This window comes from Phascolarctos cinereus, unplaced genomic scaffold (genome assembly GCF_003287225.1).
Source record: "Phascolarctos cinereus isolate Bilbo 61053 unplaced genomic scaffold, phaCin_HiC Scaffold_4;HRSCAF=312, whole genome shotgun sequence".
NCBI classification, from domain to species: Eukaryota; Metazoa; Chordata; class Mammalia; order Diprotodontia; family Phascolarctidae; genus Phascolarctos; species Phascolarctos cinereus.
The window spans coordinates 28,224,010-28,349,704 of record NW_027555847.1 but is presented as its reverse complement, the minus strand read 5'-3'; the positions used below and the strand labels follow the sequence as shown (position 1 = coordinate 28,349,704).

The window sequence follows — 125,695 nt, the reverse complement described above, 5'->3', positions numbered from 1 at the left end:
AAAGGTATCCTGTGGTTAAAAAACCTTCCTAAGTTTCTACTTGGCTTAGACTTTTTTTTCTGTTGAGAAGACTTTTAACACTGCACTAGGTGTGTTAATCTTTAAAAGTTCCTTGATGGAGGGAAAAGAAAGCATTAAGAGGACTGACATTTCTTGGACTGTGCTTCAGGTCTCACCTAGACTGATGATTTACTAGGGCTAAGCATCCTCTGCCCAGAGGGAATGGTGCGCTCCTTGAGGAGTCTGGGGGGAAACGGGCTCTCAGGGCAACTGGGGCCTGGGACCTGGAGTCCAGGATGGCATCCACCAAGGAGGGGTGTTGGAAGGATTGAGATAGCACGTGCAGTGAGGGCTGGCAGCCAAGATGTAGGGGGGTGAGCTGAGCTCAACCGAAGTCGGGATCCTCAGTCTCAAGGCCTGAAAGCCACAACAAATCACAGGAGGAGGAGACGAAGGGGGCAAGACCCTAGAAGTGTGCTATAGCTATAGAGCTAGTCTGGTGGGCAAGCTGTATGTAGCCAGGGAGATTTCCAGCCTCTCATACCAGGGGGCATGATGATATAACCAAATGTGGGGATGTTAGCAATAATCATGTGATGTATCTGTATCAAGTTGTGAAAAAGCCCGATTTAGGGCCCACATCTACCATGGAGTAATGGCACAGAGTAATGGAACACAGGCAGTAAACCACCTCAGAAGGCTGTCACTTTGCCCACCCAAACCAGCTATGACTTACCTTAGGGCCAGGCATTTGCTGACCGAAAGGGAATGGGGTGCCCTTGGTGGACAGTATTTCCTGAAGCATCACAAAGGAGGGTGAACTGCTGGCAGGTAGTAACTCTCTTAGGAATTCAGCTGGGTAGCAAACAAACTCTCAAAGAGATCTGCCTTTATTCCACGTAGGCTGGATGACTGGGAGCCATGCAGCCTTGACTTCCCTTACCTGACCTTCCTAGCGATGGGGTCTTCAGGCAACAAGAAGCTGACCTCGGTGACCACTTTCTCCGGTTTTTCAAGTAGTTGCCAGTAATCCATGTGATTTTCTTACAAAGATATATCTTCCCTGCCTGGAGCACATTCCCACCACAGCACCACTTCTCTCCCTCCAAAGACCCAGTTGGGCACCACCACTTCCCTGTAAAGCCTTCCCTGATTGTCCCCTGCAGATTTCCTTCACCTGGATCTGTCTGCATCTTTCAGTCCACAAGTGTGGCACAGAACACACAGTGTGCTGTGTCTTCATTGAAACATCCTTTAAATCGACAAGTTCCGCGGGGTTGTTTTCCCCTTTAGCACCACTGATACAGTGGATAACAAGCGGGCCATTTCCCTGAGTTAGTAGTTAATGGACTTGACTGAGTGCATTTCTGAGTACATGTGTGTGCTACAGAAATGTGAACATTCCAGTCAGTCTTCCTTCCTAGATTGCTCTGACAAGGGCTCTGACCCAGGGAGTGACAGCAGGGTGAAGAGCGAGATCCTCTGAACCCACCCTCCTGAGCAGGGCCAGAGCTGCCTGCTTCCTCTTGGCCCCCAAGTTCTCATCCACCTCCACCAGATGTACCGACCAGCTGTCTTTTTCTTTCACTAGATGCTGTTGCCCTTACCCTAGCAATCGTGGAAGACTGAAGTCCACACCCCTCACTTTCGCAGGGCTCTGCATTCATTTTCTAGTTTTAATTAAAAGGAGCTCTTCCTAATATGAGGATGATTTTATCAGTGATAGTTTTGTACTAAGTGACATCAGCTTGATTTAAATTCATCTTTAATACTATTAAGCTACAAGTGAGCATTTTCATTAAACCTCTGAATTGAAAAATGAAAATGAAAATATTTTTCTCAAATATTTTACTTTTCCTTATTGTGAAAAAAATCATAAATTAGAAAAGGCTTTTTAGTCATAACCTAAAAGAAGCAAAATGAAAAAAAAATTAATTCTAGGATAATTTAATTCCTACCTGCTGCTAACAGTGCAGATCAATTTTAATCTTCAGGTTAGAAGTAGAAGTCATAACAAATACAAAAGATAAAGCATGAACATTATGCTAAAATCTAAGCCTTTTTAATGTGTTACTATCACCGCGGCCTAATAAAAATAGACTTAGAACGATTTTGAAAATTTCATTATGAACTCCCAAACTTGTTTCCTTCACTAGGAAGGTGGTAGAAGTGACTTACCAACTTTACACTTGGGTATTCTCTTTAGAAAATTACACACAGCACATTCTCTCCTTAGTCTGAGGTGCCTTTGTGCCATGCAAAGCTGAATGGGTCAGTGAAGAATAGCTGTCAACTGAATGTCTGCCTCTAGACAACTTCGATAATTTTTCTCCTTGTCATTTGGAAAAGGATAAACATTCATTGAGCAGGATTACTTTCCAATTAAGTATTATTCGTTTAGTGTATTTACAAAAAAATATATCTGAGTGCTCCTTGTCTTATGAGACCTACACTTTAGTAATGCCTTTTTTTTTTTATTTTTAAAGATCAGAGCTTATCTGGAAAACATTAACAAACTACTGTGAGATATAAATTACACATAAGCCAAGAGGGATGTTAGTGCTTTTTCATATAAAGCACATGACTCCAGTCAGAGATTTTTATTGCATTGAGATTTTTAAAATATTGCTTGCACTAGGCAGACCTAGTTGACTAGGTTTTGAAAGTGTTTTGGTTACATAAAAGTCAAGCCCTTTTCTGCCAATAACAGATCCTTGGTCTAAAAATTAAATCTACGCTTCTGTCTCAAAGTCCAACTCTGGTATTTAGATTCCTATCTGCCATTTATCAAGCTTGCTGGAGAGCTGAAAATTGTGCTTAACATTTGCAACAAAATTTGGTCTATCCTTTTAAGAATGGGGAGGGGGGAAGGCCATTTCTCAGTGCTTTGGACCTATAGGTCTTTGGTCTTCAACCACAATATTACATAAGCTGTGGGTCAATTTTTCAAATTAATCTTAGACAAGAGCCTTTCCCAGATACATGAACTAAGCTATCTCTACCTGCTGACTCAGGGATTCCTCTATCAGGAATACACCCCAAGGAGACCACACATTGGTATATGCACCAAAATACAGCAACTCTTTTTGTGACAGCAGAGAAATGGCACCCGGTGATTGGGGAATGGTTAAACAAACTGGTCTGAACTTAACGGAACATTATTATGCTGTGAGAAACGACGATGATGATGAATCCGAGAATCCTGGGGAAATCTGGACTCATCAATTGCAGAGCAAAATCAGCAGTCAAAATCACCGTTCACACAATGACTCCAACAAGGTAAATGGACAGAGTGGCCAACTTCAAGATGAGAGAAAAGGAACAAGGCCCAACTACCTAAAAGAAGCATGGCCTCAGGAAAGCCGCCTCCCCACCCTGCCTTTGGGCAGAGGTCGGAACACAAGGTGCAGCAGCTGCACATCAATCTTTAGAGTGTCTCTGTGACCTGGCAGCTTTGCTGGCTGTTTTCCTTCTTTGTTCTATGGGCCGGCTCTCTAGGACTGGGGAGAGGAAGGGGCACAGGGGACTTTTAGATGACAGTAAAAACAACACCTATTGATGAAAACTTATTTAAAAAAACATGCACTTCCCACATCCAACGGATGCTTCCGTTCTGTATTAAGCCTGATTTTGTGCAGAATTCCCAGAGCAGTGGCAGTCCCAATTCCACGATTTTGGGTCGAATTTAGATAGAAATTCTATCTAAATGGATTTGAAGCCCTTAAGAAAGAAGCCAAGGACTGCTGAGTCCAGGCTAACAAGAAAATCCAAGGAGGAAAAGGTAAGAGGATCCTATGAAGACTTATAAATATCCAAGAACTGAACATAAATATCACACGAGAACAGAGCTAAATTGTTTAGCCTATCCCACTCTGTTTCTTTTGTAAAAATTTAGGGGGTGAAAAATAGATTTTTCTATGTAAAATGCCGTTAAAAATATTCAGGAAACTGAGGCACTGCTTTACCTTTGTGGTTGAGACTGAAGAAAGCCCCATTCTAGATTTAAAGACTCCTCTGAAGAGTAGGTGTGTAGTAGTATAATGAAGCAGAAACATGTAAAATGTATTTCATGTAACCAACCTTGTTTATTGAGAAGTCCTCATTTTATTGCCTGGTTTAGTAACAGGTTTGTTCCACAAACTAATTTTTCATAAAGCAAAGCACAACTTTTTCTTATAAATAGTATAAATTATTTTATTTACAGAAACTTGTTACAAAACAAATAGACTATATATTTCTTTTTCTTTTAAATATCCAAAGTAATTTTCTATCCCATGACATTTGTTCATGTACTATACAGCAGCCAACCCAAAGTCCAGCTGAGATGCTCTTCATCTTGTATACAAATTATCACACTAGTCACACACTTGACACCGGAGATTGCTTTTAGAACCAGGCTCAAAACAGAGCAAGATGCTTTCCAGGCCCTACATTCACATCGACAGTGCGTAGTGCTCATTTTAAACGATCTGAGAATGTAACGGGTTTTGCAAAAAGGTAAAAATGATTATTCTCTGCTAAACAGCAAACCCTTAAGAATCACATGTAGCCCAACTCTTTCCCGGGGGCAGAAGGAGACAGCAGGGAAGCCCCTTGGCAAGAGAACTCTTAGAGGAAGACAGTGGCCTTCAGTTACATTTCTCAGATCATGCTTTTTTTTTCCTTCAATGTTCTCAGAGGTACTTCTTTTTGTTAGATTTTTGGAGTACAAAATCTTTTACATATTCTATTTTAAACTCTGCATTTTATGAGTAAATTAACAAAACAAGACATGTCTTGTAAAACTGCTGGCTGAAAAAAGATTCCAACTCTTGGTGTCGTGGGACAGTTGTATCACCCACCAGGATTGTTTCAAACCAAAATGTCTCATTTTAAAATACTATATCCAATTACCAGCTTAGGTAATTTTGTTTTAACTCCTCCCCTAAAATTTTGGAAATGATGTTAGGTGGAAAAAGCAAGCTCCAAAAAAAAAAAATTAAAAATAATAATAATAAAATAAAAATATACTCAACTTAACATTCAAGTCTTTTAAAGGAGAATCTGTCTACACAGTCCAAGCTTGAAACTAGTTATCAGGCACTTTTCAGTTTTTTTTTTCCATTAGTTTTAAACCACAACATACTAGTGGCTTGCACATGCAAGCACGCATACACATGCGCACACATACACACGCGCACACACACACACTCTCAGGGAACACGGACATCTGCAATTGACACGCATCCACAAAATATGAACAAAGGAAAAGCAGTGTGTCACTTAACTAAATGTAGTCTTCTGGGGAATTAGGCAATTTACTAGAAGCAATGCCCAGTTCATCTCTATGAATCCACTCCCAAGACACTAAAAGGGACAGAGACTTTCACAAAACAGAGGCAATCCCTTAAATTGTAAAGTAGGCAAGTTCTAGGACTATTGGCTTGGCAGTGAACCACTTCAAATTATAAAAAGGTACTTACTTTTTTATTAATTAATAAATAAATACTAGATGATCTCAATTGTACCAAAACTGGATATAAGAAAAAAAGACCTGTGCAAAAATACATATTTAAATATGTACAATCAATTTTAACAAAATATGTTTTCTGAAATAGGGATACTTCAATATTTATAATAGAACAAGAAATTCCAAAATAAAGATACAAAAGTAGGTTTTGTATAATTCTTTGTTCATCATTGCAGCAATTTTTTTTTAAATAGGTTAAGAAAACTGCAGGAGTTGTCATGAAATTGTATGGAAAGAATATAAAAATTGTCTTGGTTTTAAATTAATACCAAAATCTGTCTAGAAACAGCCCAACCACTGCAAATTTGGTTTTGCAAGTTAATTGAATCCAAAAAGTACTTGTGCTACTGTTTTAAATTATCTTAATTATTTATAAGTACTAAGATAATTGTAGGAGAAAATAAAAGTTCCAAGAACAAAACAGCCCACCGGTTTACAATGCCATAGCACTGCGTGAGTAGGTTCGTTTGTGGCAGGCAGGTTTCAAAATGGCTAATTTCCTAATCCGGTTGCTTTATGTACGTGCTACCAGGAGACATAATGAAAATGGAATTAAAAACCCCAATCTAAAAGAAATCCAAATGATCAACACTTGCTAGTCTAAATATCTACATTATTCAGAATCAGCTCTGACTTGCCGTTATATAGCCTTTTTACTTCTTTTTCTCAAGTAACATAATCTTAGACAAATTCTATCACTTAAAACTGACTTTGTTTTTATTGCCATCACACTCCCTTCTTGGCTTTGAAACGGAAATCTACCCAAACCCAAAATGCCCTTGTGACGTCAAACACAGAGATGCCTGGATCCCCCCAAGGGGCCGTCTGGACGCTCCCCCTCCTCCCCACTTACTGCCTGGCTCTTGGGAGGCCATCAAATCATAGATTCAGAGCTGGAAGGGACCTTGGAGGTCACCTAGTCATTCTATTGGTTTTTCCAAATACGTTAGAAAACAGCCCCTTCCACACGTCTGCACTCTTCTATTAGCTGTCCTATTTTGTCCTAAAAACATGTGGTGACTGATTGCATAATCAATGAAAAATATCCCACCCCTTTCAAGAAAATTAATATCTTACATACATTTATCTCTAAAGTGTCTGCATAAAGGATCTTTGCTGTTCTGTTACATAAGCGCCCAGGTCTGTACCTAAAGAGTCTGGAGCAGTTGATTTGATTTAGGCCAATGACCTGAGCTTCTGCTCTACCATTTGTTGGCTTCAGGTTCCCTGAAATGGTAGTTCATGACACGAGAGCAAGGAAAAGGAGGGGCGTGGAGGGGAGAACACAGGATGCACCGAGGGGGTTTCTGACCCGACATCAGCAGGGGAGATCAGCCCTCTGAGAGACACAGGTAACACCCCCCCCCCCACGCACTCCCAAGTAAGTGACGAGTGACTTCTCCAGCAATTACATTCTGACAACATTAAGCCCTTTAAAGATTTCACTCTGGGAGGTGGGGAATGTCCTGGATGGATCAGAAAACCCTCTTGGGAAGGTGAAAGCTCAGATCCTTGAGAAATGAACATGAATGAAAACAAATGCTCTCTCTACGCAGCATGTAAAAGTTTCCACTCCATGCTGCCCACCCCACCAAGCCCCTCCACCGAAAAACAAAACAAAACAAAACAAAACAAAAAACTACCCAACCAGTTATCTGTTGGGACATAAAGGGGGTGAAACAACAGGGTCAGGTCAAGCTGATGTTTAAAACTGATTTCTGTTACAGTATTCAGAGGAGGTTAAGGATAACATAACTCACCTCCCAAAACATTAAAAATATGAATGCTCTTTCTGTGGTATCCTATTAATTTCATCTTAAAAAGGCAATTTTTAGAAAATAGAACGAGGCTAGAAGGTATAATCAACCTACTTTGATATGCTGTTTCAATGTGAAGATTATGCAATACCCTTGTAAAAGAAATCACATTTCTTTGGAAATCTCGGCGGAGGGTTTTTCCCCTACAGTGATTTTTTTTTCATTTGGCTTTCCTCTATCAAAACTAGTTAGCATTTTTATATTTCTTTTCAGTTGCATCTTATTCAAAAAGCACATAGAATTGCTTTTGTACCATGGAAAATATTCCTCCAAAATAGTTTATACTTGCTTTCTGGGCATCGATGGCTTAAAACAACTAACTTTTTTTTAAAAGTTAGAAAACTCCTGACAGCTCCTTATCCCAAATTACTTGCAAAAGGCTGGGCAAAAATTCGGCCTGTTTTGTTCTGCTCAGTTGGGCTACTGTCCGTTTTCCACTGCCCAAACAATAAAGCCACATTCCCTTCTGGAGGGTCACTGCCTGCACCTCCTTGGGTGTCATCCAGAGGGCGGGTGCCTAACTGCTAGTGGATGACCCCGGTGAGGCTGGCCTGGGGGAAGAAGGAAGGCTAGGGGAATGTTCTGCCCAAAACGTTTTTTTGCCCAGCCAATCTTTATCAAAGAGTGGCAATCTGATGTCTTCTTGCAAGTAAAAATCTCACAGATTTGTAGCAAGCAGTCCAGACCACTTTTAACACTGATAAAAGCAATTCTGTGGCTGAACTCGATCCAGGGTCTATTAAGGGTGTTCGCTGCTACAGACATGGCTTCAGGGAATTCCTTTTTTAAAACAACAAACAGTCCAGCAGATTTCTACACCTGAGGACCACTGGAAGCTGGGATAAACTCAAAGGCATCGTGGAGTCCAGAGTGCCAGGTGGAGGTTTTACTTGTAGTGAAAACTGTCCAGTTCTTTTCTCACTATGGTATTTATTCCAGCTGTCAGGGACGTGCCTTTGGCTTTGGAGAGAGAGAGAAGAGAGATACAAAGGGAAAGGTGAGTTAGCCAACATGGAACGTGTCCTTTACTATTTAACACGATTCCTAAGGTGGTGTGTGTGCATACGGCCACAAAAATACATCAAGATGTGACCCTGACAGCCAGCTACAGAATTCCAACTGCCTTGAAATCTAAAGAAACCTCCATCTTCTTGGGCAAAGTGGTGCCTCAAGGCTTGCTAACAAATGCTCGGGCCTGACCTCAAGAAAGCTCCAGTGTTTCCTTTCGAGCATGAGCACAGGTACGTCCTGCAGACTACAGGCAGAGGAAGGGGCAGTCTGCCGCCACTCTGGCTCCAGGAACATCATACAGTACAGGCCTTCGTGGCCAAAAGCTGAAGGAAACCCGCCTGGAGACGGGCAACCCCCCCCCCCCCCGGCACTCAGGGAGTGGCCCTGCTTTGATCCTTCCCTGCTTGGCACAGGCACTTCCATCATGCTTGGGTTACCACAACCACCAGCTCTGCTGTTCCTGTCCTCAATTCAGCCCTGCGGGGAGGGGAGCGAAAGTGGCCTGCTTGGAGGAAGCTCGCTCCAATGTGGAACAAGAAATTTAAATCACTAATAAATAGCATTCAACAGCACTGACGTCCATCTCCTCGTCAAGCTCTGACTGGAGAAGTCAGAAGTCGCCTTCCAAGAAAAAAACGCCGAATTAAGGGGCTGAGCAGTGCGCTCCAGCTCTCTGTCTTTTCCACATGGCATAAGCTGTAATTGTGAGGCTGTAATCTGCTTGGCAGTAAGATGCTAAAAGCCAAAATACAGCTCGTTCCCTCAGAGGAGCCCGGCCTTGGAGTGAGGAGACTGCTCTCACCCGGCTCGTCCAAGTGGGTGAGCCAGGCACACACCTCTGCGGGGTCACTCTTGGACTCTGGCTGCTGCTTCTGATTTGGGATGCACCTCATTTCTATACCCATTACTAATGGTGACCAGAAAACTCAAGAATGCTTCTTTTTTTGGGGTCTCCCACTGCCTGCCCCCTCCTCCAAAGGAACACAAAACACTTCAAGCACGTATAGAACAGTTCTCTGAGAGCAGAAGAGGAAACGGACAGCTAGTGAATGTTGAAAGCAACTGAAATCAATGATTTCCCTCTTCTTTAGAATTCTGACCAAACTGGTCTGGAGGAAAATAGATCCAGGGGCTGCCGGATGTTCTCTTTTAAAATACAAACGAACCAAAACCCCAGACTGGTTGCTAAGTGAATTACCAACATGAAGTGACTAAACATAAAGGGTGGAGGCTTGGCTTTCAATAGGTGGAATGCCGATTTGTGAATGAGGCTGCAGGAGCACCCTGCTGAGTGAAATGGGAAGGAGGCTGAGAGCCGAGGGGTGGAAAGACCAACCGCCGCTCCAGACGAGGGGCTGGACTGCAGCTCTTTAACAGTGGCTTTCTTTTTTAACACGCTAAGTCAAGTAAGGGTTAGTTCTGATGTGTGCCTGTCAGCCACCCTGGAAAAGGGATCAAGTGAAAGGTGTGCAGTATGTGTTGGTGAACCTGGCTAGGGGGAAAGAAGCACAAGCTCAGAAGAAAGCCTTCATCAGCTTGCAAAGCAGGAGTCTTTCTTGCTAATTCAATCTAGTTTCAGTTTGGGGCTGTCTTCAGTGTATTTGGCTGAGACAGACAATGGAGCGGGCACTAATTTCTCCCTGACTTGTGGCAGATGGTGAAGGGGCATGATCTGGACAGCTTCTCACTGGCTGCTGGAAGGACCTCTGCCTTCACTCCTCCCCAAAGGCTGCTTCCAGACCCTAACCCCTCCTCGCTTCCCTCCCGAGGCCCACCTTCCAAGTTTAGTAGTGATGGCAGTTAGGCCCAGTGCAGTGTTTTAAACAGTCACAAATAGGTTTTTCTTTTAAAGGCACCATGATCTATACCAAGGGTTCACCTGGAGTCTGAACTTTTTTAAAAAATATTTTGATGAATTGGTTTCCTCTGCATCCCATGCATCTGACTTTATGCACTTAAAAACATTGTTCCGAGAAGAAGTCCACACTGCCCAAGGGGCCCGGGACACAAACAAGGTAAAGAACCGCTGATGTATACCAAGGTATTGGCTACTGGACAAGGAGAGGAGGCGAGTGTGCTTCGCCACGGAGCTTAACGGTGGTCCTCTCTTACCTGAGGAAGAAGAGAGTTGTTTGCCAGCCCCTGTGTCCCTGGGATTGGGCCAGGGTGCTTGGTGTGAACGCTGTTCATGGATGGCAGTTTGACAACCTTGCCCGACTGGCCGCTGTGATGGATGGCGCTGGAGCTGGGGGACCCCTTTCTCTTCTTCCCTAGGAGTCTGTCGAGAGGGGGATGGGAGTGGGAAAAGCCACCGTGCGAGTTGGCAGCCATCGTCAGCTCGCTGGACTGATGGACGAAGGGGCCCAAGGAAAGAGTGGAATCGCTGCTGTTCACCATCACGCTCATCCTCTTGATAGATTCTGACGGGCTCCCCATGAGGGGGCCCCTCCCTGATTGGCTGTGCCTCATGCCCACAGAGTTGGCTTTGTTAGTCAGACAGTTGAGGCCGATGCTATGGGACGATGTCACTGGGGAAGGATAAACGGTCCCAGAGTTTCCAGAGTTAACCACACAGTTTTTCCTAAAAGAGTCTGTGGAATGAGGAGAAGAAGAGAGGAGGAGGAGGAGGAGGAGGAAGAAGAGGAGAGAGGAAGAGGAAGAGGAAGAGTGTGCGAACAGTGGGGAACTGTTTTTGCGTTTCTTTCCTGAGCTGCCGCTACTGCCAATATTGTTACAGTTCGTGCTGTTAGCAGGACACTCCTTAGGCTTCAAAGACTTGTTGGATTTCAGTTTCTGAGGTTTCCCGGACACTGGGGAAGGTACTGAGGAAAGCGCCGAAGGGGCCGAAGGGGATGAAGAAGACGCATGTCGGGCCTGGACTCCGCAAGCGGGGTCTATGGCCCCCAGAGCAGCTGGGGGGGCGTTGAGCGTTGTTCCATGGGCTGGTACAGACTTGCTGTTCAGAGGGATGCAGGAGGACGAAATCAACACTGGTGATGGTGAGACCGTGGAGGAAACAGAACCTGGGGGGCTTATGCCATATGGCGACAGGGGCATGGAATTTGTCCGCTGGGGAACACGCACAGATGCCGAATTACTAGGTGCTGGCGGGATTTTCCTAGAAAGAGAGAAAAGGCAGTAGGAGAGTAGGGTCCTTGGAAGATTGACTCTCACCCCCCATGAATACAGGACATCTTTAAACTCTGAAGGAAACCTCAGAGGAGGAATCCTAACTGTGGACAGGTTCAAAACTACTGCCCCATCACCCACTGTCCACTGTCAGGTCCTCCCCTGGAGTGCACGAATGTCTCAAATCTCCTGTTACTGCAGACTGGGGAGCAGTAACGTCAGACTGCATCAATAATTATTTACAAAGAAATGAAAGAGAAAGAACCTCTCCCAATGAAAGCAAAGTAAGAGCCTGTAACTTGTGCTTACAAGCAAGGATTCAAGGCCTGCTCTGCTGCTGATTTGTGTGCCTTTCAAGGCCCTCAGTCTTTCTAGGGCTGGACTAAACCCTCCTCACCTCCTGTAAGAGGAAACGAACGAGGCCTTTCCTATTGTTCTCCAACTGCCAATGCTTCCTCCTTTCCTAATGACTCCGTATTTATTCTACATATATGCTAATACACGTGCTTACTTGTCTCTCCTATTAGAAAAGTAGCAAGGATAACACAAGTGCTTAGTAAATTAACTCACTGAATACCTGACTGATTAAATACCATGCATGATGCTGGTACCAAATAACTAAAGTTAAGCATGCATCCTTTCTTCTGCTATGGAACAGTAACTGACCAGAGTGGGAAGTGGTGACCACTCTCTGCAGGGGCTGGGGTGGGGGATGCTGTTATCTGTGGTACCCAAACACAAAACATCAGTAGCACGAAAGAGGACCAAGGCGGGTTGGACAAGACGTTTTACTCTCAGGTCCCATCCAGCTCTAATATTACAAAGTTATTGGTTAAGGGGGAAAGAAAAAAAAGCTCTCCACATCAGCTGATCGTCAAACCAGAGATGAGCCGGTGAAGTCAGTTAAGGGCTATGACAATCTCATCCTGGCCCAGTTCTCCTGTTTTTCTGCAGTGCTCAAAAGAAGCCACCAGGGGGCTCCAAAAGAGACCTGCAGGTTCCTGGAGCATCCTTGCCTGGGAGAGAACTCTAAGGCAAACTGGCAATGTCGATTACATAGGGAAAGGATGCAGACCTAGGTCCTTCATGGAGTTCCTCCTTGAAAGAGTACTGGACTGGGAGCTAAGGCCCCCCAACATGAGTGAGTTTGGACTGAAAAACCTGGGCTCAGTTCTCAGATCCCTCACTTACTATCTGGTCAATCGTGGGCAAGCCCCTTAATATCTCTGGGCCTCAAACTCCTCACTTGCAAAACAACCCATTTAAGGAATGCTAAAGATCCCACAGGGTTCAACATCACTTCCCCTCTCAGCTCGTTTCCTTCTCTGTAAACTAAGTGATCCCTATTCCGCAATGAACAGAAATGGTTCACAGACTGTGGGCACCCTCAGAGCAAGACTGCTTTTCCTTCTCTACCCCTTAGCACAGCGTGTGGCACACAGCAGACACTAAAGAGATGCTTGCTGGCTGACGGAGCAATTCATAAAACCGTAGGTCTGACGCCTCTGGATGGTGCCGCGCCATGCCTTCAGAGGAGGACTGATCCTGTTTGTGGTGTTGTTACTGATTGTTTTCAAAGGACTCCTACAGCCATTCTCAGGTGTTAATGATCCTTACCTTCTGTATGTCTAACCCAAATCCTTCTTATAATCTCTAAAGCTAACGACAAAACTGGGCTCTAGCAGGCTAGCTCTATGTATACCTGACCAAAGTCAATATAAGACAAAGAAATGCATTTCTGGACGGGCCCAGAAGCATCGGAGCCAGTCGGCTGGTGCCATATTGCTTTCAGGGTTTTCCATGAGCATCTAAAAAAATTCCACTTGATCACGAAAGTAAAGCTTAGGTTCTCATAGCCAGGACAGTCACTACAGGGGATGGCTGCTTATTTCTTAGGAGTAAGCAATAAAGGCCCTTAACCTTCTCTCACCTCCTGTCACAGAATAACAACAGACTGGAGCTAAAGTGGCCCGCCAATTTCTTCAAGGACTTTTTGAAATCCCACTTTCTTAAATGCCTGTATACTTCTCAGAGAGAACATTTCTATACAGGCAGAACTGATCAGAAATGAAACCATCTTCAGGTGGGCAAATAAGTATCCCCACTCACTGCTGGCTAGACTTTCTAAGGTCCCTTCAAACTCCAGATCCTATGAAGGACCAATTAAAACTAGTAAAAATACAATCCACACACTATAAACCAGCTTAAAGTCTCAGCGCACAGGGAGAATAAACAAGAACCAGGAGGGGTAGGTCTGAGGGTGGGTGGATGCGGAGACCCTCAGGACTTCCTCAATTAATTCCACTAATCCTAAATGAATTATGTCAGCACTCCACAAGGAGTGTGAGTCCTTAACAAGTAAAACCAAGAAAGGGGTGCTGAATACCCCACTCTGGGCCAGGCGGTAATGGGTTTTCCAAATGACAGCTATACTGGTTTATTACCTTGGCCCTTCCTGACTTTTTCTTCCTGACTTAAGCATGATCTCTTAAGGCTTAGGAGAGAAAACAAAACACACCAACTAGTGAAACCATGTACTTCTTCAGTGATTCTGGGAAAGGGTCTTTTAGGGTGTGGGTGTGCAGCTGCAGGAAACAGCTCAACCATGGTCTGGGACTATCTGTGGGCTACAGTGAACCCTGGCAATCCCAGCGTTCCTTCACACACATACTGAGGAGTGGGCTATGGCTCGAAGAAAACCTGCTTCTCAAGGACATACTAAACTCATTCTCTGAATTTTTATTTGAATGAAAATGTGAAGGAAATTAGACTGATGAAAATGAAGGAAAATAAAAACAAAAACAAACCCTTTCCCTCCCAATCAATGGAAAGAAAAAGGCACTCACTTCCACATCTGGGAATTCAGATGCTTGTCCACCATGAAGTGAAGGGCACATCGGATACGGTTCCACCTCTTATCAAAAACAAAACAGCCCCTTCCCATCTGTCGACTACCAAATGTGCAAAACTGAAAGAGAGAGAAGACAATGAAAGCTTTTGGAATGTTAAGTGTTTAATTTCCTGAGTAATGGAGCTAATCCTTAAAGACTGATCTTAACTCCTATGGCCACATGCTACAAGAAACTACAAAAAGTGAAAATACCAAGAGCTGGTTCTTTTCTGAAGAGAAAAGAGTGTAAGTTTTCCCAACGTGGCGCTATGGAGTACGAGCGCCCACTTGAATTTACCTAACTTGCTCATTACTGCTGTAAGGCTGCTGGGGAGTGTAGTGACCCCCAGCTTCTGCTTTGGTGTGGCCTCGGCTGGTCTGCTGTACAAGAAGGAGGTGCCCCCGGGGGGTCTCTGGCTGTGGCAGGCCTGGCAGATTGTGCTTCTAACATCCCCTGCCCCTCCAGTGTCCTGCCCACGCGATGAGGGCTGCATGGACTCAGAACTTACGGATGCTGGCTGAGGATGATGAGCTGAATAATGACAATCCAGCTTTCCCACAGATTCTTCTTTTTCGTCCCCTTCTCCCTCGTCGCTGGATCCCCGAGATGCTGGCTCAGTCGAAGGCAGGGGAGGGTGCGGAGACTCATTAGCGGCAGGAGAATCGGAGGGTGCGTTCCCACTGGGTGGGGCCGGGAAGCCTGGAGGCCTGGAGGGGCAGACAAGGCACGCCCAGGGACCGTGGGACACAGACATGGCTGCAACTCCTCTCCTCCGCCCAACTCTGGCACCGCCAAGGGCCCGAGCCCCTCGCCCTGTCAGGGCCCCCAGCCCCAAGGACACCACGTCTGTGAGAGGCCTGGCTCCACACGGGGAGCTGCCGCTAGCCAGGGGCGAGTGCGTCTCCCATCCACAGATCATGAGCACGGGACTGCCCAGGCTCCCTGTTTCCAGGCTCTCTCCTCTCCTACCCTCAACAAAGCTGCCAAAGGAAGCCTCCTGAGGGCAAAGTCTGACAGGCCTCTATGAAAGGCAAACCAATCAGCTCCGTGCCGTCCATCCACACGCTCTACACTCCCACTGATGGACATCTACCTCCTCCATGTTGGGGATGCTCCCACTCCTTCCTTCTAAGGATCTGAGAACCCCTCCCCTCCTGCGGCTGCCCCCCCCCGCCGCCCCATCACTTCCTCTGGGCTCCTATCTCCACCACTGGGGGTGCAAGCTCCTGGGGAACGTGGATCCTCCTTGTCTGTGTATACCCCTGTACTCATGTGAGTCGGGCACTTAGCAAATCATGCAGAACTGAAATAAGTACAATTTCAATAACCTGTAAATCATGTCTGTGGCTAAACAAAGGATGGATGATGGATGTAACAGATACTCAGTTCATACATACACATACATATATACACAGAGATGCCTTTTTCTGCTTCTCTGGAATAGTCTGCGTGTGGATCTAATGAGGGCTACATGTGCTGACCCACACAGGAAGGTTCACGTCACCAGGTAAGGCCAGGCAGCGGCAGATGGCGACTGTAAAGAGCACCTTCTATGCAGAACGTCTAAGGGCTGCATCACCGAGTCTGCCTCGTCGCGGGCTCTGTCCCACCAAGGGATGGTGGCCACGGGATGGCGTTGTTGGCCACAGCCACTCTCCGTGACCATCTGCAGAGTCCCTCAGGGGTCAGACACTCCCCTCCCCCCTGTGCAATTACAGATCCTAGAGCTCTTCCACCACAGAACCCACATTTATCACTGTCCATTCAGAAGAACTCTCAGGAAAACCTTTTAAGAAGGGATGAGTAATTTGGCCAGGTGACCAGCCACACAGGGCTTTCTCCTGGTTCACCTGACCTCCTCCTGAGGCTGCTGGAAGCCTCTGGCCTCATTTGGACTGAGTTGAAGCACCTGCTCAACTTCTCGCTGACCCCTTCTTCGGGGGGCAGTCAGCAGCACCTCCCTGCCCTGGCTGGCTTGGGGAAGAATGAGTCTCATCTGAATAGGACATGGCTCCCCTGGCAGGGGCCTGCTTTGGAACCTCCTGCCATATGTGGAAGCTGTATCTATGTCGCCCTGTGTCACCACAGCCCCAGAGCCACTCCCATCTTCAGGGCCTTCAGCAGGTGGAAGGAAACTGACCAAGAGGCCTCTTCCAGCACCCGCCCTGGCTCCTCCCACTTCTCTCAGAGGACCTGGAGAGGTGGGGCTCCAGTCCTGTTTACCTCAGAGCCGACTGCCGCCACTGGATAAAGGATCCCCTCTTCCCTGGGTCACTGACCTGCCTGAGAAAAACCATGCCTCAAGCCTTCTATCACCACGAGGATCCCAAGAGCCAGCATCCCCGGAGCCCTACCCCCCACGACCAGAGCTGCTAAGACTTTAACCAGGTTGAGGGCATTAGACACCAGGTGCCCAGTGTATGCTTTATGAACCACAAATCTCCTGGCCCATCCCAGAAGATGTGCACACCATCCCTTGTCCTTGGGGACAGATTAGACCCCAGGAGCTAGGTCCCAGCTCCTCGCCGGCTCAAACCCTTCCTTCCCTAGTGCTTGAAAAGACAGGCGCCATCACAGAACTGCAGGAATCCCAGCAATGTTCCCTATCTTACATCCAGCAAAGCCCTAACCCCTGTGATTCAGCTCTGCCATCTGTGGATACAGAAGCCCACTTTCTTGTCCCCAGTGCTACCCCATCCCTACTGCCCTCTTTTCCCATCCCAATCTGTGCTGTGGAGCTCCGACTCTGCTGGTAACAAACTTCTCTTTGCCTCACCCAGGACCCTCAGCTCTTTTCATCTTCTTGAGCTCAAGGAAACTGGGCTTCCTCCTCCTTCGCACACTAGCCCTGACCGCCTTCTCTCCAACACCCAGCAGCCCGACGGAGACAGGACCAGGGGGTAGGCGTAATATCACGCTTGATGTCCTCTCCTCTCCTGTTTTCAGATCCCTCCATCTGTCCCCAACAGAGGCTCTGGACCCTTGCTGGCCTTGGAGTCCCCCATATCCCCTTCTACCTCCTACCCTGCAGATGACAATATGATAAGCATGCTGGTGTCTCCGAGGATGCACAGACCTCCCGGTTCAGCAGTGGCCTCCACGCTGATGACCTGAATCTCTTTCCTGAGTGCTAGGTCTGCAATGCCCACCGCCTGTCTGCATCTCCAACCAACATGGACAAAATGGAATTCTCCATATTCCCCTGAACTCACACCTTGCTCCCAACAGCCCCATATCTGTGGCTGGTCACACCACTCCTCTCTTCTCCCAAGTATATAACCACAGGGTCCCCCCTTGACTTCTCTTTCTTCTCACTATATTTAATCAGGCACAGTGTCTTCTTCACAGCATCTCTCCCATCTGCCCCTTCTCTCCACTAACATGACTCCTCCCAGCTTCAGGTGCCTGGACCACTCCAACAGCCTTTTCCTCCTTCTATCCATCCTGCACCAGAACAGATGACTTCATATCTCTATGAAGACGGAAGTCTGACCAAGTCACTCCCCTCCTCAAAAATCCTCAGTGGCTCCCTATGTTAGAACAAAATATAAACTCTTCAGTCTGGCATTCAAAGCTCCCACCTACCTATTTCTCACGACCCACTTCTATGTGCTCTACGTGCCAGACAAAATGGCTTATTCCCACAACATTCCAATAGCTGTCCCTGAGTCTTCAGACACTGCTTCCTACGGCCGAAAGGCACCCCATCATGCCTGAATTCTTTCAAGGTTTTGTTCAGATGCCACATCAAAAGCAAAGCCTAACCCCTTGCCCCACTCCAGCATGAATCTGTTCAAGTACTTCTTATCCCAGTCTCCTTTTAGTCTACATGCCTACAGCACGCGGTAGGAGCTTATGAAAATGTCTACACAAGTGACCCAGGGACCACATACTGAATCCATACAGACTGAGGAAGTCAAGTCAATGTGTTAAACATACAAAGAGCTCTTCCTTACTATAATGGAAACACTGATCTCTCCATCTCTTTCTTTTCTCCCCAGAGTTTGCATACGAAGCCCTCAGATTGACAGGGCTACACTTATGTCTGTGTATGAATACCTGTATGTCTGCATGTATTTGTGTGAATGCATACACCCACAGAGCTGTGCCAACACACATGGTGTATCTATGTCTGTCTAGGTATTTATTTATGTTTATGAACACAAAAACACAGTAAGTAGACAAAATCATTTTTTCATTGCAGAAATTAGTCCTGAATAAATGGGGAAAATGTGTATGATTGTTTAGATGCTGTGAAAATAAGACCATCCTCCCTCGGTATCTAGACATATGTGGGGGTGAATGGAGAGAGAGAAAATAGCTAAGGCAACTGCAGTGTGTGACCAGTGAGGTATCTTACAGATTCTTAATGTTAAGTTAATAGAGGAACCGTGTGAAATATGTTTCTGTCCACCATACTGCAGGAAATGCCCTAAGCTCCAAGCAGTTTTTCACTGGCCTGGCTCAGACATTCTCCCATGGTGAGTAATGGTTTACTGAACAAGAAACCAAGAATTTCATTTACTTCACTGCTTGGGACTGTCCAGGAACAAGGCCTCTTCAAAACCTAAATACTGGGCTAATCAACATTTTCAAACTCTTGTAGTCCAATCACCCCATGAGAAATCACCTCCTTATCCTAAAGATATGGTCGTGGTGTCCACTCACATCCCAAAACAGGTAGAAATTGAAGACCAAAAGTCAATCCCCTCTCTCTCAACGCCACACTACATAACATTTGCAAGCCTGGGGCACAAGGTTTTACAAAGGAGGAGGACGTTACTGACCTTGGAAGACTGGGGTTGTGAGGTCTGGGTTTATTAGCTACTAAAGGCTTGGATTCTGCAGGCATCACTCCATGAGAGTTTTGGTGCAGTTCCGGCGACGTTTTGGAAGGGCAGGCGTGTGGTTCCCTGAGAGCTGGGGTCTCCTGCTGCTGCTGCTGCTGATCTGGATGGCGCAGCAGCTCTTTTTCCCTGCTTTTGTTTTTGTGCTCAGCTAACAACACGTCAAAGCGTTTTCTGCGACCCTGGACGGCCCTCCGCTGGGTCAAGGAATGTGTCTGCAAGTCAAACAGAACAGAGGCTTTCCTGAGATCCCGGGAGAGGGCCCTCGGCGCCTTCAGCACAGCCCCCCGGCCAGAGCCCAAAGCCCGGATTCTGGACACGGGGCGGGCCGATGCCGCCCCGCCTCTGACCAGCTAACGTGACCCCAAGAGGAGGCTCTTCTCTTCTGAGGAAGGAAGAGACTTAATCTGAGGGCTACGCTTCCAGTATGGGAACTCAGTGTGGTTTTCATCAAGGCTCAAGAAGAAATGAGAGTTGGTAAGCATGGTGTTTGTGCAGGTGAGTAGGAAAAGAGGCTGTATTCCTGGTGAGCAAAGCCCACGAAGACCTGCCTGCTCCCAGGCTGGGAGGCCAGTCCACTCTCCAGGCCTGTCTCAAAGGACTGTGTTGGAAAAACACCTCTTTGGAGCATGGTTAAAGTTGAGGGTTTGTTTTTTTAATTAGCTCAGGCAATAAAAAACCTTCGGACAATCCCCTCTTACTTAGTAAGTGCCAGATTCTAAACAACCCAAGCCCATTCCTCCCCATGAACACGCCAGGGATGGGGAGAGAGAAACCCAGCCTTGAAGCAGCAATGGTGGGGACGAGGAGCCCTTCAGTAAGGAAAGCAAACACCTCTCCTTGGGCGGGCGGGGGAGCAACGCCTGGCTGGACAACCAGGACTCAGGACACTGAGAAAAGAAGAGCAGAGCCCGGACATCACTTTGTCTCTAAACGGCTCAGTGAGTGGACGCTGCCGACAGACAGAGACAGGGACGGGACCGGTGACTCTGCTGTAGAGGGAACTCTCTGACGTAGGGAGGTCAGCCCACAAGTCTCTGAAAGCTGCCTAGACTGCAGCACCGAGAGGCTACGGACGGGCCTGCCCAGGGTCGGAAAGAGCATGTGCCAGCGGAGGCGACTTGAACCCAAATCTTGGCTCTGAGGTCATCTCTCTATCCACCCACCAAAATATCAATTACTAACCACCAAATATTTCTAAAATAGCCGATTTCTTAAGGGCCTTTCTCAATGCAATACACAGCCACCTCCAGGCAATGGACCAAGTAACCCCCCCCCGGAAGAGCTGGTAAGAAACTGCTGAGATTACCCAAAGCTGACAGAGTTCATCCACCCGTATGCTCATCGGGGGTCAGCAGTGAAGATACAGAATTGACCCCAACAAGGAGAAGACCTCCTGGGAAACTATACAAGGAGGTCAATGGTTCCAAACAGCTCATTGTCCCAAGGGGTCACTGCATAAAAACAATACTCTTTCTCTGATATTATATGTCTAGGAACTAGAGAATGTCACCATCTCAGACGCACCAAGATTTTGGTGACAGAAGGGGTAAGAGAAATAGATGTGTGGTGGAAATAAGGAGGCCATGGGGACACTAACGGCCCAAGAGGAGGCAGCCAAGACATCGTGAAGAAACCCCATGATTGGAAACAGAAGTGGGCAGGGCACAGGTCAAGCAGACTGCCCTGCCATCCATTAAAAGCATGAGAGGAAAGGGGTCAGAACAATGTGAAACTACAGATGGAAGACTGATGGAAAGATACGGACAGCAGCGGTTCAGGAGGGAAGACGTGGATGGCGGCTTTCTATCAGGGCAGATGAGAGGGTCTCACTGACCACCTAGTCCAATGGAGAGCTGAACGTGACCCTCCCCATCACATACCTGGCCATCCTTAAGTCCTCTAAGGAGCCCATCCCACCTCTGGACAGAGCACTGACTGCCACAAGGCCTTCCTTTTCATCAAGCCCAAATCTGCCTCGCTGCAGCTTCCACCCACGGCAAACAATAAGACTAAATCCCTCTTAGCGGGGAAGGAATAGGCATTTATCAAGCGCCTCCTCTGTGCCAGGCCCTGTGCTAAGTGCTCTACAGACATTATCTCATTCGATCCTCACGACGACCCTGGGAGGCAGGCACTATTATTCTCCTCCTTTTACATCTGAGGAAACTGAGGCAAGCAGCAGTTAAGCGCCTTGCCCAGGGTCGCACAGGTAGTAAGTGTCTGAGGCCGGATTTGATCTCAGGTCTTCCTGACTCCAGGCCCAGGGCTCTATGCACTGAACCACCCAGCTGGCTCTAGGTGAGAAACTCTCAGACTCTCTAAGACAGTTACCATTCTGCTCTCCCACTCTTGCCTTCTTCTTTCCAGAATAAACACCACCAGTGTCTTCAGCCTATGTCATGGGGCATCCATTCTTACTCCCCTACTCTGCACACTCTCCAGTTTTTCTATGCTCTCCCTAAAAGGTAGCACTTGGGACTGACCACGATACTCCCTGTGTGGTCTGACCAGGGCGGAATGAAGCAGCGCCCCCATTGTGTCCTTACTTCTGGGGGCCACGCCTTCCTTAGCCCACTCTGGGACGCCAATCTTATCTCGCTCATACCACGTGGACTCCTGTTGAGCCCACTGAGACCCAGACCACTTTGAAATGAATCACGATCTAGCCATGCATCTGGGAAGCTGATTTCTGAACCCAAGTGTAAGTCCTGGTACTGACCACCCCAACTAAATTGGAGCATGCCAGGGTTCCAACCGGTCAAGATCTTCCCAAATCCTGCCTCTGTTTCCCAAGGTGAGCTCCCCATCCAAGCTGTGGGGAATCTGCCAATCTCAGAAGGCTGCCATTGAGGCCTCTACCCAAGTCACAAAGGCCATGGATGAGTGGGGGAGTACCTGGTAGTGGGCAGCCTGAAGGATGAAGGGTCTAGAGACTGTTTGGGAATTGTGAACGGCCTCTTGTCCCCTTCAGGACTCCGCTGTGGGCCACGCCCTTTCCAATCATGGCCCTCAGCCTTGGGGGCCTTTCCAGTTCTGGACATGCCTTATATGCATGTGTTCTCCCTGAGAGAAGAAGAGTTGCTGCCACACAGAAGGCGGCTCATTTGTGTCTTTGTGCCCCCAACATCTAACACATAACAGCGCGACACATAACAGGCGCTAAGCAAGTGTTTATTAATGGACTGATAAAAAAATTTTAAGCTCACGGGTACCAGGGCTTCTTCCTTCCAAACAGACATCCAACCAGGGAGGATTCTGTTCTTTGTTCTGGATCTTTCCACCAGGTCCAAAGCCGTCTACTTTTCCTGTACTGCCCAGCCCACGCTGCCATCTTGTCCACGAGGATGCCGTGAGACGTGGCTAAAGTCAAGGCCCACTCCTCGAGCAGCAGAGGACGCCTGTCAGAGCAGAAAGACGGTTCCTCCAGGGGGACCTGTCCTCACTGAGCACAGGCAGGGTGATAACTGGTTTTTCCTCTAAGCCTTTACTCACCATCTCTCTAACGGGTTCAGAATTCTGTTCATAGGGGGCAGCTAGGTGGCGCAGTGGATAGAGCACTGGCCCTGGATTCAGGAGGACCTGAGTTCAAATCTAGCCTCAGACATAGAACACTTACTAGCTGTGTGACCCTGGGCAAGTCACTTAACCCCACTGCCTAGCCAAAAAAAGAAAAAAAAAAGAACTATATAGAATTCTGTTCATTTTCTTTTTTTTCAAAATTTTGGGAAAAAAAAATTCAAATTAAAGAATCACAGATTTAAAGCTGGAAAGAACCTCAGGCCACTGAGTCCTATGCCCTCATTTCACAGATGAGGAAAGTGGAGTTCAGGGAGGTGAATAAGTCACTTGTCCCAGGTCACTAAGTGTCTGAGGCAAGATCTGGACTTCGGTCCTCCTTACTCCAAGCCCAAGGCTCCATCTCTCTAGCCCAGGCCACAAAGTACTGTGGCATCTCTCCTCTCTAATTCCAAGATCCTTACTGGGCTCTCCACAGTCACACTTCTCAGTGCTTTCAGTCTTCAGGTAACACAGTCCATCTGGGCCAGAGAAGTGCCCTGGAATTCCTTCCACTCACCAAGGGCAGCCAGCCACTCTGTGATACTGCCTGACTTATGCTGCCCCTTTTGTTCTGTCTTTTCCACTTTCGAAATCATTCTCCTTGGCAGAGGAAAGAGATGTCAGGCTAAGCTGCAAGCGGCTCTGTCTCTCTGGCCCCCTGGTTCATCTCGCTCCCCAGAGCAGCTGAACCATGGGGATCCCTCTCTTCTCCTTGATGAAGACCTGTACATGTGGGTGGTTTCCTGATAAAGTATAAGCTCCCAGCAGGCAGGGACTGCTCCATTTTTCTCCTTGTATGCCCAGTGCCCATCTTCGTGCCTGGCAGAGGGGTGAAAGCAAACACAAACCATCCTCCTCTGCCACTCTCGACTCCTTCTGAGCTTCAGCATTCATCATAAATAAACGCTACCTTCCATCGAACAGGGTGACTGCCACGAAATGCAACATCACCCAGTACACTCCCCTTGTGTGCTAGAGGGGGAGGTGGGGGGAGGGGGAGGAGAGGAGTCCAGGCCCACAGGAAGGAAGAGGCAGAGCTGGGCCTGAACTCGGTCTTCTGACTCCAAATCCAGCCCTCTTTTCATGGCAAAGAGAAACCCGGCCCTCCTTACAGGGCTGTGCCTCGATGCTCATGGAGGATCCTTCGTCATTCATCCTTGCTTTCAGCCTCTGGACAGCTTCAAAAATGTTAAGTTACTCCGTGAGTTCCTGGTTAATCCCCACTAACAATCACCCTTTCCTCATGAAGATGGCTTCCTATTGTGGCCTCATCATTTTATTTCTCAGGGATCCTTGTAAATATCCCTCCCCAAATGGAGGGGTCCATGCACATCCTCCCAGCTTCCCTTAGCTCCTTGATCACAAGCCCTCTGAAGGAGCTATCACTGCCTCCTTTCTTCTCCACCAGGTGCACACCATTTCTACTCCAGCAACCACTCTCTCTCTCCTTGGTGTGAGAACCAGATCCACCCTAAAACACTGCCTGGGGGGTTCCTCCACATCTTAAGGAGGAGGGTGTTTTTAAAGCAAATCAAGAAATGCTAGGCTGCTTTCTTCACCTCCTAAATGAAGTCTCCTACAGCGAGTGACCTATCACATGTCTGTGCCAAGATCTCAGAGGTCTCCTGAACTCGTCCAAGAAGCTCATAGCCTGCTGTAGGATCTGGAGACAGAATCATTTCTGTTGCTGCCTCCACTGAACTCTGCCCCAGGTGTTCACCATCAAGCCTCCCCAAAGCCACCTGCCCCCAAAAAAGTAAGACACATGTGCGGTTTGAAGTCAACAAACAGAGGGCACAGGGCGCTAAGCCAGAAAGTGAGAAAAGTAATGAGACAGTTCAAATATGTTCTATGTTGTCTGCCTTTTATATTCCAATTAAAAATGCCAAATTATAATTACAAGGCATGGATGAATTAGGCCAAAGTTTTTATTTTGAAATACAGGTTAGAGAAACCTAGGATACATCTAAATTGAATAATTTTCTAACATTCATTTAAAATCCGGCTGCAGCCCATTATAACCCAATGACCTGTCCAAAGGTTAACTGGTTCCATTCCTCCCAATTTCCCTAATGGCACCCAAACCACTTCCCCAACTCCCTCTGTCTTGTCTTGTCCCCTGTGATCCACCTGCTATGGAACTGTGTGGATGTTCTGTCCAGAACATCTTTCACGTCCTCCTTCCTCCTCCACACTGACACCCCTCTAGTGAAGGCCCCACCGCCCTCCCCTGAGCTACTGAAACAGCCTCCCAGCTAGCCTCTTGACCTCTCAAGCCACCTTCCACCTAACAGCCAAAGTCAGCTTCCTGGTACACAGGTCTGACCATGACCCCTGTCTGTCCAAGTGCCTTCAGGGCCTCCCATTGCCTTGAGGACAAAACGGAAACTCCTAAGTCAGCTACCTAAGTCCCTGATCTCCCCCATCCAGCCTCTTTTCATATTCTTCCCCTTTTTATATGCTCTGTGCTAACCCGACTAGCCCACTGACTTCCAGGGAAGCCTTGCCAGCCCCACTTTCATACATTCACGCAGCCCGGCCCTCATTTTCCCTCTTTCTACTCTAGCTCCCAGGCTTAATTTCACTGCTTCCTGCACTGGCAAACCTCTTCTGATATCCCAAAGACCAAGCATCTAAGCAAGGGGTAATGAGGGCCTGCACACTAAAGTGGGGGGAGTGGGCACAGAGAGGAGAGGATGAAGGTGAGAGAAGGGAGAGTGAGATGAGGTGGCACTGTGGGCGTGTCAAGCGCTCAGCTAGGAAAGTTGGGGGCGGGGATCCCGCCAAGGTTCTGGCCGTGGGTGGCCGGTGGAGCCACAGACAGAAGGGGGAAGGACGAACAAGTTCAGGGGCAAGCCAGTAAGCTCGATTTCAGACGTGGAAGACGTCCTGTAAACAGCCGGAGATGCGGCTGGAGAGCTCAAGCCTGGAGATCTCAATGCTGCCCAGAGGGGCAGTGCAAGCGGCAGGGAGGAGAGAGGACGCCCGGGAGCGAACCTTGGGAAGCACCCACCTGAAGAAATAAGGAAGAGGAGGACAAGCCAGCGGAGGAGACAGAGGAAGAGAACCAGAGCAGTGTGGGATCTCTGAACCTGCAAGAACAGGCAGAAGGAAGGGGCGGTCAACAGAGTCAAACCTGGAAGAAAAATCAAGCAGGTGGAGAAAGGCCAGCGTGGTCAGCGGGGATCACGAGGGACGCGGAAGAAAGTGGCTTAGTGGAGCGGACTGAGAAGAGAGAAGACAGCGGGCAAAGGCCGGCATTGGGGAGAGGCAACGTTTCCAAGGACCTCAGTCAAAGGGGGAGAGAAAGACAACCCACACACCAAAGGAAGGCTTTTTACAAGAAGGGCTGCGGAGACCTGAGCCTGCCTACAGACAGATGGCAAGGGGCAGACAGCAGACAGACGCCTGGAAGTGGACTACAGCTGCGACGCTTTCCTGCGGGAGAGAGCGGGCGACTGGGTCAGGGTCATACACAACACACAGGTACTCTGGAGGCAAGAGGCAAGGTGGTAAAATTCTCCAATTCTACTGAGGGGGAAGTACACGAGAGGCCCCCCGGGAAGTGGCCCTGTGTCTACGGCCGACATTCAGTGATGTGCACATTTAATGGACCGATCGACATCTTGCTAAGGTGGTGTTAGAGTCTGAAAGGCAGACTAGGCAAGGCAGGAGAGGACTTAAGCAAACAGGAAAATAAATCAGCAAACCACTATGTAGCTGAAGAATTTGGGGCTTTTCCAAGAATCTGACTTCAGAACATAGTTCAGCTTTACAGTACTGATAAAACTAGCCTGCTAGGGCAGTGTTTCCCAAAAGTCCACCCCTTGCAGATCCGAGGGAATCAAATGCAACAGAGTTTGAGCAGAATAACAACTTGACTTGACTGCTCTTGCCTCTGCTAAGTCTTGTGAAACTGAAAGCTTTCGTGATTGGCTCACGTATGAGTCATCCCCAGGCTTCCAAATATGTGATACAAATACCAGCTACTTGCAGAGAGAAAACAATGCACAGAGAGACGGAGAAATGTTTTTCTGACTGCTTCCATCCTATTTTTTATATCTCCCACGAAAGAACCCTTGGGGACCAGAGATTACCCAGCTGAGCAAAGCCCTTCTGTCTCCACAGTTATCTAACTGTGGAGCTCGTCTCGGCCAATCGGGGTCAGCATTTGCTAATGCTTTTGGCCAACTTATCTCCTTCAATGGCTGCACCTATGGATCAGGGTGTTAGTCAAGACAGTCAAAGAAGATGTTCCTGGAGAAAGCTGGCATGCTACAGGACTTCTGATCTTGTTCTAACATTAAAGATGCATCCAGGGGGAGGCTGGGGAAGGGGTTTGCTTGTGTTTGGAACGGCTGGTCTACAAAGCAAACAGTAAAAAGAGTGGAGAAACCATGGCCTTATGTTTAAAGAATTCTCCTAGGATGGGTTCTGTGGGCTACGGGGCAGCTGACTCAAAGGGGATTAGCACACACTGAAAAACACGCATTTTTGTGCATTAAGGGAATCTTGATATTCTTTAAAAATCAATCTTAAGACATGAGCCTCACATTTTTATTTATGTGAGGAGCCCAGTGCTCTGCAAACTAAGGCCTGGGAGCGAGAGGAGGAGGGAAGACCAAGGGGCAGCCGTTCTCTCCTCCCTTCACTCCCTGCTGCAGAAGGCTTGAACTGGGTTGTCTGCATCAAGCTCCTATGCTCCCTGCACCAGAGCTCATTCCAACCAAAGAGCCGAGGAGATGCTTGGGAGAGGAGCAGGGTGCATTCATTCAGCCACCTCAATTTAAAAGCGTGACCAACGGCATGACTCAGAGGAGAGAAGGGGTCCTACCTTGCATGTCAAAGACCTAGTGCACGGCTTCTTGGTCTCCACATCAATGACACCACAATATATGTCAGGATCAAACTCTCTCTCTGTCAGAAAGATACAGACACATTACAATGACCCCCCGGAATACGCCTAAGGTGGTTTGTGCTCCCTTCAGATATAAGATGATTAATTATAATTTAAATTACAAATTCCTCTCTATACACATAAAACTATAAACTAATGAATCTACCATATATTAGTATTGATTTAAGAAAAAAAAGAAAAGCTGTGATTTTGTTTTCCCCAAGAGTCTTTCCTTCTCTGGGCCTCAATTTCCTCATCTGTTCAATAAGAGGGTTGGATTCAATGGCCTCCGGTCTCTTCCCATCTATGATCCCTGTGAGGAACTTGAAAGGAGAAGGAAGCATCCTTGAGAGCAGGTGAAAGTATCTCTGTCCGTCCCGGGGACAAACAGGTTATAAAGTAGCTTATCCTCACCAGTGCATAAAGACACTGAAAACAACGACTTGGCATTCATCACACAGTGGTTACTCCAGGACACTTTCCATGCTATGTTATCTAACAGAGGCCACAGGGCGGAGAAGAGAGAGGGCCACCATTGGAGTGAGAAGCCCTGGCCTTGAGTCCTGTCTGTGCCACACAGTGCCACACTGTGACCAGGGCTAAGTCACTGAAACTTTCCCTCCCCATGGCAAATCCCTCAGAGTGTACCGGAGGTGCCAGTCTACATCAGCAGAGGAAGTTTTTACAAAGGGAATTTCCCACCACAGGTCCAGATCAGAAAATAAACCCCCACCCAAAAAAAGCCCACAAAACCCCCGACAACAAAAAAACCTAAACCCAGAGACAAATCCCTTGAAGCCAAGGGAGTGCACATGTGGCCTCTGAGTGATGCTGATGGCTCAACAGGAGGTAAGGGGACTGCCTGAGCTGATCCACCTGGACATTTAGTGCCCCTACTTTCTGAAGAAAAGGCAGTAGTAGGAGAGCAGCAGATGCAAAGTTACCTGATAATCTCTTATGTAAAAATTTCCTATTATTTGAATGATCTTCTGACTTCTTTTCCAAAATTGGAGGGGCAGGAAGAAGACCTTGACCATTCAGTATCTGTCCAGGGGAAGGCAAGGGTGGCTTTGGTATTGAGGGACAATTAAGGCCAGTCTTGATGGAGGAACTCACAGTAGCAGAGCCAGCCGAACCGAGAGCAGTTTTCAGTAGTGCCCCATCCATCTTTGGGTGGATCTTTTCCACCTTGACTGAAGGCGTCAAGCTACCATTGATGGAGAGAAAAAAGAAGACAGGTACCTCAGAGATGGGCAGGTAAGGGGCGTCTGGTCCAGAAAAGGGTTCTTAACCAGAGGTTCCAGGACACCAGACGCAGAGACAAAGTGAAAGACGTCTCGGGGGACGGGGTGAAAGATCCAATGGGGAGCCCATAAAGAAACTCACACCAGAGACAGATGAACTCATGGTAGAAAGCCCATAGACACAAGGCAACGTGGTGTTATGGGAGGACAGCTGGCCGGGGCGTCACAAGACTGAGCCTCTGACACATCCTTGGAGGGTGGCCCCGGGCAAGCGGCTTCAGTTCTTAAGGCCCTCTTTCAAGGCAACTCACTAAGCCCAACTTACAGGTGAGACACATACCTCCATCAAGGGAAGGCTTCTGACTGGGGGATTTGTAGGTCAGACCAAAAAATAAAACAAAAAAAAGCCCCAAATCTGTAAAAAGCCAACAAGATCACCTGGAGAATACTCACGGGAAAAACTTTTTTTTAAAAACAATGTTCTCAAAAGAAGGAAAAAAAAGGATAAAAATAAAATACAGAAAAGCCTCACAAATTTAGCACAAGTGGAAGAAAAACCACCTTAATTACAGAAGTTTGTAGCATTACAGTATCATAATTCAAACTAGGCTACAAGCATGTTGCCAAGAGCAGAGGTCCTCTGGGAGACTGTTAATGAAGGAATAAAAATCATTCCAAATGAACATATCGATTGTACATAACATCATTCTTCTATGGTTTTGAAAAGCTTTGTCTCACATGTGTTTTTGATAAAAGGTTTACAGAAAGGCAAACTTTAGCCCAGCTCTATGCAAATGTCATCAATTCCAAGCAAGTCTGGTCCACAAAAATGACATGCTTTTACAGGTTCCGGCTGCTTGAACCACTTGCGGGGTGGGCATTTGGCTTGGCTCTCTGCTCCGTGCCCAGGACACTGATGTCCTGTGGGGCTGGGGGCTTCCCCAGTGTCCCTGGCCACGGCTGCTTCCCCACGCTGGCAACGTGCTGCTCAGGGGATCTCCCTGATTTAGGGTGTGAGGCCTACCCTGAGATGGAGAGGCCAATGAGAAGCTGAGAGAAAGATGAGGCCGTCCACACTTTCCCACTGACTCAGGGAGCCTCCCACCTCCCACAGCCAACGTGGACTTAAGCCAAGAAACTGCCTGGAAGTGAGTGTCTTTGCTGATCACTCTCCTGCCCGGGCCCAAGCCCTGCTTGAGGGGCATGGGCGTCCTCCTCTGCCTCCACCCCTGGTTTCACCCGGCAGATGCGGGTCGAGCACCGGGACTGCCTACCTCTGAAACCGCCAGCCCTTCCCCCGCCCCAAAGCCCCGCGTGCCACCTCTGTGACAGAGAACATACTCACATCTTATCGTGGGGAATTCGGCTGTGCTGGACCGCATGCATTGGCCTACTGTTTCCACTGAGCTGCGGCTTGTCTTTGGGCGACTTCAACAACTTGGAATTGGACGAGGGCGCGCTGATAACGCCTCCGCCACAAGAACGGCTGTTCCCACCTGCACTGCTGCTGTTACCTTTGCTTTTTGACAGGGAAGAAAAGAAGGAATACATGGAGGAGGGCGGTGCCGTCAGAGGGGGCTTGTTGGAGGAGCTGTGTCTTCTTTCTGAAAAGCAAAAGACAGACAACTCAATTCACTTGAGTCTTTCAACCTCTGGGAGATCTATCCTCCCTGTGAAAAGAGAACTTTAAAATAAAATCCCTCCACTGACCACACCTGGTGGCTCTGAGCAACCTCCAGGGGCACTGGTCCTTCCACGTAAAGGTGTTGGCCCAGCCAGTGGTCCCCCTCTGCAGGCCTCACGTGGCCCCCCAGAAGCCACATGCTGGTTCCGGGCTTGTGGAACTCTCATGGTTCTTGTCCGTGTCCAGCGCCCTCTGCCCACGAATCTGCCTGCATCTGGGCTCTCCACTGAAGGCAAGTGTTTACCCACTGATCTGCGGAGCTGCAGAGTTAGCGGTTGAAGGGCTTTTCTCTCTTCCTTGTGGACCTCCCCACGGCTCAGAACAGCGAGCTATGGCTAAGAAACAAGCCGTGCCCAAGTGATTTTCTCATGTTTTTGTCACTGCCCACTAGAGACGACACCATTAAAAATGTTTCTGGGGTTATCTTATCATCATTTCTTAAGTATTTGTACTAAAATTTCCCAGTGAGTCTTTTCACTCCCTTTTTATAAGCTGACCAGGCTACATATGGTCAAACTCAGGTTCACACCATCAAGATAACAAAGGCGCAAGACAAAATACCACACATAGCTCTAACAGCTTCTAACAGGGAAGTGATTCAGAATTAAGCAGGGGCCACACAGGCTTATTCTTGATAAGAGATCTCAAAAACAAACTCATCCTCAGAAGTATCAGCTCTTTTTCAGGAAGGCTGTCAGGAGCATTAAGAACTGCCAGAAAAATAGAAATGTACAATCTACGTAAGTGAATTATTTGATAAGATTAATCCATTTGGATAATTGGAAGATGCTAGCTTGTCAGTTACCATTAACCAGCTTCATAATAAATTCTTTAAAATGCCGAGTTTGTTTAATTTACAAAAACGTATGCTATCCATTATCAGGCAGCAAATACTTAGCACATTCTAGGTGAGTTCCTAGAGTTTTCATATGAAGCAAATTAATATCTCAGTGTCTACAAGAATCACTCCAAATTCCCGCCACCAAACGTGTTCTTTATAGCAGAGGCTTTGCAATCTTCCTGTTTGTAGGCTACTTAATTAACAACACACTGAGAGACACGGAAGGGCCAGACAGAGGCCAAGACCTGATGACAACAACCACAGATTGAATGTGAATTTCCCAACTTTCTTCACTAAACACCCCACTTTCAAATGCCTGTCACCTCTATGTGAAAGTCTGAGACAGGTGATTAGCAAGAATCATTTTACTTTTAAAAATGGCTTTTGTTCCTGAGGAGAGATGGTAAAGAGCCATCAGCAGGCACCCAAAATTAAAACAAAACAAGTCTTTTGAACCTGATATCAAGTTCAAGCTCATGTCAGGCCCCACATCATCTCTCGTGAGGCTGACAGCATATTTCAGCTGACCTGGGAGCGATGCTGTCATGAAAAATTAACATGAGGCTGCTACTCCCTATATCCGGTAAAAGGATGCTCCAGGTGTCTTGAGCAGGGGAAGGATGACCGGGGGGGGGGGGGGGGGGGCGGGGACAGACAGTAAAGTTGCTTACAAATCATGGGATAAGCAATTCTGGGATCGGGGCACGGTTAAAGTCACTACCACTCTTTTTATTTACTGGATGCTGGAATTTTCCACCAGACTCCTCACTGGGGCAGAGGTGTTACATTGATCTAACTACCAGATGATGGATGGGAGCATTTTCAATACACTCAAGTTACATGACATTCTCTTGCCAATGTACTTCCCCTCCAGTGTTGTTACCAAAACTCTTCTTCCCTATGCCCGGTTTCTTGCTATGGAATTTAATTGGATTCATTCCCACTCTGTCAGGACACAAAACTTTATAGCTAACTGAACTGAATCAGAGCCGAGACTCTCCCCAAACCCGGATTTCTCACTCCAACAAGAGACGTCATTCTACCTGACCTGTCAAGCAAGGTGTGGCTCTCTGTTACCTTGCATCCTGTCATCCCAGTAAAACGCACAGAAATGCTTTTGATTTGCAACAAGATGGGGACGAGGGCAGGCAAACACCAGCTCAGATACCTCCAGAGTCAAAACAAGACACTCTTTAATCTGATGCAATCAACAATCTAACCAAAAAGGATGGGGTCTCCTGGTCCTCACAAGCCAATGGAAGCAGGGTGAAATTTCAACTGAAATCAAGGAAAGGGAACACCACCCACCACTGACCCCATCAACAGGGCTTCACTTTGGGAACAGCTTAAAACTGGGTTTCCTGCCTAAGAAAAGGTGGTTTTTTGCATCAGCAACAGACAAATTATTGGGAGTCTTGGGGCCAGAGGTTTGGTCTAACTGCAGTGTGGTTCGCTGACCCCGGGGAGTCAAAGCTGTGTCTTCACAGCTCCCCTCTCGCTAGGGCCTGGCACCAGAGCGGGCCTCGGAAAGCTGTCCCCGGCGAGCGGGCCAGACACCTCCGAGGGCAAAGGCGGCATTGAGTGAAGAGACCTCAGGAAGCCTTCCAAAGGGGAACGCACCAAAGAGAGAGGGAAGCCTGCAATTCTGAACTTGTTTTTAAAAATCCCAAGTGTTTGAATCCAGGCAGGGACCCCAAAGTAACCAAAGTCAAACCTGGTACTACTGCCTGGCCAGCTAAATTTCCATGCCATGCCCCTCAGCAAGTGCTGGATACTTCCCAGCAGTCTTCCTTCGGCCTCCTCTATGCAGAGCTGAGATGGGAGTCAGGACACCCGGGGTCACATCCTGCCCGACACTCAGGCCACCAGCTGCTGCCCAGTGAATCCGACTCCTCATTTAATTCAGTGCCTGCCTTGCTCATAATCAATCAGTCAATCAACAGGCCTTTATTAAGGGCCTACTGGGTGCCAGGGCATATGCTAGGGACTCCACACAGAAGGGAGACAGTTCCTGCCCTCAGGCACCTACCTTCCTCAGTACAATGGGCACAAAGTGTGCCCCAAACTTGAAAAGGGAGTGATGAATGAATCACCAAAAACGTTAATAAGACCGGGAGAGGGGCTGGTCCTGGCACCTTAGTTTGGGCAGCGGGGTCAAACTCAAACAGAAATGGGGGCCATTAACCTAGACATCAGGATCCCCATGGCCACAGACTGACTTCATTTTAACGGGTAATGAATGTTATTTGTATTTAATTGTATTTTCAGTTTCTTACATATTTCCCAACTATGTTTTAATCTGGCTCAGGCCCTGCTGGAGAGGGCTGGTGGTATGCGCCAGGTGGTTGGATATCTCTAACCCAGAGTACCGAGGGGGTGAGTGACTTATGCAGGATCCCAAAGGCAGCTGGATTTCACAGTGGATAGAGCACAAAACTTGGAATCAGGAAGACCTAACCTGGCTGTGTGACCCTGGGTAAATCAATGAACCTCTGTACCTCAGTTTCCTCATCTGTAAAATGGGGCTAATAATAGCACTTACCTCTTGTGGTTTTTGTGAGGATCCAATGAATTGTTTGTAAAGTTCTTTGCAAACCTAAGAAGCATCGTATAAATGCTAGCTATTATTCCTGTCATATGTCAAAGGTGGGGAAATGTCGATTATTATTATTTATTCTACTTAGTTTCCTGAAAGTGGTTACCATGGGCCTTTCCCATTTTCCAGAGGCCCAAATGTCACACTTGCAGTGGAAAATCTCAGCTCTTTTACTGAGGAGTCCTGAAGCCATTCAGGCTGCGTCTCCCCATCTAACGCCCGCCATAGTTCGAACCTCAGCCCCTCCCTACTCATGCCTCCTATCTCAGAGGAAGAGGCCGCCAGCATCCTTCAACTCTGGCCCTTAATCCCCTACACTCCCGATTCTGTGATACCCTCCTCCCTGCATGTCTGCCCCTTCCCCTCTGCTGACAACCACACTCAGGCCTCCCTCATACTATAAGAAAATAAACAAAAAGCCCCACTTCTCTTCCTTCAAGCCTGACATTCCCCTGGGCTCCCATCCCATGCTCTCCTTCCTTTCACTACCCACCATTCACAGCGCCTCTCTGCCTCCACACCTGCCGCTCTCCTCTCAATCCTCTGCAATGTAGCTTCTGCTGCTACTCCATTCTCCTACAGACCTAACTGTCAAAGCAAGGGGTTTTGTCTCAGCCTTTGTTTTCCTTGACCTCTCCGCATCCACTCGGCAGCCTGGAGTTCTCCTCTCCCTTAATCAATAACTCCTTCTTCCTGTGGTTCGCTGAATATTGGACCTCCTAGTCCCCATCTTATGCTCCAGTCATTCCTTTGCTGACTCCTCCTCCCCAAACTGCGGCCATCTATCCTTCCATCCCTCCTCCTTGTGCCCTCCCTCTGCCTGGGACTTCCAGCATCCCGATTCTTCAGCTGACTCCCAAACATACAACTGCCCAACTCTCATCTATTTAGCCACAGACCTCCATTTCTAACTACCTTCAAAAGCATCAGTAACTGGCTGCCTCACTGGCATCTCCAATTCAACAGGCCCCAAGCTGAAATCATCCTCTTTCTCAGATAAAAACACGTCCTTTATTGGTTTCTTCATTGGCTAATGGGTATTTTGATTCTCCACTTAGCCCCACTAAATACCTCAGTGTTCTCTATTTCTTCCTTAACCTTTGCATTCATTTCCTTCACAATATTCCCTATATTCAAATCCTCTACATTCCTGTTACAATTTAATTTCTCACATTCATAGTACACACTGTGGTTGTGGCCCTCAATCTCTCTTCTGCCTGCACTACTGAACTAGAAGTCTGTGTGTGTGTGTGTGTGTGTGTATGTGTGTACACACACACACACACACACACACACACACCCCCTCAACAGCCAAGCAAACCCTACTGAGAAGTTAGTTTACAGATTTTTAACAAAACAGTGGGACGTGCCCTTCCACTCTGCTACCATGGATGACTGCACATTACTCCCTCTTACACAAACCACATTCCAGCCAAACAGCCTTGCTGGCTGCTCCCTACAAGCGACATTCCATCTCCTGTCCCTTGCCTTTACACAAGTCAACCTCTTTGCCTGGCATGTATTTCTTCGCCACCTTCACTCTTAAGATCAATCTCCAGCTTTTAGCAAGGCTCTGCTCAAGCGCGCCCCCCAACAAGCCCTTCCTATTTACTTCTCTGTGCACGTATTTCTCCCTTACCTCCAAGAGAACAGAAGCTCACTGAGGCAGAACTGCCATTCTGTTCCCGTAGCTTCAGTGCCAAGCATAGCGCCTGACATAACAGTAGGTGCTTAATAATGAGTAATGAATTGGATGGAATGGTATCAACGCTGCTGGCTGACCAGAGTTTTGCTGTCTTGCCACCTCTACTTTATTTACGTGATTATAGCCTTCACGTTGTTTTGTTCTGTCTCCATTAGAGTTCTTTCCATGTTTCTCTGAATTTTTCCCATTTGTCATTCTTTGCAGTTTGGTTATGAAGAGAGACAGTGTGGCACAGTGGGTAGAGTGGCCTTGGAACCAGTAAGACCTATGCTGTAGTCCTACTTCTGATACATAACTGCTGTGTGATCCTGGGAGAGTCACTAAAACAATCAGCATTATAGGCAACTTCCTAAGATTATAAATTACCTTGGACCGGTAAAGGGATTTCCCCCAACAAGCAGTTTCCTCCACCAAAGACTCAAAGCTCCCATCCTGACCTCTGTGTTGCAGTGAAATAACACTACATTTACATTTATGCAGCCACTCCACAATCACTGGGCAAACAGACATTTTTGTTTTTTCAGCTTTTTGTAATCATAAATAATGCTATGAATAGGGGTTCCCCCCCCCTTCCTTCTAAATGGTCTTCTCCCCTCCTCCGAATCAATCCTACTTCTGTGCGTGTGTTATATGCCAACAGAATGCCAGTGCCATGGATTGGGAGCCATGGGGACCTCAAAATCAGAGGCCCACTAGCTGTTATGAGTCCCCACTACACAATCTACAACAAATAGTTATCCAGACTCTGGCTAACGCCTCTGAAAACTATCTCTGGCTGCATCCCATTACGTAATTACAAGTGTCTCCTTCTGCGAAACTCAACTCTGTCCCCACTGATCCCAGTCCTACCGGGCCCTAAGCAGAGTAAAAGTAATCCTTCCCCTTCGGACAATCCTGACTTTTACATGGCCATTTCCCCAATAAGCCTTCTTTTTTCCTAAATCAACATTCCTAACTCCATGTACTAACCCTTGTGTAGCATGGCCGCGCTCCAAGAGCTAATATCCTTCTCTCTGACTATAGCTTGTATTTTATACGACCCACTGAAGAATGTGGGCTCCTTGAGAGCTAACCTATTTTACTTCTGTCTTTGCAGAGAAGGAGTGCTTAAAGATTGGCTAACTGATAGTTTGACCCACAGGGGGTTCTAAACACGAGGTGTATGAGCCTTTACCTACATACACACACACATATACACACTATTTTGATAACTATTTCAATAACTGGTTTCCTTTGAAATACTTATTTTTTTTTATTTTATTCATTTAAAAATATATTCTGAAAAAAGGCCCACAGGCTCTACCAGACTGGCAGAAGGGTCCATGACACACAAAAAAATGAAGAACTCTCAGTCTGGAGTCTCTTTACCATCCTGGCTGGCTGTTCCTCTCTGAATGTGTTCTAGTTCATCAATGTTCGCTTGAAATGAAATTTTCTGAAACACAATACTTCCAGATAAAGTCTAAGGCTACAGAATACCCTGGAATGAGCTATCATTTCACTCATTTTGGACACTACAATCATAGCAACACAATCACACAAACTGCTGTCTGATCATTTCCCAAGGGCACAGCTCCGGTAGATAGCATTCCACTGGTCAGAAACCTTCAGTGACAACAGCCCCCTTCCCCTCTGCCCCAGTCCCTGCTTTTACCTATCATATAAAGTCCAAGATCCAGGCTTTTCACAACAGGGCTCTACCTGGCTTTTCCAGCCTTAACTTCCTTTCTTTCAAGCACCCTGCACTGTAGCTGAACATTTCCTGAATCTATTCTCCATGGCCCTCATTCCCATCTCTGCCTACTGAAATACTGCAGGCCCTTCAAGGCCCATTTCAAATGCCATCCACTCCATCAAGTTTTCCTCGATGACTCCAGTTAGAAGCCACATCCCCCATCTCTGAACTCTCAAACCACTCTGCACCCCTCCTAGGCGCTCAGCCCCTTCAACCTCGTATTTTAGTGACCAAGGACTATCTAGTCCTCACCGTCAGTTTGCAGGCTCCTTGAGGGACATGCCAGTCTCTCCTCCCCAGAATATGGCGCAGCGCCCTTAGTCTAAATGAGCCTCCATCTTGTTTGCATTACAGACTTCTACAGGAAATAATAAATGCTACCCAAGAGCCCTCTCCTAAACACAAGTCACTTGAAATCCACAATGATGTCAGCGGGCAGTGGTAATATACACCACCAACTGAAATTCACAAAGAACCTCTCAAACTCACCCAGATGCTTGATCAGATCTCTGAGTCCCATTCACAAGCCGGTGAGGAGCTTTGCTCTTTCTTTTCCCTCTCCAGTGGAGGGGCTATTGCGGAATGAATGACACAGCTAATAGGCAAACGAAGAAAGGAGAAAAGGCAGGGAGACGTCCCCAGCAAGGGACCTGGATAACCCACAGACCGGCTAACAGGGAATTACACAGTTGGCTGCAGGGTGTATTACCTTACTCGGCAGTGCTAAATATACACAACTCATTAGCCTAGGATGCTGCGGAAGCTGAAAAATACAAGTACAGAGTTAGGAAGTATTTCTATAAAAGGGAGGGTGATATACCCATAAGATGGGAGGAAGATGATAGGAAGAAGTCAAGGCTTTTGAGGAGACATCTCTATCTTTCTGAAGTAAATATCACAGATAACAACCATGTGCCCTAAGAAATACCCTTCGGGTCCCATGGTAAGAGGCAGAACCTATGTGATGCTGGGCAAATCACATCCTCTCTTGGTTTCCTTAGGGGAAAAATGAGGGCCATGGGCAAGATAACCTCTCAAAGCCCTTTCAGCTCAAAATCCTATTGTGTGAATGAATGTTAGATCAGGTCCTACCTAACAGAGTATTTCTTAAAGGTTTTTTTTGGAGGACTAAAGGCAGAGATGCTTGGACCGTCCATTCCATTGACATAGGGGACTCTCCCAGTGAGGAAATTCCCTCCATTGATGAGAACTAACAGCTTGTCTATAATTTAAGAATCTTAGAGATCTGCCTAAGGCACTGAGATATTAAGTGGATGGCCTAGGGTCACACAGCTGGTTTGTGAGAGGGGCAGGGCTTTCTGCCTCTGAAGCCAAGGCTGGTTCTGTTATGCTGCCTTTCCTCTATGTTCTCATAGATTTCAAAATTTCAAAAGCTTTTAGAATGGATTTTGGTGAGAACTACAAACTAAGTCAAAGAAGCCAGGGGAGTTATTTTTTCTCAAGAAGTTCCAGCTAACAAAGAGAAGAACATTATAAAAAGAGCCATCTGAAAATGCACTCCATAAACAGTCAAGATTGGCAGAAAATCCCTCACCATAGTTAGGTAAAATTCACTTCTAAGTAGCAGGAGACTAGCACAGTGGAAAGGATGCTGGACTGAGAGTCAGGGACCACATCTTATCTCTAATATTTACAGCCTCTATAAGCCTCAGCTTCAGTTTCCTCAACTATAAAATGAGGAGGTTTTGACTGGATGCTCCCTAAGGTACCTTCTAGCTCCTAACCTATGATTTATATTACAGCACTAAACACGAATGACCCACTGATTATCTGTGGGTGTGTTACCTGCAGAAACACGGGGCATCCTTCCTTCTTACTTGTCAATTATAAATGGGACTGGTAGGTAAATAGGAAGAAGTAAGAGACAGGCTTGAGGCAAGCATCTGAATATGGCATGTGCTAACGATATTAGAAAGCCGAACACTAACGCATTGTTGGTGAACTTGTCTGTATCCCAAGGAGATCATAAAAAGGGAAGAGGATCCACATGTAAAAATATATTTATAGCAGCTTTTTGTGGTGGCAAAAAACTGGAAATTGAGGGGATGCTCATCAGTTGGGGAATGGTTGAACAACTTGTGGCATATGAGTGTAACGGAATACTATTATGCTATGTAAGAAATGATGAGCAAGCAGATTTCAGAAAAACCAGGAAAGACTTACAAAAACTGATGCTGAGTGAAGTGAGCAGAACCAGGAGAGAACACTGTATATGGTAACAGCAACACTGTGCAATGATCAACTATGCTAGACTTAGCTCTTCTCAGTAATGCTGATCTAAGACAATTCCAAGGGACTCAAGGTGGAAAATGCTATCAGCATCCAGAGAAAGAACCATGGAGTCTGAATGCAGATCAAAGCATGCTATTTTCACTTTTTTTTCTTTTGTCTTTCTCATGGTTTTTCCCTTTTGTTCTGATTCTTCCATGACTAATGTGGAAATATGCTTAACATAATTATACATGTATAACTTATATCAGATTGCTTACTGTCTTGGGGAAGGAGGGGGAAAAATTTTGAATTCAAAATCTTATAAAAGTGAATGTTGAAAACTATCTTTACACGTAATTGGAAAAAATAAAATATTATTAAGTGAAGAAAAAACCAAAAAAACCCAAATAAGATTTTAAAAAATTATATGGTTCTATATTATTTAAACTCCTCATTCCTTGCCCTTTGCCCATAAAACACACTCTCCCAGTGTAAATATCTGACAATTACCTACACACACAAACACAATACCATGCTGTCTCTCAAATATGTATGTATGATTGTATATGTAGGAAGAGCTGGGTTCAAATCCCGACTGACACTTAATAGCTATGTCATCCCAGTAAGTCATTAAATCTCTCTGAACCTTAGGTGACTCTTCCAAGCTATAGATCATAAAGAGCTGGGATCTATGTCCTTGCTAACAATGAAGTCACAAGTCCCTAAGGATTAACTGATAGAGTTAACATTTCTTCAAAAGAGAAAACTGAAGAAGTGTGAACACTGAACACTGACCACTGAAACAGGAAGAATCATTCAGCTAAGATCTCAGCTAGCTTTACAGAAGATGATCTCCAATGTTGGGGGGGTGGGTTCATATTTATGGTCACTGAATCATAGATTCCCAGCTGGAAGGGACCTCAGAGGACATCCTTTCATTTTACAGAGGGGAAAATGAGGCCCAGAAGGCTGGAGCGAATGGACCAAGGTCACAGGGGCACTTTTTCAGCCCCCCCCCCCAAATATTCAATATACACAAAAGGATGCTTACTCAGGCCAAGTTCCCACCTTTATTCCTTGGTTTTCCAGACATTAACTGAGTCACTTTCAAAGGCAACACAGTGTAATACAGGGATCAAGCCTCATAAAACCTGTATTTAAACTTACTCCTGAAGTTTTGGGCAATGTGAGAGTGATCCCTGCCAGTTCTAACAAATCTTCGGTTAAAGATGAAGAAAACACATTCAGATGAATTCAGTCAGTTAAGACATACTAGCTAAGCGCTTAAACAAAAAAAAAACAAAGCAAGGAGAAGGTTGTCATTTAATAGACTTACTGACATTCTCATCCCCCTCCTCCCCACCACCCCACTCTCAAACCAGGGCCTGATAGTTTTAAAATGCTACCAACATTAAGAGAGGGTAATTATTAAGAAGCAAAGTGAGTATTCCCCCGCCTTTTCCAACACACAACCATAAATCAAAGAAGGGTCATGGATACTTTGGGGAAGATCTGAAATGACCATTTCTAAATGCTCACCTGAAAAACTGTACCTACCTTTTGACTATCACCATTGTACATATCATTTAAAATATCATCTTTATAACAATGAATGTGTTCTTGTCAAATCACTGACTCTCCAGGCCAAAAAGGAACCACTCCTTACAAAACACTGTGTAACTCACACCTGACTTTCAAAGTTGCTCCCATTACAGGTATGGACAGGTTTACTAGCTCTTTTGTGTGTTATCCTGTTGGAGATAACACAGTCCCCCTGGGAAGTAGGTATTATGATTGTTGGGAGGTGATTTCAAACTGCGCTGAGTAGATTATACAATATTGAAACAAACACAAACAAAACACTTAAAAATCCAAGGTGCTCCACACAAAGCACTCAGTATCGCTTCCACTAAAAAAAAAAAAAACAAACCAAAAACCCAACAACCACAAACAGCATCATCCATCCAGGTAACTTCAAAATAATTACTGCAGGCCGACAACAACTGTCAAGCTGATCCCCCTTACCCCCCAGAGAGGGGCTTGTAAAATGAAAACTTCACTGGCAAGTGGTAAGGAGCAAAGAGCTGTCTGTAAACACTTGGCTAAAATGTGACTTCAGGAGCCCAAACTGCCTCATCAGATTACCAAGGTCCTGAAATCTGGAACTTCACCACTGAAATAAACACCCAACTGAAATATTCTGAACTCTCTGGTGTTTCCAGGTCTCTGGGCACAGAATATACAGCTGGATCCCATTCACACCAGCAGCATGAAAACGCCACATTACCAGGGGAGAAGATTTTGGTGGGGGAAGGGCTGTGTGAATGGACTGTAAATAATGTTGCTAAGAAAGTCGCAGAATTATGGCGACATTGAATAATGAGTCTGCCAAAGAGTCTTCCCCGGGGGCAGCTGTTCACTAATTTCGCACTTTCGAGTAGGCTCACAGCTTTTGGTTGGGAAGGAACCTGAAGTATGTAAGAAGCACGCCAAAGACTCACTGAAAGGCACAGGTTGGCTTCCTGACTCCTTTCTTTCTATAAGGCTTTCTATAATTACAGGGAATTGCCTAGAAAGGAAAATGTAGAGGGGGGCCCACACGGCCTCATATTCTAGAATTTGGGACTTAATTCTATTTTTAAAAGAATAAATCATTCTGCTTCATACCCATTACCAAATGACATGTTGTTTTCGTACCTCATCTTGATGTATGAATCCTTTAAATCTGCCCTGGTAGAATTCCAACTGAAGTCAAGTTATTTTGCCAGTTCATCACAGGGAGAAAAAGTCTCTGGAGGTGCACCTGTCACCACTTAAAGGCATGCTTTGTATCGTCAGGGCTGGCACACAGTGACTGACAGAGGGTCTGACCTCCACGATTTTGTTGTCCCTGGGTCTGACCCATTTGGCATCTCACTCCCAGGACTACATCCGGGTTTTAGATCCCTTCCTCCTCACTCCCCATCTCCGCTGAAGTGCCCACATGGGTGGGGGGGGGGGAGGACAGGGAGGTGTCACGGCCCTGTCAGAAACCGACAGCTCTGAGCTATCTGAACGGAACCACCCCAGGCCATTTCCCTCCTCAGCCTGCACTTGAGGGGCACACTTTGAGTAATAATATCTGCATGGTTTGAGTGTCAACAGAGGAGGAGGAAAAACAACCTAAAAATCCCTACTTGCTCTGAATTTCATGTACAAAGACAGATGTTCCATAAAAGCAGGTTATAGTCGTTTCAATTTTAGCTTCCCCCATTTCCTGTACCAACCACGTTCAGCTCAAGTATCAAAAATACCCCAAAAGAGTAATTATATAAAAACATCTCTGAAGCCACATTTTTGTTTCTGGTCATAACTTTCAAAATGAGAGGAACAAGGCTACCATCAAACTTTTAAACAGAGACTACAAAAAGCCCCTCAAAAGTTCTGCCACCACAGCTCAGATATCATTTCATCATCATCATCATCATCATCATCATTATTTATTATTATTATTATTATTACTTCTTTGACATTGGTCTGGTATGAAAAAAGAAACAAACTGCAAAAGAGAGTCAGAACTCGCCATGGGGAAATATGAAAGGGACTTGATAATTCAATTAAAGAAGCTATTTCTTTGAAAAGTTAGTCCTCTGTAGGCACATGAAATAGGGACAGCGACCTTTCCTAGGAGGGGCTACAGTTCCTAGGAACAACGAAATGACAGCACCACCTGTTGAATACTCGGCTTTGTGATTGTGGTCAGATCCTTACCGAGATTTTTCACTAGTTTTGTGTCTTTTTTTAAGTAGCACAGCAGCCTCACCAGCTATCCAGCATATACCAAAAGGATGCTTATTTATCTCCTGCTAATAATGGTTCAATGACTCCTTAAGAAGCAGGTCAATATTGTCCCCAATGAATTTGGAGAACATTTATTCCATAATATCATAAAATGCATTTCAATGGATACTACGTCCAGACAAACAGTGACATGCTAATGTCCCAATAATAAACATCAAAAACGATTTAAAGTAAATCAACCAGAGCTGGAATGCAGGTAGAAACATAATGTCTTAGAGAAAAATCATTTGAGAAAAATATAGCCCAAAGACCCCTGAAGATTAGAAACCAGAATGTTCTCTCAAGTCTGGGTGGCTAATTTTAAAACTCAATTAAAACAATCCAGTCAAGCTGATTATTTGAATGACATGAAATTTGAAATGAATCAGAATTAAACAGCTAAACTGTCACCTCACTTCCTGCTGGAAGAAAAGTTTCCAGGTATCACAAGCATCAGCCTTCAGCAGAAGCAGACTGAGCTGTGCCGGGGGCCTGGGTGGCTAACGAAACCCAAGTCCTTTCTAACAAAACCCAATTGTCCCTTCCCAGTTCATTCTTTCTTGCACACTTCATTGGAGTCACTCGAGGACCGGCGGGCCGCTGCCCGTCTTTTAAAAAGGCTGCCTGCTCTAACGGCCCACTCTGAGGTGTCTGTGAAAGTGGGTCCGAGCTTTTGAGTGCCCGCCCAAATAGTTTTAAAAACAGATTCCACAGGAAATCCTGAGAAGCGACAGGCCCGAGGCCACAGCTACCGCAAGAAAGATTAAGAAACAAAACACAACATGGTTAAAAAAAAAAAAACAACGTCGCAATGTGACTCCATTTTTAGACAGCTACGTAAACAATCCTGTCTCCAAAAGGGACATCCGTGTCGGACGGAGGCAGAGGAGGAGCAGTTGAGCGCAAAGCTCAGCGTTCTGTCGGAGTTAATGGCAAACCCAGCTCCCATCTGCTTTTGAACTTTGGCCAAATCACTCAAATGACATTTCAGGATGGCTTATGTGGGCCGACTGCAGCCGCTAATCCCTCGTTTCGAGATGATCCACTGTGACCCCCTCACTCTGCAGACCTGCTCCCCGGCCCCGCCAGTGCCCTGTGGGGCGGGGAAGGCACCCACAGGCGAGTGCACACGCACACACTCGCCCCCACCCCCACCCTCCTCTCCGCTCCCAGCCCCGACTGCACAGACTTACACCAACCTTCTGCAGCAGGCTCCATGCAGAGCTGGGCTCCAGGCCAAGTCTTGCCTCTGACAACGGCACGAGAAAACTTGGGCAGCGCTTTGCACCCGCCACCCGTGCAGAGCAGGGGCTGCTCCTGGAGGGCTCCTGGTTCACTTCCATTCAACTCAGCTGGCTGAGGCCGCTTGCACACTTGCTGCTAAAGGCTGGCATCACCCTTCGGGTCTGCCCACCACCTCTGAGTACGCTCCATGTTTGGGCTTATGTAACATTTGCTACTACTGTAAAGAGCCCTTGAATTACAAAGGTCCTGGCAGATAAACAGAAAACAGGAGGTGGAGTCTAATTTTATCTAATATGGTCATACAAGGAGTCCTTGCTGATGTAAAGCAATCCTTCTCTTTGGAAAGAGACTTGCCAGGAACTCAGAGCGATTTAGTATATTCATTGCTTGCAGGCTCAATTTTATGAATACCTTGAAAGTGATACATAATGATACCGTGGAGAAGTACATCATAAAAATTTACATCTTCGGTACGTGAATCTTCATGTTTACGATGTTCAGTGTCATAAGTATCATACAACCTTTTTTAGGAACTGGAAACAGCAGACAGCTCCTTCCCACCTTTCTGCTACCTTTTAAAGGTACGGGTTTCCTTCTCCATGAACTGCAGTGGTATTTTACAGAACTTATTGTAATCTATTTCATTTTTCATACTAAAAAAAACCCCCAGCCCCATCTTCTACACACACTCTGAGAATAACATGCACCTGTTTGTGTTCTGTATTTTGCCAGCAACAGAAAGCTGAACAACGTGTCTAAAGCGTCAGTGCTTCCTAACCTAACTTAGAAAAATAAAACAAAACAAAACTTTTAGATGACCAGTAAAATCTCAGCGACCTCACTGCCACTTTTAGAACTCAATTTTCCCTCCCCATCCAAAGGCCCGTGGCAAATGTTCCCCGGCTTCAGCACGAGCCCCTTTTCTCCACGGCACTCTTCGCCTGCCTCCCTTCAGAATGCCCCCGCTCTTTCAATCATAAATCCTCACCTTTCAACCTAGAGAGAGAACATTCCACTTATCTTGGAATTTCACAACGTTTTCAAAGCTCGGCACCAGCAACACTAGAAAGGCTCCCTTCCAAAACCCTGTTGGCCCCCTTAAAATACTCGACAACAGGCACACGTTGGCTTTCTGGGAAAGTTCCATTGAGAGCCTCAGTGGAGGACAGAGAACAGGCAGGGGTGGGAGAGAGGCTAAGCAAGCTTGTAGTGCACCGAAAAAGGAAAGATGGCACCTGAGTCTGTTTACAGGACCACGAGGGAGCCCTCTGGCCAGCCAACCCAACTACACCTTACGCCCTCCTCAAAGATGTGCAGAAAAGCCACCCAGGCCAGGGAGTGCAGAAAAACCACGAGCTCTCCCATAAGTGGGCCGTGGGGCTGGTCTGCAGACACATAAGGGCAGGGATGATTCTTACTCTCTTTCAAGTCTCTATCCTAATCCCTCCAAAAAACCCAATGAACAAAACTAAGGGTTTAAGTGAAAGTTTTCAATCAGCAGAGAGAATGTAAGTTCCTTGAAGGCAGTGGCTGTGAATTTCTTCTCTCTCTATCTGCAGGAACTCAGTACTGTCCAAGAAGCATTTATGGCATATGTCTGAGACGGTGAAGGGGAGGAAAGGAAAACTCTAACGTCGGAGGACAGTTCCTAATTTTTTTTTTAATCTTCACGAGGCCTCCACAAACAAGGGAATCAAGAAAAGAATCCTGCATGTGGTGCATGGGGTTCTGAACATTGTGTCCTGGACCCCTTCCTGCTGAAGCCAGGGACCTCTTCTCCTAATTAGTTAATACACAAAACACATGAGGATGGCAAAGAAAATCAAATGTACTGAAATAGTAACATTTTTGTGGATATATATGTACTAAAAAAAAAAAGTTAATGGACCTCAGGATTAACCCCACTTGCATGGAAAAGCAATCTCTCATTTCCTTGCTCCATTACGTTTCCATGTTTTCTTCTCATTCTGCCCTGGCCGCCAGTATTTTTGGGGAGTAGCAGGTGGCAAAGAGGGGCCTAATAAAAGCAGGCAAGTTAGAAGCAGACTAAAAGTTCTGTTGGTCATGTCTTGATCTGACTACTTTTTGGAAACATTCTACTTTTGACTGGAACAGGAGATCTCATTCTGTCTTCCATGAAACCATCTGACTGCCCCCAGCGGCTGGTGGTGATTTGAAAGCAAAGGATAACTGAAAAAATGGGCTGGAGTTTTTAAGATAATGATAATGATAATGATAATGATAATAATAATAATAATAATAATAATAATAATAGCTAGCACAGTGTTTTAAGGTTTACAACATAAATTTATCTCACTTACTCTTCACAACTACCATGGGAGGGAGATGCTACATTATCTCCTTTTGCAGCTGAGGAAACTGAGGCAAACAGAGGTTAAGGGTCACACAGCTCCTAAGTGTCAGAGGCTCGATAGAACTCGGGTCTTTCTGACTCCAGGCCCATTGTTCTAACCACTGGGCCACCAGATGCCTCTAACCTAAACTTTGATTCTCTCTTCCAGATACAAAGACATTTACTAAATGTGGTCTGAATGACAAATTAATACTATATTTAATAAAGTAATGATTTTTGGTAGAAATTCTCCTTCAATAGTTACTTCATCTTCTTCTAACCTGCTACTCAATTCTTTCTACATTTCGTTTTTCAGGCTCCAAGGGCAAATAAAGCATAACATATTTATCCAGTGATCCCTGGGTGCAGAGACTCCTTTCCTAGGGGGCTTCATCATGGCCTGGGCCCTCATGGAGTCTTGAGGCTGAAAAGACAGAACCCGTAGTCCAACCAGATCCAGGACAGGAAACAACACTTCACCTTTATCCGGTCCGCAGTCGCTGGTGTTTCCTGCAGACCCCTGGTGACAAGAAGCCCACTGGGCCCACATTAGTCCATTCCACTGTGGAACTGAAGTAAAAAAGTACCTGGCTGTGCCTTCCGCCAGCAGCTCCTTGCTCTGCTCGAGGCCACGCTGAGGAAACTGAGCAGACGCCCTTTCATGCACAGAACAGCCCCTGCCCCCCAGGCTTCTCTTTTCTAGACTCAGCGTTCCCCATTTTTCATGGGGCTACGTTCTGGGCCCTTGGCCACTGCGACTGCTCCCCAGGCTCTATCAAGGCCTGGTATCCACAGGCCCCTCGCAGGGAGCCCAGTGCCACTGGCCCTCTAGGCCACTGCAGCTCTGCACTGAGCTGATACCCCATGACTCTTCTCTGACAAACTACTCACACCCCAGCCCCAAACTGTGCTGCTGAAGTGGATTTTTTGAACCAAAATGTAAGGCTTTCCATCTCTCTTTGTTATCTGTCATCTTAGCAGGTTTAGCCCCAGGCTCCCAGCCTGTCATGAAGCCTCTGAATCCTGACGGTCATTCGGCGTGTTAGATGTCCGCCCTGGCTTGGTCACTGACAAGTGCATCTAGACTAGGAGTTTTTAACCTGAGGCCTGTGAGCTTTGCTTTAAATTTTATTATTTAATATAAAATCTGTTTTCTTGGTAATCCTATGTAGTTTATCTTATGTATTAAAAGCATTATTCTGAGAAGACTGCCAGAGACTGAAAGAAAAGATTAAGAACCCCTGATCTATATCCAAGCCACTGACTTAAAAAAAAAAATAGCACAGGGCCAAAGACAGATCCCTAAGGCACTCCATTGGAGAACTCTGCTAAACAGACATTCCAGTCATGGTCTTATCCTTAAGGTTATCACACCTGTTACCTCATGCTTTGTATGTTTGTGTATAGGCTCTGAAGCCAGGGGTCTAGTCAATGGCTCTTTCTTGGATGGGCAGCTAGGAGCAGAGAGACAGCCGGGCCTGGAATTGGAAAGACCCGAGTTCAAATCGAGCCTTGGGCACTTACTAGCTGTGTGACCCTGGCCAAGTCATTTCACCCCTGTCTGCTTCAGTCTCCTCACCTGTAAAATGGGGGCAATAACAGCACCTACTTGACGGGGTTGTTGCGAGGCTCAGATGAGATGTTTGTAAAGCGTTCTGCAAATCTTAAAGCACTCTCTATCTATATGCTTCTGTGAACTTCTGACTACCTCATCTCCACTGCTCTTCTGCCCACACCCCAGCTCCTCTCTGCGGGATCAAACCTGGTTGATAAAAACAGGTGATTGTCTCCCTTCCTTCCGTCTCCTCTTCAGGTCCCTGCAAGCTCTGGCAGATACTCTCTACCTAAAACACACGGGAGCACGGTCCCCAGAAATCGATGGTAACGGAATGAGCCTGCAGAGGCTACCACCGGGAGAACGGCCAATGGGCGATGGATATTTTGGCCACGGTAACCCACCTGGGCCTGGTGGGCCGTAACAGAAAATGCAGTATATCTTTTTTCCTAAGCCATTTAGCAGAAAAGTCATGACCAGTAGTAATGAATCACCAAAAATAAACAAACAAAAAGGATAAAGCAGATGTTTCTTTTCAGAATAACATTAACGGAAACATGCCAAACATGTGCACAGGCAGCTCAGCACTGCACGGAGCAGACAGCACAAAAACCCTGAGTTTGAATTCTACCTGGGAGACGTCCTGGCTGCATGACCCTGGGTAAGTCATCTTTGACCCGTCTGCCTCAGTTTCCTCATCTATCAAGTGAGAATGTTAATAGCCCATACCTCTAGGGACAGTGTGAAGATAATAAGATGATATACGTAAAGCACTCTGCATACATGTTAAGGTGCTATATAAATGCCAGCTATTATTATATGTGCATGTGTGCATTCCCCTTTCCCTTCCCCACACACATTGCGACTTGATCTTCCTGAATACTGCCCCTAAATCCCTAAATCAAATGTTCAAATGGCTAAGGCATCACTCTAAATGTCAAAAGAAAACAGAGAGGGAGAGACGCTTTGGATCTGTCTGTAACAATTCTTTGGTTCAGGGCTGCTTCTAGTCTTACTTACACACCACACACACACGCGCACACACACACACACAACACACACACACGTGCGCGGGGGCGCGCACACACACAGAGTGTGAAACAATCCCACTGCACGTGGCATTTCCATTCCAATGGTGGAGACTACAAGGACACAGAATGATACCTGCAGCACAAACATAAACCAGCCACTACATACACACACACAAGATGGTCTGGGAGGATTGGGAAAGGAAGGGTCTGAGTTATAGCTTAAGGGAAGAGAGGGCTTCTCTGAGGCAGAGGGGAGGAAGACGCGCACTCCAAGCACAGACGATTTCTGGGGGTGGGGGGGAATCTGCTTCCATTCTCTTCGAAGATAATTCACCCCCGCTGAAGCTGAAAATGAGAAGCCTGGAAGCTGTGGTTGGGATGGCTGTGCACCCCCATTCTGTTCTGTGGCACAAAAGGAGCACTGAGCTGACACAAATTCTTCCCTCTCTGCATCAGCCTACTCACAAAGATGAGGCCGCGAGCAGAGGGCCAGGAGGCAAACGGGTGAGTCATGGCTCCGCAGAACGCACCAACTGCCCCCAGAGAAGGACTTGGTGGGGGGGAGAAGCCCTTCAATATTATACTGGAGAGACAGGTGATTCCAGAGACAACCCAACAAGATGAGGAAGAAGCAGAGATGTTTGAAACCACCGCCTGTCCCTTTGGGTGACTTCCATGATGTTACTGCTGCCCGGGATTCTCCCAGACACAAAGCTGCAGGATGGGTGAGCATCTGCACTGCTCCAGTCATGTCCGCCTACCAGGAGATCTCTCCACCAATGAAATCACAAATCCTAAAAAAAGCCTCCCGCTGCAAAGAACCATATGCCCCAATTTACAACACTCAGAACTTCTTCAATGCAATGCATTTAAAGCTACTATGAGCCCCATTCCAGGTCTCGTGGGGGGCCATCGATGAGAGGTCCTCCTTTTGTACTGTCAAGTTCTCTATGGGGGAGGGGATGGGGAGGAAGCGAAGGGAAGCCCAAGTCTCCTCTCCATGCTTCAGGGCTGTAGCAGGGCAGTCAGGTTCTAATTGGTCCTAATTGGCACTTATGCAACCTTTAACATTCCTCACCTACTGCCAAGTGGCACTTGAAAGGGGGAGAAACTATTTTTCAACTTGGAAGCACTAAAGAATTCATTCAGTTGTGCTCCTGAATATTCAATGACCAGTAATGGCTTTGTCAAAAAATGCTATTATATTATTATTATTATTATTATTATTATTGTTGTTGTTGTTCAAAATGCACAATTTATTTATAAAGGTGGAATGAAGTTCAAATCCATGTTTAGCTCTTCCTTTTTTAAACTGTGGGCTCTTATTTGGGGGTTTCATGCAGATAGGTGGGTTAAGTGGATGGAGTGCTGGGCCTGGAGTCAGGAAGACCTGAATTAAGTCCAGGATCCATTTAATTGTTCCAAACTGTTCAAAGTCAGGCATACAGAATACCTCTTTCGCAGTCCCATCTGCCGAGTCTTTGTATCGACCATGCTATGAACGTGTATCCCAGCTGATTAAGATACACAGGGAATACCGCTGAGAGACAACCAATCCGATGTGATAATGAGTCTCTCTCAGGCCTCGCAGTGAATGGGACGGCAGACCTGCGATCCTCCAAAAGACCACATGTTTTACATAGGCTGACCACCACCTCTGGCTGAAAAGAACAAAATTAACTCCTGGAGCCAAATTTCAAATCACATGAAATGGAGATTTCCACCAGGTGCTGCTCAGAAGCAGCCTTCTTGGGGCTGAAATGGGCTTTTCAAAGATCATCACTAAGCCACTCCCAATTTGGTTCACACCATGAACTACTGACTCCTAAAAACTCTGCATTCCTAACTTACAACCTAAGAGAAGTCTGAGCCCGTGCAGTTCAACTACACAACTGATCTTGGCACAGTAACTATCCCTAACAGCAACAACAACTCTTAAGAAAAATGCTAGAAAAATAATCAAACCTATTTAAAGATTTCAATGCACCAATCACAGTCAAGTCTATTAACGCTTCTATCTTCACTGCCGGTTGCCTAATACCTTTCAGGAGGACTAATTCAACACTCCACCCTTTGAATTTTTTTTTTCAAGTAAATGGCTACAAAAGAAGGTTTATGATGCATGAAAATCTGGCTTCAGATCTTTGTACCAAGCTTCTTCCGTGTTCTGCTGAATTCAGGCATCGTTAGACCCAGCAGATTTACCAGAAAGCATTATCACTGGGCTTTAAGAGCAATAAAGCATGGGGAGAAACAGAGCTAGCACCCAACGTAAACAGCAATAATCCTAAAGCAGGCTGCAAATCATCAGTGCTGGGAGCTTTGGTCTATACTCACCTTTCCAGAAAACATTTTATTTTAATGTCCAGTCTAGATAGTATTAGGGGGAAAAAAATCACACACTATTAGGGACAAAAATCCTGCACTGTTCTATAAAACATAAACCAGTTCATCAGAAAGAAAATGATGTTTCCAGCCATGAATTGCAAATAATAAGGACAGTTAACATCTTTTCTTCACATTTCCATTAAGAAGTAAATTACACAAGGCTTGCTCTTTTCTCCATTAAAGTATTTCAGGTGAGAAGAGAAGAATTGAGACCTACTGTTTATATTCCAGTGTATTTCAAATGATGAAAATTACTGCACAAATCTTTTTTCCCCTCTTTATAAACACCTGAAAAAAGTATGTGATTTGATAACATTTGCCTATATGGTTTCACATTTTTAAGACATTACCTTTACAAACTACAGACATGATCCAGCTTGGACGAAAATGACTGAATTTATTTTTAATAATATTTAAGCCCATCCATAAGCACAGACCTGGACAAAGAGACTAGATATAAACTCCTCTCAACAGTTATCCAACCAAATTGGCAAGTGTCGCTGTGTAAATCAGTACTAAACACTCCCTCTTCTGGTCATAGGCTAGACCACATATTATCAAATTCTAATTATCAGAAGGGGTGTGTGTGTGAGAAATATGAATAACTGAGTCATCCTTGGGAAATAACTATAGGTCAGAAAAACACAACTAAAATATAAGCTCACCTATTTCAACTATTTCAAGTGCGTTCCAAATCTCAAAGCATTATATAAATGACAGTAATTGTCATATGAATTTACATGCCATCCAATGATTTCTTTAAAAGCTGAAGTAAAGCCAACTGATAACATCCAATCATTTTCAAGTACAAGAACATAAGTCCACAAATATTGTCCACTGACGATTATTTAATGTCTACTGATGTGCAGAATACTGTGATAGGCAGTGGGGGCAAAAAGTCCCAAATGAATCACTCCATGCCCTGGAGAAGCTGTATCTATTTAATAGGAGGGAGTGAAGACAGCAGGAGAGATGTCAGATCAAGGTCTCTAGGAAGATGTGAAGGGGGAGGGAGGGAAAAAGTCTAAATCATCAAAGACTTTGGTGGATGTCGCACCTGAAACTTTAAGGGGAAAAAGATTCCAAAGGATAAAAATGTGGAAGGCAGCACCTTTCCGGCACGAGAAATGACTCATGAGACCTGCAAGGGGGGTGAAAGGTCAGAGAGTTCTTTTCACATTAACACAACACAGTGGTCAGAACGCTTGGAATTACAAAGACCTCGGCTGAATCCTGCCCTCAGACCCTGGGCAAGGTTCATGTCACTTCTCAGCCTGTCTCCTCAGCTGTAAAATGGGAACAGCAGCATCTAATACCCAGGTTGTCATAAGGATCAAAGGGCAGGTTTGTAAAGCGCTTCGCAAACCTCAGAGTGCCACTAATGTAACACCACCTTGGTAGAATGTGAAAATTTTCCTTGCCTTAAGCGGGGGATATCATCCTATCATATGGGAGGCTATTTACTGCCTGTTCCATGTTGTGACTGACCAGGGGAGGGACTCTATCAATGTTCATTTCCCCCTTTGCAGGCCAGAGTGGGAAAAGTCCTGGGCTCTGGATTCCAAAATCGCTGTTCACTTACTAACTGTGGAAGTAAGTGACTTCATCTTCCTATGCCTCATTCAGCTTCTTCAGCTGTAAAATGAAGGTGAGGGGGGAGATTAAGATGATGCCAAGATCCTTTCTGGTTCTAACGCTTAAATTTGATTGGATTAGTCTAAATGAAATTTTAATTTTGAAACAAAGGCAGAAGAAGCTGGCATTACCAGGTTGGCTCCTTACATTATTATGGTATCAGCCTGGTCTGATTCCTTCACATTCATAACTTCCTTAAAAGTGCCAAGTGCCCCCACAATACTGAGGCCATGATTCCACCTCTTTAATGTCATTAATATCTTAATAAGAAAAGCAAACATACAAATCAGCATAACAGTGGCTTGAATGCTTAATCAGAGCTTTTGTAGCTTGGAATTAAAAGCGTGTACCCAAAAAATGGCATTGCATAATAGGCTGGGGATCAATGAGAAAAAAAATACTTTAATATCTATACATTACATGAGGGGGAGGGGAGAAAATATAAGTTTATATAAGCTGAGGCATGCATAAATCACTATCTGATGCTATTGAGATCTGCAGAAAATTTAATTAGTATGAATCAGTTTGTGGTGAAAGTAAAATTAATTCAGGGGATTCACTTTGCATTTTGGTACCCAGCATGATGCAAATTAATGATCAAATGGTCAACTTCATATTTCCTTTGGGGCTAAATTAATGTCACTTCTGCCACTTTTCATTTTGCATGTTAACACTTTCATGCATGTGACAACTGTCTTACAGCTCTGGGTTATTTGCATTCAATAGTGACTGGAATATTATTAATAATAATTGGGTGGTAAGCATATAGACAGAAGCTAGTTAACCTCCTCCCTGAAGTAAAGATCATCTTTTTATGGCTCTAAAATAGCTCCATGAATTTCGGTGGTCATGCCAACTAAATCTTGAAAGGAGCTAGGCAGTTTTACGTGGTTAAATCGTTTCTACGAATGCCTCACCAGGGGAAATGAAGGCTAAATGAACTCTGAGCCTGGATAAAGGAGAGAAATCTGCAGTGAAATGTCTAGCCTTGATGCTGCCTACGCAAACACTCCTGCCTCTCCCCAAAGGGAGGAACAGCTGGCCTCCCAGGAGCTCCACGACAACAGGCAGTGCCGTACCACGAGGATCCGCTGGTGACTGGGGACATCTGCACGTGCTCACGGCTTGTGCATCTCTGTAAAGTGAAACAAGATGACGAGGATCCTACAATCAGCCGATGGACTGCTCAGTGAGCGGGAAGGAAAACCAGAGGGTCTTCAAGACCAGCATCCACTGGGTGTGTCAAGGAAGGAAAAGAACCTCAACTGATCACAGAGCTTTCAGCCGAAATTTATGACACTGTGAAAGAAAAATACCTCATTTTCTATTTAGTATTCAAACCAAACTGAGAAATCACTTTTAAAAGTGCTTGAAACAACCATTTCCTAATAAACTAAAGGGAAGCCCTGTACTTGCATTCCCCCAAAGGCTTTTACAAACAGGAGACAGACAAAAACAGCAACCTGTTGCTGAATATTTCAAAGTACATTAAACTTAATTATCTGATGGCAATTTTCAGCTCATAAATAATGCGATTTCTTGTTTCAAGTGTTGTCCAGGATGGAAACTAGCATATGAACGAAAATAGTTAAGAGTACTACACACTTTACTCTGAAATGACTTCATTTTGCTCACAAGATATAATGAGTAATTTCTATTTATTCATCCTCTGACAAAAATGGCATTTTAAGAGAACATATTCTGTGCTAGCACCTTTAAAACAACCACCACCACAAAAACCCTTGACAATTTCTAAGGAGCATCAAAGCACCAGAGATTGTGGAGGAGAGTTCCAAGTTATGTAAGCGACAAAATGGACTACACATTTTCTCTGAACTTCATGACCTCTCCTACCTCTTCAAAACAGAAATTATATGCCAAGGTTAAAACAACTTCAGCTGTCTCCACAAACCCAGAATCCAAAGGAAGGTTAAAAAAAAACAAACAGAAAACCACACACACACACGGATATACATAAAACCAGAAACCCATGAACTGATGCTCGCTGAAGCTAGGCGCACTCAGCACCCCTCTCCCACTAGCAGACCCAAGGACCGGACACAGGGTTGCCACAAAACCCACCCCACAGCTTAGCTCCCCCTCTCCCACTTTCCAGTGCTGTGGAGAACTCCAGCTATAGACTGCACAAGTCGGCCTGGACCACAACAGACAGGCAGGGCTGCCGCAGCCCTTCCAAAACAAAAGCCTGCCAGGACAGCAACCTCACGGCCCCAGTGCTGCAAAGCTCTGAATGGCCAGTGCCAGGCCAGAAAAGTAAGGAATAGAGGGAACGGGACAGGACGCTAGAACAGAATACCATGTAGGGGAGACCCTATGCAGTACTCCACTAAGCTTGAAAGAAAGCACACAGCATCCAGGTGGGGCCGGTTCTGACCACCCAAAAATCCCCTGGGGCAGACACCTAGGCTGGTGAACTAGGAATTGCCCAGTGTGGGAGGAGGCCGAGATGCTTTGAGATCTAGCCTCCAAGGAAACCACCATCAGAAGGGATAAGATCAGAAAGGGAATAGGAGAAAATCAGAAGAAAAAAACCAAACAAACCTGAAATTAGTAAAGATCTCAGGAAGAAGAAAATTCAAAGACTGAACATAAGCAGATAAATCAAAAAGAAATATAATATCAAAAGGAAATGTGGCCTCCAGATCTTGCAAATGAGTTTCAGGCAGCTAAGAACAGATACTGCAAAACAAAGATAAATGATACATTTGATAGGACAGAGAGACCTACAGAATATGAGGAGAGCATGGAACCATAAGATGCTGTTCCTGAGTGGTTTAAAAGAGAAATGACAATGAGAACAGAACTTATGTCCTGCACAGCAAAAACAACAGGCAGAATGAAAAACTGGAATCTTCGATGGCAAACCTCAAAGAACAGGTAGAACATAAGTACACAGAAGAGGAAGATGACCAAGAAGAAGAGAAGCAAAAAACAAGAACTTTAAAAGAAAACCTGCCCCTCTGCAAGCAGAACATAGTGATTTTGAAAGCAGGATATGTAGACACAACCTCAGCATAACAGGTCTCCCAGAAGAACACGACAGGCCAAAAACCCAAACACCACAATGAAGAAGATATAAAAGAGACCTGCCCAGAACTTCTGAACACAGAAAACGATATTCTAATTGAAAGACTTCACAGATCGCTTCCAGAAAAAAAAAAATCCTAAGGCTGCAAACTCCCAGACACATGGTGGTCAAATTTAGCAATTTAATTCAGAAACAAATTCTGCAGGCCATCAGAAAAAAGTCCTTCAAATAGAAATCTAAGCAAATTCAAAAAACGCAAGGCTATTCCATATCCACTAGAAAAGGAAGCAGGAACGGAATAAACAATGTTCTGCAAAGCAGTGGAGCTCAGGATGCAGCCCAAGGTGACCTAAGCTGCAAATCTGAGCTTAACCCTCAGGACAAGAGATGCACCTCCATTAAATAATAAAGAGAGAGAAAACCAGAAGCGAAGAATGTATTTGCTTCTTGAACACCTCAAACAACAGAAATGCGGGAGGAGCCAGAGACAACAACAACCCAGAGTTACAACAGAGAGAGACCAGTAAGAGACTTCTAAGTGTCCACAAGGAGATAGGGATGAAGGTAGGAATCTGGGAGAGGCATCAATGAAAAAGTCGACAGGGGGCATTACAGACAGAACATAGGGATATCCTGCCTACGAGCGAATGCTTCTTTTGTGGGACTACATTATAATGTGGAAGCGTACATAAAGGGCAGAGAAGAAGGGGACAGAGAGGAGACATGGGCTATCGATGAGTAGTGGGCTGCAAAGTCAGGGATGTGCTGGGGGAGGGGCCCTACCACAGGGCAGTGTCCCTTCTGACTTCCGCAGTGATTGGCACAGTGCTGGGAGTTAGGCACAATAGGAAAGGGGAATCCAAGGAGCAAGCACTGGCAAAAAGCACCTTAATGGAGAGCCTAGCATGGACACCTTGGAAGCTTGACGGCAAGAAGAATACAGAGAAAAGGGAGAGATCAGATGAGCACAGGGGTCATGAATCAGAGAGCAAGGATCTTAAGAAGACAGAGAAGGAGGGTAGGCAATGAAGACAGAAATGTTTTTTGGAAAGGGAGGCGAAAAATGAAATTTTAAATACTAATGAAAAAGCAGTTGAAGAGGAAAAACGGAAGAGGGAACCTACTTGGCAGAGGAAAAAAGGCAGGGGGAGGAAGGGAGAATTATATAACTAAAGAAAAGCAGGAGAGGGAAAAAAGGAACTAATAAGCAAAACCCCAAAGAGAAAAGGGGTAACAAATGAGAAGGGAGGATCAGAGGTGAGGGGAAAAGAGCCAGTGGGTATAGGACCTCCTTAAAAATGATGAAGATAAAATAAATGAAGGAAAATAGTACTATGCTTGTATCAGAAGAGGGGGGAAAACTTAACTATTAGAGACAGATAGAGGAAAACATATATACCTGACTTTAAACATGAATGGATTAAACAAACCAATAAAGACAAAAAGAGTAACAGACTGGATAAGAAAACAAAATCCTACCATCTGTGGCTTATAAGAAACACATTTAACAACAAAGACATACACAAAATGAAACTGAGGGGATGGAAAAGAATTTACTACGTGTTAAGTGAATCCAAAAAGCACAAGTTACAATCGTGCTATCTGACAAAGCAAAAAGAAACATTCAAAAAGTACAGAAGGAATAATCACTGTATTATGCTGAAAGGAACCATAGACAATAAATCAGTGTCAGTAATAAAGTCACGTGTTACAAATACCTTAGCATCCAAATTCATAAAGGAAACATCTGAGCTACAAGAAAACATAAAGAGTAACAACACAGTGACAGAAAGCGATATCCCTCTTTCAGTTTTGGATAAGTCTGACAGAAAGAAAAAACAATAGGGAAAACATGAAGCTGAACAAAATGCTGGAGAAACTAGAGCTAAGAAATGTAAGGCATCATCTAAATGGAACAGCAAAAGAATATACATATTTCTCAGCACCACACGGAGCTTTTACATGTACTAGGGCACAAAGATATTGCAAAGAAATATAAAAATGAAAAAACAGTTAACATCCTTTACATATCACAATGCAATGAAAATAGTAATTGGTTCAGGGATCACAAACAAGAAATGGACCCAAATGGAGACTTAGAAATGACATCCCAAAGAATAACTGGGTCAAAGAACAAATCAGAGAAACAGTAACTATGTAAAGTAAAATTATAATGATGAGACAATATACCAAAAATGTTTTGATGCAACTAAAGTGGTTCTCAGTAGAAAATTGTACCCTTACAAATATACATTAACACAATAGAAAAAAAGATTAATGAACTGAATATACATAAAAAAACTGAAACATACCAAAAATTTTTTGACATAGCTAAAGCAGTCTAAAAACTGGTTCTTTAGCAAGACCAATAAAATTGATAAACTCAGATAATCTGACTAAAAAGAGAACAGAAATCAAAATTTAAAAAACAGCAAATGAGAAAGGTGAAATCATGGCAAAACCAGAAGAAATAAAAAGAACAATTAAAAAATATTATGCTAAGAAAGCTGAGAACACAAAAGAAATAGACTACCTTCAAAAATATAAAGTACCCAGCTCTCAGGAGACCAGAGAGAGGTCTTACATAACTCAGTAACAGAAAAGGAAGTAGATCTAACCGTAAAGGAACTACCAAAGGAAAAAAACCAAAACTTTTCATTCTGATGCATTCACAGAAGAATTCTATCAAACTTTTAAAGAATAGTTAGTCCACACACTTACATTATTAAAATTGACTCAAACATTTAAAATCATGTAAAAAACGACACCAATTTATCCAAGAAACAATTATGACCAAGTGTTATTTATATTAGGGATGAAAGTATGGTTCAACATTAGAAAAATTATCAACTTAATCCTATTAAAAATCAGAACATCTAAAATCACGTGATCATCTCAACAGATGCACAAAAAGCCTTTGACAAAGCACAAAACTTTTAAGCTAAAAAGCCTACAAAATATAGCCAAGCATCATATACAATGGGAATACAAGAGAACTTTTTCCAATAAAAATGAGAATGAAGCAAAGAGGCCCACTCTCTCCACTACTGTTTGATATAGTTCTAGAAATGCTAGCAACTCCGATGAGACAAGATAAAGAAATCAAAGGCATAAAGAAAGGTGAAAAGGGGATAAAACTATCTGTTTGCTCATGACATGATGGTTTACTTAGAAAATCCTGGAGAATCAGCAAAGATACCAACTGAGAAAATTAATAGCTTCAGCAAAGACGCAGGCCACAAAATAAATCCTCAAAAATCAACAGCATTTCTACATGCAAGAAGCAATAACAGAAAGGAAAATCTCATTCCAAATAACTACAAAACACATAAAATATCTGGACACATGCCAATAAAGCACACAAAAGACTTGTACAGATCTAATTACACAGTGCTTCTTAAAGAAATAAAGAACAACTAAAATAGCTGGAGGAATTTTCTGCGCTCACAGTTGAACATAATAAAAATGCCAACACTACCCAAAGTTAATGTGCACTTTTAATGTTATATCAATCAAATTATCAAGGGGTTACTTTACAGAACTTGATAAAATAACAAGATTCATTTGGAAAAAACAAAAGATCCAGAATATCAAAGGAAATAATGAAAAGAAATAAGGACAGAGGAAGAATAACACTTCCAGACCTTAAACTCTAATATAAAACAGTCATCACCAAAATCATCTGGTATTGATTAAAAAAAAAACAGAGGATTGATCAATAAAACAGACTAGACAAGGGAGAATCAGAAACAAAAGAACTCAATAACCCAGTGTTTGATAAAGTAGAAAACAAATTACCTAGAAAAAACCTTATTTAATAAAAACTGTTGGAAAGCAGTCTGGCAGGAATCAGTCTTAGACCAACATTTTACATTATATTCCATGATACATTCTAAATAGACTTAATATTAAAGATCATACTATAAAAGGAATTAAGAGAGACCATACTATAAATTTAAAAATCATACTATACAAAATTACAAGAAATTATCCTATAAAAAATTCAAAAGTGAAACAGATTACCTCTCATAGGTGTTGGGTAGGTAATATATTTTAAAACCAAATAATAGATAGAGGCAATTACCAAAGATAAAATATATTATTGATTACTTGAAGCTGAAAAGCTTCTGCAGAGACAAAAATAATGTACCTAGAATAAGAAGGGAAGTGTTTAAATGAGAAAAAAAAATCTTTGTATCACTTTTCTCTAATAAGAGTTTGGTATCCAAAACATATACTTAATAAACATACGTAAGACTAGCCATGCCCCCACAGATAAATAAAAGGTCAAATGATATGAACAAACAGTTCTTAAAAGAGGAAACGCAAAGTATTCACAACCACACGGAATGCTTCAAATCACTAATAACAAGAGAAATACAAATCAAACAACCAACTTGCAAACTGGCAAAAATGACTAAAAATAGCACCACCTTTCTGGAAAACAATCTGTAATTATGCAAGTAAAATGACTAAAATGCCCACATCCTTTGAACTAGGGACTCTATTTATGTGCTTGTTCCCTAAGGCACATAAATAAAAGAAGGCACCAAGGTAGTCCAAAGTGTTTAGAGCAACACTTCTTGTGGTAGCTAAGAATTGGAAACAAAGTAGACGTCCATGGATTGGGGAACGGCCAAACCAATGGCACGTGAATGTAATGGAACGTGACTGTGCTGTAAGAATGAATACGAAGAAGCCTAGAAAGATTCCTGTGAACTGATGCAGAGGGAAGTCAGCAGAGCCAAGACAACAACAGACCCAGCAATTACAATATAAATGGAAAGAACAATCACACACCAAAAAATTAAAAGTAAATGTTAACAAAATTACACGATCAAGCGGGACTCAGATGAACAGATGTGAGAAGACACCCCCAACCTACTCCTTTGTGGAAGGAGGAGAACCACAAGTGCTACACAACGCACACGTTTGGACTTTTTCTATTTATTAATCGTTTGTGCTGATTTTTTTTCCTCTCTAAAGATACTGTTTGTAAGATGGGAGGGCTTTCTGGGAGGGAGGAAAAGGAAGGATGCTTGGGTTAATTATACTAATGTAAGAAACAGAAACATCAATTAAAACTTAATTTAAAATAAAAAAAATACATTAATAACAATAACAAAAGAATGGAGTGGCACCCAAATGCTCTTCGTTTTGTGAGGGTTAGAAGATCTGGGAGTATGGAAAGCTCTAAATTCCAGCCAGTATTTTTGTTAAAGACATGACTACTGTCACAAAAAGAAGCATCACAGGTCAATGGCATCTGGATCTGCAGGTAAGATAGCTGTCAGATTCACAAGAGCCTCTGTGCCAGCCTGACGCCAAAATGCCACTGGCCGTGGGGCAGTCGTGGATGCACTAGGGCTACCTAGGCACTTGCTGAATGATGAGCCGAGGTGGAGGTACAAAGGGCCTGTAAGCCTTCTCAAGGCAAGCCTCACATTTCAACGTTTTGTTGCTGTGATAACGATATTTCCCAGGGAGTTCTGCTTCCCTGGGCTACTCCAACGGATGACAGTGGCCGTACCAGGGCCAAGAATGTCAAGGAGTCAAAATAACAACTCTCAGTCCTCCAGTGGAAGTTGGGGACAGACTCAAGAGCCCTAGACTTAAGAGCTGGAGATGTGGGTTTGAATCCTCTCTCTCTCCTCTCTGCCACTGCCTCCTTAGGTGTAGGAGAAATCCCTATGCTTTAGGAGGGCTGCTAGCTCAGCCCCACCTGCTCCCTATGAAGCTGTCCCCCTGACTGCCATCTCTGAATCATGTGCTGGCTCCTCCAGCTCAGCCCCTAAGGATGGACATTCAGAATCTCAGAGTCAGAAGGGACCTCAATGGCCACTGGATTTAGCCCCAGTAGAGAAAATTTCAATGACTGACCCCATTCAAGGGGTCATCCAGTCACTGCATAACAGGAAACCCACTCTCCATCCCAAAGAAGCCCGCAGTCACTCTGGGGCTAACAAAAGCATCCTGCATTGTTGACTAGAGGGGAGCTTCCAGGTGCGGAGACCGTGGCCCATGTTTCTTCTTCATCCCCTGCAAACGCTGGGGCCCAGCGCTAAGTACACAGAGAGAGCTCAAGAGAGACTTCATCGATTGACATGCTTCTGCCAGAAAAAATGATGTTGCTAAGGAAAAATAACATATGAGGGAGGAATTAAAATTATGGCACAACAGCACCAGAACAATGCATCCCACAGACTCAGGTCTACCCCTTGGTCCCTAAATTTCCAATGATAATTCATCAACCTTCTTTTTCCTCATAGAACACTCCCATGCCTTGAAAGCAGAAATCTGTGGGAAAACAGGAGTCTGTGGATCAAATTCGAGTTTCTACTCCGTTTGGGTATCTGCATCCTCCATTAGAAATTAGCGAGAACACCTACTTCTCCCTCCCGATTTTCTTTGTATACACTCAAGATCTACATGGATGTTTTGCTCCCCAAAGAACGCAAGCTCCTTGAGGCCACTGACCTCCATTTTTCTCTGTCTCCCTGTGGCCTAGCACAGAAGCTGCCACACAGTAGGCTCTTCATAAATGGCTGATGACCAATCTCTTTTCATGCTGTCTCTTAAAAATCTAACAGAATTTGGCCAGAGAAAACTGAGGAAAGACAGGCAAATTTCAAAGCTTACAAAGGCCTACTGGATGACTGATTATATGGGCGAACCATAAACTGCCCAAAGCCTGAAAAGACAGTACAGTAAGGATATGACCTACCACTACTGTGGGTTAGAAACTGGGAAATGTTTCAAAACAATCATTACTCTTGACTTTTGAGGTATCATTCTCTTCTTCAATAGACAATTATTTTGGAAGGAATTGCATGTTGGATATTACAACAATTTTTCATTCATACAGCTGAAAGGGACCTCCCTTGTCCACATTAACAAGAAAATAAACATTAACAGGTCCTGACATAACATTTTTAAAAAAGAACAAATTTTCACTAAAATGCAAGAAAACACAACTTCCCTCTAAGCAGCATGAATACTTCTCAAGAACAAGTAGTAAAACTGCCTTACAGTGACAACAATTTCAAAAGTTCTGTGCTTTGTTTTTGCAAGCAAATAAAACCCTTGGTAAGAACCAGTGTCCCGGGCATGAAATACATTGAGAAGTGCCTCACCCCCTCCTCAGTGCAGGGTAAGCCCCAACAAATATGAAGTCACTGACTCACCCAACCATTTCAACCCCTCCCAAAGCACTTGAGATGCAAAGATGAAATCTCCCACCCTGTGCCTTCTAACATGCTCAAGACCAAGGGGTGAGGAGTACCAGAGTGCATCCGAGGCACACTGAGATGACATTCAGCTGGGGCCAGTGGAGTTCCAGGAAATATTCCTTGGAGATGGCGTCAGCTCCTGAGTTGGTCTCTGAAGGGGCATTTAAAAGGGGATGGAGGGAGTCCATAGCAGGCATTAGGGACAGTGACCAAAGGCATGAAAACAGGAAGGCAGCGGGATGAAAAGGGGATGCTGGGGATGGAAGCTGGAGGGAGGGTCTCCTGCAATAAGATAAGGAGTCTATGCTTTGGTGCAAAGGCTGCTGGGAGGAGGAGTGACCTGATCAGAGTGGTGTGTGACAAAGTGGACAAAGCACAGTGAGGTGAAAGGATGGGTCAGGGGAGGAGAACACCAAAGGGGTGTCCCTGAGGTCCAGGCAGAGGTGAGGGCAGCAGGCGCCAGCTCTAAAGCTCAGTGAAAGGCCGGGGCAAGGGGCACTGGGGCCCGACAGAGTAAGAACACAGGAAGCCAAGAGCCAAATCTGATTCTGAGGGGCCTGGACCACTGGCAAGGCGGTAGCACCTCAATAAGCAGAGAAGATGGGGGAAAAACAGGCTGGGACAGGGGACGTAGTGAACTTCCAGACACACGTCAGCAGGGAGCCAAAGGCCGCGGAGAGGAGCGAGATATGGACAGAGAGGCTGGGAAACCATTGAGGCCATGCGGGTAGGTTAGACCGTCCAGCAGGAGGTCTTCATCTGGGGCCTAGAGAGAACTCCAGAAGTGCATGAACTTGCATGGGGGAAAAAAAAGTACATCTTGATTTTCATTAAGCTCTCTCTGACATTTAGTGTCTCCTTCAATTATGAATGTATGCCACAAAAATTCTGAGAAGGAGATCATGGGCTTCATCAGACTGCCCAAAAGGTCCAAGACACTAAAAAGGTTAAGCACCCCTGGTCTAGGGAAAGGAGAGAGAGACAGAAAGAGGGAGAGAGAAAGTGAGGAGACGGGGGGGGTGAAGGGAGAGAGGGAGTGAGGAGGGAGAAGAGCGAGGGAGAGAGGGAGGGAAAAGGGGGGAGGTTGGGGCACGGGGAAGAAGGGGGAATCCCTAGGATGGCGTCTTGAGGACACCTGCTCTTAAGGGACAAGAGTACAGCCTGGAACTGGAATTTCATGGGCATGGGGAATTTCCCCAGTGAGGAAGCCACCTCTCAAGGCAGATCAGCACCTTCTTTGGAATCTAGTCATAGAACTGCCTGGAACACAAAGGAGTTAAGTGACTTGTCCAGGGTCACATAGCCAGTTTATGTCAGAGACAGACCCAGAGACTAGGCTTGAGCCCAAGTTCCCTGATGCTGAGGCCAGCTCTCAATCAAAATGCTTTTCAGGTGTTGGAGGCAAATGAAATATTTATGGGGGTTGGCAGGGAAGGAACCATGGAAGGTCAAAGGACGAGGGGGTTGGCTGGGAAGGAAGACCACATTGAGACTGACTTGAGTCAATACTGAGAAGGTGGGGAAGGGACAGAAGAAGGTCTGGAGGAGGGTGAAGAGCTGGTGTCAGGGAAAGGCAGCTTTGAGAGCATATGTGATCGGAGGGTGTTGCGGTCCAAGATGGGAGAGGGTCAGCAGCTACTGGTGATGCAGCCAGCCTGAGGCACGAGGGGCTGAGCCCACGGGGATGTGGATCACAAAAGGGAGAAGGTCCAAGAACTATGAGGACAGAAAGTAACAGAAAGTGAACCAAGACGGTGAGTGCTGGCAGAACAAGGGTCTGGATGTGGCACAGACAGGAAGACATATGCCAACTCCTGCACTCTGTTCTCTTGTCTACGGAGGCCTAGGAAAAAGCACTGTGTGCCCACCGTGTGCCAGGCCCTGCACTAATGAAGGACGAGGATGAAGGTGGTTTGGTCTGGAAAGGAGTGGAGGAGTTCCAAGGGCCCAAAGGAAGGGGTCAGCACAAAGACAAGCCTAGGACGAAGGAAGAGATCGTATCACTGCACTCAGACCACATCCAGAAGTTTGTCAGTACCCTGCATTCACACGGACGTGCTCGCGAGCATCCAGAATGGTGAATAGGGCCGTGGTTCAAGCCACGTGTGGGTGAGAGGAAGGAAATGGGCCTGGAGAAAAGAATGGGGGGGGAGCGGGGTGAGAGGGGGAGACAAGAACACACGGGAGAGCAATCAGGTATCGATGCGACGAGGCTGAGGGATTTGGTGCCATGGCACTAAAGCAGGAAAGATGAGCAAAAGGTGCACGGAGGCTTCACACAGAAAACCCTTCCCAACAACGAGAGCCACCAAAGGTAGAAGAGGAAGAGCGAGCGCACCTTCACTGGAGGTCTTTAAGCCAAGTCTGGAGGACCACAGAACAGCCAGGTCGCAGAGGACTTTTGTTCAAGCGCGGACAGGAAGAAGCAGCCTCTGGCTGAACGAGGATGGGGGGGTGGCAGCGGGGAATGGCAGGAAGAAATGGGCTTAGGGTCCCAGATAGGAACAGCAGATGCAGGGGAGCAGAGGACAAGGAAGCACAAGGGCATGCCAGCCCCTGGAGAAGGCAGTTAGGTTAAGGAAGAGGGCTGCGGGCTCCAGCAACCCCGAGATCTCATACAGGACGTTGGCACATGCCTTCACCAGGGCTTAGGGTCCCAGATAGGAACAGCAGATGCAGGGGAGCAGAGGACAAGGAAGCACAAGGGCATGCCAGCCCCTGGAGAAGGCAGTTAGGTTAAGGAAGAGGGCTGCGGGCTCCAGCAACCCCGAGATCTCATACAGGACGTTGGCACATGCTTTCACAATCTAGGTGACCATCTAGCGTGGTTTCCCGGGGGTCTGTCTGCAGCTTTACAATGATTACACACTTTATTATCACCATTTGTTACCCAACGTGCAAAGATCCAGGAAATGATTTACTGTCTCATCCCGCTCTGGAGGAATGCTTCCTCCGCTCTGGGGCAGCCTTCCTGACTGGCAACACCACAGCCCAGACAGCCATCTCTTTGGCCCACGTGGGTAGTGTCAAACTCATAAAGGAATGGATCCCCGTGGTCTGCACAACGACTTACAAAACCACACATGAACATTATCTGTGAAGTACCGTCCTGGCATTTATTTTGTTGAAGACTTCCCAATTCTATTTTAATCTAGCCTGGGCTGCACCCCGTTGCCAGCAGGCACCACCACTGTGACTCCTCTGGTCTGCACTCACTGTTCCCTATTGCTTACGTCTTAGCTACCCACAAGCAACTCTAACCTTCTCTGTCTCCTCGACAGGCTCCCGTTCCTCCTCCAGCCACCTACCTCTGGGGGTGTGCTCCCCAGGGCTCTGGCCTCAGCTTCCTTTGCTTTCTCTGCATGCTCTCTTTCTCCACGGATCCAGTCCACCACCACTGGGAAGCCGTCCCTGGAGAAATGTCTGCAGCCTTGGAAACGCCCACACTGGCTCTCATTTGGCCATCCACCCCACACGATACGTTCAACAGATCAAAAACCAGATTCGTCTACCCCACAACTAGATCCCACCGGTCTTTACTATTCTGAACTATGAAACCTGCACCCCTGTCAGAGTAAACTTCCTTTGCCATTCCTTGGATCAGAAAAATAATTCACATGCAGCATTTTAGAATTTACAAAAAGACTTTCCGGGGGTACCTAGATGGCACAGTGGATAAAGTACCGGCCCTGAAGTCAGGAGGACCTGAGTTCAAAGCTTCAAGTTCAGATGAAACACTTGACGCTTACTAGCTGTGTGACCCTGGGCAAGTCACTTAACCCCAATTGCCTAAAAACAAAAACATAAACAAAAAAAAAAACAACAAAAAGACTTCCCTCCTAATACTCCAGTGAGACAGCCAATAAGAGCACAACTGTCTCCATTTTATAGGTCAGCAAACTAAGGCCCAGAATAATTCAAAATGATGTGGCCACGTCCATATGAAGAGCTTGGGTCAGAGGCAAAGTTCTGGACTCCGAATCGGGAACTCTTTTCACCATCAAGTTCAGTTAGTACAGTTAGTACTTAGAACTGCAAATTATAAACTGCCACATGAAAGACTCCCAGGTTGTGAGGGCAGCTAGGTGGCACCATAGAGCCCAGAGCGCCAGGCCTGGAGACCACAAGACTCCTCTCCCTGAGTTCAAATCTGGCCTTAGACACTTAACTAGCTGTGTGACCCCCAACAAGTCACTTTATCCCATTTGCCTCAGTTTCCTCAACTGTAAAATGAACTAGAGAAAGAAGTGACAGACCACTCCAGGATCTTTGCCAAGAAAACCCCAAAGGGGGTCATGAAGAGTTGGACACAACTGAGCAACAACCAGGCTGGGAGCCTGGCAGACAGGAAAAGGGGCGGCTTTGGAAGAAAGGCGACAAGCTTTGCTTTGGACACGGTGAGCCTCTCCTGGCTTCCCTCATCAGCAGGGATCAATCACTCTCCGTTTTGAATCCTCAAGTTCTGGGTCTGCATCCCTTTTAGGACACTTATCGAGGACGTTCTAGATTATACCATTCTGCATACATCTTCTCTCCTTACTTGACCTTCCAATAACGTGGAGATCAAGGAATTTGCTGGGTGAGCATCAGATGGGTTTCCCAAAGCAAGTGTTCAGTAGGGACTATTATACAAGTATAATTCATCTTTTTTTTTTTTTGGCTAGGCAATGGAGTTAAGTGACTTGCCCAGGGTCCTACAGCTAGTAAGTATTATGTGTCTGAGGCCGGATTTGAACTCAGGTCCTCCTGAATCCAAGGCCAGTGCTCTATCCACTGCACCACCTAGCTGCCCCAATTGTAATTCATCTTAAAGAACAGAAATACATTCCTAAAAAAAAAAAATCTAAAAATCTATAAATAGTTTTTAAAATAAACTAAATCCTATGTAGAAAAATTATGTATCTCCACATAAAATGATCCAAAATATGAATTTTTTTTGAACAATAAAAACAACTAGATTCTGACCATCAGGGTTCCCACAATTTTTAAATATATTTTGCACAATTTGGTAAGCAGAAGGAAATTTTCCTTCTTGAATTGGCTGTCCTGACTATCCAACGAACCTGTAATTGCATCAACATTGGAATCCTCTCCCACAATAGGGATCCCAACCTGGCCATACTTGCTTATCTTGTGTTACTGACCATGTCCTTCCATAAGGAAGACATTGGGTGCATATTCAATGTACTGGGGCCCTTTCTTGAAAAACATTTGGAGAGTATTAACGGAATGAGTGGAAGCGCACCACCTGTGTGCCTAGGGCCACAGGAACAGCAAATGAATCAGGACATAAGCCACAGGAGCACAGGCTCAAGCAACTTCTAGATTTCACTTAGGATATTGGAATGTGCTTTTACAGTCGAGGCCTTTCAAGCAAATGACTAGTTTGATTTCCCGGGTGGTCTACCTGCAATTTTATATCTGTTACTCAGTGTGCAAAAAGGCTACACTTCCAGAAACGGATCTCATCATGCCCTGGAGGAATGCTTCCTCTGTTCTGGGACAGTCTCTTGACCAAGGCCTGAATAGTAGTCTCTCTGCTCTATATCAGCGATGGTAAGTTCAAATAGAAATGGATCCCTGCAGGCTACAATCCATTAGCCTTCGTAATAGTCCCAAGGGGAGAAAAACCAAAAACACTTCTTTTTGTCTCTAGTGAGCCTCACAAATGGAACAAGACAAACTGTTTTTCTTGGGTGTGGGGAAGGGATCAACCCAAATTCTGAGAAGTGGATGTGACATTTTGTATGCAATTGGAAGCCGATTCTAAGATGGAGTCACTCACATCAAGAAAGGGTGATCTCCTCAATGGGCTTCTCTAGTTTGTGATATATTGCAGCCTGCTCGCTCATGCCACCACCTCCAACCTCTCTACTGCCCTGATCATCCACTCCAGTTCTTTGTGGGCTAGGACTCGTGACTCACTGCCATGCATCATCACCCAAAGAACAGAGGTATTAAAATAAGTCCTGGGCTTCTGAATCACGGTGAAACTCATGGGTCATTCGAAGGTGAGCCGACCTGCTTGTCTGCCTCTGAATCTTTCTCATGACTTTACAGTCTTCCCCTGAGTCAGGTATCTTGAGAGTTGATCCCTTAAAGCCCTCACAACTGGGCTGCCTCCAACACAGGATGGCCCCCACCGGCTGTTTTGCTTTTCCCACCTTTCTTTTCTTCAGTGCAATTTCCATTTCTTTTCTAAGCACATCTGGGTCTGTGAAGTTCAGCTTCCAACACGGTGATGTCACCCTCCTTCGCAGAACAATGGGCTTGCTGACTGAAACCCTTACAGATCCTTCTTCCCACCTTTGCTGGCTCTTGTTCACCTTCCAGCTTCAACCTTAAGGCCCCTCAGGATGACTGTGTTTGGTGGTGACACTCACGGAGTTTTCTTTGGTTCTTCCCTTCTTGTCATTTTATAAGGCAATGCTGTTCTCTCTTAGCCACGAGAGTTACAGCCGAGTTTACATTCTGAACTGGCACTGCTGTTGGCCGCCATCTTTCTCCACATGGCAAGTCAGTCAAGCATCTCCTGAGGCACTTTTTAGGTTATTTTAGTCTCCTCAATATAGAATTTACCCGTATCGTTTAAGCTTCCATGTAAAAGTGATACAATCTGTGTCAGTATCCTATCCTTCATCAGTTTCTCTGTTTGGGCACCAACACCTCTTCAGGATGGAACTGTTTTGATGTATAGGTAAGCACCATAGTTTCATTTTACTATTCTGCCAACTTTGATCTTTGTTCTAATGCATCGGAGGACTGACCAGAGGCAGGCAGCTGGCTGAGGGACAGCTGACTCTGCAGTTGGTGAGGAGTCCTCTCCTTTCCTTTAAAATAGAACCAGCTTCACTTTTTGTGATGTTAAGGTCATAGGATCACAGATCTCAAGATGAAAGGGCCCTCAGAGGCCATCCATCCAATCCCTTCTCTGTTATAGCTAGGGAAACTGAGGCCCAGGGAGGTGAGCAGACGTATTCGAATTCATACAGGCAGTGAACACCAAAGGAAGGATATGAATTGGGGCCTTCTGACATTGTGCCAGCAGACACAGGACCACAATGAACTCCATGTCAAGAACCTTCTGATTCTTTTCTCGGAGAAATTATTTATAGTGAATAGATTTGTAGAAGACATAGCAGGCTCACATCTTCGGCCTTTCTCATTCATGCCTCCTGGAACCGTGTTTTCCAGTAAGCATGTATGTGTGTATGTACGTGTGTATGCATGTGCAAGCCTTTCCTGGGCCCTTTGATACATCATCACATATTGAAGCATGGGCTGATTTCACATGGAGGGTCTTACTAATTTTTTCAGTAGAATTTCTCTACCTCTTCACACTTTACAACAGACCTAGGTGCAAAGCTATATTTATGATTTTTTTCAGTGGCCTTTTTGCAAATATTCACTAGAAGCACTGCAATCCAAGGTGGTTAAAGGTCCCAGGCAAGGGCATCCCCTTTTGCTTTCGGATGCACATGAAAACAACTCTGCCGGTTCATTTATTCGCCTTGCCTGTAAACCATCGTTCAATGTATCAACAACGTTCTTTTGTCTTCTGGTTTCAATCATAATGAGTGTCAAGACTGATAGGATCCACTCCCCCAGGCAACATGTCCACTTGTGGGTCACCAAATGAATGAGCCCCCATTTAGAGCGCGTAAAGGTAGGCACAGGACTACATATAGACAGTCTAGAAACAGTAATTCTCAGTCCCCTCCAACTCCCTTTCTACCACTCAAGACCCTGTCCCCACAGAAATGAAAAGGGGACATGCAGGGCTGAAGGCCATTCTGTACTTTGCTTTGTTTCATGGGTTGCCACGGCCAAAGAATTCATCACCACGTGGACGGTATGCTGGGGATGAGCCACTCTGGACTCAGCCAGACCGGTCATCAAAAAGCAGTCACAGTCTGGCCTAGGACTGGCCCTGAAGCCTTTGCAGCAGGGCGATGCTGGGCCTCCACCGGCCTGGTCTTCAAGAACCCAGGCATCCCTCCACTCCACGAGGTACAACAGCAAGACTGTGCAGAAGAAATCTCCAATTAACCAAAATCCAAACCTCATCAAATAACTGTTTGGCTGTGTCTATCAAAGCGCCTACAGCACAATAGGCACTGACCGATACTTGTGAATCACAAACATAACCTACTTTGTGAAAATGAAACGCATTATGACGCGCCATGTTGCTGTCATCTTTAGGCTTAATCCTGCTTTACCTTCCCCCTTTAATGATGATTTCAAATAGTTGAGCACTTACCATAATGTGATTGAAATGCCTGTGGTTTAACGACCTGATTACAGTGGTTACATATCACCAAATAGAAATCATCGTGGGCTGGACAGAGACCAAATATTGGCATATCTGCAACAAAGAAACAAAGCTCATTTATTCCTGGAGGGCAGGATTTGTGATGGGGTTACCTCATTACTAGGTAGGACAGAATAAAGGTTATTTCCCAGTTTAAAAGCTGATTCTGTGGAAAAGCACAAGGATGAATAAAACAAAACACCCCAACAGCCAGTCTTATATCCATGTATCTGTAAATTAAAATGAATTAAAAGGTAACAAAAATCACTAACATCTAGTAATGCAAATGATGCCCAGTACCAAGGAAGTCTTTGTAGCTCCTGAGATTCTCAGAGTCTTCAAGAACTGTTTTAGTTTAAAATCGTGTGACCACATTAAATGCATCGTAACTTAGAGAGACGCCATCATGGAATGGTTTTATTTGTTTAACTGAGCATTATACGCCTGCCATCTGCTACCTGAGCTCTTCCTAAAGGAATCCTCAGGAAAGAGTCAGAGCTCATGCAAATTTTATGAATAAATCTGCAGGCTTTCCTGAAGTGTTTACATATACAATTGTCTCTGATACACTTTTTGGGGGAAATTTTAGTCCTGTAATTGAAAAAAACAAAACCAAAAACTGTATTAAGTCATTAGCGAATAGACTCCTGCATTAAAAAACAAGTATTATTATGTATGTAAAATATATCACATATATCACAGATTATTCAACAAAATAAAGCCTTACAATTTGTTTTTATTAATAGTAACTGAAGTTATTTAAATATAACCCTAAACTACAAGAATATACTTGTAAGTAAAATTAACATCACACTTGGTTTAAATGTCTAATATTATTAACCACAACAGAAGAATCCTCAAACTCTCCAAATTAACATTTCCACAAATTTTTAGTATTTTATGAGGCAATTTTAGTATTTTAAAACTACGACACTGTATAAGTTCTCTAATCACAACAACTGAATATTCAACATGCTTTGATGATATAAACATGTCAGAAAACTAAAATTACAAATAAAAGGAAAAATGGCAAGCTGTGAAATTTCACTTGCAACTTTCCCTTAATCCAGGATGCAGACAAACAGGTTTTATTCTGAGGTCCAAAGGAGTAATCATTCTCCATACTGGAGTTTTCTTAAGACTAAGTTCAAACATTATCATTTAAATAGTCTTCAAACCCCGATATGCAGATAAATCAAAGCAAGATCAACGAAATCTCATGTGCCATCAGAAAATTGTCCAGTCAAACTCTTTATAACTGGAACAACACCTGAATTTAGCTTTCATCCATACAAATAAGGCTATGCAATGATTTTATGCTAATTAGGGGACTATGAAACATGCAAGGTTCTTTCTGGGGGGAAGAGGAGGGAGGAGGAGGAGGGCCCTAGATCGCTCTTTGCGATCCTGATCCCACATCATGTTAGACATGACGATGCCACTGAAACCAACTGGGGTACCGAGAGAGAGAGATGAGGGAGCAAGGTGATTGGGCCACACAATGAAGGGAGATGGCATGCATTAAAATCCTCACTCTAAAACTTACTATCTCTGACCTTATACAAGCCACTTAACTCAGTTTCTGTAAAATAAGGGTTTGGCCCAGATCCTATCTAAGATCCCTTCCAACTCTAAATTCCATAACGATCACGTTTCTAGTTGACTACTGGCTTCTAATTAAAAATAAAGACAAAAACAAAGCATGCCTTCACAACACCACGGGAGAGTTCAAAGTCTGTTAGGAACACAATGGTCAACATTTAATAAATCATTTTCCCTAGGCCTACTGTCAAAATGCTAAATTTTAATTACTAAAATAAATGACTTAAAATAATATATCAATCTGCCCCTGGCTTCAACATTTTAATAAAGCTCCATTCCCAAGCAATACGCAGGAAACCCAGAAGCATTATTCAAAATAATCAGCAAGACATGAGGCTTGTCCAGCTCAGTCTGAAGCACCTACGAGCATCAGAGACAAAATCCGGGACAAATGAGTTTTATCAATAGCAGCCAAAGGAGCAGCAGGGGAACGGCCTGGACTCTTTCTCAGCCATTTAGGCCCGTGTGCTACTGTTCACAGCTTCTGCAACGCTGACCTGGAATCAATATCCTGCAACACACACGGATCTGCGTGGTTCTGACGTCCCAGCCACCCCCCATTTGATAAAGTTGGGTTTTCAAGGATTCAAGTGACCCTGAGGACCCAGGACTTAATCTGCCATGGAAACATTGTAGCTTGTGCCAAGGAGATCTCAGGTTCTTTTTTCCGGGGCATTTGCCTTGTCTTGTGACATAAGCTAATGGCTACCATCAAAAGGAAATAATACAGAAAATAACTCCATTTAATAAGAATCAACCTGAATCTCTATGTGACTCTTTCTTCAGAAATCCAAAAAAAATTACACGCAATTAGCACTTTTGTAGCCTTGTTAATTCTCAGGAACACAGTGTGTGTGTATGTATAAACGCCTACACACACACACACACACACGTACATGTTAGTATCTATTCAGATGTATCTTTTTATGAATTTTTTTCCTATATGCACATCTTTGTTAAATGAAATTTGGTATATGTAGAAATCTTATGTAACTTCCTATGAAATTTTGTGTTATATTTATGAAAAACTAAAGTTTCTTTCGTTTTTGCAGCCTAGAATATACAAAATAATGTCTCTTATTTAAGCTGGCTTAACCCATACATATATCATGTGTACATACATGCCTGCATTTTCTGTACTGTAACATTCCAAAGAGCTTAGCAACTGTCAAAGATAGTATGGAATGTTGTGGCAACAGAAAGAAATGGGATGGATCTGTGTGTGAGACCTCATGGATGTTTTTACATATTTCTTAAGGCTGACATTCTGAAACCAGTACAGTTACAAATGAATAGTTGGGACCCACCCAAGGATAGGAAAGCCACTTGATTCTGGGCTTTTAAAAAAATCAAGCTAAGAAAAACTCAGGGAACTTTTGCTAAGTTCAAAAGCAAATGAAGAGTTTCTGAACATAAGAACTCAACGAAAATTCAAAATGAATTCTTTTTAAGGAAACTGTCTACCTCAAAAAAATTTAAAGATAAAACTGCTTTAAAATTCATCTTAAACTTCTGAAAAACAAATTTCATGGACTGGATTGTTCTTTGAATTCTGAATCGAGCTTTTCTCCTCTGTCTTGTCTTCCAATCTGCCATGGTTCCGTTTCTGCACTGACGGACCGGATAACTCCAGGCCAAAAGATTAGCAGGGTTTAGGTTTTCTCTAACATCTCTGCAATTTGAGGACAGGCTGTCTCCACTGAGGTCCTACCCTCAGGCTTCACCATGGGGTGGAGGTGACCCTGTATTCTCGAAGGCTGTGCCAATAGGACACCAGCTCGCCAGCTTTGAGGGTGGGCCTGGCCACAAATTGTATGTTTGTCCTCCAAAGGCCCGCCTCTCTCGGTCTGCAGAGGCTCCTCACCAGACTGGCTGCAGGGGGAGGAATCATCCTGCCACCACACTCTTCAATACCGTCTCCCAAGAGGAAGAGGGGTTGTGGAGTCAGGGAGGGGCAGTGGCCACACCAGTGACTTCTCAGCCCTGGCTGAAGGCTGTGGGGAAGGATGCGGCTCAAAGGCGTCTGCTTGCTCCCAGCCTCGGGGAGTCTGTAGGGGCACAGCCAGGGGACATGCACAGTGCTGAGGATCACTTCCTGAGCCCAGACACCGAATGGTCCCTGGCCATGAGGCATCTGCCTGAGTGGCTGACATCACTTCGGTAAGGCTCCTCACCAAAAGCAGCCCTGGTCATAGAACGTTTGAGCCAAGACTTGGATTGCCCCGCAGCTGAATGTTGAATTGTCAGGCTGGTTTCCTGTAACACTATCCCAACACAGCGAGTGCCATCATTTGGCATGCTGCACGTGATCGGTCCCAGGATTAGTCTGGCCATTCAAAACCACAAAGTAGGAGTGTGAGTGGGTGCTCACCCAGTGACTCATGGCGGTGGCAGCTTGGAAGGATGCCTCCACCTCGGACACTGTCAGGGAGAAGGCTCTCCTGTGCTCCAAGGGAACTGTCACCCTAGGATGTTCCCTGGGACCCATTTCAGCTCCCCTCAAAGAAGTCACCAAGTCCAAGTTTGAAAACACATCCTGAGGTTTTGGAAGCAACACCATCACCCAAAAGTAAGGAGAGGCATTTAATGGATTTCCATCTAAATACTGATGCTGTGGCTTAGAGCTTTATGCTAAGTCAGGAGTGTGGTCCAGAGAAGGAAACACTGGATCAGGGGTAAAAATCCCAGGTCTCAGAATAACTGTGTGAGTCTAGGCAAGGTCCCCCCCCACCTCAGGCCCAGGTTCCCCATTTGGAGATAGGAGAAGTTTGGGCTAGGCAGGCTCCACAAGCCCCCTTTCAGCCCCACAGCTATTATTCTAGGAACTTCACACAAACCCACCAGGGAAAGGGAATTTGCTGGGTGTGGGGGTAAGGGGGCCAACAGATTATATCAAATTAAATTAATCATGTATTTAAATTTAAAAATTATAACACTTCTATTCTGAAAGGACAATTTTCTTGATTAGAGTATCATTAGCCCAAATGTAGAAATAGCCACAATATCATTCAAGTAGAAAGAAATATTTTTTAAAAATTAATGTAAGATGATTGTACATGTATAGTCTATATCAGATTGCTTGCCATCTTCAGGAGGGGGAAGGGAAAAAAATCTGGAACTCAAAATCTTCTAAAACAAAGAATGTTGAGAACTAGTTTTACATGTAATCAGAAAAAAATAAAATACAATTTACAAAAAATAAAGTAAATAAAAGGGGAAATTGATATAAGATGTATTTTGTTTCATACATAAAATGTATTTCAGACAATTTGTCTCTAAGTTCAATTTTTAAATAGAATAATTTCTTAAATCGACTTAGGGTGACCATTAAAAAAAGTATGAAATCACCACCCAGTCCATCTTTTTCTGTAAATTCCAGTTTTCCGATATGAGATTTGTTTAAATCTAGGTATATCTGCATACATAAAGGCATTTATAGACAGTCCTATAGCTACAGAGTTTAAAAAAAGATCCCTTCCCAACTGTTACACACATACACACACACACACACACACACACACACACACACACACACACACAGAGCAAGAAGGTGTGATACACATTCCTAACTTCAACACCGCTACTTTTAACAACAGAGTCAAATGCACACCTATCCTTTCAAGGTTAAAATGAAGAAACTGAGTACAAGGAGGGTTTAGAATAAGCCATGAAGCCCACACTTGGCTTCCACAAACAAGGGGGCACTCTGATCTCACCGGGATGCCATTAAAATGAAGCCACTCTGAATTCTATTACCTTGGCTCAGTAAAGAGAGAGAGTCCCTTGAAGAACAAGGCTGTCCCCAAACCCACCTGTAAATCTGGACACTTCACAGATGTCAGACCCCTTCCTTCCCTGGTCCTCCCCTCTGGCCTCGTGTGGCAACGGGCCCTGAACAACTACAAGGGATTCTGTTTCCAGCTCTGCTCAGCTGTTCAAGCTTGGCAAGTGGTTTACCCGCTCGGGGCTCCAGTCTGGGTGGGCACTAAAGCCCCTTTTGCACTACACCTGTGACCCTGTTATTTGTGTGTCTTTGGGCAAGTCATTCAATCTCTCTGGGCTTACCCCGCCCCATGTGTAAAACAAGGGTGACCGGATGTTGCATTTGGCCCGAGGGCTGGACTAGATAACATTTCAATGTCCCTTCTGGTTCTAAGGTCAAAGACACTATTAGGACCAAAACATGCTTTCAATATACCGGTGGCATGAAAACGTAAAGGATGCTGCCCACCTTCCCAAGGACAAGCTAACTTCAGGTGGGCTCCACTGGAAGATGTTTCCTGTTGACTAGCTGAATACCACGGAAGAGGAAGGGACTGAGGAAAAGCCATCATGACCTATGACCTGACTGGACTTAGCTACCTTCCATGTCACACCCTGCTTCCTTAAGGAAAATCAAGGCACAACTGACTGCCAAATGTGCCTTCTCTCTCCCTCCCTCCCTTTACTCTTCTTTCCCTTTTCTCTTTTTCTCCCTCCCTCTCTCTCCCCCACCCCCTTTCCTCTCTCCCTCTCTCCTCCCTTCTTTCTTCCCCTTTCTTCCCTCCCTCCTTCCTTTCTCTCCCTCCCTCCCCTCACCCCCTTTCCTCTCTCCTCTCCCATTTCCTTCCCTCTCTCCCTCTCTTTCCTCCCTTCTCCCTCCACCCCCACGCCCCATTCACAGGCCTATACAATCCAATCAGTCACTGATATGTGGCTAATTGATGCTCTGGAGGAGGACGCAGCAACTTCTGCTGCCAGCGTTTCCAGCTTCTAAATCATCGAGGAAGCATCTCTGGCCAGCTTCCAGCACCGCACCGCCTGATCAGACACTCGGGCTCTCTGACAAATGTTGCAAAAGGCCCACCACGAGCCTGGTAAGCATCAAAAACCAAGGTGAGCAGACTTGGCTAGACCATCCAGCACAGGACTGAACAGTGAATGTGGACTACCATGTTAATAGCTTTCAATATCCAGGATAAGTCAGAGGACTTGGGTTCAAATCCTACCTCAGCCACAACATTACTATGGGTTCTAGGCTTCAAGTTCTTCATGTGTAAAATGGTGCTCAAGTCCTAGAAGACTGCAGAGAATCCTAGATGAGCAGTGTGTCACCCTCAGGAATTTATCTTAGTTATTCCTGCTGGGGGAGAAGTAGAAGAACATTTGTTTTTCCAGGTTACGATATACAGCTGGCATGTCAATTCATAGAGCCTGTCTGTCAGTTTCTAGACTTTGGACACACTGAAAATGTCAAATGAATGAGCAGGGCCCAGAACTGAGAGGGGAAAAAAAAAAGGGTGGCTAGATTGCCTTTGGGAAACTACAACATGCTTTTGAGGACCCCAAACTTCTTCCTGAAACCAAGGGCCTAGTCTTTCTCGATAGACAATAGGAATGACATCGACGCCAATTAAAATAATTCCACCTAGAAATTAAACCAATGTAAATTAATTGCTACAACAAGGAGACCCCAAGAGTCCAGAAAGTGTCGGCCAACATTTGACTTGACTTGCCAGACTGAGCGGAGTGCTGACGGCCACACAATGTTAAAACACAAACCCATCTGTAAAACCTTATGAAGGACAATGGATGATGATGATCAGTTCATAAAGCAGAGAAAAGCCGCAAACAACAAAGCAAAAAAGCTGGTGAGAATCCAGCTGGGGATATGCCAAGAATATCCAAGGAAGCGGTCGGTGACCCTGGCTTGAAAAGGCCCCCACTGCACCCTGGGCCATCTCCAGCCATCCTGATCCACATCTGGCCACTGGGCCCACACGGCTCTGGGAAGAGAAAGTGATGCTGGTGACTCTGCACCGCCCTCCCTCACTTAAATCCAATTCACCCGCATGTCAAGGCCTCTCCTGCCTGATGTCACTGTCCTCTTTGAGAATGAAGGACAAAATAACCACAGTGGAAAGAAGAATATATTCATGAGAAAGCTAGAAAAGATCTGCAAAAATTATAACAAACATTTCTCCATCAAGACTGGGGAATCATAGGGGCAGCTAGGTGGCGCAGTGGATAGAGCACTAACCCGAGTTCAAATCTGGCCTCAGACCAAACACTTGACACTTACTAGCTGTGTGACCCTGGGCGAGTCACTTAACCCCAATCGCCTAAAAACAAAAACCAAAACAAAACAAAACAAAAGAAAAAGACTGGGGAATCATCACACTTGGACCTTTATATCACAGTCGCTAAGGTGTTTACAGAAGGAAAAACGGTTTTAATGAGAAAAATATGGGGAAAACAGCCAGATTATATCAAGAATATACAGAGGAGATCTGCACTGGGGCCAATAGAATCGCAAATGCACTGAGGGTCAGACTTCTAAGATACCTAAAGGAATGGGAAGACGTGGAAAAATAATAACCCTGACCAACATTTACATGGCAAAGCACTTTACAATTATTACCTCATTTGATCCTTACAACAACCCTGGAAGGTAGGTGTATTATTATCCCTATTTTACAGATGAGGAAACTGTAGCAGACAGAGGTTAAGTGACTTGCCCGAGGTCATATAGCCAGTAAGTATCAGAGACTGTATCTGAACTTGGGTCTTCTAGTCTCCAGGCCTGACTTTCTATATAGTGAATACAAGGATGTAGAAAAAAATATCAGACCTTATTCATTTAAAAAAAAAAGCTGACAGCTAACAGATGCAATTGTCTACTCTCTCCCCCCCCCTTTTTTTTTAGTGAGGCAATTGAGGTTAAGTGACTTGCCCAGAGTCACATAGCTAGGAAGTATTTATTAAGTTTCTAAGGCCAGATTTAAACTCAGGTCCTCCTGACTCCAGGGCTGGTGCTCTATCCACTCCCCCACCTACCTGCCCCTACTCTCTCCCATGATTAAAATGTTTCCACAGCAGTCATCTGTAGCTAAATTAAGGGTATCCTCAAGGAGGGCATTAGGAGGGAAAAGCAGGCTTTCACAAATGATATCCACCAACAGACCACAGCTTTACCATCTCACGACTCACTGAAAGATGTCGAGAACCTAGGATTCAGCCGCGTAGAGGCAGAAGGAACATCTGACCCAGTTAAACAAAGCGCCGCCTCACAGGCTTTTACAGCAAAGTGTCTCCCATCCAGACATCGTGATCTATCAAGACTCCTAGGAAGATGTCACAAGAAAAATAGCCCAGTTCAATGCCCTTGTAAGAATGAACATCAGGCAAGTCCCACAACAGGGAGAGGTCTGGCTGCCAACAGCATGCAGCCCTGTGACAGAGGAGATCCTGCAGAATAATCCAGGCTGGTGAGCTACTCTCATCTCCGGGGGTGGTGAGGCCCTCTGGACGCTCCTGTTTGCAGGTGACATTGTACTGAGTCAAGCTGCAAGATGCGGCGCAGCCTCCCACGAGAGACTTGTGCTCCTTCAGGGGAGTCTGGCCTCTCCACCCATGGGAAAGACCAAAAGCGTGAAGAATGTCTCTTGCCCAGGTTTCCGTGCATGCGTGCGTGTGTGTGCGTGTATGCCTATACACGCACACACACACACACACACACACACACACACACACATATGTATATGTGAATATACACATGTGGAGGTACACATGTACATATATGGGTACGGATACATGCATGTATATATGTATATATGAGAAAGAGAATACACAGACAATGAGCTGGACCTGGACTAGAAAAGAACAGTCCAGAGAAGCATTGTTGGTGATCTCCGGCTTCTCATCACGGCCAAGGCTCACCTTTTCAATACAAACATTTCAGCCATGCTGCCAGACAGAACACTACTTGCTGCTTTGGAAGAACTACGAGTGAGCAAAGCAGGCCACGGAGAGACATGTGCTGGGTGTGAGCGGGCAGCAACATGTAACCTGGGAGGAATTCCAGAGGATAATAGGAGTAAAGGATGTCATCAAAGAATCATATGCCAGAAGGAAAAAAATGGTCTGGCCCATGGGGAGACCCACAGCGAGGAACTTTTGTGAGGCCACGGAAAAGTCACTTGGGATGGGCAGGCTCGAACGGGTTCTAAGGAGCATTCCTAGAGAGGATTACTGAATCACTGAGATCACTGATCTATTTAAACATCTGAGCATTTGGGATTATTCTATGTCTCTGAGTCACAGGACACCTCAGTCTCCCAAGAACTGATGACCCTCCAAAGAAGGGCACTAGAGAGGCTGATGGAGGGCATGAGCAGGCTGTAACCCATGACAAAAAAGGAATTCCTATGGAGAGACCATGGAAAGGTGGTCATTAGAAGGATGCATGCCCAGAACCGAAGCTGGCATGGTCACGATACAATAATGAAGAGTGACAGAGACAAGGGGTGGCTCCATTCACATCCTTGGAACATCACGAGACTCCAGGATGGCTGGCTCCACAGACCACTCTGTCAGGGAGGCCATGGACAAGGGCTGGGCCCTCTGCCCCATCAATGGAGCATTCCTATAGCGAAGAGATCACAGATGCCCTGGAGAATATTGGGGCTGAAAAAAACCTAAAGATAAATCTTCAGATTAAGATCGAATCACAGCCAGATGGCACCTACAGGGAACATCAGAGATCACTTGGCCAAATCTTATTCTACAGATCAGGAAACTGGGGCTCATTAAATTTCCCAACTTATCCAAGGTCACATAGGCAGTCAGTGGCAGAGCTGAGACTGCAAGCAAGTTTTCCTGATTTCCAATCCAGGACTCAGTCTGGAACAGCATGCTGCTGTCCTCGGATGGATGTCTTCCCTGTTTCCCCATTTTAGATAAATGCGTTATCAATTACTCTATACGAACTGATTTTCTCTACATTCTACAAGCTGCAGCGTATGTGCAGCAATTCAAAACCACATTTCAAGATGCAAAATCACTCTGCCTGGCATAGTGCCTAGAACACAGTAGGCACTTAATTAATGTTTACTGATTGATTGATGCCAAGGTGAATGGTTAAAATACATGCCTAAAAATCCATCCTCAGACACGTAACACTTACTAGCTGTGTGACCCTGGGCAAGTCACTTAATCCCATTGCCTAAGCCAAAAAAAAATATATGTGTGTGTGTGTGTGTGTGTGTATATACATGCCTAAAAACCAAAACCTCACAGCTTATACTCAAGCAAATTAAAGACTATTTTAAAGGAGATTTTACAGAACTTTAAATAAAAAATAAAGGTATCTTTCATATGCCTCTAAAAATTCCACTGCATACATCTGAATTTAACATTTTCATTTCTGTCTGTCATAACAATGACCACCAACAAGGTCGAGAGAATCTTTCTTTTAAGATGGCTTCTAAAATTAGAGTACTTTCCTTTCTCCACTTCCTTACACAGCTGTCTTCTCAGGGGCAGGTACGTAGGGGAAGCCACACAGACAGTGGGCCAGCCTGGAGGCCAGAGTCCTCCATTTCAATCCTGCTTCTCACCCAGCCTGGCCGTGTGACCCCGGGGGACTCTCTCTGACTAGGATGCACAACAGCGGCAGATCTGCACGAGGTGGGGGGGGGCGTTTCCCCAGTGGCAGCAGTAGTTCCTCATACGGACAAAATTAGAAATGTCCCCCCTCCCCCAAAGCATGAAAAGGGATTCATTTGCTCACCATCTCCCTTAATGCGATAAAGAATTCTTCCTAACTTCAGCTGGGTGTGGTTCACAGCCACTGACAAACAAACTTTAAGTTGGTGGTGGTGTTTTTTAAAAGACTGTTGGCACGTTTATTAATTTAATTTCATAAAGTATACGGCACAATAGATAGAAAATAATTTGCCAAGGAAGTCTCATGTTATTTTCCCCCTCTTTTAATGCTTTTTTGAATCTTTACAAGACAGCCCCCGTCAATGCTGCTCAATCCTGTCAATAATGAAGAATGGGCCAGAATCTCACTTTACCCAGTCACAAATGAGCGGACCTCACCGACGCGGCATGTGCTTTACCAGCACTGAAATAAACTCAAATAGAGGGTTGTCCCCAAAGTCTTGGTGCCGTTTGAAGTCAAGGGCTTTAGGCCGTACTAAAACTTTTGAGACACCCACTTTTTTAAAAGCACCCAGAGGTTTGGTAGCCACATTACCACAGGCAGACCTTATGCCACTTGGTTAAATACCCTCTACCTTCTGATGAGTACTCATGCAAAAACTATGGCATCAGATCAGTCATGCTGTAGTGATGAGTCATCAGCCCTCCACTGGATTAGTAACTGCTGGTCTAATATGTTCTAGCTAACTTAGGTTACTGTGTGAAAATAGTCACATAGGAAGTGACCTGGGGGCTGAGGGAAATCACAAATAATCGGAATGCACCCAACTGAAGGCCCAAACATTTGCAGCCATTTCTTGAGAAACTATGTCATGAAAATGGTCATTTTTCTTCTTTCAGTGGCAGCTGGTAAGCAATCTGAAACCACAGAAAAGCAACTCTCTTCGAACGAACAGAAACCAGCCAGTTAACGCTTCTCTTCCTAAGCCTTTTGTCTATTTCATTTTGGCCAACAAATTTTTCTCCCCCATTAAAGAAAACCAGCCAAGGTAGCACCGCCTTATTTCCTTCCACGCTTATCACTAACGACATCACCATATCGCTGCGAACAGTTGGTTAATTAATTTGAACCCCCATCTTCTGGCAGGCTGCCTCTGCACAGCAGAGCAAAAATAATTACATTAGGCTCAACCAGTACCAGCCTCACTCTCTTTCTTTTCAAAATTTCTTGTTGTCAGAGGGTTTTTTTTAATGGGTGTCTGATCCATACAACATTACAAATTGGATTAAAATCATTTTAAAATGATAATATTTCAGCTCTTTAATCTGGCACGAAAGGACTGTTGAAATGAGTATTGGGGGGGAGGGGGCACGACACCAGCCAGCCCCAGGGCATGAAAGATGAGACAAGAGGGCTCCCCTCACCCAGTCAAACCCACTTTCTGCTAAGCACACACCTTCACCTTCTCCATCAATCCAAACTAGTCAATGGTTACAATGCACAAAACACTACTCACTGAGAATGAGTAGCAGGGAGGACAAGGGACCTGGCGTCTGGGGGTTTATCATCGAATCAGGAAGACCAAACCCAGAAACAGAAAAGACATAACAAAAAGAACTGATCACATTTATCTGACACCTTAAGATCTGCACAGGCTTCACAAAATACATCATTTCATCTGATCAACATGGGTGAAATTCAAGAACAAGGTGAGTCTGTCTGCCTTGGACTGCAGTTTAGCGATTCGGATATTGAAAAGATATGACTGAGGATTTCTCCTCTATGTTGTGCTAATGCATACACCAATATGCATTGTGTGCCTGATATTACCAGGAGAAGGAGATTTTTGTTGTAGTTCAGTCGTTTTTACTCTTCGTGATCCCATTTAGAGTTTTCTTCTTTTTTTTTTCTTTTGCTAGGCAATGGGGTTAAGTGACTTGCCCAGGGTCACAGAGCCAGCAAGTGTCAAGCCAGGTTGGAACTCAGGAAGATGTCTAGTGCTCTATCGATTTGCCACCTAGCTGCCCCAGAGAGGGTAGGCAGTACCTAATGACAAGGTGCCCCAAAGCAAATTTGGGCACAGCACTTCCCAACCTTAACCTCCAAACTTCCCTAGGACTCTTCCTGCCTCCCCTCCAAAGCACCTCAAGCCTACAACTGTTCCTCCTTCCTACCACGACCCCTCAGAACTAATAACAGCATCATGATCTCTTAATCCCCACAGCTTTCTTATTTTTTTACAGTCGTCTTCTTTTCTGGGTGCTCCTTGTTAAATAAAAAAGAACAATGCAAAAGGACAAGGCAATTCTCTCTCCCTGCTTCTTCTCTTCCCAGAAACAGTGGCCCAGATCCGACCAGCATGAATCAGAGGCACAGACTCCCTCACTGGCAAGAAGGGGATGTGGGAGGTGGGAAAAGCTGCCCCCACGGCAGCACGATGCCCAGAAGGAAGGCTGGGGGGCCAGGTCAATCCTCGTCTTTCCTTCCAAAGGGGTCCAAATCTCTCTACATCCGTGAATGCAAACACAGCTCCTGTAATTAGCTACGAGGAAATCAGGATAATTCATGAATTTGAAAACAATGATGCAGCATCATTAGTTTTCACATGAGAAATGTGACCTGTGAATCAACCGAGCAACTTCCAAATACCTTTTTAAAACTGCGAGTTGTAGCTGAGAATCAGCACACTGCAGCCTTGCCCAAAGGAACCAGTCCTCCATCCACTGATCCCTAAGCAGTGAAAGAAACTTAATCAGCCTTATTACTCAATCAGTACCAACCAGGGCTCACGCAGTTTGCACCTATTTATTTACTGTGATGGTCTTGAAAGATCTATCTTCTCCTGAGAGTGGGTAGAACAGAAGGAAATTGCTACAGCAGAAATGAATTTTTTGGTAAAGAACAGTGCTCCGGAGTTATCTTTATGATCCGGTCCTTCGACGATCCTAAATCCTGTTATGAGAGGTACCACTTACTCATCACAGGCTTTTTGGAAGATTCATCTCTCTTTAGAGTAGAGTTTGGAGAGGAATTTGATTACGGCAGACTGTGTAAACATGAAAGTTGGCTAATTTTCTTAATGTCTGATATTGTCAGAGTAGAGCATGATAGCTAAATTCACCTTTCTGCAATTCCATTACCAGGGTAGAGGCAGACAGACCACTGCGGTTGACCCCAGCTGGGCACAGGAAGGATGCTTGTTTACAAACATTTTTGTAAGTACCTACTACATTCCAGGCCCTGTGATGGGTACTGCAGTCACCAAGACAAAAACAGGCACTCTGTGCCGCACTCAAGAAGCTGGTAATCTCCTGGGGACTACGGGACTGAAACAGATAGACACAGACAGTTAGGAATTGAGAACAGAGAAGTAAGAGGAGCTCAGGGGCCTGGTGGTACAGGAGGCCTTTCCTGGTCCCCCCAGAATCTAGCGCCTTCCCATCTGAGGTTTACTTGGGTCTGTATGCACTCTATGCACACATGTCCTCTTCCTCATTTGAATGGAAGCCCCTTGAGGGCAGGGCTGTTTTAATATCTTTATATCCTGTATACGTTTTTCTGTCTCTCACCTCTAGAAAGTTATCTGGCACGTAACAAATACGTGATAAACGTCTTCTGGTTGACTGATTATGGAACTGTGAGGAGAGGAGTTGTCAAAGGCTTTACAGAGCAAGCGGTGTGGGTGGAGACACATGTTTTTAATGTTAGAAAATGACTAGAAGGTGGTGGGCAGTGACCCACCAGCATCACAGGCAAGCCTTGACTTAACCCAGCTGTGCCACTCCTTCGGCATATGCAGTTACTGGTCCAAAAAGCCACGATTCATTCCCAAATCACATGGCCTCCGTGTTCTTCCTGTTTCTGGCAACTCTGTGCTCTGCACCCAAAGATGAGTTGTGGACATCCCCCTGTCTCCACCATTCTATCCAGAATGCAGAAACTCAAACCAACTGGTCCGATTTTAGTTTAACCAGAACCAGGCATGCTCCCCTGCACAGAAGCACAGGAAACGCCAACAGGGCATTTATGAAGTGCCTGCTCTGTGCCAGGCACTGGGAAAAACAACTGCCCCAGAGCAGTCTGGGGAGGCCACTGGACAAGGCCGTCCCTCCATCACTGGCAACAGGAAGTCCCTATCTTGCACACAAACGTGTGCTGTTCCCAAACTGCTTGGTGGCGGGTTGTTTCGAAATCAGAATGTACTTTCTCAAAGAAACAACAATTCCCATAACTGCCCACAGATAACTTAGTGTACCTCAAATACGAAAAAAAGAGAAACCCTAAACTGGGCTGACATTCTGGAGGCTTTGCTTAGACTCACAGATGATCAGTGCTGGCAGGGACCTCAAGACGGCCTAGCCCAACGCCCTCAATCTGCCTCAGAGGCCTCGTGGGCCGTGCGTCTGGACCCATCACAGAGCCAGGACAGGTACAGAGCCGGGCCCCTGTGATGCTGTGCCCAGAAAGCTTTCCACTTGACTGACCAAGTGGTGCCGATTCAATCACAGATATGCTCCTAGGAGCCAGAGCCTCCTCTGTCACCGGTGTCCTCTGCCCTCAGACCCTCTGCCCCAGGGCCAGGTCCCCTCCAAACCCACGTTTGTCCATTTCTCTCATGTGCTACATCTTCCCCCCATTAGAGTGGAAGCTCCTTGAGGGACTGCCTGACTTACAGTATTTGTACAGCCAGTTCTTAGCACGGTGCCTGGCCTACAGCAGACACTTAATAAGTGATTACTAACGGATTGACTGGAGCCAGAGGGGACCTTAAGCATTGTGCGGCAGTGCAGTATGGTGGAAAGAGCCCAGGCTCCAGAATAAAAGAGCCTGGGTTCAAATCTCACCCCTGAAACTTACCACCTGTGATACAGGTAAGTCACCCAACTTCCCTGGGCCTCAGTTTCCTCATCTGTAAAATAAGGGGTCTGGAACAGACAGCCTCTGAGATTCCTTCCAGCTCTCAATATACAATGTCTAATCTGGGTCAATTCTCTCCTATTGCGGATGAGGAAACTGAGGCCCAGAAAGAGTGACCTGACCAAAGCCGCAGAGCCAATGAAGATTCCCTGTACACACTTGACCTTTAACCAGGCCTGCAATGAAGAACAACCCAGTCAACAATCACTCATGGAACATGCAAGGTCAGATTAAAAAGAAAAGCCTCAGAACACAAGCACGGGCGGCGAGAGAGCAGGAGTCTCCCCACTGGCCTCATGGTACCTGGAAAGAGGATGTCTGGGGCCTACGAGTGGGCTGGGCTCCCAAACCTCTCTGGCTGCTTTGGGCTTTGGAATTCGGAGCTGTGAATCAAATGCAGGTCGAGAAGGCTGGACTTGGGAGGATTCAAACCCCTCCCTCAACCTCAAGCTGCTCCCTAGTCAAAGAAGATAGCATGACCTCAGGGGACTGGTGTGTATTAAATGAGAGAACGTGCTTTGTCAACCTTAAAGTGTGCGGAAAGGTCACATCTTCCACCAACCGGAGGAAGTTAGGGGTGCCAACTTTGGTGAAGCTTCTGAAAGGGGCATGTGGGACTGCTGAGGGGCCTCAGGGGCTGACAGCAGCAGTCCTTTGAGGGGTCACCTTTCACTTCACAAGCACCACCCCCCACTGCCATCCAGCTTGTCACCGACACTGGGGATGCTTTTAGGGGGCTCACAAACAGAACAGAGAGGCCAGGCGGAATGCTTTAATAGCTCAATGTCAGCCTTGAAGGAGATCCCCAAGGGAGTGCCCGAGGGAGAGCGCTGGCCTGAGCTGTTGGACATTTTATATCAATGACATGGATTTAGGCAACAATGACATGCTCATCAAATATGCAGGTTAGACAAAGTGGGGAGGATCCCTAACACAGGACCATGGCACCAGGATTCAAAAAGATCTCTTGACGGGCCAGACAACTGGGCTGAATCTGATCAAATGAAATCTGATAGGGACAAATCAACAAATGTAAAGCTTTATGCTTGGGTTCAAAAATTCAACTTCCCAAAAAAAGACTGAGAAGCACAGTCAAAGAGCAAGCAGTCAGCCAGATAACGATCCAGGCATTTTAGTGGACAGCCAGCTCCATCTGAATTAGCAGCTTGACACAAGCTGTCCAAAAAGTGAGTGTAATCTTGGGCCAAGACGAGGAGAGGCAGGCACGCTTCTCTGAAGAGGCCAAGGGTCACACGATCAAGGAGCATTCATGAAGTGCCTACTACCTCCGCCCTGGTCTGACCACAGCCCCAGCACTCTGCTCAGTTCTGAACCCTGCAATCTAAGGAGGACATTAATAAGCCTGGGTGCCTCAACATAAGAAAGAGGACCAGCTGAAAACACTGAGGATGTTTAGGCTGCAGAGAAGGCTCAGAGAGGACTATGGCAAAAGGCCTTCATTCATAAGAAATCATAACCAAAAGACCTAGCTCATACATAGTGCTTTAAGGTTGGCAAAGCACCTTCCCTATGCTACCCCACTGGCTTCGCACAACCACCCTCTGCTGTGGGTTCTATCCCGGGCAGCGATTCTACAAGCTCAGGTTAAGTGACCTGCCTAGGATTACACAGCCAGGAAGTATGTGAGGCAGATCCTGAACGCAGCTCTTCCTGACTCCCGAGTCCAGCACAGTATCCACGCCACGCAGCTGCCTCAAGAATGAGCTGATTCCAGTTGGCCTTGGCGGGCTGACCCGGGGAGTAGCAGAAGCCAAAGAGAGGCCAGAAAACCAGCCTACCAGCAAGCGCTCCCCCAGAGACAAGGGGGCTGCTTCTCACCAGAGGTCTGCAAGGGAGGACCACTCATGGGTGGTTCTTGTGAGGGATCCCTCGTGCCTAAGTGTTGGGTGGGGTGGCTGCCGGGCTCCCTCAGAGGCCAGGATTCTGGGAAATCGTTCTCTGGGTAAAATATCACAAAAGAGAAGCGGGCTAAAAAGGAAGGGCAGGTCAGTGTGAGAAAGAAAATTAGTAAAGAGGAATGGAAGAAACCAGGGAACAGGGAAGGTGGAGGTTTTCCTGGGGGTGGGGGGGAGAATCAGGAGGGGGAGGTGAGAGGCTGAGATAGACACTTCTTCATGCTGACCGCCAGGTGGTGCCACTGACCCCGGATAATTGAGGGGGAGGGGGGAGGAAGGAGGAGGAGAGGAGAAGAGGTTTTATGTCGCCTTCCCTCCGATCAAGCCAAAGCCAATTTTCCATACCACAAACTGAATTAGACTCAGCCATTATCATCCACTTCTCACTAATTAACCCTTGATCAAGCTAACAAATTACAATCCTTAAGGAAGGAGCTTAAAGGGTTTTCCTCCTCCTGGTGCCCCCGCTGGAGGCTGAAATGACAAGACAGGGACAGCAGAGGGGCCAGCCGATGGGCAAAGCCCACCTTGGCATCCCTGTGATGTAGATGGCGAATGCTCTGCCCCAGCAGCCCCAGCCCACAAGGACAGATCGTCCTGGTCTTCAGTGATGTCTTAAAAAGCTGAGGACCCCCTCACCCCAATCCTCTAACACACAAACCCCTGCACATGGGAAGCTGCCGAACCTTTAAAGGTAAGGGGCTTTTCTGACATGCCCCCCCCCACCTCGTGCCCAGACAGAGGGATAACGATGACGAAGTTCTTTCCTCGGAAGATGTAAAAAGGCCGCTCGCTCACAGAGGGATTCTATTACAAGATGTTTTCATCAGACAAATAAAGACTTGAGTAATGAAGCCAAACCAACCACTTGTGAGACACATTCCCTGCATGCTCTCTAATTACCTTTTCACCAAACTGACAACATTTAAAATTTCCTGGGGATTTAGTATAAAAATAAAAACCTGACACCTTTTAAAATGGAGAGCCAGGGCTGCCTCTAGCAAACTCCATGCCAATCACACAAGGGGCAAAAGCCTGACCTCCCAAAGCCCGCTTCTCTCCAGGGAAGCAGGAGAATGAACATGAAGCCCCTTCTCTTTATGCTAAACCTGCCAGCAGTGGGAGCCTGGGCCGGCCCGCAGCCCCCAGGACCCAGGCCATGGGACGAAGGCAGACACCATTTAAAGCCACTTGACAGACACTCCTCAGGGCACCCTGCGACTGGGGGAGGCAGCATCACTGTCCTCCTCCCCACTCAGAAAGAGGCTGAAGGACCTGACCAGCATCACACAACCAGTAAGTGTTCCAGGCTGGACTGAACCCAAGGCCTCCCGACCCAAAATCCACCACAATCTCCCAGAGCCAGGCAGGTTTTGCTTTTTAAGATAATTTTTTGTTGCTATTGTTTGTTTTTCACTTTTCCAGAATTTCCCACTTCCACCCTCTTGCAAGGAGTCATCTCATAATAACAAAATATTTTAAGAAGAAAAAGCAAAAAGGTAAGATTAAAAAAAAAATCAAGAAACAACATCAATACAGCCCAGAAATCTAAAACTAGAGGGTGCAGACCAAAGAATCGGGGTGGGGCGGCCCCCTCGCTGATCTTCCTGGGGCAGCATCACTTTCGTTTGATGCTTCATCTTTCCAAGATCACCACGTTTTTGTTTTCTTGGCTTCTGCTTCCTGCGCTCTGCAGGGCACATCCAGGATATTCCAGGCCATTCGGGGCAGACCTTGTTTAGCCATTCCCTAATCGATGGGCATCTCTTTCTTATTCTTTGCTACTACAAAAAAAAAAAGGCTGCTAAAATATTTTGGCAGACAGAGAGACTTTTCTTCTCCTTAGTGATTGGCTTGGGGTATATAACTCTAGGAGTGGAATCTCTGATTCAAAGAACATGGCCATTTTAGCAGATTTACTTGTAATTTTGAACTGCTTTCCAAAATGACTCCACTAACTCACAGCTCCACCAATGATGCATGAGTGCGTCTATCTTCCCACAACTCCTCCAACACCGATCAGTCTTGCCTTTTGTCATCTTTGCCAATTTACCATGTGTGAGATGAAAGCTCCGGGTTGTTTTGGTTTGTATTTCTCTTATTATTAGTGCGATGGAAGACTAGAGAGTCTTAAACTTTGTGTGACAGTAAAACCTATAGATCTCTTTTCAGAATACTGTGTTTCAATGCATAAAATACATACACGTACAAAGGAAACCAACGACATTGACATGCAGTCTGTAGACTGGACGACTGAAATCACACACTGTCTAGGGCAAGTCTAACAGCTAGTTATTTCAAAGTAGTGATGAGTATAAGTGATATTTTGAGAGATATGCACTAACTACAATGTGATATGAAAAGATCTCTAATTTCAATTGCTGACAAAGCCAGAGGTACTGCTAATACTACTGTGGTTTGCTTCCTCCATAGATAACTGAAGGAAAGGCTGTATCTCAGCAAGCTTTCAGTGAATATAAAGATGCCAATTTTTCCCACCTAAGTTTACAGACCTCCTGAAATCTACCTACAAAGCCCTTGTGGGTTAGTGGCTGCCAGGCTAAGAAGCCCTGCCCTAGACCTGGCTGCTCTCTGCTAACTTGGAAAGCTTCAAGCCTGGCACTAGCGACAGACAGACACCAAGCACCAGCCTAGCTAAGCTCAAAGGAGCTCAATGCCAGTGGGATATCTGTCCATCAGGTAATAAATTACTTGTCCACAGCAACCCACTAAACAGCTAGGAGGCGCTAGAAGGTGTCCAGAATCAGGCCAAAATGGTCCTTGGTCCTGTGCTGGTGGCTCAGGGATGGCAGAATGGGGCACAGAGGAGCTAAGACCATTTACAAGGAAGTTTTGTTCTATATTCCCCAGCCCACTCCCCAGGCTGACAGACTGAGGAGCTCTCCTGAAAAAAGACAAGAGGGGACGTTTAAAAGTTGTGGCCACGTGGAAGAGCTCACAGGGTCTACTTAGAAAAGGGAACAAAGTGACTTCATTGGGGGCACAAGGGTTACAAGACCCTTCATTTGGTGTGGGAGCCTTGCTCTTGCCTTGGACCGCTCTAAGAAGCCTCCAGGAGTCGAGTCAAGTCAACAAGCATCTATTTAGCACCCACTATGTACCAAGAAAGCACCAGGCTAAATACCAGGGACAGAAACAATAGCCAAACCAGACCCTGACCTCAGGAAACTCACAATCTAATGGGGAGACAACAGGCAAACAACAGGGACAGACAAGACAGACACAAAATAAGCCAGAGGTAATCCACAGGGAGAAGGCACTAGAACCATAGGGCGCTGGGCTTTGGAACTTCAGCTGGGACTTGTAGGAAGCCAGGAAGAGAGCTGGAGCTGAGGCACCAACACCTACTGCAGGGGACAGAAGCTCTAGGAATCTGAACCAAATCATCATACACCTGGAGACTCAACAACTTCAATGTAAAGGTGAATGCAGAGAAAAAGGGGCTGGAGAACGAGCGCCTCAGAGCAGGATGCAGAGAGCGCCTGGTCCAAGGACGCCCTCCATACCTTGCCCTCCCAGCTGGCCTCACGTGCCTCCTGACACTTTGGAGAGCCACAATTTACAGCAAGGTGGACTCTGTCTCTGAAACCTCTACCCCTGGTCCTAATTCTGACCCACGGGGAAAGTCATTATCAATTTCTTCCTTCTGCTAAGTGTCAGTCCTTTAACACAGCTCTATCAAGTTTCCCCCCCTCCCCCAAGTCTTCTCTTCTCAAGGCTAAATAGCCATAAACCACAAGCTTTTGTGAAGCACCTACTATGTGACAAGCAAAGGCAAAAGTAAAAGAGCTCCTTTTCCCCAAGAGCTTACCCTCCCCCAGGTGAGACAAAGCCCAGAGGTATGTACAGAGTGGGTAGGCCCTGAGAGAAGGGACGGTTAAGTCTGTGGAAAAGCGGGATGTGGGGTAAGCTGTGAAAGGGTCTGAGGACTCTACGGAGATTGGGCCTCCAGGGCACTTGAGGTTCTTGAGTCGGGGTCCATGAACCTATTTTTTAAAAAATATTTTGACAATTGTTATTTTAAAACAGCTTTCCTTTTAAATCCTGTGTATTTTATTTTATGTATTTAAAAATCTTGTTCTGAGAAAGGGTCTCTAGGCTTTACCAGACTTCCCAAAGGATCTCTAACCCAAAAAAGATTAAGACTCCCCACTTTAGGCCCTTCATCCGGGATGCCCATTACTGGGTCAGTGACTTCACTGATCCAGGAACTCCCAGATGAGTAAACCTGTTCTACCCCTGCTCTGTGACATATGGTCTTAGAGCGGCCTAAAATGCTGGGAGAGTTAAGTGACTTGGCCCCAGTTATATGGCTAGTGTAAGAAGTGGGACCCAAACCCAGGTCCTCCTGCATCTGAGGCCAGCTCTGTATCACCCTATGCCATGATGCTTCTCTCCATGCCCTTCCTCAAACACGGTTTGCACAAGGCAGAGCAGGACAGCAGAACCATTACCCCCACCTCGTTCTGGACACCATCCCTCTAGTCACATTGCCCAAGATGGATGAAAGGGGACAAGGCTTCATGCCCAGGCATAGGACACAGGAAACACCGAATAACGTCACAAAAGACTGAAAATGACCACCTCTTGACGGTCAGAGATCAGAAGTTACTAATGTGGGAGTTATTTCAGCAATCATTCTAAGGGATCAGAAATGGCCAGAACAAAGGTCAAGCTTCACAATAAATTAGAAGGAAAGATAAGGTGAGAAGAAGCTGTCTGCCATCCCACCAGCTCTGATGTGACCCAGCTCCTGACCCTGATAACAGGAAACACATAAATAAAGACAAGGATTCCCATGACCAACATTTCCTAGAAAAGCTTGAAGGACACACCACAATCCCCTCAACAAACGAGCCAGAGAGAGCCCAGAAACGACAGCAGCCCATGAGCATGTGGCTAATCCCCTTCAAATGCAGTTCAATTCAACCAGCATTTATTAAGCACCAGCTGTGTGCCAGGCACCACGGAATCAAAGCCAAAAAGGGCAGCAGGTCCTGCCCTCAGAAAGCCTATATTCCACCGAGGTAAGGCTGGGAAAGGAGAGGCACGCAGCAACAACTGGGGAACCACAGAAGGCCTCATGTGGAAGGCAGCCTCCGCAAGCAGGTTCAACAGTCTCCTTGCCAAGGACTGGGTCATGACAGCCCAGCCTCGCGCTACGGGTTAATTGCTCCCTCCGAGTACTGAGCACCGTGTTAAACCCTGGTCTAGAGTGCATGCTAACCAGCAAAATGGTATTAAGAGGAGCATTGTAGAGAGAAGATCATAACTGCCTCATGGAAGGGAGAGCCGGAGGCCGATCCTGGGAACTCCAGATGATCAAAGGCCTGAGAGCAGGGATCGCTAGGACCCTGCGGCCAGAAGCTGCACGGGACGGGTGGGTGGCAATCTGCACCAAGAGGGGGAACATCCTTGTTGAGCAGGCCATGGGTCCAGGAAAGTAAATACAGACAGAAGTAAGCAGATTTATTTTTCTACTTTTTCTGTAAAGACCCAAGGTCTCAATCAACTTTTCTCTCAGCTAATTAATACAACTGAGTACCACGATGTAAAAAGCTTCAATATAAGTTGCTGCGGCAATTTAACAAGAACTGTTTAGACCAACTGGCCCCCCTTGTCTGTCGTCTTCCTTCTGGGGTTTTTGACCGTCCAACTTCTCTCCAATCAGGAATCGAAACTAGCAAAGGAAGTGGACAACCAGTCAACTCTACCTTGGCTACCTAGAATCAACCACGGCCTGTTTTCATAAAGGGTAAGGAGTTAAGATTCCTGCTTTTAAAATTACTGTGAAAAGTTTTCAGATTACCTGTGATTTTTCAATTTTTCCTGTCTACCACCACAACAGACATTCAGATACAAGTGGTCATCTAAATAACTGTTCCAAGGAGTAGAAGAGATAAAGCCATTTTGAAGAAATTTGGTATGCTACATAATTTTGCTGCCAGGTAGCAGGTACTGGGCCTGAAGTCAGGGAGACCCAAGTTCAAATTCAGTCTCGGATCCTTACGAGCTTATGTCCTTGGGCAAGTCAAAGCCACTTCACCTCTGCCTCAGTTTCCTCAGCTGTAAAATGGGGATGATAATAACACTAACCTCCAAGGGTCGTTGTGAGGATCAAAGAAGATATCTGTGAAGTACTTAGCACACAGTGCCATATAAATGCTATTATCATTACCCAAGTCAAGGTTAAAAAGGCCAAGATCAGCGTTCTGATCATTAAACATTACTTTCTGCATCATTCCAAGTGTATTAATCACATGTACTACAGATTCTAAATGAATCTAGTCATTATATTAACTGTATGTCCCTCATTTTTAATCCACAGGCTAGAGACCACCCCCTGCCCACCCACACACTTCTGCTATTCAAATACTAACCAACCAAAATTACCCACTTAGAGGGCTAAAAGTGCCACCTGGAACCTATAAAAAAAAAAAAACACTTATCTGACACAAATGAAAACAATCACTTGAAGTATGTGCACACAGTAGCAACCCCACACCATCTCTGTGACACAATCAAACGAAACCAAGTCAGTCAGTTCCTGGCACATAGCAGGCACTCAATAAATGGTCTACAACTGTCCCAAGATGTGGAACTTTAAAAAGTGATTTATCTGCTGACATGACACAATCTGCCCTCTCCAAAAAGCAGTGTCCAGCTAAAACATGCTGACTTTTCTATCCCTTATTTTTCTCAGTACCAGAAAAGGTCAGTGTCTTTTTTTTCCCCAAGCAAGAAATGATTTTCCACACTTTTGGGTTAAAAAGCCAAAACTATGGGTAAATATATTATTTCTGCTACTACTATCAGATAAATGTTATTATCTTAATTATCTCCACTGGCATACCTATGAGTCATATGTTCATTTAGTTTTTTTTTTATTTTGTAATTATTGATGAAGAAAAATGGATGGCTTTGAAATTTTTTTTACTAGATCATTTTCACTTGCCATCAATGCAGCATAGATGATGCCAGAACTCACCAACTCCATTAATTTCCCCAAACGGGCATTTCAAATGATTTGTTTTTTACCTGCCGTGTTGGCAGAACTATCACTGTGAGCATATGAATGAGATTCATTGCTTATTATTAATTAACACTAGACACTCATCTTATTTTCAGCAACACCCATGACAATCCATTTTTATAGAATGCTAATGTCTAACACCCAGGCAAACCCAAGTTCTGCAGAGGACATACAGCATGTGTACCTGACAGTCAAGAGTAAGGACCAGTCAAAAGTCTGGCTGGGTCAAGAATGACTAAAACAGAATCTCAAACTCCAGAAAGAAAATAATGATTGGGTGCTAGACTTACAGCTTTTTGGGACACCCAGGAAGGATGTGCAGGGCCATGGACCTCACTGAAACCCCAGGGGATAACTAATTAACACTTTATTTTGCTATTTCTAGCATTAAAATAATTAGAAATTAGCCATCTAAACTGGTGGTAAATCATGAACACATCTCAACTTCACCCAATGAGTAAAAGCCAAAGAGGGAAATGGGGCTGAAGAAGTCCCAAGTTTGGCTTGGGACATCTCTGAGGCCTGCATGGGTTCAGCCACCCTGAAATTTATTTTTACATAGGTGGCGATCCCAAAATCAAACCCATGTTTCTTCACAAGATGGCTCATGGTACTTACCAACAACAGATGCAGAGGCAGTGATTTAATAGAAAAACACAAAACCATGAAAACGCTACTACCACAGCACACGCCTAGTGGAATTCTGTCACAGTGAACACTGCAAAAGTCCATGGACATCAAGGCGGCCGGCACTGTCCTTCCCCTCATGGTCATTTCTGAAACACTAGCTTTAGGCAAAGAATCAACTCTCCCCATTTAGTGCACACATCCCAAATCTAACATTTTGGGCACTAATTAGCGCCAAACAGACGGCAATCTTGACATATAAGACTCACAACTTGTAGCTAGCTGCCCGTGGGTGAAGCATCAGGACTGATGACCAGCAACTCTTACACATGCCCAAAGCCGCCATCATCTCCACCACTGCCCACGAACAGGCGGCTGCATTTTGCGGATGCCTCAGCCGTCCTTCAGTTCAGTCCTGACCCTCAGAAGTTCACGCTTAGGGGAAGAGGGAAGCGGATCTTGGTTCCACCCTGTTCATGGCAGTTTGGGAGCTTCCTAAGTCTCAAAGTAGAGAAAGAAGCAAGTGTGACAGCCTGCATTTCAACATGACCTTGGAAAGCAAGAAATACCTTAAAGTATCCAATAAAGCACAGAGAGAGAAGGAAGTCCTTAAAAATGCCCCCACATGCTCTGGACGAAAACAAAACAACCCCCTCTTCCCACCAAAACAAAAAACACAAAAAACGTCTGACTGGATTCCGACAGCCATCACTCATGGTGACTTGACCATGTCTTAGGGGTTGATAAGAGAACACTGAGAGTTTTAAGTGCCTATTTTCTTGAATATCATTAAATAAGTAATTTACTAGACTGCAAATTTATGGAATTCAAGAATAAAATATGTCAAAAAATACGTAGCATCTGTGTAACTTAATGCTTGGCTATCCCTATGTTGCCGCCTGTTGGGTGTGTATACTCAGAATCACAGAACCCCCTCCCCCAAACAGGCAGAGCTGAGCCCCAAAGGAAGAAACCTCAGTTGGAAAAGGCACCTTCTACCTGAATGACAAAAATGACTAACATTTACATGGCGACTGGCAGTCACAAAGGACCCCACAGAGCTTCAGCCCACCTTTGTGGTAGTTCTTCAGTCACTGCCCACTCTGTGACCCCATTTGGAGTTTTCTTGGCACAGATACTGCAGCGGTTTGCCATTTCCTTCTCCAGCTAATTTGACAGATGAGGAAACTGAGGCAGAGAGGGTGAAGCCAGGGTCACCAGGCTAGTAAGTGTCTTAGGCTGGACTTGAACTCAGGAAGATGAGTCTTCCTGATTCCAAGCGCAAGACCCTAACCACTAGGCCACTTAGCTGCCTGCTGGTCCTTATACCAACGCTCTAAGGACTGCATGTTGGACATGTAAATCTAACCTGGTTTCCCCACAGAAATACATGTTCTCTTATCATGTATTATGTTCATGATCAAGGACCAGGTACCCAACTTGTTAGAGAAATGACCATGGTATATCAATCTTAAATCACACACCTGCATGGCACCTGATAGGAAGTTCTACCAAGCGTACCTAAAACCATTTGAAACATGTCAGTATGGTAACCAATCCCAACAATTAAACTCTATTAGTCAAGAGAGGGGGCCCCCTTAGGCTGCTCTGCAGGGAGGAAGCAGGGCCCAGGCCTCCTAGCCTCTGGTGCTGAGAGGCTGGGTGGCTACAGACCACTGGGCGACCCTGCTACTTTTCAGGCCACTGGTGTCTCCGGCAGCCCCTACTCTATATGTAAACCACTCTAAACTGGGAACAGCTTGTCCTCCTAATAACAGTCCCACACAGGGCCTAAAGAAAACTATACCACTTAACAGACCTTTGCAGATAGGTGACTTGAAAAAATACTTTATTCTAAAGCTAGGCCTAAAGCAGAAAAATAATCCCAGCAGTGACTGCAATTGAATCCTCTGGTGCCATTCCTGAATTGGCCTGGTTCATTTTTACCTCCCTCTGTCACCACGAAATCACAGAAGAACACTGACCTTTTCACTCTCAGGGAGAGCGGCTTGAAAAGAATTTGCAAGAAGAAGCCTCCAGAAAACCCAAACCCCAAATCCCCCAAATGCAAATGAAACGACTCCCTTTAGGTCAAAACACAAGCGCTGAAGAGGAAATGAAAATGGCCAACTTCCCATTTCCAACAGCATCAAAAAAAAAAAAATTACCAAAAAAAAAAAAGGTTTGAAATTCCAATTCCTTAATTCAAAGAAACAAAGGAAGCCTAGATATGAACTGTCATAATAATGGGTACCATCACCACAATGTGAATGGAGAGATCGCCAAAAAGAAGGTGAAATACCAGCGACAGCTTTGTTTGTTTGAGGGTTAACACAGCTCTCTACATACATTCCTTTACAAACACCATGGGAGGCAGGTACTATTATTATCCCCATTTTACAGATGAGGAAACTGAGGGACAGTGAGGTGACTTGACCACAGCTAGTTAGTATCTGAGGTAGGATCTGAACTCAGGTCTTCCTGACTCCAGACCCAGTGTTATTACCTCTATACCTGAAATCTGACTTGATTTATAAAAGGAAAACAAACAAACCCCAAATCATGGTCCCAGAGAACAGGTAATGAAACTACTTCCCTCTTCTTTATAGAAGGCTATACCAGGTGGCTACTAAGGCATAATTCTTTATACCTAATTCAGGCATTTTTGCTTAACTATTTTTCTTTGTTCAAAAAGATTCAATGGTGGGGTGGGGGGGAGAGGAAAGGGAAGAAGGTGTTGTTTTTCCGTCATGTCTTGACTTTTCATGACCCCATTTGGGTTTGGTTTTTTTTGGGGGGGGGTAAAAATACAGGAATGGTTTGCCTATTTCATTCTCCAGCTCATTTTACCAATAAGGAAACTGAGGTAAATGCAGTTAAGTGAGTTGCCCAGGGAGCCCAATTTGAACTAACTCAGGTCTTCCTGACTTCACGCCTGGTGCCCTATCCACTTTGCCCATGTATCTTCCCATTTATGGAAATTTACAGAAATTACTAGGATATAAAAATGAACTGCAATAAAAGCTTTTTTGAAAAAAAAAAAGAAAAAGAAAATTCAAGTTCATGGTTTGCACTGTAGCATTAGGCAAAGTGATGCTTTCACCGTCCATCAAGAATTCAGTCAGTAACTCATTATGTTTATTAACTACTTACTGTGTGCCAGACAAATACTGTGCTTACAAAAATACCCCCAAACACAAAAGACAGTCCCTGCTCTCAAGTAGGTAGGGGCAGATGGGCAGAATCACTGGATCTCAGAGCAGGAAAGGACATGTAAAGCCACCTAGTTTAACCTATACCTAACTAGGAATCTGCTATGATATCCCAAGCAAATGCCCAGCCAGTCTATCTTTGTAAACCTTCAGAAGTGGAGAAGCCTGCCCAGCAAGGAGAAAATATTTTATTAATACAATTCATTTATATATTTCAATAATTTCCACAAAGAGGAATTCTAATATTTCAAATAGTTTTTCCTCACTGTAAGCCTTCACTGGCTTCAAGACACAGACTCTTCAGTGCAGGTAAGGGGCTTAGTAACCACCCACCCCTTCCTCCTACAAGACTGCAGCGTTCTGGATGAGGCAAGGACAGTCTATTTTCTGTTAACATGTGTTCCTAATTGATAAACGCTGGATTATTATTTTTCTCTGGACTATATCTTCTGTGAAGGGGAAAAAAATTGGTATGTTAACAACAGTCTTTATAATAATGAGAAAAAACATTTAATATACTTTTGAATTATGAGTAGCTAAACCATCCTTCTCTTTCCTCTTCTGCTCATTTGCAGTAATCCCTGCTGTACAGGATGAATAAAAATGGAACCCTCTGCCTTGTTTCTCTAAGTACCGAGTACTGAGACTCCAACTGTTAAAATCAGCTAAATTTAAAACCTGATTTTTTACATAGAACTTCAATAAAAAAAAATACCCCAATAATTAGACTGGCTCCATTTAGTTTTGAAATACTGCTGCAAATTTTGAATATCAATGTGATTAGAGGCAATCTGGTGCTAAAATGCTATTTAAGTGGAGAAATTCCACTTCTCCCTTTCTTTTTAGAAACACTTTCTAAATGCTCTAAATTCTGAATGATTTTGTCTGTCATCTGCTGACAAGTTAGCTTCCATCGATTCTTTTTTTCTTTTAATCAATTACTTTTTGTGCACCCTGGTACACTTAGCTTCTCTGCAGGCTGGAGGGCAGGAGAAGAGGGGTATGGGATACTTCCCAAGTTAGATGTCTTTAACATGCTGGGTAGTTTTGGTGAACTGGGTGTTCGTTTGGTTTTTTTTTCCTCTTTATTCTTTGTTGTAGAGGTTGGCTTTGTGGGAGGGGAGGAATATGTTGGGAAATAAAGGTAGATATCAAAACAAAATATATCAATAAAAATTATTTTTAAAAACACATATTGGTTACCCCCCCCAATTAGAAAAAGCACTGGTTTTGGGGTTAAAAAAAACAAAAACTAGATCTAAACCTTAGTTTTGCCACTTACTACCTGTGAGATTCTGAGCAATGACAATCTCCTTGAGACTCAGTTTCCTCATCTTGTAAGATGAAGGGGCTGGATCAGATGACCTCTCAAGTTCTTTCCATCTCTAAGTCTATGATAACACATTTGAAAAGGTTGCAAGCACAGCTCAGAACAAAAAAAAAGGCTTACAATAGCTCTGCTTTTTTAAATTTTTTAAAAAATTCATCAGGTGCTATTTCTAGGATGGGGATGGCAAACTGAAAACACCAGGAACAAATGATAAGATCCCCCCATACTTTTGAGTACTGTGTTGGGACATAGTATAGGGTGAGGAAGCAAACTATGGAGGTCTGAACACCCAAAGGTAGGAAAACATGGCGGACTGAACCAGGATTGAGTGCAAGTGCCCTCCTGAGAAGGGCAAGACCTTCCCCCTAGATCAGGGCTCTGCAGGCCCTTTCAATTCATTCACCAGGACACATATTCAGCCTTTAGAATAAAAGACAGCAAATCACTATTGATTAGAGAAATGCACATCAACACAACTCTGAGGTACCACATCTCACCTATCACATTGGCCAACATGACAAAACAAGAAAATGATAAATGTTGGAGATGTGGGAAAATTGGAACACTAATGCATTGTTGGTGGGAGTTGTGAAATGATCCAACCATTTTGGAGAACAATTTGGAACTATGCCCAAACAGCTATAAAAATGTGCATACCTTTTGACCCAGCAATAGCACTTCTAGGGCTATATCTCAAAGACATCATACAAATGAGAAAAGGACCCACATGTACAAAAGTATTTATAGCAGCTCTTTTTGTGGTGGCAAAGAATTGGAAATTGAGAGGATGCTCATCCATTGGGGAATGGCTGAGCAAGTTGTGGTATATGAATGTAATGGAATACTATTGTGCTATAAGAAATGATGAACAGGCTGACTTCAGAAAAACCTGGAAAGACTTGTATGGCCTGATGCTGAGTGAAGCGAGCAGAACCAGAACGTTGTAGACAATAACAGCCACGTTGTGCAATGACTAATACTGATAAACTTAACCCTTCCCAGCAATACAAGGATCTAAGACATTTCCAGAGGCCTCGTGATGGAAAATGCTATGCACATCCAAAGAAAGAACTATAGAAGTTGACTCGCTATCATTTTTTTTTCTCTTCTGTTGAATTCTGTTTCCCCTTTCTAATGGTTCCTCCTATTGGTTTTAATTTTTACTTGCAACTTCACTAATGTGAAAATATGTTTAATAGGAATGTAAATGTGTGTGCTGTCTTGGGGGGGGGAGAATCTTAAACGCAAAAGCTTATGGAAGTGATTGTTGATAAATCAAAATAAATTAATATAATTTTTAAAAAAGAAAAAAGGAATAAATTCTAATATTTAGGAATGATGCAGATGGAAAAAAAGAACAAGAGACAGTCAATGCTCTTTTAGGCAATTAAGGAAATCTTTGTGCCCTCTAGGAATGCCCAAGACTCCCCGATTGCCAGGTAGGCACAGAGAGGAGGTAAAATACAATCAATGACAGAGAGCCACCCACTCACCCAACAGCAAGAATTACCAACTGTCTAGGGCTTGGGCTGCAATGTACATTGGCATCTGAGACAAAAGGAGCTAACTTGCTACCCTCCTCAAAGAAATAAGCTTATTTTTAAAAGAGTAAGCCAAGAAGTTTATCTTTAAAAACAAAACACATGGGGGGGGGGAGAAGGAGGGAGAGATAGAGACACAGAGAAAGAGAGAGGAAGGGGAGAAGAAGGAGAAAGGGGGGGACAGAGGAGGGGGAGGGGGAGAGGAGGAGAAGGAGAGAGAGGGAGAGAGAGAGAGAAGGAGGCAGAGTAGAAAGAAGCCTCAGAATCAGGACAACTTGGGTTCAGTCCATCAAGCACTGGACTGAATTACTATGTTCCAGGCACTGTGGATACAAAGAAAGGTAAAAGCTCCTGTTCTGGAGGATCTCCCGGTCTACTGAGGGAGGCTCTTCTCACCAGGGAGCCTGCCATAGTCCTCCATTAACAGGTCTGCCTCAAAGAAGACGTGTAGATGGCAGTGCCAGGAGCACAAAAACAAAGGAGGCAAGTTCCGGGCCTTCCAGGAGCTGACCTGCCACCACCCAGCAGCCCCATCCAGACACACTCTTTCTGGAGGTTACCGACCCACCTACACATTCCCTGTTTTAGCTCTAACTTGCTGCCTAGAGTGTTCCATTAAGTGGCACTTACATTTTGCCCGTGGCTTGATTCTGTCCCTATTAATTTGTGACAGGCAAATTAAAATGTGAATTTCACACTTGGTTGCTACCTTTCTGCCTCAATCTCATAGGAAGCCTGTGCTCAGGGACAGAGGCAACGCAGTGCTAAGCTCGGGAGGCAAAGCGAAGCCCCCAGTGGTTGAAGAGGGCCTCCGGTTCCAGGCTGTGGTCCCAACTGGCACCAAGGTGGGATCCATCCTGGGGGATGGACTCGAAACAGAAGGAAAAACAGCTGGGAATTCAAACCATCCCCCTTCCAGTGGGCCAACTCAACCTTTCTAGCCTTCTTGCCAAAACAGAGAAATGAGTTAAAAAGCTGGACATCCCAATCCAAGGGAAAGTTAAAAAGTAAATGTTAAGCTAATGGAGTCGTTGTTCATCCTTTTCATTCTGAGAGATCTGTGTAGACTCACTGATACAGCACCCTGAACCGTGAAGGATATTGAGGCAGAGTGGATTGAGAAGAACACTGGACCTAGGGCCTCACGAGACTGCTGATAAACAGTCGTATAACCCAGAGAAGCAACACTAGATTTGGAATTGTGAACCTGGGTTCAAATCCTGCCCCCCTCCTCCTTCACCTGATTGATCTCAGCCAAATGATTTAATTCTGTGCCCTCTTAAAGGGCTGGAATAGTCAGAGGGCCTGTAAAACTCCCCAGTGAGGCCACAAGAACACGATTAAGACAATTGGGAAATATTTAGCAAAATAAATAATAATACAATAGAACACAGATAATGCTAATATGTGGTTTTCTAAGTCAACATGCAGCCTTGAGGGACCCCGGTGAGTTTGTTGGACCTGAGCATTTCCAAGCCCCTTCCCTGTAAAGCAAAGGCTCCTAAGTCCCTCCTCTGCAAGCTTCCTCAAGTGCAAAATGAGTGAGCTGGATTACGTCTAAGCTTCCTTCTGGCTCTAATATTCTAGAATTAATTCTAGAATTCTAGAATTCTTCCTGTTAACTGCATATGAGGAAAAGTTGGGTAAAATTCAATATTTCACGAATTATCCTAGTTTTTTTTTAAAAAAGCTCAAGAGAAAATAGTTATCTTTTCTTTGCAACTTATTCATTTTAAAATATAAAAGTATTATGATAATTTCTACAGAAATCATTACTGCCATCATTTACTATTAAAGATTATAGTATAAAATAAAGGCTAGGTGAGAAAAATCTGAACACGGCAAGAAGAGAAACAGAATGACCCCCCTCAAAACCCAAACAAACCCAACTGATTACTACAGCTAACACTGGACTATCTGTGTGAAGGTAGGGGGTACAGGGGGGAGCAGAGAAAAGGGTTGATATGAATTAACAAAACAAAACTTCAATACCAGTAGAAGTGAAGTTATAACCTCTTTCCCTGGCAAAACTCTTGGTGGACCCAATGGGCATCATCTCCTGCCTTCTGCTCACATATTGCCTCTGGGAATGACATTTAGCCATTTGTAATGATCTTCACGGAAATCCCTGGTACCTTCTCCCTTCTCCTATCCAGATGATACACAAAACCCCAGATAAAAGTCTGCCCCTTCTATGAGACCTTACCTGACTTCGTCTAGTTGCTACTACAATCCTTTCCTGATCCCCCTTAAAGCCGGTGCCTTCTCTCTGCTGATTCACCCCAATGTCTCTTCTATTTGTTTGTGCCAAGTTGTTTTCCTGTTTGTTTCCCTCGTGGAAGTGTGAGCCCCTGGAGAGCAGAGATTTTCTTCCCCCCTTTCTTTTTATTTCCAGGGCTTCACATGATGTCTATCACATAGCAGGTGCTTAATAAATGCTTGCTAACTTATATATCTTGCATCTTTTCCTGAACGTCCAATCCATACCACATAATTGAGCAAATAACTATATACTGTTGATCACTAGCCTTTCACTGATAAGCCTCATCTCAACTAGATTATAAACTCCTAGCGAGCAGTTGGTGTTTTATACATGTCTTCATCCCTACAAGCAGCTAACACAGAGGTAAGCAATAGGAGAGGATGCCCTACAGATACTTATTGACTGACTCTGATGCAGGCCTGAAAATAAAAATTAAAAAAAAAAAAAGGAAAACTCTGTTGTCGTCAGGGAATGGAGTGCTCTAGTTAATCCAATATTCTTCTTAACGAGTTAAGGTATACGTGTCAGGGGATTATCAGTTTGCAAAGAACGAAAATGCACTCAACAAAACTGAAACAAACATAAATGATCTTTGATGATTCAGAACACGGATTTAGCCTCTTTCTGAGCACCTCTTTATTACTAAGTGAGTTAGCCTTGAACTGGCCAATTACAGAAGACCCAATAATAAGAGTATTGGGGATGATAGGAAACATAAAAGAGCTTCCTCTACTCCATTCTAGAAAAGACACAGTCAATTCTCAATGCTCAATGCTCTATTAATGAACAACAAGTAAAATAACAATAATAAAAAAAGATAATCCAAAATCCATTAACATTTGGCTTTGGAATAGAGACATACCTCCATTTAGGCAGGAGCATACACAATCAGTTATGCCTGACAAAAGGTGGTATAAAACCTCAGGTCTTCAGTTAATTTGCAGTGAAACAGCTATAGATAATTTATAGGGGAATGCCTTTCAATTCCATTTGAAAAAGCATGTATTGAGTGCCTACTGTATACCAGCAGGATACATACAAACTAGGGATATATAAGCCAGCTCCTGAAGAAGGCAAGGGACAAGATCAAGAATACAGTAATCAAAACAAGGCATTAAAAATGAATGAGTCTTTCCAATTTAACACATCCTCTAGAGAAATATCACCAATGATCCGCACACAGGGCTTCCTAAGAATGTATACACACAGCCACAACAAGTCCTCGTCTTTAGCGGTTCCCAAACACGGACCCATTTTCAAGAATCTCCAGGGAATAGTCACCACAAGATCTTAACATTCAGAACGCTGAGGCAAGCTGCCAACTCAGCACCAAAACCGGCCTAACAACTGATTTTTCCTATTGCAACATCTCTGACAAGGGCTGGGCTTCCCTGACTCTTTTTTAATAGCGATCCTCATTTCAAAATCAATTTATTTGTTCTGTGATACACTCCAATCGGAAAATCTCTATCGCCACTGGTAGCACTTGGTTACTGTGTGCCAAAAAACTCCCCCAGTGGCCAATCAGAAGGCCCAACCAGCAGTACAAATAAAGCTCAAGGCAGTGGTAAGCAACAAACGGCCTTTAAAAAGGGCATATGCTCAATGTGGCACTTCATGTCCCCGGGCACAGGGCTCTGGGACCTGAGGGAAAAAAGAAAAGGAAAAAAATAAGAATGTTAAAAAAAAAAAAGGCACACAGACAAAAGAATTGGCTCCAGGGTAGAAAATGTAAAAACCGTATCTGCTCTGGAATTGTGCTGGGAAAAAGAAACTACATAGTCTGGGGACTCAACCCTCCTGGGCATCTTCCCTTCACCATCAACATCCCTTTGATAGCCTGGTAAACTCAAAGTGAACCTGCACTTAGAATCACTCCACAAGCTGAGGAGGGGGCTTACTCTGGAGGTCCCACTCTGTTAGACACCGCCTCCCTGGGAGAGAAGACTGTCCAGACAAGGGTACTTCCGTGGGAGACCCTTCAACTTGACCTCTGAGGTCTTCTGGATTCTTGGCACCTGCTTCCCTAAAGATCGCTTCTGCCCAAAAACGTACCACCCAAAACCACCAAACTGCTATAATAACTAGATTCAGACCAAATTATTGGCACTAAAAATAGATTTTGGAAATGCAATAATAACAAATGATACCCAAAACTTGTGCAAATAAATCCAACAAGTTTCAATTCTGATTTTTTTAGTTTCACCAACTTTGTTTAGAAATTATTCTAAAAAGAAATGCACTGAGACTAATTTCTGTTTGGCCAATCAGGACCTCTAGGTATGCGTTTAGTGATGGTCCTGCCCAACTAGACTGATGTAAATGCCTGACACCCCTGAAAAAGAGCTCTTCCTTTAGAGGGCCTGGGTGGCTTAAATCTGCCCAGGTCCTAAGTAAGTGCCTCCATAAAAATGCAGAGAGACGTCAAGTTTCCTGAGCCGACAATCCTCAAGGGCTAATTATTCTCTTTACCACGTCGGGTAGGAGGATGCTCTCAAGTTGGAGGAAGTACCTTTGAAACAAGAGTTTTAAATCGCCCTGGCTCCGCCCCTTTCCCCACCCCCACCTCAGCCCCCCCATCCTTTGCAAGCTCCCCAATCAGGATCTAGGAGGGGGTGGGGAGGGGGACTGGGGGCCCGGACTGGTCGGCCAGGTGAACCAGGTTAAATTTTGCCCCCGAACTCGTCCCAAGCAGCTCAGGCTGGGAAGAACTCACCTTCTCGGCACAGCCGCATTACTTCGCGGTTTTTCCCAAACTCCTTCAAACTTTCCTCCAATTCTGACCCTAAGAGAGAGAAAAACACAGCGCCCAGAGCGGCCGGTCAGTGGAGGGGTGCGAGAAGCTAGCCGGCGCCCAGCCCCGGGCAGGGTAGGGGCGACTCTCCCTCGGGGGCAGGGACCGGGCCGGGCCCGGAGGGCCGAAGGCAGGAAGGTGGGGGAGGAGGGGATCCTCACCGTCCTTCCCAGGAAGTTTCGCAGCTTCTACCCAGTGGTTCCACGGCTGTCCGACCATCGCCTCTGGACTAGGCAGAGACCTGCGCTCCCCGACGGTCGCCATTGTGGCTGCGGAGGTGGAGGCGCCGCCGCTGCTGCCGCCGCCGCCGCCGCCGCTCTCTGCCAGCCGGAGCCGCAGCTGCTGCTGCTGCGGCGGCGGCTGCTGCTGCTGGAGGGGCGGCCGCGGCTGGGGCTGCTGCTGCTGCTGCTGCTGCTGCTGGTGCTGCTGCCTGGCGGCCGCCGCTGCTCCTCCCGCCGCCGCCGCCGCCGCTCTGCGCGGCTCCCCTCTGACGTCATCCGCGGCCCTCTCCGACATTCTTTCCGCTGCTACAATGTAACAAAAAAAGGGGGAAAGAGTCGCGGGGCTTCTTAAGGAGGCGCTGCCGAGTTGGGGCGGCGTGCGCCGCCCGGGGCCAGGTGGGGCGCGCTGACAGCTGCCCCCGAGGGCCGCTCGCCCGCCCCCTCTCGAGCCCCCGGGGCGGCGGCTGCACCGGGGAGCGGGAGAGCGAGCAGGGCACAAAGTCCGGGAAGGGCGGCCCTCCCCCGCTCCCGCGCCCCCGCCCCCGCCCGGCGTTTGCTTTCAGTTTCGGATCAACCTGCCCGAGAGGGGCCGCCGGGGCTGGGCCTCCCGCCTCTGCGGCCGGGCCCGCGCTCCGCCGGGCTCGGATGCAGCCCGTCGGCCCCCCGCCCCCGCCTCGTCCGCGCCAGCCCCGACCCCGCGGCCCGCCCCGCTCCCCGCTCTCCCCTCCGTGGCTCGCCTGGCGGCCGCTGCGCTCATCCCCGGGCTGGGCCCCGGGCCCTGGCTTCCGTCGGTCCGGTGGGCCGGCCGGCCGGCGCCGCTCGCCCGCCCGCTGCCGGCTCCCTTAAGCACAGGCACCTCCCGCCGCCGCCGCCGCCGCCGCCACCGCCACCGCCTCCTCCTCCTCCTCCTCCCCTCCTCCCCGCCCCGCTCCGCTCCGCTCGGGCGAAGTTTGCACGTCAAGCCCCGGGAGTGGAGGGTGAAGTAGGGAAGCGAGGCGCGGCGGGGCCATCCCTCCGCATCCGCCCCCGCCCGTCCGCCGGCCGTCAGCGGGGTCAACCCCGCGCGTGCCGCTCCGGGCCCTTTAAACCCGGCCTATCCCGGGGGGGTGGGGGAGGAGGAAGCCCCGGCGGCCGGGGGTCGCTCTCGGGTCGCCCAGAGCAGCCGTCTGGGCGAGCCGAGCCGGCCAGCGGGCGTCCCAACTGTCAAAAGCGTGAATGGGGAAAGCCCCGACAACTCACTCAGGGCGCCGGGAGTTACTGCCGGAGGGGGGCAAGAAATGCGAAAATTCAAACGCGAGCTCCCGATACATGCCTGCGCGTCCGCTGGTCACATGCGAGCAATCGAAACGTTAGATTGTGTCTTTGTATGTGCACAGGCACCGGGGAGAAGCGCCGAGCCGAGGGGACGGAACGGCGCTTAACCCCTTCCAGGCCTGGGGCGCCGAGACCCGCAGAGCCGACTTAGCGCCCCCCACTCTCCCTCCTGGGACCCGGGAGGGAAAGATCAGCGGGTCTTGGGAGTGACTGAGGAGAAAACAAGGCTCGAATCAGAAGCAGTCTTATCTGTGGGCTCTAGCTATTCTTCCTTCTTTAAGGAATGAAAAGCCCTGAGAAAGACTTTAATTCTTCCGCGAAGTGCGGGGTGAATAAGGATCGTTTCGAGGCTCTGCTTCCATAGGATTTAAAGAAGGAAGGGCCCCTTGAGAGCTAAGCATTTTCACAAGGATTGAGCCCCGGCTTGACTGTTTACTGGCCGATCTAATCACTCTGGGCCTCAGTCTCCCTGTCTGCAAGATGAAGATGCTGACTTGCTCTCTCAGGTCCCTTGCAGCTCTAAATCCTACCATCCCAAGAAACCCAGGCCCATTGAGGTTAAGTGAATTTCCCAAAGTCTCATCAAGAACTTCTCCGCTGTGACCCTCGGGTCTTCGGTTTGCCTTGGGCACATCTGCTTTTCTGCCTATAATCTCACATTTGGGTCTGCTAGGTATGAAAGTGTTCTGGTATCTCCAGTGAGTAAATCATGAAAAGCAATCATACCATTTGGAGAGACTAAATATGAGATTTAGTACAAAAACAATGATTCCATTCAAATAGAATTACCAACAATGATCTACTTTGAAAAAGAAATTAACGGGACATTTTACTGCAATCCAAATTTTAATTGAAGGGCTTCCCGGGGCGGGGGGTAGTTTTTTTAGGTCGAAACACAAAGGTTTGGTAGTGTATTTTTTTTTAAACAAAAAATGTAGATGGGGGGAGAGGTTAATGGTAAATAAACGGTTTAATGTTTTCACTGATTTCCTGGACTGCTTGCAAAGAAATCTGAGTTCAAGAAACCGAAATTACTGTCACTTTCCCCACCTTTAAATAAGTCCTAAAAACAAAAAGCCAAATGGTGGAAATAAACTGATGGATCCGGGGGAATCATTCAAAGAAAGCAAAACAAGTTCCTAATCCAGAACCCAATGTAGAACAGAAGTTATCCAAGTATGGGTTGGGCAGCTAGGTGGCGCCACAGTGCACAGAGCGCAAGGGCCTGGAGTCTGGAAAACTCATCTCCCCGAGTTCAAATCGGGCCTCAGACACCTGGGAAAGGTACTTAACCCTGTTTGCCTCAGTTTCCTAATCTGTAAAATGAGTTGGAGAAGGAAATGGCAAAACACTTCACTACCTTTTCCAAGAAAACCCTAAATGGGATCACGAAGAGGCAGACAGGACTGAAATGTATGGGGAGGCATGATGACCTCCTGAATAAGCAGAATCCCAGAGGACCTTCAAAATCACTCAGGCCAGGAGCCATTTTCCCAATATTTAGCCAGGAACTCAGGAATCTGTGTATGTGCATGCCACAAACTACAGAATTATATTCACCAGACCTAGGATGCTAGCATGCCAGGGATCCACAGTCACTGTGGGCAGGTGACTAAATCCTGCTGGCCCACCACTGCATGTGTATTAGCTAAGTAAATGCCAAAAACTGCCTGAAATCTCTAGAGAAACCCCCAAAAGCCAAGCCATGTACTCTAGTACCAAACACCCAGAAAGCCCCTCTAAAGCATTCCTGACAGGTGGCAGTCAGCCACACTTTCTATTGATGACTTCTGGTGATTTCGGAAGGAGAGAAGGATTTTGAACTAAGGTGATCATTATAAACATCTTTAATTAAGCTCAAATGTGGTTCCCTATAATTTCCTCCCATGGGTCCTAGTTCTCCTTTACCCAGTTACTCAGAATAAACCTAATCTCTCTTACACAAGGAGGCTCTAAAATGCTCCCATACAATAAGAAGCTACATTTCAGCTCCTGAGCTGATCCTTCTTTTCTAAATCAGTCAAACAAGAAGCCATAGACAGTGTGCAAACCGCCATTAATATGGTTACCTAAGATGTTTAAGTGCAAATTCCATAATGCTGCCTAAGGGCTAGACTGGATAACCCAACTGTTCACAAGTATAACCAATGGACTGGAAGCAGCAATTTTTCCTCCTTAAATACTTTCTCATGTACATTTTTCCTTATTCTTCTATTTATATTTTAGATTTAAGCACATTGATAATTTGCCACTTTCACATTTAATAACATTATCAAAAATTAAACTCAAATTTAATTTGAAGCTGCCTTCAAATACCATGTTTAACTATCTACTACAGTAATATCAAAGGATGGTGACAAATGCCTTAAATACTTTCACGTACAAGACAATGATATGAAAAAACAAGGTAGAGGTAGCAAATACAGGCTGTATATGACAGTAACATGTAAACTGTAGACACTACTTGGCTGATATTGTTTTCCATATTTGGGTATTAGAATCAAGGATCAGTGATTTATCCCCTAACTAGTCAATGTTAATTTAAAAAAAAACAAACAAAAAACCAAGCAATTTTCCTAATTCCTTATTGGTTACTCTACTTGTCAAGGAAAATCATATACTGCATATATTAAAGTTAAGGCCAATGTACAAGGTAGAACATTAAGCATGGCAACATTTTTGCCATCCTTATAAATAATGATTATTTTATTAGTTTCTGTGAATGCCTATAACAGCAAATTTAACAATTTCAACTGATCCTTATTTGGTGACCTCAATACACAAATGAAGGGGAACAAGGGAACCAGCTCATCACTGATTATTAATTGTTTCTGCCAATGCATTCTTGTCCCTCTTCCCTGCACATAGCAGAATCACTAAGAACTACAGGAGATGGTTTACAATGTTCAGGCTTTGCTTCATAATGTCCACAGAAGTTAGGTGTATACTCATATCTAATTGGGGGTTTCATTTTTCAAGCATTTTCACAGAACCCATAGCAGAGACAGTACGGTAGGCATTCAATAAAAACTTGTGGAAATGAACACTTGGGTTTGCCCTCAAGCCCGTTAGAAGGAAACCTGATGAGTCTCATTCCCTAAAATGGAAACCATGCCAAGGGACAGGCTTAAGAGTGCATAATAATTTCTCTTCTTCATTTAACTCAATTTACTATCACGCAGTTGCATGCCTGCAAGGCATGAAGGGTAGATGTCCACTGATGTGATTTCATTCTCATTCTTGAAGTTCTCACAGAGTGTTGACACTAATCCAATGACAGGTTTATCTTCTGACTGTGCCCATTATAATGTGTCCATGCACACAACTCAGAGAAGCAGAAGTCTGGACCAAGACTCATCCAAGGAGTCCTATGAGGGTAACTTCTGTCACTACCAACAAGGTTTTGTGTCACAGGCACCATGAGCCATGGTCTGCATCTCAGCGCTGCCAAATTCCGAGCCTTTAAGTCCTGAGGATCTGCTGAAAATACAGCCTTACCTCACCATCCAGATTTAGGGATGTTCAAGAATTGGAGCCAAGAATCTCCTGTGTCTCTTTACAAAGATGATTCTTTACATTACAGGTTCACTTACAGATGTCTTTGTTCAGAGATCAGTGGTAAGGTAAGAGGCAAGAATGAATATTTTTCCTTCTTTAAAACCAGTACATGGCCAGAAATGGGTAAGACTTTCCAAGGAATCAATACCTGAAAGTGTCTTCAAGAGGAAAATCTGACCCACATCCAACATCTTCATGTCTGAAAATGTGCATCCAACTTGTCTGTTACAAGTGTGGTGATGATAGTGGGCTCCCCTTGCCAAATCAACTTCAAGAACCCAAGGCACATGAGAAAACATAAAACAAACCCATTAAATGCACACAGGAATGCGGCTGGAGGCTAGGCCTCCACCCAAGTTGGAATCCAACGCTTCCCTTTCTTATCTCTGTCTCCTAACCATATGGTTTACCATGGTTTTCTTTTGCTCCAGATCACCATTTTGTTCTGCATGCTGGGCTGCAGGCTGGTCCTTGTGACACGACGCTCCCCCTAGTGAAATCTCTTTACAGCGAGGCATGACTACATCCCTGTTCAGGAGAGGGGGAAGAGGGGCAGTGGCAAAATGAATTCATCAGCTCAGTGACCAGGAGTGCTGACTGCAAGGTGCCAAACTAGGAAGAAGGAGGTCAGCTGAGAAACTGTGGAAGGATAATTATCTTTCTCATGACCTGGGCCTGAACAAATGTGCATTCTTCAAAATGAGCAAATTACCAATTATTCAGAGCCCCTCCTTTCTTCCCTTTCCCAATCCCTTGTACCCAGCTTCCCCAGAATTCCCCAAAGATAACTTCAGTATTAAGAAGTTGTTCCCAGCAACTCCTTTAAAGAGGCAAAGGACAATAAAGGCTCTTCAGCCCACATATAAATACATATCCAAATGGTGGGATTTACAGGAATAGGTATGCAGACCTCCCTGGAGTGAAAAAGAGGGGATGGAGAGAGGAAGGAAGGAAGGAAGGAAGGAAGGAAGGAAGGAAGGAAGGAAGGAAGGAAGGAAGGAAGGAAGGAAGGAAGGAAGGAAGGAAGGAAGGAAGGAAGGATGGATTCGAGTTTGGTCACTTCTTTCCCTGTGTGACCCTAGGTAAGTGACTTTACCTCCAGGTCTCGGTTCTGTTAGCTGTAAAAAAGGAGGACACAGGCCTTGATAACCTCTTAAGGTCTCTTCTGGATTGACATCTATGAGCCTCTTACTATGCTTCATCTCAAACTCATTTGCCCAGAAAAGAAAAGACTTTAGAATGGAAGACTTGAAAAAAACTTAGCTCATTAGAGTAGAAAAACGAGTATCCATTTATGGGCCTAATGCAATTCATCTCAATGAAAATCTCAATCCGTATTTTAAGACTATCTTACGACATTTTTCCTATAATGAAACTTCCAGGGTAATTATAAATATAATTATATCTGCTGATGAAAATTCAGCCAAAACCGAAATCCTATGAAATGTAACCTTTATTCAAGTAAAATCCCTTGGCCCTGGTACTGATCCATCTGAACAGACCAAGTCAAAACAAACCTGGTCTGATACCCCTCACAAATTAAAAGTCTCCAATGAAATTGCTCAGAAAGCAGACTGAGCTGTGATGACACAGTCCTTATAAAAGGGTACAGTTCCTAACCTGCAGACATGGCATAGCCCAAAAGTTCATTTCTGGATGGAATCTAGAATTCACTTCCCTACAGAAACAACGTTCTAACAAGTGGTTAGGAGCTCTCACGTTTGTCCGTGAGGTCTACCTACGCCACAGCAGAGTACGCCATGCTCCATGAGTACAGAAAGCAGAGAAGGGACATCCCTCTTCCTTTCCAAAGTGACAAACTGGCTCGAAACAACATTTTGAACAGGGTTGATAACACGCCTTCTTAACGTTCCTTTTTTATACCCTTCTCCCATCTCTTGGGCAGCCAGGTGGCGCCATCGTGCACACAGCACTGGGCCTGGAGTCAGGAAGACTCATCTTTCTGAGTTCAAATCTGACTTCAGACACTTACTAGCTGTGTGACCCTGGGCAAGTCACCCTGGTTGCCTCAGTTTTCCCATCTGCAAAATAACCTGGAGAAGAAAAGGGTGAACCACTCCAGTATCAATGGGTCATGAAGAGTTGGACATGACTGAAAAAGAGACTGAACAACTCCCATCTCTTAGTGCCCTCACCATTACAGTGTACAGTGAAGGTGTGCACTATCCCCACAAAGTGGTTTGTGCTCCAAAATCTCTGCCTCCCTTCACCCAAACCCCAGACCCCAGGCCCTTCCAGTGCTGCTCCCCAGGACAAAGTGTCACTCCCTCAAAAATCAGGTGTTAGGAGGAAAACAACCAAATTAGACTTATTCATATGAATGTGTAAATGACTGATGGCCTCAATTCTTCCAGAGGCATTTGCATTTTTAAATAAGATGTTTATTAGCCTACAGACATCTATTAATTCCTAACTGGTAGAATTTTATCCAGTGGCACAAAGTGAAATTAAAAAAAAAATCAGGTAGCATAAGAAAAAGTATTTTGGAAGAGGGAGAAAGGCCCCCTAATGTCATCTTCCCTGTAGTGGGCACTGGGAAATTATTTCTCCTAAGCATTTTAAAACTCTTAAAAACTGCTAAAAACTCCTTCCTTTTTTCTACTTCTGAACCCAGTAAGAGGTCCAATGGCAGCAGAAGCAGAGGTAGAGGGCAGTGGGGAGAAGGAGAAAAGAAGAGGCCACATTGTTTGTATGCATGGATCACTTATTGGCTGGGGGGGGGGTTGGTGTAGAAAAAAGCCCAAGTCCTCGACTTGAAATCTAGCAGTCTTTCCATTGTACCAGGCTGGATCTCTATCTACATTTCTTTATCTCAGTTATTATCTATTTTTTTAAAAAATGTTACAACCCTTATTTGATTTTATACTTCTCATACTTCTATTTTTAGATATGAAAGTAAATTAAAATGAATGAGGAGGAGGGACTATGAAGGAGTCTGATACCACCACTGACATAACTGGAGAGTCTCTGAGACAGCACATCAGGTTCTGTGACCACTCTCTACTCCATGAAATGGAGGCTTGAACTGGGATTACTGATATCTGATCCTTAAACTCCTTAGATGAGATCTCCAAGATCCCATCAGCTCTAAAATTCTATCAGTGTGGGGTTAACCTTGCTAGATTTGAAAAGCAGAAGAAACTCAAACCTTTCCATGGCCCCCAATGCCTGCCTACAGGGTCCCTCCAGGTCCTCCATGATGTGGCTCCAGACTATGTCTTCCCATTCCTCTCTTACTCCCCTTGCCTATACAACTTTGTTGTTCTTTTCTATTCAGTTCTCTGTCCTGTAAGTCCCTACATAGATTCCTTTCTGCTATGGCCAGGGTCTGGCATGGTAGATACTCGGTAAATGCTTGTGCATTGTTTTCCTGCCTCCCTCCCCAATCTTTACCCACCTCCACACAGTGCCCAAATACATGTGGGTATTCAATAAATGGATTACAGGGCAAAGACTCCTTATTCAACCTTTGTACATGCTCAGCTCTGATCACAGTATTCTGCTGATAAGTGCTACTTCATCCGTATTTGTGGGAGTGACAGGCCTCCTTTGGGCATTTCTTTTTAAAGCTCATCTTCTCCATTCCGTCTACTGACATTGTTCTGTACGTCCTCCCATCTGTTTCTTCTGGATCTCTCCCACCCCAATGTCTCTGATCCGAGGCCCTCCCAGGCTACTTCTCCACTGCTTACCTTTGTCACCTGAAGGCTGTTCCATATCTCAAGTGCCTGGCCATCCATTACAAGGTCAAAAATAGCGAATTTGCAACTCTTTAGTCACTTCACCTTTTCTCACTGAAGTGAAATTCAAATTCTTCCTTCACTAAAAAGCATTCCTTGAGATTAGTTCCAGGTTCATCTGTGTATGCTCTTCTCTGGGGACCGAGCTACAATGCTTAGAACAGTTCCCTTTTGACCATGGCTACGAACCTGAGGGCCTGATTTCTGGTGGTCCGTCGGCCATACGGTACCCAGCTGGAGCACCTGAAAGCATCCACAACATCTGCTCTTTCTTCACACAGCCTCTATTCTAGTTCCCTTTTTATTATTTTGCATTCTCTTAATCTATAAGCCCCTTCAAGTTCTTTGGGGAGTAGACTCAGGATAAACCATAAATTCCAATTCCTCAAGAAAACTTTTACCCTCTCTGCCATTAACCAAAAACATTCTCCATAAAGCATCTTCAAACAAAGAAAAGAAAAATATTTAAAGGTGAAGAGAGAAAGAAAGAGAAAGAGAAAGAGAGAGGGAGAGAGAGAAGAAGAGAGAGAGAAAGAGAGAGAGAGAGAGAGAGAGAGAGAGAGAGAGAGAGAGAGAGAGAGAGAACGTAAGAAAGCCTGCTTCAGTATCATAGATGTTAAGACTGCAGAGCGATAGCCTGACAAAATTTTATCATTGTTTATACCTCGTCACCCTCCAAGTTACTGGAACCTTTTCAGTTAATGCTGTGTGTGTATTATATATCATAAGAAAAATCATCCTGATATCCCAAATATCTCCCTCACCACTATCTTATCTGAAATTCCACCAAAGAAGATTCAGTGCTTTGAGCTCCTTTCCTACTATCCCTCTTGAAACACCAATAATTTAAGGATAATGTATCAGTGACTTAAAGGATAAGCTTTCATCCCCAAAGTGCTTACTCCACAATCTTGCCTGGGGCCGCAGGCCCTGAAGCAGCCCACTCCTAGTGAAAGGAAAACCCAGAAGAGTCTCAGTTTATCCGTGATGATGAAGTGTTTTGGCACCAAGACAGGAACCTGGAGATCATCTCTGAATGCATCCTGTTCCACACCAGACTAGCAAATCCTGAAGTATTCAATATTGTTGTAGGAATGACAATAATAATTCACACTGGACAAAATACTTCGCAGATGAGGAAAAGGAGGCTCTGAATGATTACATGACTTGTCCAGGGTCACATGACTAGTAAGTGTAGGGGCTGGCACTCCTCCTGCCCACCAAATCTAATATCAGTGCTCTTGACACATCACCATTGCTACTATTAGTGAAAAGTGATGGAGTCAATGGAATGCTGAGCTCCGAATTTTCAGTGGCACTAGTAATACCAGGAGGATCTTAAATCTATTTTTAAAAATCGGTATGCTGGGCTAAAATAAATTCGTAAATAAAGAGAAACACTGCCTATTAGTGAAAGTCAGATTCTACTAAGTGTTAGTGTCACTGTATTTATTCACTTGTCATGTGCAGTAATTAATTGCCCATGACCTTTTCTTTCTAGTGATGTTAAAAATCTTGATGGACTTAGCCCTGATCGTCATCTTTGTAGGTGGCTGAAGACGCCTGTTTAGATCTGGGAGGAAAGAATGACTAGTGCCATAAAGCTAATCAGAAATCTACAATCTTACTAGCTACCAGATGTTCCAAAATTAAAATAATTGCTTTGAAATGTCAAACTGTTAAAAGCACTTTACCAATTTTATACCAAATGCAATTTGATTTTTACAATTATCTTAATTGGATATATTTATAGTAAACTGAGAACTAGTTAATATTCAATGTGTATATCAAGCAACTCTCCTGGGGATTAAAATCATTGTAAGTAATTGGCCACTAATGAGTTTTCACTTAATTTAAAAGGACTATTCAGATCATTTTTTCCTACGAAACCAAACAGTTAGAAACACGAATTTTTAAAAAATAAGACTGTTATTTACAGAATCCCCTCCGCCCTTTTACCACTCAGCAGTTCACAAGCAATCATTTTGCAAACAGAAAACTAAATCTCTGTCATCCGTACTTCTGCAAAATCACTAGGAAGACTGGAAGTTCCCTTTCTACAACATACACACAAAGGAAAAATGGAAGTGAAAGGTTATAATTAAAATCAACTTTTTTGGGGAGGGAAATGCAAGAATCAATTAAGGTTGGGATTAAAAGTTGAAGTGAGCAACTAAGATGGCTGTCAGCCTGGAAACAGGACCTACTGCAGAGAGGAGGAGAGAGACAGATTTCAGTGCCACCAACGACAGCACCCCAGGGCCGATGCTGTCAAAGTACAAGATTCTAGCATCACCAGACACATGGAAAACAGATCTTTTACAGGGAATCTGCTGCTCTACGTAGGGTTCCCTTCCTATAATCTGCAGAGGTTAAACACCAGAATGAAGCCACAGCTGCACCCTTTTTTCCTCCTGATAAATACCTAAATAGCAAGTCAGAAATACACACGCACACATATATATGTATATGTGTGTACATACATACATATACATATACACACATATATATGTGTCCCTCAAAAATCTGTGGATAAAATTCCATGCCACAATTTCTACATGCATTTGTAGTAAGCCATTTTGACTATCAAGTTTATTTCTAGATCATTAAAAACCAAAACAAAACCAAAAAGAACTTGGATTTACTTCACACACCAAATGCTATTCAGTACTACTTAAAATCTTTCTTGTAATCCTTAGAATTCCAGATTTTTTTTCTCCCTAGATTCCTAATTCCACACCATGCCCTCACAACTCTTTTCTTTTAAAAAAAAATTGCCCAATTTCCATTTTAGCACTCAACTTTCTTGCCCCAAATCCAATAAAAATGCTGTCTCCTTTAATCTATCTGAACTGGGCTAAAATTTATTTAGATACATACATTTCTCTGCACCCTAAAACCTTTACAGTTATGCAGAGTCACTGAAATTAAAGTACAAATTACAGATAATCAATATACATGCTACCATTCAAATAAATACTCCTCATACTGGTGGTGATCTCTTCAGTGATGACCAGAGGTTGCATAACATAAGAAACAGATTAGTCTCTTCTCTTGCCCAATTTCACTAGATTATACCTCTTTTCTATGTTCAGTCAGAGTACCCCGGTCCCTTTTCCCAACGTCAAAAGATCTCAGATGCTGTGAAAGCTTATCCAAGGTAAGTTTCCGCCTGAAAGTAGTTCACCATTTACTGACCTGCTCACGTAGTTTATGGAAACATTACTTTTAGAGATCTGTTACAGTCATTAGAAAACAAAATACCAAAAATAATCATTATCTGATGTACTTAGAAATAGGAATAAAGAACTTTTCTTATTATAAGCCAACGGGGGAAAAAGATAAGATTCATTAGTAAAAAGCAAGGGCTTTTCTTTTTTCACTAATTTAGGGCTTTTAGTTTTAGCTTTAGTATACATATATATGCAATATATAATCTTTAAATATAAAAGATTCTTAATATAAAGCACTCCATGCACAAAATTTTACTTAATTAATAGTGAAAATACCTTAAATATTCTTCATTTCTATATGATAGCCAGTTACAGGAGAAAAAAAAAGGTAGAAATTGGAAAAAAGGAATGAAGGGAGAACAGATACACAACTGAGTGTTTTCAAAAGCTCTGATGGACAAATAACCAATTTATTTTCAAATATAGGTTTGATTATATACTAGTGTATTTTTAAAAAATGTTTTAAGGCAAATACTGTATATTCTGTTATAAATACTTTAATCCTTAAAATTTGGAGGCACACATGCATCTTGAAATTCTTTTTTCCCTTCATTTTCAACATTCTGCTCTGCAAAGTAGTTACTGTCTCATTTCATTTTACAGAGAAAATGGCCTATTTTCATGGATTAACAACCCTACCTTACGTCTTTTTATAATATTACTGTCAAAGACTTTGGAAGGCATATTGAAAATTCAGAACCACAGGCATGAATGAAAGCATCTCTTGATCTTTATTTGCCCTATTGGCTGGATGAAATTAAACTGATGGCTTAGGGGTTGAAGGTTCCTCATCCCTGACCGAGAATAGAAAAAAAAAAAAAAAATTCATCTTGGTACAGTTAAGTTGCTTCTGTTTTGAAGAATGACTAATTATGTCAACTTCCTGTTCCAAGAAAGCAGTCCTTTAAAAAGTGTATGATTTGGTAGTATCTACATACATACACACGTATGTATATGTGCATACACATATGCTGGAGTTAGAACCATGTGGAGACATGAGCAAAGGCCTGAGCACACAAATGCCCTTAATGTTCCATATTCTAGGTGCTGACTTAACCTGTGTTTGAGTACAGAAACCCCTCTGAGAGCTCCCTAATGGCTAGACCACCTTTATAGATATGAGCAACATTAATTATGATTAGGTTAACTGGCATACTCAGGCATACAGAGTTAGCTAAAGGAATACAAATAGGAGTATTGTGCTAGCGTCAGACTTTCTTCCACTCAGTCGATCAATACTTAAGCCTACTATGTGCCTGGTGCTGTGCTAAGCTCTAGGGATGCAAAGGAAGGTAAAGGAACAGTCCCTGCTCTCAAGTTCACCGTCTAATGGGGCTGACAGCCTGTAAATAAGTATGTACGAACCAGCTCTGGACAGGATAAATGGTAAGGCCTTAGAGTGAAAGGGCTGAGAAAGGCTTCCCTAACAGCTGGGATTTTAGCTGGGTGGGACCTGAAGGAAGCCAGGAGGCAAAGATGAGGGAGAGAAGTCTGGCCATGGGAGACAGCCAGATTAAATGCCTGCAGTCTGGAGATGGAGGGGCTTGCTGGAGGCCAGTGGCCCTGAAGGAAGAGTTGAAAGCTTTGAGGCTGGGAGAACATTTAGTCCAAGCTATCTGTCCTCTTCTCTTCTCCTTTATTTGAAGAAATAAATGCCTCACATCAACCAAGAGCAAATTTTGTTTTTTCCCTTACTACTTTGTGGCTGTTGGTGAGTCACTGAACTAAAACCTGGGGGCAAAATGGACAAGATCACAGGGGCCCAACCCACAAGCCAAGGGCCCCAAAGTGTGACCTGAACCAGATTAAACTGTAGTTAGGAAAGAGCTAACAAAATCAATAAAAATATAATGGAGCATAGATAATGTTAATGTGCGGTTTTCTAAGTCAACGAGCTGCCTGCAGGGATCTTTAGGATTACTTTGGCCCCATTTCTACGTGTATTTAACAAACAGCACTGTTTGTTAAATTGTGATTTATGATTTAAATTTATTAAATTATGCCATCAACCATGATTTTAAAGGAAGCTTCCAGCTTTAGCCTCGCACTTGACAAGGCCTTCATCCAAGTTACTTATAAAAAAAAATGAGTGTGAAATTGAACTTGTCCCAGAGCAGACAGCCAACTTGGGGCTGAGCCTGGCCTGAGAACCGGACACATCTTTGTCTTTCAGTCCAGTTGTCTTTCAATGCTGCCTTATTTAATATTTGTTTCCTTGGAAATATGTAGAGTTTTTATTCATTTGAACATTTTATCTCAAACAATCTCTTTCACAGTTCCCATTTTAGCTCTTTTTTTTTTCAAACTTCTTTATATTCTATTCTTCTGGAGAACAAAAATGTTTAAAGATGCTAGACATCAAGCTATCTCAGGCTCTCCTACTATAGTCTCTGTCTGATTTATTCCAGTTTGTCCACCTTTTTCCTCCTCTCATTCTCCTCATAAAATGCCAATTCTCCTCCCCCTGACGCTCCCAAAAATCAGTCAAGGAGGAAATCCTAACTGGGAAGCAGCCTGCCACAGCAGCTGGGCTTTAGGAATCACTCTGCCTCTGCTTTTCTTCTTCATGGAAGCCCAAGTGACCACTGGAAATACGGACAACAAGAGAAAAAGCCAAGTGCCTGCTGTGGGGAGGGGTGGGAGCTCCTGCTTGGGCCAGGCCGCTCTCGGCTAAACTGGAGTCAGAACAGCACAGCCTTCGGCTTTCTGGCCACTGTGCAAAGATGACCTCCTCCCAACGGGTCCCCAAGTGAAAGAAAGCTAGCCTCTCTAGCCAGTTTCTTCATCCCTCTCCATAAACTTTCCCACGGCCACCTAAAAACCAAATTGCAAAAGTCCCTCTACCAACACAGGTGTGGCAGAGCTTCTTCAAACCTGGTGAAGTCTAAAGGTCCAGCCCCTCCCATTTCCCACGTTGCCTTCCTATTACCACTGAGGTGCCAGTTATCGATCAATCTTTCCCTCTCATGGCAAAGCTTACCCGAAAGCAGTTAAGTCCCCTGCCCCCACCAGAAGTCCCACATGCCAATCCTGTCCTCACTCTCATCCACTAAACTTCACAAGATTCATGCTGGGCTCAGGAACGATTTAGCAGGCCAGTGATTTCCAACCACTCCACTGCTGACTCCACAGAGACCAAGCACCACTCTACCACTGGTATACTGCATATACTGGGCACCTCATGTTTGTGAAACTGAAATGAACAGTGTAATTATAGGGTCACAGAGCTTGAAGGCCTATCTAGTCCAGCTCCCTTATTCTAAAGGTAATTAAGTCAGGCACCACACAGGAAGTAGCAAAACTGCAGTGTCTGACTCCCAATTAAGGATTCTTTCCACACTCCCAAGCTACCAGGGCCCACCCACTGGTAAAGATGACAGATCAAGCTGGCATATTTGGGGGCACACTGGTAAAGGAGCACACATTTTACAGCTTCTATAAACTGGCCTGGGAGATACACACAGGAGAAGGAAAAGATGTAATGTACATGGTGTAATGGAAAGTAGGATAGATTCGGAGTCCGAGAACCTGGCTTCAAATCCCAGCTCAGCATCTTGCTACCCGTGTGACTTGGACAAGCCATTTACGCCTTCTCTTTCAGGCTTTAAATTTATGTTATGATGACACTGAGTCATGATTACTCCAAGCATGTCCTAAACAGAAAACCTTTTCTGCTAAGGCAGGATCCCCTCTCCTTGAAGTTCTTCGGCTAGCCTAGGCCAATGCTACTTTTAAAAGAGCAAATGAAAGGCGATGTGACTAAAAAAAAAAACCCATTTATCAGAATCCAGACTCCTTCCTTCTCAGTGGAGGCATCTGCTTATCTCGAAGAAGGGGGAAGGTGCTAAAAACCTGTCCAATGCCAAGGTACCTTTCAAGTGCTCTCCAACAGAGTCCTGGGGTCCCAGCACCACAGCTACTTCTTAAAATAAACAATAAAGAACTTCATGTAATTCTGTTTTCTTTACTAAGTGAAGGGGGAACCTGCTGGAATAAAGAACAAGACCAGAGCAGCCTAGGTCTGGGAAGACCGGGACCTCCAAGGACATCTAGTTCAACTCCTTCTTCATCTTAGAGAGGAAGAGGCTTAGGGAAATCAGGTAATTTGTCCACACAGGTAGCAAGTAGAGAAGTGGATTTGAATCCAGGACCATTTGAAGAATCTATTTCTTCTTCTTTATGTTACACAACATGAGAAAAACCATTGAACTTGGACCATGCTGTCCCAACCTTTAAGAGCCCTCCACATACATATGAAATAACACTTCCTGAGACCCTCCAAGCCAGAGGTCTCTCTCCCTTCTCTATATACCTTGCGGTCTGAACCACTATATCTTGCCCACGGCGGGTACCAATAATCTTCGTGGGTGCATGGGCATAGTTCAGCTTTACTACTGCCTTGGGAGCTCTCTGTGGACTAATTAGGACGAGCTTTCGAAACTAAATGTCACGGGGCAGCTAGGTGACCCAGTAGATAGAGCTCCGGCCTTGGCGTCAAGAGGACCTGAGTTCAAATACTACCTCAGACACTTGACACTTACTAGCTGTGTGACCCTAGGCAAGTCACTTAACCCTAACTGCCTCACCCAAAAAAGGCAAAAAGAAAAAAAG

The 125,695-nt window shown here is 45.0% G+C and overlaps 1 protein-coding gene across 5 annotated transcripts; it reads right to left on the bottom strand.

The window, feature by feature from the left end:
* Positions 1-4,061: 4,061 nt before the first annotated feature.
* ATXN7 (ataxin 7) lies at positions 4,062-110,574 on the bottom strand. Of its 5 annotated transcripts, XM_020978315.2 has the most exons (12): positions 109,956-110,078; positions 109,159-109,524; positions 108,920-108,988; positions 72,264-72,368; positions 30,252-30,510; positions 28,607-28,869; positions 27,600-27,682; positions 19,145-19,419; positions 14,866-15,064; positions 14,313-14,434; positions 10,450-11,455; positions 4,062-8,286 (listed from the first exon to the last, which is right to left on the bottom strand). In XM_020978315.2, exons 2-12 carry the CDS (start codon positions 109,511-109,513, stop codon positions 8,269-8,271), a joined length of 2,754 nt encoding a protein of 917 aa, XP_020833974.1. In that variant the 5' UTR covers positions 109,514-109,524; positions 109,956-110,078; the 3' UTR covers positions 4,062-8,268. The 5 variants fall into 5 exon arrangements, with proteins under 5 accessions (XP_020833974.1, XP_020833973.1, XP_020833971.1 ...); XM_020978314.2 differs by lacking the exon at positions 109,956-110,078 and adding an exon at positions 110,458-110,574 and having other exon boundaries at positions 4,062-11,455; XM_020978312.2 differs by having other exon boundaries at positions 4,062-11,455.
* Between the last annotated feature and the right edge of the window lie 15,121 nt (positions 110,575-125,695).

Coding starts and splice junctions, on each gene's coding strand:
- ATXN7 (XM_020978314.2), bottom strand. CDS start 109,513: ATGTCGGAGAGGGCCGCGGATGACGTCAGAGGGGAGCCGCGCAGAGCG. Junction 27,683..28,606: donor TTTACATAAGAGATTATCAG/GTAACTTTGCAT, acceptor TCTTTCTGACAG/AGAGAGAGTTTGATCCTGAC. Junction 15,065..19,144: donor CACAACCCCAGTCTTCCAAG/GTCAGTAACGTC, acceptor CTGCCCCTCCAG/GCCTCCAGGCTTCCCGGCCC.